General features: G+C 36.8%; 6 protein-coding genes across 15 annotated transcripts; 4 read left to right on the forward strand and 2 right to left on the reverse strand.

Annotated features, from left to right (window-relative positions):
- The first annotated feature begins 15,358 nt into the window (after positions 1–15,358).
- Positions 15,359–25,478, forward strand: LOC106065420 (uncharacterized). Of its 2 annotated transcripts, XM_056036320.1 has the most exons (6): positions 15,359–15,587; positions 15,754–15,924; positions 18,735–18,895; positions 20,555–20,861; positions 21,396–21,606; positions 22,600–25,478. In XM_056036320.1, exons 3-6 carry the CDS (start codon positions 18,809–18,811, stop codon positions 24,611–24,613), a joined length of 2,619 nt encoding a protein of 872 aa, XP_055892295.1. In that variant the 5' UTR covers positions 15,359–15,587; positions 15,754–15,924; positions 18,735–18,808; the 3' UTR covers positions 24,614–25,478. The 2 variants fall into 2 exon arrangements, with proteins under 2 accessions (XP_055892295.1, XP_013079683.2); XM_013224229.2 differs by lacking the exon at positions 15,754–15,924.
- A 1,966-nt stretch (positions 25,479–27,444) lies between these two features.
- On the reverse strand, positions 27,445–63,938 carry LOC106065422 (G1/S-specific cyclin-E-like). 7 transcript variants are annotated; one of them, XM_056035978.1, is made up of 12 exons: positions 63,844–63,938; positions 62,807–62,873; positions 59,637–59,739; positions 57,100–57,162; positions 34,801–34,997; positions 34,518–34,653; positions 33,493–33,639; positions 33,133–33,228; positions 32,733–32,879; positions 32,354–32,465; positions 31,945–32,102; positions 27,445–31,329 (listed from the first exon to the last, which is right to left on the reverse strand). In XM_056035978.1, the coding sequence occupies exons 2-12, from the start codon at positions 62,818–62,820 to the stop codon at positions 31,171–31,173; spliced, it is 1,332 nt and encodes a 443-aa protein (XP_055891953.1). In that variant the 5' UTR covers positions 62,821–62,873; positions 63,844–63,938; the 3' UTR covers positions 27,445–31,170. The 7 variants fall into 7 exon arrangements, with proteins under 7 accessions (XP_055891953.1, XP_055891952.1, XP_055891954.1 ...); XM_056035977.1 differs by lacking the exon at positions 63,844–63,938 and adding an exon at positions 63,236–63,373; XM_056035979.1 differs by lacking the exon at positions 63,844–63,938 and adding an exon at positions 63,060–63,102.
- Positions 63,939–64,004: 66 nt separating this feature from the next.
- On the forward strand, positions 64,005–69,637 carry LOC106066169 (uncharacterized protein F13E9.13, mitochondrial-like). The gene is made up of 5 exons (XM_013225140.2): positions 64,005–64,146; positions 64,811–64,893; positions 65,720–66,057; positions 67,326–67,453; positions 67,616–69,637. Exons 1-5 carry the CDS (start codon positions 64,056–64,058, stop codon positions 67,831–67,833), a joined length of 858 nt encoding a protein of 285 aa, XP_013080594.2. The 5' UTR covers positions 64,005–64,055; the 3' UTR covers positions 67,834–69,637.
- A 659-nt stretch (positions 69,638–70,296) lies between these two features.
- Positions 70,297–72,498, forward strand: LOC129927323 (uncharacterized). The gene has a single exon (XM_056035802.1). The coding sequence runs from the start codon at positions 70,297–70,299 to the stop codon at positions 72,496–72,498; it is 2,202 nt and encodes a 733-aa protein (XP_055891777.1).
- A 2,467-nt stretch (positions 72,499–74,965) lies between these two features.
- On the reverse strand, positions 74,966–95,620 carry LOC106066167 (glycosylphosphatidylinositol anchor attachment 1 protein-like). 2 transcript variants are annotated; one of them, XM_056036276.1, is made up of 14 exons: positions 95,519–95,620; positions 90,746–90,924; positions 90,205–90,292; positions 89,156–89,261; positions 88,218–88,380; positions 87,724–87,825; positions 86,171–86,370; positions 85,180–85,391; positions 83,657–83,810; positions 81,632–81,758; positions 81,087–81,199; positions 79,307–79,506; positions 78,720–78,890; positions 74,966–77,200 (listed from the first exon to the last, which is right to left on the reverse strand). In XM_056036276.1, the coding sequence occupies exons 2-14, from the start codon at positions 90,915–90,917 to the stop codon at positions 76,933–76,935; spliced, it is 2,076 nt and encodes a 691-aa protein (XP_055892251.1). In that variant the 5' UTR covers positions 90,918–90,924; positions 95,519–95,620; the 3' UTR covers positions 74,966–76,932. The 2 variants fall into 2 exon arrangements, with proteins under 2 accessions (XP_055892251.1, XP_055892250.1); XM_056036275.1 differs by having other exon boundaries at positions 95,460–95,612.
- Positions 95,621–95,919: 299 nt separating this feature from the next.
- LOC106066166 (nucleolar protein 9-like) lies at positions 95,920–116,172 on the forward strand. 2 transcript variants are annotated; one of them, XM_056035972.1, is made up of 14 exons: positions 95,920–95,997; positions 99,150–99,396; positions 100,398–100,657; positions 100,765–100,927; positions 101,235–101,342; positions 103,213–103,375; positions 104,306–104,495; positions 105,482–105,610; positions 105,811–105,939; positions 107,091–107,318; positions 112,414–112,524; positions 113,496–113,643; positions 114,051–114,121; positions 115,832–116,172. In XM_056035972.1, the coding sequence occupies exons 2-14, from the start codon at positions 99,183–99,185 to the stop codon at positions 116,156–116,158; spliced, it is 2,241 nt and encodes a 746-aa protein (XP_055891947.1). In that variant the 5' UTR covers positions 95,920–95,997; positions 99,150–99,182; the 3' UTR covers positions 116,159–116,172. The 2 variants fall into 2 exon arrangements, with proteins under 2 accessions (XP_055891947.1, XP_055891950.1); XM_056035975.1 differs by lacking the exon at positions 95,920–95,997 and adding an exon at positions 96,093–96,219.
- The last annotated feature ends 5,724 nt before the right edge of the window (positions 116,173–121,896 follow it).

Raw genomic sequence — 121,896 nt, forward strand, 5'->3', positions numbered from 1 at the left:
CACACTAACCACTGAGCCGTCCAAGTTTTTAAGAAAATAGTAGTTTTTTCAGTTATCTATAATTAGTCTCAAATTTTATGCGACGAACTAATTCTCTACACGATGCTTATCTCCCCTTAGGTAGTACTATATCTATATATTACGATATTGCATTTATTATGAATAATTGATAAAATTATTGATCTAATTTTTTTTCATTGATTCTTGTTTCGTTAGGGGCAATGAATAATAAAGCAGTTTCAACTTGATCCGAGAATGAAAAGTGGGAGAAATAAGGTGTGCGAAGTTTGTACCAGACAGACAGACAGACAGACGGAGTGAGTTTATGTAACCTTTATAATGAATATAGGGTTCGTTTAAAGAATGGGCAGAGTTGGGTACACCTAAGCCTAAATTTAAACAAAATACGAATAATACAATTTAGGAAATGCATAGATATGAAAACGATTTAGTTTTAAAAAATATAATGTTCAAAAGGATCAAACCCTTTGCCAACGCCCTAGGGCACGCTTAGATTGCAAATAACTTTTTTGCATCTCCTTAAAAAGGTGTCCGAAGTATAATTATTTAGCACTGGCATGGTGTTGCCCACTATAATGCTAAGTTTCATAAATATCAGTCAAACGGTACAGATTTCTTATCTCTTCTATAAGGAACACCTTACATTCTACTTTACATAATACATCAGGGGTGGGCAAATTACGGCCCTCGGGCCACATGCGGCCTGCCGAAGTGTTTCATGCGGCCCGCCGACACCTATAGAAATCAGGTGTGCCCATGGTATATACATACAAAAATGCCAATATTAAAAATAATATCTATATAAATTATTGAAACTGTCTCATTATAAAAGTTTTAAGTAAACAAAGATTATGCTAATTGGCTATACATCAATACACTGGATTAAAAACACAATCTCTGAGTAGGCTTGGAACAAGATGGCAAGTGTAACAACTGGTGGAGCTTAATCTTCGACTGAGAAAAAAAAATTGTAAATATTCCAACCATAAACTCTAAACAGGAAAGTTTGAACAAAGCTGCATAAAACTTCATCATTTCTTCGCCAGAATTCCATAATAATCAAACTTATTATAACTAAGGATGTAACCACAGTTAGTGCCGATTTATTAACAAAATAATGCTATGTAACGCTAGCTTAGCATGAGCAAGGCAAATGAAAAAAAAAATCTCAAGGAAGAAATTGTTATATAACTTGAAGGGCATTGACTGCGACTAGATACCAATATTTCTAATGAAGAGTGAAAGACAGATTTCATGTCTTTTATAACTGCTATTGCAATTGGTTGTTTATATATGAAATATTAAAGTATGCTAAATCTTTTCAAACGAGGCTTTCCCATTTCTACAGGCAAGCAAAAAAAAAAAGCTTTTGTCATTTTCCTTTGCTGAAAGGTGAAACTATTTCTAGTGAAATAATTAAAAGTGCCACACTTATTACGACTCCTTAATTGTGCAATTTATAAAAGCAAATTTTAAAACGTCAAGAACCAGTTTTCAATATTATCAGCTCACCATTTATCGCAGAAGCTGATTCAGCTCCAGAGGACATAACTCCAAGAGAAGTTCCAGTCAGTACTACCATGGGAGTCTTATGGGAGCCAAAATCTGTATTTTCAAAATTAAAAAAACTTTTCTGCTGTTCACACTATTTGGGTACACATACATCTGTTCTTCTTCTTCGTTCTCATTTTACATGTTGAAGGGTTCAGATCAGTAACTCTATATCTGAGATGAACCGCGAAGTGGTTTCCAGATAAGGCAGTTCTCCGAATAGTCTTTAGAGAGTCTTGTTCGGGTCTCTTGATTTAGTATGCAACATCGAAGGACATAGTCAGCATTCTCTGGTGATGCTCCATAAGGGCAGGTTTCCCTCGTCCCGACATTTAGCTTCCGGAACAATAATTATTGTCTCATTCAGTGAGCAAACATTTTTTTGTGGAAACTAAAGAAGTATAATCACTGGTCAATGTTGACTGACTAATTTGACAGCAGTCACAGGGGTAAGCTAGTTTCACAGTTCCGGAACATTATGTATGAGTGTAAAAAGTAAAATACTGCACATTAAGTAAAAATGTATATTTGTGGGGATATTGTGATATAAAAAGACAACAGCAATTTTTAAAAATCGTAAAATTGCTTTCAAACATTGCTAACTCTTGTAATTTTTCAACGCGGAGTGTGAAAAAAAGAAAGAAACGTGAATAATACATTGTAAATATGAGTTAAAAGACATTCTACACAGTTGGCAAGCGTATCTTTCTACGATATATACATATATGCGGCCCGCCATTTCCAAACTTTTTTTTTAATGCGGCCCTCGATACAAAAAGGTTGCCCACCCCTGTAATACATTAATGCGATTGGATCAGTTTCCTTATATGTTCAAGAAACAATGCTATCAAAGCTAACCCACTTATGACTAATAGCGTGTATACTCAAATATGATGCTAAAATATCAGATTAGAGCAGATATTGGGTTAAATGTAGTTGCACTCGCCGTAAAGTCAAAAGTACTCGATCACCAATCTTGACCTTTTTGGCAGTACATGACATGGGTTATAATATAGAACTTGGGTATGGTGGGGAGAGAGGGGGGGGGGGCTTAGGTATCGGGGGGTTTTCGAGGCGTTTAAATATATGTATGCTTTTATTTAAAAAGGATGCCGGTATTCATCTTGCAGGGAGTGTGCTAACAATCCTAGCTGTAGATAAAGTTAGTTTTATGGTATTTGTTATCTTTGCCTGTAAAAAAAAAGGATTGTTCCCCTTTCAGACCTATTGATCTATGGGGCAGATGATGTATAGTTCATCTGTTTCTATGGCCAACGGTTGACGAGGCCAGCCCAACGACCAATCGACTTTACTTTTCCCTTACTAATGTCAGCTACCCATTAGAGCTGGGTGGACTCAGGGGTGCCCTAAATATCCCGAAATTATAAATCCCAGGATTCGAACCCGGGATCTACGGTTCGGAAATCAAGCGGTTTACCGCTCAGCCACAGAGTCTCCATCTTTGCCTGCATTAGATCTATATCTGAGATCAGTAATTCTTCAAACAACTGGTTGGTCTAATGTAGGATTTCAGACGTTGTAAGCCTAATTGTTTTAAAACATTTTTTGGCCTCCTTTGTTAGTCTTTAGCCTCCATTTTGCCCTCCTTTTGGGTTAGTCTTTAGCCTCCATTTTGCCCTCCTTTTGGGTTAGTGTTTAGCCTCCATTTTTCCTTCATTTTGGGTTAGTCTTTACTTTAGCCTCCATTTTGCATTCCTTTTGAGTGTGCATGTGTCTGGTAACCTCACAAACCACTTTTCCCCAAGAGCTCTGACTTTTTTTTAACGCTTCTAAATACGATTTTGTTCTTCTTCTTCTTCTACCAGCTTTATTGCTGCTGAGCTGTCAGCTCTTTTGCAGACTGTGCCAAGGAAAAAAGTGTGCTGTTTTCTTCAGTTGTTCAGCACTGCCGTACAGGGTGTTGGTTATGTTGGGCTGTAGTGGAAGTAGGGTCTGCCTAAGGTGGATTAGGAAGGGGCATTCATAGAGGATATGGTTTATGGTTTCATATGGGTGGGCGCAGTGTCTGCAAAGGGGGAGTTGTGTGGAGTTTATTTTGTTCAGATGGTAATTTAATAGAGGTGTGTGTCCTGTTCTTAGTTTTAAAATTGTAGATTGTTCTTTGCGGGGGAGGAAGTTAATACTGTCCAGTTTGTTAGACATAGTCATTTCTTTGTACATGGCTCTGCCTGTGTTTCCTGATGCCCATTGGTCGAGCCACTCCTCTTCGTGATTGTTGACTAACATTGACCTTAGAGTGAGGTAGCTTACTGGTCTGTCTGGTTGTTCCATAGATGAACCTGCCTTTGATAACTTATCTGCCTTTTCATTTCCCATGATGCTAATGTGTCCAGGGATCCACTGTAGTGTGATATTGATATTTAATTTTGATATCATCTGATGGATTATCACAATTAGTGTTGTCAACTCTCTTGGGCTGTTTGAGGTGTTGCTCTTAAGTGCTTGCAGAGTGGATTGGGAGTCTGTAAAGACAACAATATCTGATGGTGGTTGCACTCCTTCATATAATTTGTTTTCCACTGTCTGTAGTGTTATGGTAATTGCCTCAATTTCGGCTTGGAAGTTTGAGCAGTAATCGCCACAGGGTGCACTTATTTCAAAGTGTTTATTTGTATGTGTATGATTTGGTTACATCAGTGCTTTTTTGTAAAAAAAAATAAATAAAAAAAATAGGTGCCGGTACTCAGTGATGGATTGCCTAACTTTTAACTACTAGATCTAATAAATTAATAATAAGCGTTAAAATACAAGAAAAGTAATCATTTTTTTCCCCACTTTCAAAAAAGGTCACAAAAAACGCACTGGGTTACCTGTTTCTATTAACATTATAGTTTTAAGACTTTACTATGAAAGAGAGCTAGATGTGCAGTGGATTAGAAGACATTGTAGTGTCGACACATGTGTGTTGACATTAACCTGTAACTTTAAATCTCTTGGTATAGAGTTATTTTAGGATAGGCGCTGTCGGAATCTGAAAGACCAAGAAAGAAAGAGAGACAGACACACACAGAGACAGACAGACAGAAAGAAAAGAACAGAAAAAAAAAAAACGAGATGCTGAGAGAGAGATAGATTGAGAGAGAAACAGAGAGATATAAAGACGTAGAGAAAGAAAGAGAGGGAGAAACAGAGAGAGAGATATACAAATAGAGAAATATACAAATAGAGAGACATAGAGATAGAGACCAGAAGAGAGAGAGAGAGAGAAACAGACAGAGAGAAACAGAGATTTAATGAGAGAGAGAAAGACTGTGATAGAGAGAGAAATAGAAAGAGGTACAGCGACAGAGAGAGAGAGAGAGAGAGCTAGGGAGAGATGAGAGAAAGACATAAAAACACGAAAAATGAGAACGATGAAGAAGAATAGAAACGAGTTACTGAAAGACAGAGAGAACGAGACATTAAAATGAGGCTTCCTTAAAGGTGACATACATATCCCTTTATTTTACTACTGTATATTCAAATTATTGTTACCAAATATCTTCTTATCTCTGTGTATGTATCAGTGTCTTTTTATTATACATTTATATGGTACAACCACTAACAAATTACTCCAACCAGACTTTTTGTCCGGGAAAAGAATATCTAGACATTTAATAGTTAACATTTTTTTAAAAAGCGAGATAACTTTTGTTACTTTAAAAAGCATATATATGTATTCAGTTGTCGCCCTTTCATTATGTAACAGCCATTGTGTATTTGAGATGAATAATAAATATTTAAGTATATATTTATCGGGACTTAGCGTTCCTTTGGATAGATCATCTGCGTGGAGAGGGTGGAACTGTGTGGGCGACATCGCTTCGACCACAGCTAATGCCCAGGCATTTTTCTCATCTCGCAACTGTTGTAAGCATTCTTTAGTAAATGCCTGGACCTTGTCTGCTTATATATAGGTCGAGGCTAATTTTGAAGAAATATATAACTACTTTGTTAGGAAGCCTCTTGCATCCATGTGCTGTCAGCTAAGGCTAGATGGCGCCTAAGCTTGTCTTTAAAGAATTTTCGGGAGGCAACTTTGTTAGGTCAATCAACTTTCAGCTTGCCAAAAAAAAAGAAAATTTGCATTGGTCGCACGGTCGTCCCCCACTTGGGAAATTTACCCTACCTAGCTTAACTGTCGAACTATACGCATCTTAGTAGGCTACGCCACTGACTTGGAAAGAATACACTTTTGCAGCATTTTTATGGATCAGGAGCGTAGTAAGGAAGGGGCAAGGTGGCACGATGCCCCGGGTGCCACCCTCGGGAGGGGGTGGGGCGTCACACGCAGCCTATATTTTTATGCGATATACATGTATTATTATTAAATTAAATGGAAAATGAGGAGTTGGGCGCCAATAGGGTGCCTTGCCCCGGGGCGCATGTTTTGATCACTAGGCCTCTAATATGGCTGTCTGTATAAGTCTATCTTAAATTGGGTTTAACATAAATGAAGCTAATCGTAGGCAACTCTACATAATTTCTTCTCATATTATACCTAGAGTGTTCGAATGACATATATGGAGGGACATTCCAAGTTCGAATCGCCTTCTAAACTTGTTTACAAGTTTATTCTTATGTAATGTTTCAGTCTTTGTTTAATCATTTGTTAGTCTACGTATGTTGATTGTTAAAACTAGTGATCCTTCTAAAATCTTTTTTTTTTTTTTAGGATGCCTCAGTTTTTTTTCGCTTTGACATTAGTTGTTGAGCTTTTTTAAAACCCAGGAGTCCTTGGGCCTTCTGCCTCTAATTGTGTTCTGCCTCTTTTTTGTTTAAATAACAAATATTGGCTATATTGGAAAACAAGTAACATAAAGGCATTTATCTTGATGTAGACATCGTATTAACTAACATGTGTAAATTATAATGCCATTTTTCCTTGAGCAAATTTTTTTTTTAAAGGAAACCTCAGAATTTGCGCTGTTCAATTTTAGCTTTATCATCATAGGAATCCTTGGGCCTCTTTAATTTGCCTCTTTTGTGGGCTTTTTCTTTTTTTTTTTTTTTAAATAGGTTTTTATTTGTAAGTTATAATAATTTAATTACTATTGGAGTACAAGGTTTCTGCAACTAGAACGTTGAGTTTCTTCAATGTATATAGAAAATATATATGATGTAACATTGGTTTTGAATAGAAATGTACAATGTTTAAAACTTCTTGCGTTTTAAATAGATACATGAAATATAATTTGTTTTGTAGAATTTTTATAATATAGAATCAAAAAATAGTTTTATATATTTTTTTGTCATTTTTTATATTCAATTTAAAAGAAAAAATGTATTAAAAAAATGAAAAATGTTATTAATAAAAAGTAAGTAGAATTCTCTATTTTATTGTATTATGAAAATAATATACAGAAAGGTCATTTGTCAAAGGTGGATAACTGTTTGTAAAAAAAAGTCTATTTTTAATTTACATACGTATTACAAGATTTTTTAATTTTAAATGTCAACCGCATTAAACATTATCTCCTCTCGTACTAGTACTGTTTTATATCGTATTAAATTTTTTAATTCATATAAATTTTAACATTTTGAAGAAATATGCGTTACATAGTGCAAGTAAAAAAAACTAGATTTAGCTATTGAAGAGGAAATTTAATTTAAATTTTGTTTATATAGGCTCGCTTTAATCCACACCTACATCAGCTCCATGGCATTTACATATAATTTATTTATTTATTTTTTTGAAAAATGAAAATCTTTACTACGATAACCAAAATATTATAATTTTATCTGAAAATATATATATATTCTTAGCAGAAAAATGGAGAGATGCTCGATGATCTCACACATTTAGCTCCCTTTGTCGTTTCATTTCATCACGTCTGCATCTTGAATGATCCCGTTGACAGTGAGTCGTGTATGACCAAAGGCTCTTGTTTTTATGTTGTTGTTTTGTTTTTTTACAGTACTGAAGAGTTCCTCCTTTTCGTACCAACAACATGATTCACCACTATCGGTTTAATACATTTTTATAATTAGTTTGTCTTTTCAACTCTCGTGTTATTTTAGCTCCTTGAGCCCGCTTTACGTTGTTTTTTTTTTTTGACAGCCCTAATGTAAATCAAATTAATAATAATATTATTATTATTATTTAATTTATATTCACGGCCGTAGTATTCTAAGAATAATTTCAAGGATTTCTTATCTAAGACTTCAAGATGTTTGTATACTTGGTTACACAAATATGCATTTAAGTAAACTACAAGTCAGTTTCAATAGCGCCTTCATCTTAACTAGAAAGTACAACGGCATTCAGTCGCTAAAGAAACGAAAGCAGTGGCTTGCGCAGTGGCGGCGCAAGATCTAAATTTGGTGAGGGCGAGTGATATTTTGCAAGGCCGTCCTGTAACACAAACAGGTATATATATAAATATATATAAAATAATAAACACTTGCAACTTTCATATTATATTTATAAAAATGCTGTTGACGAGAAACTAAATCAAAAGAATTAAAGAAACCTACATTTTCTGCTTCTAGCCTTCCTGAACTCCAGTAAGAGAGTATCGTAGTTTATCTTCCCAGCTAAGACTATATCTGCTTTTAAGAGATAAAACTGTCAGACCTGATAGTCTTCATGAAGCCGCTATTCCATATCTATAAATTAGAAGTTTTAATTTTGAAAAGCTTCTCTCACTTGATCTGTACCTACATGTATTGTTAACACAATAACGATAATGACGACTCTAAATATTGGAGTAAATTTCTTTGAAGTTATTTTTTTGTTAACATATTGGAAAAGCTGATTAACATCTTTAATGAAATCTGGGTTAATTAGGGACCAAGCTTTGTAATTCCTTACATAATTAATTAGATTAGAGGTCACTGCCCTCACCCACTGTCTAGCCGATCCAGTCCTAAATGGGTCTTTGTATTTCCTGCTCTATTGGTATTTGCTGGGCTGTTTCCCACAGACGAAGTTAGAGGCTTTGTTTAGCGGTACGTGACGTTTTGGCGCCGCCGTTTTGGCGCCACCGTTTTGGCCCCGCCGTTTTGACTACGGGACGTTTTGGCGCGAGCCGTTTTGGCGATCGGACGTTTTGGCGCGAGATATCATTTGACGATAATTTAATAAGCACGTAGCTTTTATAACAATGTTTATTTCACTCTACCATAATATTGTATGTATAGTATGAATTCTAACACCGTCCAGCGAATTGTTTTTTTTTAATTATAAAGGTTTTGCTTATTTCATGAATATAGGCCTATGATAAGTCAGATTCCTGAATGTTAATGACATGCTATATGTGAGTTCTGCTAATCGCACTGGATGACATTTTTGGATTTCTTTCCAAAAGATTTTGTTTTTTATTTGACATTAGTGTAATACACGAACTAGCTAAGTGTCACGCTTTAATATAACAAAAACCATGTTAACATCTAAAGCTCTATTACGCTGAATGACGACAATAACTCCACACATAGTAAAGATCAAGACACGGAATGTGGTCAGTACAAACTCTAACGTGAAAAAATATATTTTGAGAAATTGGGTAGGGGTGATTTGGGGGACACATCTCGCATTGACAAATGAAGACAAGACCAGCACTGAGCACTGGTCGTTGGCGTCATGAGTCTGGCGATCATCTCCTTGGGAATGGTCATTACATGTGACACCTATCCCGCCCCCTCTCTTCTGCTCATATTTCACTCCTTGTATATACTCTTTCCTCCACCACTCCCCTCTCTCACGCGATTTTTGTTTTTAATTTTAAAGTAATTTCGGAAAAAACTTTTTTGAAAATAAAAGTGTGCCTCTTAATAAACACACATACACAAGCCAAAATATTTATTAAAGAAAATGATGTGAAAAACAAACACACATTTACATTTAATACGTGAAAAATATGTGTTAACACAAATACTCATGCAAAACATACATATGAATAATTCTTTAAAAAGAAATAATACAATAAACGTACATAATGTATTTCGCGCCAAAACGTCCCGTCGACAAAACGGCTCGCGCCAAAACGGCGGGGCCAAAACGGCGGGGCCAAAACGGCGGCGCCAAAACGTCCTGCTTCGTTTGTTTAGCCATTTAGCACCCATTATATTGCGTAAGCATTTGTTGGTGAATGCTTGAGACTTGTCTGCATTGGTATTTGAAACTCTCCATGTCTTTGCGCGAGGCCCCTAGGACCGGGTGGCCGAATGCGGTTGCCCACTTTGCCTACGCCTTTCACCACCTCTGGATTTGAAGCTCGGGACATTTAGGACGCCGCTGAGTCTACCAAGCTCTGGGGCAGTAATTCTTTCTCTCCGTAATTATATTCCTCGTTTCGAGAGTATTATTCGTTTTGCTCATTTGTATTTCACTATTCAGTTATGATAAAACTTCAATAACTTTTTTGTTTGTAATCAGAAAATGTTATATTTGGTATCACACTGTAGGAGAAAGCATGCTCTTTTTACACAACACAAATTAAAGTTTTTAAATCCAAAAATCATTTTAGTTTAATGGGGGTCAAATCAATGTTGGCATTTGTCAATTTGGAGTGAAAGAGGTAAAGGCAGTGGCGTAGCAAGGTACCCGTGGACCCGGGTTCAAGAATATGTTGATGGGCCCCTCCCCTCCCCCATTTGACAAAAAAAATGAAGTAGTTTGCATGTTTCGGTACATTTACTAAAAGACATTCAAGTTCATGAACACAGCTGACAGAATCATTTAATACCATGTCTTTAAGTAGGCTACTGTTTAGCAAAGTGAACATAGTGAGCAAGAGGCTGCTTTTGTTGAAACAATGCCCGAAGGCTTTTGTACTGTCCACTCATATCGGAAAACCATCGTAGCCTTGGCATCGTAAGTAATATGGTGATATTTTATTACTTAAGACTAAGACTGCTTTATTGATCCACATGGATCTAGATATTATATGCAACTACTAAGTTTTTCTTGGAGGCCCTAAGATAGAGCTAATGTTGCATAGAGGTGAATCCGGCCCTGGCCCAATGGTTGCTACACCATGGGGTGTGGGCCCCTAAATAGTCGTGGGCCCGGGGTTCATTGAACCCCTTCGCGCCATGGACGCTACGCCACTGGGTAAAGGCGGTTGGTCGTTGTGCCTGTGTTGTCTTAAGGTAGATCCGGCCCTGATAGGCTCAGACGTTCATTGGCGCTAAAGACAATACTGTCTGTCCTGTCTGTCAGTGTGCAAGCCTTGCGATAAAACATAAAGCATGCGTTGAACTCTCAACCAGATTGATAACATTGTTTTCATTGATAACGAAGTGGGTACTGAATGGTACAGAATACTGCCTCAGTCCACGCTCGCTTTACAGGTAAAACTTTGTTACGTTTCTCTTTATCCGAAACAATGTTTTAACCGAACATACATTTTGTGAAAAAGAATCACGCATTTTAACTCTAGGCGGCTCCCTTGGGCCTGGTATGTTTAGTAAACAATCGCATCAAACCCCATGCATGAGGTCATTTAGCAAAAAAAAAAAAAAATGTGCAAGAACTGCATAACTTTGAAAATGCGTTTAAATACAAACTCATTTTTCAAAATGAGGCAGAAATTTAAAAAATATAATATAAAATATTCTCGTGTGGAGTTTTTGATCTCCCATCGAGCGCCTCCCCAGGTGGCGGATAGGGGAATGCCCTCCAGATATGGTGGGTACCGGGGAAATAAAATACCCGGGGTGGACCAAAATCAAACCTGCTGCCTTGCAGGAAGTGGAGGGATCCACAAAGGCTAGGGCACCTTACCCGAAAATAAAGGCAGCTATCCAGAGAGCTGAAAGGGGCAGCCCCCCAGATGGTTATGCACAGGGCTAACAACTCTGTCATATAAAAAATACTGTTACGAAAGCTAATACACACAAGAAAACCCGGACAGATCTCAACGGAAAACGACCTAGGCCTGGAAAAGGACATGATTTTTGTTTTGCGACATGGAACGTGCTAAGCCTTTATAGAGCAGGTGCGCTAGCCCAACTTACTGAAGTGTTAAAGAAATATAGGATACCCCTTGTAGCCCTACAGGAAATCAGGTGGAAAGACTCGGACATTCTCAGAACCAAGGAGTATACTATATTTTATAGTGGTGGAAGCAATAACAATTTAGGTACAGGTTTTGCTGTTAAAAAGGAAATGGTAGGTAATGTCATTGGATTTAAACCTGTAAGTGATAGACTCTGCTCACTACGTTTGAAAGGCAAATTCTTCAACATATCATTTATCAATGTTCATGCCCCTACTGAAGATGCAGATGATAACACAAAAGAAGCCTTCTATGATGGACTGGAAAGAATTTATGATGAAGCGCCAAAGCATGACATCAAAATAGTCCTAGGAGATTTCAATGCAAAAATTGGAAAGGAACCAGCATTCATACCAATAATTGGCAAAGAAAGTTTACATGAAGAGACCAACAATAATGGCATAAGATTAGTGGATTTTGCATCAGGAAAAGGAATGTCTATCAGCAGCACAAAATTCCAACATAAGAATATTCACAAGGTAACCTGGATCTCACCTGATGGCAACACCCAGAATCAAATAGATCATATACTCATAGATAAGAGACATGGATCAGACATACTAGATGTAAGAAGTTTCAGAGGAGCTAATGCTGACTCAGACCACCTACTAGTAAAAGCTAAATTTAGACAAAGAATAAGTACCATACACAATTACCAAGAAAGAGAGCACAGCAATATGATAGTCAAAAACTCACAAAGGATCCACTTGTTGCAGAAACTTATAGAATGGCACTCCAAACACAACTGACAACATTAGAAAAGGACTGCGAAAATAACATAAATGAGCATTGGGAAATAATAAAGCATGCTATCAAAAGAACAGCAGAAGAGGTAGTTGGATTTAAACAAAAGAACGAGAAAATAGGGTGGTATGATGATGAATGCAGACAAACTATAGAAGAGAAGAACAATGCCCGAATGATAATGCTACAGAGAGAAACCAGGAACACTAGACAGCAATACAATGAAGCAAGAAGAAGGGCCACAAAAGTTGTAAGAAAGAAAAAACGGGAATGGGAAAAGTCCAAGATCACTAAAATTGAGGAACTAGCAAAGGAGGGAGATATGAGAGGAATGTATATGAAAATTAAAGATGAAAAGAACGGATTTCAAGCTAGATCACACATGTGTGAGAACAAAGATGGTCAGCTTATTACAGAAAACAGCAGGGTCATTGAGAGATGGGCTGAATACTTTGAGGAGATCCTAAATACCACTGAAGATGGAGACAATGGAGAATATGAACTGCCGCATGGGGGACCAGATCCCTTAGTGAACCCTCCAACACTCATTGTAACATCAGAAATAATTAGGACCATGAAGAATCACAAAGCACCAGGAGAGGACCAAATCACAGCAGAACTAATTAAATATGGAGGGAAAGACTTACATTCCCAAATACACAGACTAATATCAAGAATTTGGGAAGAAGAAGTAATACCAACAGAATGGGAAACGGCTCTTATAACCCCAATACACAAAAAAGGATCCAAGTTAAAGTGCTGTAATTACAGAGGAATCTCTCTACTAAATGTGACTTATAAGATACTGTCTAGGCTTATAACTAAGAGACTTGGAAAATATTCAGAAGAAATCTTAGGTGACTACCAATGTGGTTTCAGACCCAACAAATCCACAACCGACCACATCTTCACACTAAGATGTATACTAGAAAAATGCCATGAATACAACATACCAATCCACCAACTCTTTATAGACTATAAAATGGCTTATGACAGTATCAGAAGGAAATACCTATATGACACACTACAGGATTTTGGAATACCCAATAAGCTGACAAGACTTATACATATGACATTAAACAGCTCAAAAAGCAAAGTCATAATACAAGGAGAACACTCACGGGAATTTAGGATTAAACGAGGATTAAGACAAGGAGACGCACTTTCCTGCATGCTTTTCAATTTAACACTGGAGAGAGTTATAAGAAATATACACATAAACACAAGGGGAACTATTACTAACTACTTCAGGAGAGAAAACATGGGTCCACAACCAACAGGGACGATATACAGCCAACCTCTACAATACCTTGCTTATGCCGATGACACTGCCTTATTGGGTAAAGAAACCTCTGACATCGCTAGAGCCTTCATACAACTAGAAGAAGCATCTCGACCAGCAGGACTTGAGGTCAATGACAGTAAAACCAAGTACATCACAATGACAAGAGACAATCAAACAGAGGGACAAAATATCAAAATCAAAGACCACGAATTTGAAAACGTCCAAACTTTCAAATATCTAGGAAGTACTATTAATTTCAAAAATGACCTACTAACAGAAATAAAAGAAAGAATAGCAGCAGGCAACAGGGCATTTTATAGCACCCACCATCTACTTAAGAGCAAAATGATTTCAAGTAAAACCAAGAAAATAATATACAAAACTATAATAAGACCAGCAGCAATGTATGGAAGTGAGACCTGGACACTGACAAAGACATCTGAAAATTTACTTAACACTTGGGAAAGAAAAATCCTTAGGAAAATCTATGGTGCCATACAGGATGAAACAGGGTGGAGGACACGCACTAACCATGAGTTATATCAATTATATGAAGACCCACCAATAGTGAATGAAATAAAAAAGAACAGACTACGTTGGGCAGGTCACCTTGAAAGAATGTCAGACAACAGAGGGGCGAAAATCGTATACAGGCAAAAACCAAAAGGCAGGCGACCCAAAGGCAGACCCCGAATGCGATGGATAGATGACCTGGAAGCAGATCTGAAGCAGCTTGGGGTTAGGGCGTGGAGACGAAAGGCCCAGGAGAGATCTGAATGGAAGGATGTGTTAAAGCAGGCCAGAGCCCTCCATGGGCTGTAGCGCCACTGGGATGGATGGGATGGAATATAAAATATTGATTTTTTTTTTATATCTATTAGCTCTATTCAAGTCAGAACTACATGGAGAGACCTGGAAACTGGAACCTGGACGCAGATTAAAAAAAAAGCCCAAAGATTTTCCTAGAAATTTAACAGCTGATTATCTCGCTGAGAAAAGAATTATAAGCTCGTTAAACACATGGGGGAAAACTCTAGTTTGAAGAATTTTTCAAATTATAAAAAAAAAAACAATAATAATTAAATTGGGCTGGAGAACTAGGCCTAGATCTAGATCCAGCATGGGTTTTGAAAGGACTATCACGTTCGTGAAAGAATTTTCACACGTAGAGAACTATTGATTGAAGAGTTTAATAAATTTATGTGGTAACAAATTGTGCGCATCGTGTTTTAAGTCTAGTTGTAAAGACCAATCATTGTATATTATGAAGTCTAGTAGATCTATACATTCGCTTAACCAGAATTCTTTTTCGGGAAGGGGGGGGGGGGGGGGTTGGGTACTGGGTAAAAAATATTTAATCTAACATTCATTAGTTATTATGAGAAAAAAAAATCACTCTATAAGTTGTATAAATGAGTTATTGTCTTTTTAAATAAGTATTTTTAATGTTTTTCTCGTTTAAAAAGTTTCCTCCCCTTTATGCCTGTAGATACGTTTTAGTAGCTACAATGCGCTTTATTGAACTGTATATAGCGGGTTTACATATACTAGACAGCAAGTAGTATAAAACTGGGGGATATAATAGTCCTACAAGTTTTAAGATCTCAAAGGTTGAATACTTCTAATTATTCAAATTTTCATCCCGTATATACATAATTGCGATTATCAGAACTTGTCATAAAAAAGTCGTGATGAATCTGCAAAAAAAAAAAGGATGTCTTCATTAGGATGTTGCTAGTATGTCCTAATCGTTTATCAGACAGAGTCTGATAACACCGCCCTCTATGTCAACAAATGTGTTAAAAATATGCTTTGTCTCATACCGCTAGATGGCAGACTTGTCGTTGCTCTATGTGATTCTTTTCAAAGGGATTATTGAAATTATGTCTCTAGAATCAAGAGTTACGGATTTATCTGTTTTTCCAAATGGTCGATAAAGTTTTTGTTGAGTTTTTTTTTAGATTTGATTTCAAACTTTTCGAAATGTAAGTGTTATTGTTCTTTTTATTATTATTATTACTATTTTGAATATATAATTTTAGGTTCGTGTTTACATGCTTAAAGATTTAGATTTAATCAAAACTTTTCTAAAAAATTGTAAATGTAGGTCGTAGGACGTAAGCATCCTTTTTTTTTTTTTCTTTTTTGAAGCAACGTCTGTACTTTATAAGATAAGATACGACACTGGTCATTGCCGAACTGGCGTGTACTGTCACTGGTCACGATTGACCGCTCGTCTAGCGCTGGACTGGGATGATTTGAGTAGGCTAAAAACACACACAGTTACGACCATCTGTGTCACCACCAGGTTTATAACAATAGGTAAAACTTGATTGTCGAGTTGCTGTATGTTTATTGCAATGTCTGTATTTTATAAGATAAGATAAGATAGGTAAAACTTGATTTTCGAGTTGCTGTATGTTTATTGCAATGTCTGTATTTTATAAGATAAGATAAGATAGTTAAAACTTGATTTTCGAGTTGCTTTATGTTTATTGCAATGTCTGTATTTTATAAGATAAGATAAGATAGGTAAAACTTGATTTTCGAGTTGCTTTATGTTTATTGCAATGTCTGTATTTTATAAGATAAGATAAGATAGGTAAAACTTGATTCTCGAGTTGCTTTATGTTTATTGCAATGTCTGTATTTTATAAGATAAGATAAGATAGGTAAAACTTGATTTTCGAGTTGCTGTATGTTTATTGCAATGTCTGTATTTTATAAGATAAGATAAGATAGTTAAAACTTGATTTTCGAGTTGCTTTATGTTTATTGCAATGTCTGTATTTTATAAGATAAGATAAGATAGGTAAAACTTGATTCTCGAGTTGCTTTATGTTTATTGCAACGTCTGTATTTTATAAGATAAGATAAGATAGGTAAAACTTGATTCTCGAGTTGCTTTATGTTTATTGCAACGTCTGTATTTTATAAGATAAGATAAGATAGGTAAAACTTGATTCTCGAGTTGCTTTATGTTTATTGCAACGTCTGTATTTTCATTTAGATCTATAGAGTTTTATAATTAATGTTCTACTTCTTATATATCGAATTAAGTCTAAATGCAGCTAAAAGATAGGCCCTCAGCGGCGTAGTTAGGGATTTGGGGGTGGGGGGGGGGCTTGACCCCTTTAGGCAACCCTGCATTTTGACATTCGATATCATGACATGAGTTAATGGCGTAATATTTAATGTAAAACAAATTTTACCCTCCCCCCCTCAAATTTGAACCCCGCCCTAGTTACGCCACTGTAGGTCCTATATCTTTTAAGTATCGCACTTTAGTGTCATAAACGCAAATGGTTGGCGATATGACGAAGTCCTTAATACTCTGCAAGACCTTCCTGCAGGTGACAATACCAGGGAAAAGAAAGAGAGGCGGACGGAGAAAGCGATAGAATAATATTGAAAGAGTTAAGGTAAAACTGCAGGGGTGGCCTTAGATAACTGGAGACTCTAGGCGAAAGGAATATGGTGGCCCCCAAATGAATTTTGAAAAATAAATAGCGAAATAATAAAATTATGCAATTTATTCAAAACCTAGAATACTTCCACGATTACATTGATGACAAGTTTGTGGGCTATTTTAGCCATGAGACAGTGCTCTCCAACATCTGGTTGGGCATTGTGCAGACCGCTAAATACCCTCGTTAACCATTAGTATAGGACGACGTTAACTTAAAATCATCAGCCATATGTACCACGAATCTGTTCATAGGAATAAAAGTAATATGAGTTCTAGAAAACCATTTAATCAATCAATCTTGTTTTTTTTCTTTCCACTCTATCTTGGTTCAGAATCTTTAATGATTACACACGACAATTCTGAATTGGTTGACAATGTATCGCTTTCTGCAATAAAAATGCTCGGGTCTGGGTTTAACGTCTAGGCTATTACTGGTCTTGCATGTTCCAACAAAAATTAAAATTTGGCCGCGTGGATCGGATTGGTCATGGCCGCATTTTTATATTCTTGCGAGTCTTGGACGCTGACTGCAGAACTAGAGAGGAGGATCCTAGCCATGGAATTGAGATGCTACATAAGGATCCTAGGTCTGTAGGTCACATTTAAAAACCACATCACAGACAAAGAGATTACAGACACAAGATCTTCGGGGCTAGCAATGACCTTCCTTCAGGGAACAGTACCAGGAAAAGGAAGAAGAGGGAGACAGAGAAACGATGGGAAGACAACATAAAAAAATGGACGGGGCTGCTATTGAAAGAGGTTCTATCCATGGCAAAAGACAGAGAGGAAGGGACAAAGACGTTCGACAAATCCTGTGTGGTGCCCTAAAGGTCCAACAGACTAAGGGACAGGTGAAGGATAGGATTGGTGGAGGGCAAGTTTTGAACCCGGGACCATTGAGACATGCCGAAGCGCATACCACACGAGTCTTATCTTATCTTATATAATACAGACGTTACTTCAAAAAAGAAGATGATTACGTCCTACGCGTCATGCATTCAGTCATGCATATTAACCAATGAACTAAATTCTGCCAAGTCTCTGGTTTTCATGGCTAGCTCAGGCAACCCATTCCATGCTCTAATAGCACTAGGGAAGAAGGAGTATTTGTACAAATTTGTCCTAGCATATGGGACGAGAAATATGCCTTTATCTTTGTGTCTTTCAGAGTATTTTATTAGATTTTGTTTTTGTATTTGAAGATTATGGTTCAGTGTTTTATGTATAATAGCTACTTTATTTTTGCGTCTTCTGTCCTGAAGGCTTTCTGAATTTAGTGATTTAACTAAAGGTGTTACTCTATTTTGTGTCTGTTCCAGTTTCTTAATGTTTTCTTGAGTTGAGGGGTCCCAAACGGAGGATGCATATTCTATTATTGGCCTAACCAAGGTTAAATAACATTTTAGTTTTATGTTCTTATTTGATTTATAGAAATTTCTTTTAATTGGCAGCTATCCTGTTGAAGGCCATCTCACACGTTCCCTCTCGTCCTGCCATTTTCTCTCATTCACAAAAGTTGTGTCAATAATTGAAGGGAGTGTTCATTGATACCGCTACGAGCTCGGATATGAAGACAGCACTATATCTTAACAGTGGGTGCTCCCTGCGTGTTCTTAATTTCTATATTGGTCAATACTGATAAAAATATTTTCATTCACAGAGTTGTTGTTCTTCATATTTATAACCTCAAACCATGGCCTGGACACGTGACAGAACTGACTAAGACATCATCACATGAAGATGTTATTTGACTCACCAACTCAAAAATTCGGTTACCTCGACATCAAACAATCATCAAAAGTCAAAGGGAGAAAACTGAAGGTAAATGTATATTTATACAAGAAACCAAGAGTTGATTCCCTTTATTTTATTTAATTTTTTGCTTTAAAGTAATCTGTACCAATGTAGGCGGCAGACCTTCCCACTTATGTCTATATTTTTTTTAAAGAGGACACTCAGTTGCAACATTATAAGTTGCCGTGACAACTATTTCAAAGATAATTAGATTGTATTTGTACTCCCTTGTGGAGGCATTGCTATTTATAACTACCATCAACAAGGGGAGAAAACTTTGTTTATTTATTACTTCTTGGTCCTTATAAACCATTTTCTTACTGAAAATAATGCGCCAAATAAAAATAAAGGTGTGGCCGTTTAAATAAGTAGCTCATTTTTTTCTGACGGCCTAAATTTTCTTAGAAAAGTTAAAATAGAGTTTAATGGTATCTGGTCTAAAGCAGATATTTTAGTGGAGCTAAATCCGGCCAACACGTAATTCTGTACGTTTTATTATAGTCGATAATACATAAAACAAACCAGTGGCGTAGCTAGAATGGGGGGAGGGGTGGGGGAACGGGGGTTCCAAATTAGAAAATCCCCCCGGGCCCCGACTTGAGGGGAGGGGGAACCCCATTGAGCAACCGAAATTTGTTTTTACATTAAATATTATGCCATTATCTCATGTCATGATGTCGAATGTCAAAATGCAGGGGCCCCCTTAAAGAGGTCAAGCCCCGTGGTCCCCCACATCCCTACCTACGCCACTGATACAAACTATAATATTTATCTTTACACACATATGGCTAATCACTTTAATAACTTTAAATAATCTTCAAAAATCTTAACTTAAAAAAAATGTTAGATCTACAATCATAATGGAACAAATAACGAACTTCACAAATTCAAACTCCAACGCGGAGCATTTTTTAACAACAAATCTCACAATGCAATTAAAACTTTTCATACTCCAAATCTCACAATGCAATTAAAACTTTTCATACTCCAAATCTCACAATGCAATTATCATCATCATCATCAAACTCCATTAGAGTGAGGGCTTGAGAGGCTCAAATCCTCTCTTGCAAAAGCCCTGGACAGAAACCCTGCTGTCTTGCGTAGTGCATGAATGTCTGGGGCAGTCAAGCAGAATATGAGGCACGGTTTCCTCTTCTTCCCCGCAGCGAGGGCACCGTGAATCGAAATTTGGCCATAGCCGCGAGAAATATGAGCCAACAGGACAGTGGCCTGTCCTGCACTGTGCTATAATAGCTTGCTCAGGCCTGGACAGCCTCCACCACGGGGAAGTGCGGTCAGGGCGCCTTATGCGCTCCCAGACTCCACGGGCTTTTTGGGACTTGTCCCAGCACTCAAACCACTTTTCCATTTCTGTTTTTTGTATTATAGCCATGGCTTGATGAAAGCTTACAGCCTGATCAGTGGGTGGAATTTGCCCTCCTTGGTGGGCCAAAGAGTCTGCGATTGTGTTGCCAGTCGATGCAATTAAAACTTTTCATACTCCAAATCTCACAATGCAATTAAAACATTGATATTTTCTGGATTGCGAAACTACTATATCAACATTCTATTAATAACGATGTGAGGATTTGATTGTGTACAAAGTTTTTGACTCAATGATTCGAAAATCCAAAACTGTTCCTCAATGTGAACGCAGCTTAACATTGGCCTGGTTCTCTTCTCTAGACATGGCGGAGGCGCTGGTTAGTTCTGACCAAGATGACCAACATGTCCAACGACGAGTTCGTTGCCAAGCTGGACCTGTACACCAGCGAGTCCAGCTGGAAAAGTCTGGACAATGAGAAGACCACCTTCATGCTGGAGAACATCTCCTGCATCCAGTCGGCCAAGTCCAAGACGCACCCCAACGCCTTTGAGATAGTGGAGAAGCAGCCCATCCTCGTGCTGAGCGGCGCCACCGACCTGGAGTCCTACAGTTGGATGCTGACCCTCCAGCAGATGTTAACTCCAGAACAGATAGAGACTAAGAAAGGTAAGACTTTCAAACATAAAAAAAATCGTGTTTAAAATAAAGGAAGAAAAAAAACACAACGATACGAATATAAGTTACATAAAAAAGCGACGAATAAGCCTAAAATACATAATAATATGCTGGTATATGTATTACTAGCGGTCTAGCCCGGCATTGCTTGGGGTTTTAAAAGGATATTAAAAGTCTGAAAATTATTATCTTGTTAAAGAAGTGCTCGTGCCTGAATACCAAATTATGAATGATTAAGGAGTTTAAATTATGATTTCATTTAAACAAACAAGTTATACTGTAACGAAACAAAGAATAAATTATTCCAAGTGCGAATAATAATAATAATAAAAGGAAGTAATATCAATCCTATTTTATGAACAATAAACAATATAATAATTAAGAGCTTCTTGAACTCTGGAATGGTCAGCACTTGATTCTAGTTCGATAATCTAGTTTTACAAACATCAGGGTTATTTATGAAGCCATGCAACCGCCAATACTTATAAAAAATTTAAGTTGATACAATATTCTTATCTCAAACAGATAGCTACATTGTGAAGGTCTTTGACAATGAGTACTCCCAGAAATGGAATCTAAGCGGGCAGATGACAATGAACGTCTCCCCGGCATGCATCAGCCTGGTCGACACTCAGTCTTGCATCATCAGTTGGGCTCTTAGCACTCTGATTCGGTTTAACGTGGAGAAGAATCCAATCACGGGACTTACAGATGTGCTGATGATCGAGTGTGGACCGTGAGTATTCATTTCAGATCAACAGTGGATACTTTGATGGATATAGATTAGAATTGGGAGCAGTGGCGTAGCATTGTACCAGTGGGTGTCATTCGGCCAGCACAACGACCAACCAGCAACCCTTTCGTCATGTACCAATTAAAAACCCCGGTCTACACCAGGATTTGACTTGGAACCCCCGATTCGGAAGCCAAGCGATTTACCACTCAGCCACCGCGCCTCAAGTATTAGTACATTTACACAAATGCATTTAATGTAGGTTCATCGTTTTGTGAAACATAATGTCCTAACGCCATGGGACACCCATTTCAGTTACGACTTCTTACAAGTAATTGTGTCCTGACACCCTGGGAAGGCCAATTCTGTTACGATTTCTTACAAGTAATAGTGTCCTGACACCCTGTGACACCCAATTCTGTTACGACTTCTTACAAGTAATAGTGTCCTGACACCCTGGGACACCCAATTCAGTTACGACTTCTTATAAGTAATAGTGTCCTGACACCATGTGACACCCAATTCTGTTACGACTTCTTACAAGTAATAGTGTCATGACACTCAACTCTTGTACATCTTTTACGGTAATAAACGACTCTCTTTCAATGACCCCTTTCGGTCGCCTAATAGTCATGGGCCCACACGCAATGAACCCCTTCGCGGCATGGTTACTACGCCACTGACTAAGAGAGCGAATGGCGAATAGAATGAGTTCTTGAGAGGACAAAAGGTGTGTGAATAGGACAACAGGCGTGCTAATAGATTTTGTTTTAAGCTGAGTGGATATGGATTCGTGTTTTGAATGAATGACGTGACAAACTTGTATTTTTAACCCTTAAAACGCGTGTGGTAGTTAAGCCTCTAAACATCAGAATTGTAATTCCATTCATTGTAAAACAGCTCAGCACTTTAAGGGTTAAATAAAAGTAGAAAAGAACACGTTAGATGTTGCCTATATGATTCAATTAAATACAAAATCCTTTTATTTTATTCCAGGCACTCGCCCACTGGTCAGAGCTGTTTTAAGTTTTCGAGTGACGAAGCTCAAGAAATCCTTAGCGCCATTCGGCAGTCTATCTGCCTAGCCCTAGCCCAGAAGCAAATAGCCAGAAAGTCCAGCAACACGAGACCAAGGACCGTTTCAGTGACGGTCAGCGAAAAGGGATTCCAGCACCTCCTGGATACCATCCCTGTCGTCATCGACCCGTCACGTGATCGGTCAGAGTCGGACAGCTCCAATTCCCTGACGGGGACGTCTCCAACATTGTCCGTCTCGCCGTCTGCAATCAAACAAGAAATTTACTCATCCAGTATTGGGCGGCAGTCTAGCAGTAGAGTCAACGCGGAGCAAGGGGTTACTGTTGGGAGAACCAGCTCTGAGCTGGAGGCCTTGGTGGAAAGCGATGAGCAGCTGACCACGGATCTGGCAGATCAGCTGGAAGTACACAAAAACGAAGACAACACAGCTGCCTCTCAGACTCCCAGCAAAGACACGGGATACAGTGTCATAAAAGCGGTCCCTTCATTAGCCCAGGTGAACTCCAGCGTCCTGTTCTCAGCCCATTCCGAAAAAAATCTTCAGATCGCATCCAAAAACCTGAACTCTGAAAATTCACATCATTTATCAGAAGACATTAACTTAACCTCGAGGAAATCAGACGAGCAAGCTCATTACGAATCGACAACGTCAGACCTGAAGCTTAACAGCACTGCATCTATCCGGACTATGACACTTCCTTTGATGAAAGACGACAAACGATCCGTCCCTCACTACCAAGAAATCAAAACCAAAGACTCTTCCACGCCAAAAGAAGACACCCCCAAGAAAAGATCCAGCAGCACCGGTGATCTTCAGGTGAACCTGAAACACTCCGAGTCGGACTTTGAGAACGATTACGAGGAACTGGACGAGCTCCGGGCTTCAGTCCAAAGGCTTAAACTCAGCAAGCAAAGCGACTCTCCTCCAGCATTGCCTGCTAGGCCAAGCGCCAAGAACTTTGTGCACAACAAACTTAACAGCTCTGCCAGAATGAACACGAAAAAGAAGCGTCCGTTTTTTAAACGCTCGGAAAAGTCCGTTCGGCATTCCGACGAAGACGTTTCTCAGAAGTCGGATATAAAAATGTGCATGTGCAGTGACATTGGGGCCGAGAGACTTCCCTTTGTATCTGACAGTGGGTTTTGCGTTGTTTGCCAAGGCATCGTGGAGTTCCAGAAGCCGAAAAAACGTGTCCCCAGCAAGGAGAACGTTCTAGGCAGCACTCACTCCAGCTTGAACGACTTGTACAGTAGCATTCCGGAAGTGAGCACCAATCTGACCAAAAGGCGGAGATCTTCAGACATAACACCAGTGTCCTCTTCTTTTTATGCCGCTTGCGATATTTCGCTGACGGACATTAAAAAACAAACGTCGCAAAACTGTTCGGCTACAGCCGTGACGGATTCTGGTAGCCAAGATGACGATGGCGCATGTGCGTCAAAAATTGTACCCAAACCTCTTCAGTACAACGCTTCCGATCCTTTGATCAGTTTTTTTGTAGACGATGAAAACTTCCTGTCTCACCCGATGGTTTCTGGGATTAAGGAATCACCACCCACACCTCCAACTACGCCCACACTGTCTCCGAACTTTGACCTTACTTTCCAGCAGATGTTGCTTGACTCACCAACGTCACATTTGCCAAGTTTACCATTTATCCATGGGAGAGAATCCATGCCACCAAGCAGCAGTTCTTTCCCAATCGCCTCCCCACAAACGCAGTTCCCGTTCGTATTTTTGCCTTTTCCTTTTAGTCCACTGTCACCTACACCCGGAATGTTGCCAGACGCCATGTTATGGAATCAAAGCACGTTCGGCTCTCGGAGTCCTGAGTATACTCCTGAAGACACAAGCTACATCAGTATGGAGGGCAGAAACTTCCAGAATCTGGAGGAGAAAGGACTTCGAAATGAAGATACCAGTGGGGTGTATGTTGGTCCCTCCCACAGATCTAGCGGTGACATTTTTTAAATGTTTTTTTGGCGGGTGGGGGGGGGGAGTAGGTGTGTGACAGCAGGCCACTCGCAGAACTGAAGAAAAAGGTTAACCGTGCATCTGTATTATAGGCTTATCAATGCCTAGATAATGACTTTTTAAATGTGTGTATGCAAGGATAGAAGACTGAAAGTTATAAGTATATATATAGGTATTGTAAAAGAGTTATTTAAACATTTCACACACGTAAATCTAGATATATCTGTGTTAAACATTGTCATCTAGTTTATGTTTTTTTTTGGTCTATCCGGTTACCCATGTCATGTTCGTAATCTTCTGAATCCTGAATGATTGTTTGCTGATGTTTTCTTGTGGCTTCAATATAAAAATCGAAATTAAATTTGTGTTTGATGCTGGCTGGCCAGTCTCAGTCCCATTTCAATTTTCTTGTTGATCATATGCAGACATATTCTTCATTGAGGTGCAGCGGTTCTCAGACTGTGGGGTTTAGTGCTCTGGACGACAGAAAAAGGAATTTCTGAAGCTCGGAATGTACACAAAAAAAAACCGCTTGACCTCATTCCGTCTTAAGGGCATCTTGCAAAGTTTTCCCAGACCCCTTATAATTGTCGATGGAGTGGTTCTTAAGTTTGTTGGGGGGTTTTTTGTCTAGGGGAGAGCGTCACATGAAAAGGTTTGAGAAACACTGGGGTAGTTTTATTAAACCGTTAATTATAGAAGATAATTATGTTGGTAATTCAACTGTTTTACAATGCAGACATTTTGTAAGCTTTATAAATATTTGAAAAGCATACTCATTTTTTTAATTCACTAGTATTAAAGTTATATAGGCCAGAATAATTGATGCATTATATAACTGCTATAAAAAAAAATTTATTCTACAAACCTATGGTTAATTTGTGTTTTCTTGTTTATTTTCTGGCCTGGATCTAGGTTTTATAGATCTAATGGACCTCATTCACCAATCGTAAACAAACAAAATTTAGCCACGTGATTCTCTATCTCTTCTATACAAATTACGATATAATTTTAATCAAAAATGGTTATCACATGACAGTTTTTTCCCCGTTGTTTTATCAATATTATCATGTGACTGTTCTTATTTGGTGAATGAGGTCCATTAAATTAGAGGGATCAGCTGTTACTATACTAATAAATATTACCTTCATTATCATGAATGACACTATATCTAGTGCATTACAGTTTGGACAATATATATAACATGATTAATGAATATGCTCGAAGAACTAAACTACTTTTCAACTGAAACAATAGATCCTAGATCTTAAATTGTAATACATCATAACTAGATCTACAAAACTAGTTCTAGATCTATAATCTAGCTATATATATATATATAATAATTATTATTATTATATGTCTCCTTCTGTCTCGAAAGGCAATGGATGCGCCCAAATGAGTCACTGGTTTTGGCTTAATCTTGAGACGGGGCAGAATCTGGTGTGGCTAATCAAGCCAATTCTAGAACGGCAGACTTTGCCACAATTCGTACATGTGTATGCCTCTGATTTAGGGCTAGCAGACAGGGCAGCTTTCTTTTTATCCCTCTTGATTAAAGCCGCTTCAATTCTTTTGTTCTCAGCAAGGGTTGTCCCAGCACGCACAGTCTGTCTCCGGTCTTTGGCTATGTTTTCCCACATACTTTCGCTGATGCCTGAGGCTCTCATGTCTCGCTTGCAGACATCTCTATATGTTAGTCTTGGGCGGCCCTTGGGTCTGACTCCTTCCACAAGCTCAGCATATAAGATATCTTTCGGGATTCTACCATCTGGCATGCGGGTGACATGTCCGAGCCAGCGTAATCTTCTTTGTGTCAGGAGAGCATACATGCTGTTCATATTGGCCAATCTTAAAACTTCCTGATTGGAGACATGGCCCCTCCAAGAGATGTCCATTATGCGTCTCAGGCAGCGCAAGTGGAAACTATTCAATCTGTGCTCTTGGTACATGTATGTTGACCAGCTTTCACTGCCATAAAGGAGAGTGCTCACAACACAGGCGTTGTAGACTAGGATTTTGGTCGCTGTGGTCAATTTACCATTTTCCCAGACGCGCTTGGAGAGTTTTGCCAATGCTGTGGTAGCTTTTCCTATCCTTTTTGTCAGCTCGATGTCTAAGTCTAGGTTACTGACAATTGTTGAACCCAAGTAGGTAAATTCCTGCACCACTGAAAGGGTGTGGTTCCCAATTTGTATTATAGGTATTTCTGCGACGTCTTGTGCCAGGATTTCGGTCTTGGAGAGACTTATAGTAAGGCTAAACTCTTGACAAGCAGCTGCTAAGGCGTTCACTAGCTTCTGTAGACCTCCTTGTGAGTGAGATACGAGTGCCGCGTCATCGGCAAACAGCAGCTCCCTTATCAAGATACGACGCCTTTTCGTTTAGGCTTCAAGACGTGCCAGGTTAAAAAGCCTTCCATCGGATCTGCTATGGATGTATATTCCGTCTTCCAGGGATTTAAAAGCACTGTCTCAAGATTAAGCCAAAACCAGTGACTCATTTGGGCGCATCCATTGCCTTTCGAGACAAAAGGAGCCATATATAATATAATATATATATATAATTAAATTAAATTACTGTTGGCCAGAAAGCAGGGAGATCAATTTAAATCAAATGTTAATAATTCAGGGTATTGGTGAGTTTTAAGTGCAGCCTGTAAATTTATTCAATAGATTCAAAACCCTGTCTAATACATAGATCATCTCAATTTAAGTGTTCACATCTAGTGCTTATATAAAATGGATAGCAAAAGAAGACAATAATTAGGCAGGCAGCACAAATAGCTCTTCTTTAAAAAGAAAAATATAAAAAAGCATGAACATAAATTGTGGAAATAAATAAACTTTTTATTTCTGCTTCATACATATTGCAATGGAATGAAGACAACATACAGAGCCGAGGAGGAACTCTTCAACTGAAGGAAACATCTTTGATTTCTGAATGAAAAACAACACTACAACATTTCTGCTGACAATATTAAACATTTTTTTTAAGTAACCATGACAACGAATAGGCTAAGTGGCATCATGGACACACACACAAAAAATTCAAATTTTATTTACTAGCTATGACAAGATAAAACATTATGGAAGAAATGTATACAAAATATTTATTTCAAAAAGTGATGTGGAAAAAGAAATTACAAAACAAAAAATAATTTCATTTCTAATTTATTTATTTTTATTTTTTCATATACAACAAATGTAATTACACTAGGACATGAATGTACATCGTAGTCTTACCACCAGGATTGTTTGCGTTGCAAAAAAAATGTATTATTAAATGAACTTGGTTTCACCAAAACGAAAAGCGGCAATTACAAAAAAAATATATTAAAAAACTGAGATTTAAGTGGCCTACAATCTGGTCAAATCTGAACACAAATATCTGACTCACAATATGGTGGCATACAATAATTGCAATAGTTGCTGCTGAATACAGATCTTGTTATAAAATCTACATGCCAGTTAACAAACAAAAAAAGTATATATAGTCTAGTTATTATGAGAATGTATGTATAAAATGCCTCTAAAAGGATTAATCCTGTAACAAAATTATGATGCTTATCTAACAGTTTTTATTTGCCTATTCAGCATCAATGCAAAAAAAATCTCCCCGTTTACAAATTATCCGGGGTATTTTTTTTTTTTTTGATGCCGTAATATCAAGACTATCAATGTTGATTGCACATCCCGCTTCACCTGTCACACAAGCACATGATCCCCACGTCAGGCAGGCTAGAGGTTGGCGAGGGAGGGTCCCATATTTCTCAACTCAATAAATAATTCACATGCACACTCTTATACATTAAGTCTTCGTGTGATTCTTCAACATCAATGACAATATTTCATTTCATGATTATGACCATGGATACGTAAAATATTTCAATGCTGCAAAAAAAAAAGGGCATGGAAGTCGGCAATAAATTAAATGACAATGTTAAGCACTCGCAACTTATCAGGCATAAGCATATATATATATATAGAATTAGACAATTCTCTGATCTCAAGTTCACCATTTAAAAAAGGAAAGCTCTTACATTTAAAAAAAAAGTAGCCGAAATTCTAAAAGCGAATAAATATTTCATTCAAGAAAATACATAATATGCATTGTACAAGTTGACAAACAAGTGATAAATATCTATATATACTATCTAGGTCAGAAAACAATTCATTCCAGAATTATATTATCAGCAGCAAAGGTTCATCATACAATGAATACAGACACATATTTCTTATAAACATAATGACGCATACAAGCTAAAATTTTTTTTTCTGTTTAAATTTTTTTATTTATTCAGAATACCTGAAACATTCAGACATACATTTTAACATTTTTAAGCCACTGCCACACAACTTGAGTTCCTATACAGCCTTAATAACATAGAATCTATAGTTCAAGAGTAGCCATTCATCAAAATGCTGTTTAAATGCCTAGAAATGCCATTACAATACAAGATAAGATGATTTTACAATGCCCTTGGAGGTAAGGATCAACCCACAAAGCATTTACAAATCACAATACATTGACAACAATGTTCTAATTAGCAACAGAAGAATCTAACATTTTTTTTTGAAGATAAATTTTAACCTTTAGTAACTTTTACAAACTTCAACAATTAGTTTTAACAAATATTTTCATACTTAAAAAAAGTAATTCAAAGTTTTAAGCAAATACATCTGAAATTAAAAAAAAAAAATTCCATTAGAGGAGTTACATAGTGGTCTGAGAGCTTTATGTGTAATGCCCATACTAGTATGAAATATGAAGTCAACAGAACTAAAAATTTGGATGCAGATAATGAACTCTTGGTAAGAATGAGGTATAAAGAATGAACATTTTGAACCATCTTAAATAAGTCATGTGCCAGATCTGGGTTTGAAAATGGTAACCTGTGCTTTACCCCCTGAAAAACCAGAAACTGTGGTACAGAAAAAAAAAAAAGACTTGACATAAAGATCACTAAAATTTGTTTGAAATCACACAATATGATGAAATGAGCTTTACAAAACACCCGATTGCAACAATGTATTTATAAAAGCTGTTTGAAAATGACATTCAGTGATAAAAAAAAATAACTCAGCATTTAAATTTAAAAATATTTCGCAGCAATTAAAAAAAAAATAGTTGCAATGTTTGTTTTAATTTTAATTCACTGCTGGGTTTGGAAGTAATACTGTTCGGAAAACAGTTAATCCACTATTGAAATAGTTATCTTTACAAACTCTTTCAGACATCACATTACAGAAATAAAAAAAAACTTATAACTATATCAAGAACGAAGCATGGTGTGAGAAAATAAGGCAGCAATTAAATAAAATTGTAAACTTCATGTCACTAATAAGGCACATGGGTAGAAAATAAAAAAATTTCTCATACAGCACATCATGATATCCCTATAATTTTTAAAAAAATTGTGAACACCAAGTCAGCCGAGGCCATTACTATTAAAGAAAGCCAATAAAGCACCATGCAGAGAGGAGCTAGGCTTAATACAAATTTTTTTTTTAATTTCAACAGCTGAGCAGAGTCCAGCAACCAAAAAAAAATTATCACTATGCAAATGTTCACATTTGAGTTACGACAGTCAGATCACTTGGGGGAGGGGGGGAAAAGTGGTACTCTTACATAAATTTCTCAGAATTTCATTGAAAATAAATTTGTATGTACACTATGTACTGGTGTAGTGTCAGTACCAACTCCATGGTATAAACTCAGATAGTAAAGCACATTGTTAACTGCACTGACACATATTCCTGCATTACATTAAAACACAATCATATTTTAATAAAACAACCATAAAAATGCATTTAATCTTATACATTCATTAAATTTTTTCAAACCAATGTCCAAATTTATTTTGTTTTCCAATTTCATTATAACCTTCTGAAATTCTAATAACCTTTTAAAAGTGATTTTAGGTGGAAATCACTTTTTCAAAAATGGATACTTGAGCACTAAAATTATGTAAAAGCAGATGGAAAAAAAACAACAACACTTGTCTAACTAATAAAATGAAACAATTTTACACTGATTTAAACTGTGAATTAATCTTTTGAATATGTAGCATCAAGGGCTGATGCAAGAAGTGACTAATTATTATGGTCAGTGACTTAAACCCAAGTTACAAAAAAAAAAAAAGAGGATGAGCATTATATTCTAAGTACATACACAAATTAGCTAGCCTCAATAATTGGTCCCTCGACTTAGCCCATAGAATACATTTCATTTCAAACACATCAACAAAACACAAAGACATGGCAATGTTAGTCAGCTAGTACTAATTCATTAACAAATTATAATACATCATCTTGGAACATTTATTATCTTGTTTTATTTCTAACAAACATTGGTCCCAAATCATTTCAGTCACAAAATTTATGTAGAAAAAAAAAAGGTCAGTAAAGTCATAATTACATACCCACACATATAATCCAAAGTCAGAATATACACACATATCCATACATCCCACATTGTTCAAAAGAGAATTTCTTTGTTGATTCAGTCCATGTCAGAAAGACTTTTAAATTGGTGATCAGTTTAAAGCAGTGTTAACTGCTTACAGGTTCCTCGTCTGTGAATTCTTCTGTTGGCCTGGTTTTGTTGGCTGGCGGTGTTAGGAGGCCAACCAGCTGAGCAGAGAGATCAAGAGAAGTTGGCGATTCTTTTTCTTTCTCTTTATAAGCTGCTTGGTGAACAGCAGCACGATCCTAGAAGATGACATTGAAGACTTAATTATGTTCAAATAAACATTTATCTGCTTGGTTTGAACTTAACGACAGAGCAATATTTTTTTTTTTTAAATCCTATTTGTTAAATAAATTATGATTACTATGTTTTGTTAAATTCTCAGAATGAGGAAATAAAACACTCTGTTGACATTGCAGCAATTTAGTTTTGACAACTAAGCTAGATTTTTTAAAGTAGAGCTAATAAATAAAATTTAAAAATAGGTATTGTAACAAATGGGTTAGTTTTGTCACAGAATTTGACAGTTAAATGACTCACAAATCATTCACAGCACAAATAACTCACTGGTGAGTCACAAGACTGTATAAATTCAAGACCTCAATGGTCAATAAAATATGAGACACTGTCCTGCTGGCTCATACTTTTCACGGCTATGGACAAATTTTGATTCACCCCCCCCCCAACCCGCTGCTGGGAACCGTGTCTCATATTCTTTTCGACTGCACCAGACAGCAGGGTTTCTGTACAGGACTTTTGCAAGACAGGATTTGAGCCCCTCAAGCCCTCATTCAAATGGAGTTTGATGATGATGAATGGTCAATAAAAATGTCCAATAAAAAAAAAAAACAACTTACCACCAGCGCCATGTCAACGTTGTGTGTCTGTATATTGTGGCAATCCTCTGCGTTGATATTCTGGAAAAACTTGATGGGAGACTGTCCAACGTCTAGTATTGCTCTAGCAAAAGGAGCCATCCACTTAATACAAGGATACAGATCTGCCCAGTTGTAGCCTAAGAAAAAAAAAAGAATTGCAACAATGAAATTTAAGAGATTAAAATCCTTTAACTGGTACAATTGTATTAAAACATCACTGGAAATACTTTTATGCTTCATATACTCAGTGTTTGATAGAACCAAGTAGAAGTCTCACTCTTGATCATTTGGATCAATAGAGATTTAAAAAAAAAAAAAAAAAAAATAGACCTTAACATGATGGCAATTTAATTTATTTTGACACCTATAGGCAATGACAGAAGTTTACCTGTAACTTCCATGACCAGTTCTTCATTTGTGTGGTGATAGAGAGCTGAGGCTGCGATGACGCTGTAGCGAAAGTTTAATGATCCGACATCCATCAGACTGAGATCACAGAGCTGTAAAAAAAAAATAATTTTTTTTTAAACGAGAATTAAAATTGGTATCTTTAGAAACTGCTTAACTGCATTTAATAGCTAATGAATATTACATAAGGTAGCCAGAAACAAGATAACAGACTAGTCACTTGGTGACGATTCAATCTGAGTCTTTGATAAAATAAATCTTAAAAATTTCTTCTTAACATGAATGTTAGAGACTCCAAACCCCCACTTTTTTTTTTATATACAGAAAATTTCAGGAGACAGCCGATGGGTTGGACTTACTCTAGATATCTGTATGAAAGCATGTGTAGAATACTGAGGAAACACAAAGCCTAACTCCTGGTCTTGGATGTGATCTATGTTGGCAACCTGGAGGTAGACGCCCAGCCAGGCATTTGCAGTCATGGGGGAAAGATTCCATTTCAAAGCCTGGTGTGAAATAAAAACAAACATCAAAATTATTGTCAGCATTCCACTATCATGTCACTTGCTGAAAAACATTGTACCGTTATTCTGTAACTATTTACAAATATTCTAGTGGTGGATTCCAAGTTATGCTCAGGACCTTTTACTTTTGCTAATGAGTTCTAACATACATGACACATCCTGCAATCTTAACGACAAACTGGTTTATTCTGATGAAATCATGCATTTGTTGCATGCATATTTAAACAAGTCTCACCTTAACTAGAATCATCTCTTGTCTGATAATTTCTGATTCAGAGCAAGCTGAGTCTGTGACATAAGCAAACTCCGTAAGCTTTGGGGGATAGATTTCCTACAGAAAAAAAAAAGGTTTTAACAACATAGTAAAAAAACAAAATTCAAGGAGTATCAGAAGAGATTGGTTGACCAGAAGAAAAAACTTGTTTTAAAAAAGCTCAGTAAAGCTATAAAATGTACTGAGGTTACATAAAACAATCAACAAGAATGTACATCTTCTCTAGAATTCGACAAAAGTAACTTAATATATAACAGGAAGATATTAACAAGATCTCGGCTAAACATTCTAAACTAAGTCACAACAACAATGAGTGCATACCTCCAGTTTAGCAGCCACAAAAAGTGCAGAAATGCCAATCAACTGAAGCTGTGTCTTAGGAATGTTTTTGGTAACACTCAGGTAACGATCAATAAAGTCTATAGCCAGGGCAAAGGTCTCTTTGTGTAACCTGTATACCTCACATACCTATACAGAAAAAAAAAACAATGTTCGGCACCTAAAAGATGAGTCGTTAGTTTAAAAAACCTGACTAAAGTGCATAGAGATTGTTAGTTATCAAATTAAAAGTGTAGCAAGAAAGACTTTCATTGAAACTGTTTCTACCAAAGGCAAAAGACAAGAGAGGAATGGAGAAAGATGGTCAACAGATCTTGTGTATGGCCCCCAATGGTCCAACAGACTAAGGGATAGGTGAAGGTGAAGAAAGGACTTGCTTGACAATTCACTAATTGATGACAATTCTATTTCTCTTAACACCCATGAGACAATTTTAAAAGCCTCCGATATTTGTACTGAAAAAAAAAACACTCTGGTTTACTCCCTCCCACGGTCTAAGCATTTGTCTATATCGCTTTTGTGTAACACATCTTTCTTGCTGTAACATAGCTAAGTGCACCATGGTCCAAGCTTGTTTGTGATCATGGGGGAGGGGGGGGATGTAGTGCCAATAGTTTGTAGTTTGTACTTTCTTGGATAGGAAATGCTTTTTGCAACTTTTCTGAATGCTTGCCCATTTAGACCTTGGAGGATAATCATGAAAAAAAAAAAAAGGTTATCAGGATAATACTGCTTAGGCGGAGATGTGCACACCTCTTAAAAAGAACATTAAAATGCATGGTTTTCAGAATTGTTAACACTGACACATCAAGTCTTTGCAGAGGGTGAAGGACAAAATACAAGAAGAATGATGAGCATTGAACGACCTGAGCAGCCAGGCGGCGGTGGGGAAACTTGATTTAGACCATTTGTAGTAGTACTCCCCATCCCCTGCTACAGACTTATGCTTAAATTTAGTTGCTGCTAGTGTCAAGTTGTGTAAACAAACTATAAAAACACAGGCATACCTCTGATAACCAGTCAAGCAGTATAGACCTCATACGTGGCTGTAATTCTGGATGATTTTCAAACAGGCCACAGTCTTTCTGAAACGTCAGTTCTTTCTTTAACATATTTGTCCACACCTCATTGGAGTCTGCCCAACTGTCAAGCAAAAGATTATGCAAGCATGAAAACTAACAATAAATATTTATACACTGTATTAAAATAGCAGCACATTATGTTGGTAAATAAAACTTATGACAAAAATTGTAATTTAAAAAAAAAAGAATGATTTAAATAAAAGCTTACTTGAAGCAGGGTAATGGACATCTTAAAGCATTGGGAGCTGTTGTGAATAGGTTGCGAAACCGCACCTGAAACTTCAGGGAGCGGAACTCTTCGAAACTGCTGTTTGTTCCTTGGCTTGGGTTTTCTATGTAGCCGTCAACTTCATCTTCTGTAGAGGAAGAGCCTGATGGTGGCTCTAGTCCAGGCGATACCCAATTCTGGAAGGAAATAAATAAATAAATAAATACAATGTAAGGCCTTGTCTTTTGTTCAAAGAGCTTGAAAGGGATGTAGCAAAAAAAAAACAAAAAACAAACTTATGTTAATGTCAAAATGTATAAACCATAAATAGATTTAAAACAATTTAAAACAATCGGGTTTTCTGAAAGAACAGTAAATCTAATGGATACATGTCATGCATTGGGGAAGTAAAGGTGCTGGTCACATGACATCTTTGTTAACAGCAGCCACAGAAGCTGTTTTACATATCTCGTCCCATAGATCACAAAGTCGTAAAAGGGTACTTTTATTTTTCTTCTTACTTTACTTACTATATTTTACAATCAAATTGAAAAGTAAAAGGTTTGCTATTCAATCAAAGTTATTTACTCCAAAACATGTTAAATTATTTCTTAACAAGAAAAACAGTAAAAAAAAAAAAACACAACAAAGCTTATACAAAGTGTAATTTTACCAATTAGTTTGGATCAGCCATGTTAATTAAATTTGTAATAGATCTAGACCAACAATAAATCTGTGCGATTAGAAATATTTTTTCTCGATTGATTTTGTTTAGTGCTATTTCATGCTTTTAACTTTCTCAATACGCTGTCATCCTAGCACTTGTCTGAACCATAGGGAACATGGGGATGGGGGCAAGGAAAAAGGTAGGGATATATGGGTGGATTTTACCATTATTATAAAAGCATTTTAAAAAAATAACGAGTTTAATTTGAACTCGTGGCTCACGCCTCCTTGGGCTGACATGCTAGCCACTCTGCACTTAAGACTAGAGAAGATTGTATGGTTATATATTGTTTGTTTCAATTTAGAGAAGCTTACTATAAAGGGGACTAATTCAGCCTAGACTTCCACTTCAGTCAAGTACAATTTCTTTCCTTGTTCAAGATACCAAACAAAATAATTATCAATAGTTAATTAACTAATAGATTAATTTTGTTTCATTGATTCCTATGTTGTCAGGTATAAAATAATTGTGCAAAATTTCAGCTTGATCTTGATTAAGTGTCAGAGAAATAATATGTACAAACTTTTTACTAGACAGAGTGAGTTGATATATTTGATCTATAACTATAAGCTTTGTTTAAATTTAGATCATTATTACAAGATAATGGATTAACTAAATATAAACTATCACTTAAATCACTATCAACACACAGTTATGAGATTATTATTGATTATATATAAATCATTAAATGGGAATGACTTCTAGATCTAGATCACATCTGGTCCAAGAACGATTTATTTTAATAGACCATGCCTCAAACAAATGCTTCTCTTTGTTTTCACAATGACCTATCTGGCAATATCGGCAACAATAGTCTTGGCTTTCAGTTGGGCTAGAGTCTGGACTGGATATCAACAACATTGTCACCCCTCTGTTTAGTGTGTCGGCCATTATTGTCAGGAGCAGATAATTTAGGCCCTTTTCCCCTCAACTTCTACTTAACCTTGTTTAGCAAGTTGCGTAAGAGATTATTAAGCATTAAGCCATTAAAGGGAAGCAGGCGACAATCTTCATTCAAGGCTTCCAATCAAAATATTGCGTCATTTACTTGAAATAGATATACTATCATATTCCTATCTGTCCACTTTATCAACACCGATGGTGAGTTGATTCCATGATCGACATTGAAGTATAGATCTAAATACTGATACCATTAAAATAAAGTAAACAATGGTCTTGTGAGGGTGTATTCTATAAAGCAGCACACTTGACACGTAGTTTTGAAATAACTAATAACACAAAAAAAAATAGTGAAGCTCTATATCTAGGACCTCTCACATGACATGGCATTGTGATAACGATGTCCGTAGCGATATTTATTGACATTTCGGTTTCTAGACACTTCACTGAAACTTTATAAAACACTTAGATTCTAGATCTATATCCTTACTTCCATATGAAGAGACTCCAGAGACGAACAGAAGGAGTTCATCCCAAAACAGTCAGGTTATGGTCATTAATCATTAAATCGCAATACTATTGCTTAACACAAGGCCAAGGAGGTATCTTGCTTGTTTGTTTTTTTTATAAGTTAACTTTTCACGAAAAAAAAGGTCGAATAATTCGCTGAACTGAAACACTCGTATCGAAGAAAAAGCGAGATTTAAATAAATGAATCAGTTCAACCAGGCAGTCCTCCATCGTCTGCTGAATAAATTAGGCTACGTGCGAATACTACTCTACAGGTGGTCATCGTCGACACCCCCCCCCCTCCTTCAACATGGCACGTCAGCTCACAATAAGGAGGGGTGTGGGGTGGCAGAGAGCTGCCATAAAAGTTACGTGGATTTTGCTAAATGTTTTACGACATAGCCCGAAGCACTTCCGACATTTCGGACACTGCAATGATTACACGTGATCGAGCGATGCTAAATTTAAACGCTGTAAAAGTCACCAAACTTCGATTGCGTCATCGCACAATATACTTTAGGCCAATCAAAGAGAAGACAGGAAATGAGCGAAATAAAAAAAAAAAAGCTTAAAGATAAAAGGAAAAATTTTCTCAAGAATACAAACTAAATTAATAAATAAGTTATATAAACGCAAATTTAATCATCACTTAGCAGAAGACGAAGACTTGGGCTGATGTCTTTCAAAAATTAGTATAGGCCTATTAAAGCTAGGGGGGGGGGGGTAATAAAACATCCTTAATAGATAAAACGCACAATCCGCCATTAGTGAAAAATTGTTCTGGAGAGTAACCTCAAAAACTCACCGTGGCATCCTGATCATCCATCAGCTGAGTCTCAACCTCCACAAAGGAAGCGACCTCTGGCGTTAAGAAATCCTCACTGCAAGTAACAGTTTGCTCGTGCTGCAGATGTTCTACAACATAGTCACCATCCAAGTACATGTCGCACTCGGGGTACTCCATTTGAAAGTCCTTCTATCCGAACACTACGGCACCCACTCGATATCCACTTGGCATAGACTTCTACTATCCCAACACCACGGCACCTACTCGATATCCACGATGTTGCTACACACACAGTTCGACAATGAAATGACAAGACACGGCTGGATCTATCCAAACTTACTTGCAGAGCAAAAAATAAAAAATGCGCGCGGACATCTACCTGGCGTAATCCTTGCAATTGTAAATATAAAAACACTTTAAACAAAACGCAAGGGTCAGGGCGAGTGTCCGGTCGCCAGAGGAGAGAAAGGGTGGGGTACAATGATGACCGCACAACATGGGAATACCATATGGAAGAGCTAAGAATGTACTGCACCCCCCCCCCCCCCACCGTAAGGGCAGCGTAGGGAATATAGATAGATCCTATGACGCGTTGAATAAGCAACCAAGGAGCGTCCTATTTAGAGAGGTCCAGAAGTCAGTGTGTTTCGCCAATGTGATGAACTAGAAAGACAACTTAAATGGTGCGAAACATACTAGGGGATCAGGGGAGACAATTCATCCGAATCGAAGCGAATACTTATTTTCTTTAATAAATGGCGTAAAAAGGATTAGAGAATGTATCTATGTATCTGGATCTATCTTCTTACAAGGCTATGCGCTTTCCCCCGCCTACAAGTATAATAGGAACATAATATAATGAAATGGGAAAGCTAATGACATCAGGGGGATCCTTTTGGCCTCATTTTGCATCTCTATAATATAAAGACTAAAAGTAACTAAATTTAAAAACCTTTCCGGTAGAAAAAGTCCCAACACAAAATGAAACCAATAATATTCAATCAAACCCAAAGCTCATTTTGGCATTTAATGATTATAGTCTAGGTCCCATTGGTCTTGAATGTTTTATATACAATTGTATGAGATTAAAAATATACTATTTACGTATCTATCCTCTCTCTCTTTCAACATAAGCATTACGGCATGACATTAATTCCCTTAATAGTATGTCATGCCATATAGCATTCAACATGTGAACTTTTTTTTTGGGGGGGGGGGCGGGGAGTCATGGTGAAGATATGGTCACGAGGAGATGCCTCAAAGCCAGAGCAAACACAAGTAGGCTACAACATCTATATGATCTACATGTACCTCTGATTCCATTGCCGCTAGCCAAGATGTGACGCGTGAGTGGGCCTCAGACCTCCTTTTCATCATTGGACTTCACAGATACTCCACACTGACCACACACGCACGCTAGTATAGTAATCCGAGTGTTATTTCGTTCACATTATAGATCTATCATTCACAGAAAAAAATAAAAGATGCTACTGCCCAAGGTGCGGATGGGTAACTTGTGGAATTTATGCGGAATTTCTTACACCATAATTCAATACGTAATTAATCCTGATAACAAACGATTGACGATTGTTTGTTTTGTGGAATGCAATGAGGGTGTGTAAAGCAAGTGGCCGGACAGAGGCTCTGACAAAATCGTATAACACACTGGGATGGACGACCGAGCACGGCTGACCAACATACCACCACATCCATACACACTCCAACAATCACTCCATCCGGTCAGCTTATGACCGAGGTGGGGGGGGGAGAGGAAAGGGGGGCATGAGAGTGGGGGATGAATAAACAAGTCCAGACTCGTGCGTAATAAGGTCAGAAACTTAATGATTAACACCCTCCGACTGGGGGTGGGTGGGCTGGGAAGAAGAACGAAAAGAGTATGGCAGGAAGAGAAGGGTGGGGTCTCCAGCCTCCACGCTGCAATCAAGCGTTGGTCAACTGTGGCCAAAGCTCACCCCCCTCAGGGTTACCGGCCCAGCGTTTCCCGCCAAAAAAAATCATTTAACTTGGGTCTGGGTGCAGACAGCGTGACTGCCGTGGGCGATGGAGCGGCCAAGCTGCGTGCAAAACAATAGCTCTAAATGGATACGCCTTTGGATGACTGGACCGATAGCTCTTTGGAGATAATTGATAGGAAATGTTGGTCAAGGTTGATTTATGGGTGGAAATGTCAAAAGGTGGTGGGGGGGGGGGAAGGGGATTGACGGAATTAGACCGAAAAAGCTTGATGGTTGACAGACAGAGGGACATGGGGACAGACAGAGGGACTAGGGAAAACTTTTTTAATCCAACGGGTGATTAACGATTATTAATCTTAATGTGAGCAACTAGGGAAGGTGTTCTCTTGCCATATTTGCGTTTGTACAATGTTAGGGCCTTTTTTGTTGTTGTTTTTTTTCAAATTGAAAACAGGAACATTGGAGAACGAAGAAGCGGCTAGATTCATGAATAGGAGGTGGGAAGGGAGGGGGGGAGGGTCAAACAGAAGACTGATAGCCCACAGGGTAAAAAAAAGATGGACTACACATTTTGTGGTGGAATTTTGTATTTGTCAACACCCCTTTGGTCAGTCAGCGCTAGTCAACACACTGTGTAACCATACAATCAAGATACGTAAGACAAACACACACACACCATCGGGACAGTTTATCATTACACACACACTCAGCACCATCGGGACAAATTTCCATACTATATATATTTTTATTTTAATTTCACTGGCCTCGGAGCGTTCATTTTATATCGGAAATGGTGAAATCGCGGGATTGTGGGAAACAAAATTAAACGTTACATTGCAATGTTTTTGCATGCCATATTACCATTTATGCGTTTGTAAGGCCTTGTTTGTTGTTTTTTTCATATTGAAAGCAGGAACTATGGGGAACTAAACAATTTTTAAACTATTAATTGATTAATCTGGCAACAGACAGTATTATTGCATAGTAAAACAACGGTCTACAATTGTATGTTTTAAAACAGGTCTTAACTTATAAATTACAGAGGCTCTTCTCAAAAAGAAAAGAATTACAGACATCGCGCATCCATATGTTTATCTAGTTGTGTATGTTAATTAGATTTAAACTCGAGTTCCCTTGTAGATTCCAGTTGATCCATGAATCCATGCTCTAAAGGTAACTAGGGAAGAAAGTGCACTTTGAAGAATTCGTCCTAGCATAAAGATTAAGAAATGTTAATTTGTATATTACTTGTAGAGCTTATTGATTTTTTTTTGAACATAGGCGCCTCCTAATTTATTTTTTTAGAGCCTTACATCATCATTCAAATGGGGAATATTTGGACAGGAACAACCTTGATTTAAAAAAAGAAATAGGTCAGATCTTAAGATATTTGTGTTGGATGGAGTCAAGGGCAGAAAAAGTCTGGAGGGGTGCTGGTGGGGTTGGGTGGGAGAGCTGAAAGAAGCGTTTCATGTCTGGTCACGGTGGCTGACCAGTCTCAAGGAAGTACTCTCAGCCATGTAATCAAATTGGCCGTAGCCCTCTAGGTGGTCCCCGGAGAGGAGAGGGCGGGAGACAGTAGGAGCCAAGAGAGGCGATGCTGAGTGAGAGATGTAGAGAGTCACAGATGGTAAGAAGAAACAAGACATAAAAACAAGTGTGTGAGAGAGAGGGGGGGGGATTAAGGCAAAGAGAGTAAAAACAGATTAAATGGAGAAAAAAAAAAGGGGGGGGGGGTAGTGCGAGGAAATCCCAGCAGTTGATAATTAAAAAAAGAAAACGCTAAAACCATGGACCATGGAATGTCTTAACATCCTACGCACATGCCAAGCAATAGGGAAAGGATGGACTTGAGCCGTTCCATTTAAATCCAACATGTGGACACTTGTTGGTCATCTGACGGTTTAAAAAATATAGAGTGGCGCCAACGTCTTGGTCCAAATTTGACTGTAGGTCGCGTCGATCAACGTAGTGTGTAGTTTGTCCTAACTGGCATGATAATCAAACTGCATATAGTTAAAAACTAAATGTAATCTCTCCTTTAAGGCTTTTTAACATTTGAATTCCAAGTTTAGGGACTGAAGTTAGCCTGCAAGTTTAGGGACTGAAGTTAGCCTGCAAGTTTAGGGACTGAAGTTAGCCTGCAAGTTTAGGAACTGGAGTTAGACTGAAAGTTTAGGGACTGAAGTTAGCCTGCAAGTTTAGGGACTGGAGTTAGACTGAAAGTTTAGGGACTGAAGTTAGCATGCAAGTTTAGGAACTGGAGTTAGACTGAAAGTTTAGGAACTGGAGTTAGACTGAAAGTTTAGGGACTGAAGTTAGCATGCAAGTTTAGGGACTGAAGTTAGCATGCAAGTTTAGGGACTGAAGTTAGCATGCAAGTTTAGGGACTGAAGTTAGCCTGAAAGTTTAGGAACTGGAGTTAGACTGAAAGTTTAGGAACTGGAGTTAGACTGCAAGTTTAGGGACTGAAGTTAGCCTGCAAGTTTAGGGACTGAAGTTAGCCTGCAAGTTTAGGAACTGGAGTTAGACTGAAAGTTTAGGGACTGAAGTTAGCCTGCAAGTTTAGGGACTGGAGTTAGACTGAAAGTTTAGGGACTGAAGTTAGCATGCAAGTTTAGGAACTGGAGTTAGACTGAAAGTTTAGGAACTGGAGTTAGACTGAAAGTTTAGGGACTGAAGTTAGCATGCAAGTTTAGGGACTGAAGTTAGCATGCAAGTTTAGGGACTGAAGTTAGCATGCAAGTTTAGGGACTGAAGTTAGCCTGAAAGTTTAGGAACTGGAGTTAGACTGAAAGTTTAGGAACTGGAGTTAGACTGCAAGTTTAGGGACTGAAGTTAGCCTGCAAGTTTAGGGACTGAAGTTAGACTGCAAGTTTAGGGACTGAAGTTAGCCTGCAAGTTTAGGGGCTGGTCGTCTGCTAAAAGTGTCAGGGTGTGGTGAAAGTTGGTATGTAAAGTAATAGCACTGCCACGAGCAGCTAGAACTGCCAAGATTGTTTGGCTTCTGTTGCTAACATTTGAACCTAATCGACTTTGTTGTTTGTAATTAATCTGATTTGTCAGTGTGATTATGTTGCTCTAATTGGAAATTTCAGAATTAACGCCAAGGACACTATACAAAACTTAGGTACAGCCAACTAAATTTTAAAAAAAGAGCTACAAAAAAAAACAACATCAGAAGTGCTTAGACAATTTGACTGCTAAAAAGAAAAAAAAAAATCAACGCTTTCTTTATAAGCACACCGGATACGCCAAAAATGTAGATATCCGGTATTGTAAGTTTTTTTTTTCCCACCACAATGAAAATCTAATAGCAAGGCAACATTCTATATGGTATCTGGAAATTTAGGCACCGGATAATTAGGCACCGGATATTTAGGCACCGGATATTTAGGCACCCGGAAATTTAGGCACCCGGATATTTAGGCACCCGGAAATTTAGGCACCCGGATAATTAGGCACCCGGAAATTTAGGCACCGGATAATTAGGCACTTTTTGACAAGGCGGAAAATTAGGCACCGGATAATTAGGCACTCTTTAATTAGCGACCTTAATTTTGAAAGTAGTTTTAAAATGTTAACGTATATGTTATCCTTAGGCTATGGGCTATTGGTGACGTTATCAAAAAAATAGCATTTATAACGATTCTAACTGAATTTTCATGATATAAAAGAAAAACTGACAAAACGAGGAAAAAAATGACAATCGTGAGAATGTGTGGAAAAAATGACTCCGGATTAATAGTCATTATAAAATATAGACCTCACAGTATTCAGGGAAGGGGAGGTAGAGTTGATTCTCTTCTCATTGCTTCCTGACCTTAGCCCTTCCACCTTTACGCACTCCCACTAAAGGAGAGGATTTGTGGCGGGTAGAAATTACGATAAAATATAATGTTTTGAAAATTTAAAAAAAGTTTATGGAAAAGACAGATGAGTTAAAAATTTAAATATAATTTTTTTTTGGAATATTGGTCTCTTATTAATACTTATTCTGCTTATAGAAGATTGTTGATGTTCCAATTTAACCCCACCTTCTCTATCATAAACCAAATATATTTACTACAATTGTCGAGAAGGTATGATTCCTCCATTCCTTTTGTGTTCACTAGGCCTACCTTATACAATAATTTTTTTCTGCAGAATGAAAAAAAAAAAAAAAACAACGACAAAAAAGGTTTCATACACTCATTATTAAACACACACACACACACATATTTAAAAAAAACAAAAAAAAACAACACTCGTTTCCCTAACTTTCAAAACTGCCAATGAAATTTTACTATCTTCATTTCCCTTATATATATTATTATTTTTATTACTGTTCTTATTATTATGATGGTTTTAACAGAAATGTGTCTACCAAAGTTTTTGGAAGGCCTCTAAAATATAATCCCCAGACTTCCATTTGAACACCTTTGTGTTTCCATACCCTTTAGTCCAGTGTGTAGCCTTCAGATTCACTACGTAACTTTTACGACTAAGTTTACATCTACCTGCGAGAAATCCACTCATTTAAGTGAGAGTGTGTGCCCCCCCCCCTCGCCCCGCCCATCCCATTTTAAGAGTACGACCCCTCCCTTTTCCACAAGCAGAGGGCGATTGCGATTATATTTATCACCAACACTCCCCGACATAATAACAATATTTTATAATACTTTTTAATCCTAAGTATTTACATTAGTAACTAAATATTTACACAATTTGCATAATCATCAATTTAAAAAGACTCACCAGTCAACCTTAGTGGTTGGTGATGGACGGAAGCAATGAGCGGAGTATCATCTCTACCAACCCTCCCCTGAATCCTGTGATGTCTATATTATATACTCAGGAGTCTTTTGTTTCCACACATTCTCATGATTGTCATTTTTTCCCATTTTGTTTCAACTTTTCTTTAGCTAGAATCGTTATAGTTGCTATTTTTTTTATAACGTCACCGATAGCCCATAAACTAAGGATAACATATACGTTAACATTTTAAAACTACTTTCAAAATTAAGGTCGCTAATTAAAGAGTGCCTAATTATCCGGTGCCTAATTTTCCGCCTTGTCAAAAAGTGCCTAATTATCCGGTGCCTAAATTTCCGGGTGCCTAATTATCCGGGTGCCTAAATTTCCGGGTGCCTAAATATCCGGGTGCCTAAATTTCCGGGTGCCTAAATATCCGGTGCCTAAATATCCGTAAATACGCGGTGCCTAAATATCCGGTGCCTAAATTTCCTAAATTCATTCTATATACATGTACTGAGATATGGCTTTGCCATTCAATGCTAGATAATTAGGCTTTCAAAGATGGTAGTCAAACTCTGGCTCACAGCAACGCTGGAGGGGGGGGGGGTTGAGAGGCCCTACGATAAGTGTGGCCCACTGAACTCTTTCGAACAATGGCCACGCAACTGACTAAACAGTGCCCCCAACGTGGCCAGCGCCCTCCCACTGACAACGCTAAGGAAACACAGTATGCACACACATTTGATTCATTACACACACGTGTTCTATCCAACACACATACACCCTTAACTCGCTAATCAGTGATGTGTGAAATCAAAAGGGGAGATAATTAACCAGACGTTTATCATCACGTATCAATATAAACAACAGATTACTTTCCCCCCTAGTCTGGATAAGACAATGTAAACAAAGTCTCCGAGTCGCAGCTTTCAACAACAAACACATTCCCTCATTAGAGTCCCCTATTTGTACTAAACGAAAAAAAAAAAAAAAAAGATTCGAAACTTCGCAAGCTTGGACACCGTCTCACTGACGCGTTGGTTGTCATGACTACAAGTAAGTTTATGCTTCTTTACTTGAAACCAAGATGGTAAACCTGTAAGGTCTTTAGGGTGTTGCATTTTATTAATCATACGTCAGTGAAATATGCCCATGTGGAGTGTCACCAGAGAATGCTGACCACGTCTTTCAAAACTGCATTCTTTACCAATAGGCCCGTACAAGACACTGGCCCCAAAACACCCCAATAGAAAGAAAACTATATGCAGAGCTCCCTGATTTGGAAACCACTCATGTATTGGTCTAGTCATCTGAACACTCCAACCTAACAATGAGAACGAAGAAGAGTCATATGCAAGGAGCATAAGATTGATTTGGGTTATTCTTAATGTTTGGACTGGGTGGCTTCCTGGTCGTGTGGTATGCACTTCGGACTCGTCACATGGGTCCTGAGTTAGAACCCTCGCGTCCACTCTCTGACGTCCTGAAGGACGTTAAGGACAAGGACGTAATCAACTTTATTTCTGAAGGAGCGTCCGAAGCGTCTAAAACAAAACAAGTGGATACACTTGCCAACGTCCGCAATAGACAATATGGCTAATCACTAAGCAGATTTGGCTAAAACTTCATAATTGGGAATAAAATCTAGATCGAAATAAAAAAAAGAACGAAACAAAATGGCCACAATAAGCCCTGTGATTTATTTTAATTTGAAACCATTTTGTTTTACGTCCGCCAAACTTCGGCGAAATCTAGAGAATACAGAATATGGAAAACTCCATTCAGGAAGGTCAAGGTTCTTTTTGCACAGACGAGAAGAATACTTGAAAACCGCACCGCACGGTGGGACTAAGGGAAATAACCCATTATTTAGCATTTATGTCCTTCACAATGATTCTTATCTCCCTTGAACATCTGAGGTTTTTTTTTTTTTTTGGGGGGGGGGGAGGGTTTACATTGCAATTTGATGACTATTAACTTCAGTATTTTTACTATTCACTCTACACTCTCTGTCCCAAACCAATTTTAATGACCGTTTTGGTAGGATAATGCCCAATACATCTACTTCGTAAGGTCTAAACACAACTAACATAGCAAATGGTTGAACTTTTAGTCACTGTAAGTAATATAGAGCCACATGACCGATCTGACGTAGATTTGGAAGCGAATTCTTCAAATGTTAAAAAGAAAAAAAAAAAAGACAAGACATTGAAACAGGATCAACTCGACACCCTTTGGCCAGTTGACCACTTGCTTGGTGCAAAAATGCAGGGAGATTCACGATGGCCAATTCACACACGTTCCGCGGCAAGCCTTTTCACGAATCTAGCTTGTAAGATACGTGAAAAGGGGAAAAAAGGGGGGAGGAGAGTCACGTTTTTATTTTACACCTGTAACTTTTTTTTTTTTTAAATTACAACTAAAAGAAAATATCTAATATATAAATTGAAAGTAAGTTGTGCGTATGTATATGTGTTTAGCATAAGTTTTAGCCAAAACTCCTTAGCGAGTAGCCATATCGTCTATTGTGGACGTTGGCAAGTGTATTAGATGCATGACGCGTAGGACGTGATCATCTTTTTTTTTTTTTTTTTAAAGTAACGTCTGTATTTTATAAGATTGAAATTAAACCGTTGGACCAATCTAAATAAAACTTGGTATAAATGTGTCTCATATCATGTCGGAGCTTCATTTCCGCCCCACAGCCAGAGAACCCTAAAATAAATTTAAAAAAATAATAATAAATTCATCTTTATTACAGTAATAAAATTTGTAACAAATCGGGTAATCCTATCCGGGTCATATCCGGCTAGTATATTGATAAAACTGATAATTATTGCTAAAAGTAAAGAACTGGAGCTTAACAGCGAACATGGACGCCCTCTTCCGATTACAGTATTTTCAAAAAATACACGTTACAAAACCATTTTTGCCATAACACACTTGTGTAAGTAGAATTAGACCACCTTTTCAATGACGCAATTGTAAACTTCAATGGCGAGCCGCCGCACTTAGCAGTTCGTACTGAATTCACTCTCTAGCCCTACACTTTTCAAAGACAATCTTCGCGCCTTCTGCCTAGTATTGTGGCACTTCGTTTTAAGCTCAACTCCTACCACCCGGGCTCTAAGGACAAACGTAATTGGTGACAAACTACTAGATCTACTAAAGCAGTGGTGCTCAAACCATTTCGGAAAGTGGGGCATTAACATTTCGGACAATTTTGTCGCGGGCCGCATTATTGCGAAAAAAAATCGTCAAGCGAAAAGTAGAACCGAACCTCAGCGGCTTCATCATGCACTGTCGGCTGAAGCTTCGAGGAGCTGAATTGAATACATCACGGGCCGGATGTGACCCACGGGCCGTAGTCTGTGCATCCCTGTACTGAGTATCAAATAATTCGTGTCCGTTTGGCTGGAAAGTTTTATTACACAGTGGATAAGAATCGCTGACTTACGGCTTCCTGCTTTATGTATTCGAGTTAGCTTTGACGGGACGCGGGCTCAGCGGGAATCTCATCGTCTGCAACCTACATTTGAGCACGCTGTGGCCATTTTTTTGTGACTTCTTGTTTCCTTATTAACAAAGTCATCGACCAGATGTTACCTAGCATCCTCATAAATTATTATCTTCACTGGTGCGTATGTCGGATTGATGCTATAGATTTTCTACTGGGTTCGGCAGCTTAAGGAAGAATGTGGAGATTGTAGTATACAATCGTGCCTTACACAAGAAGCATACTTTGAAGGCGTTGGAAAATAGTTCAGATGAATAAGAAATAATTTGTAAATAATCATAAAATTAAGAATGGAAAGAGAGTATTTTTGTTTTGTGTTTGAATTGACTAAATGGAAAGAGAGTATTTTTGTTTTGTTTTTGAATTGACTAAATGGAAAGAGAGTATTTTTGTTTTGTGTTTGAATTGATGTTTTGTGTTTGAATTGACTAAATGGAAAGAGAGTATTTTTGTTTTGTTTTTGAATTGACTAAATGGAAAGAGAGTATTTTTGTTTTGTTTTTGAATTGACTAAATGGAAAGAGAGTATTTTTGTTTTGTTTTTGAATTGACTAAATGGAAAGAGAGTATTTTTATTTTGTTTTTGAATTGATATTAGTCATACACATAATATTATTTCGTGCTTATTTAATATGATTTTTTGTTGTTATAACAGACTAGTATGTTTCTGATAAGCCTCCGCTTATTATGATATTTATTTTGGAAATTCTATAAATAAAAAGTGTTTCTATAATTTCGCGAGTTTTAACAAAATAAAATCAAGGAATTTAAATTATTATTTATATTTAAAAAAAAAAAGGGGGGGGGGGTGAAGGGAATTTTTTCCCCCTTTTACAACACAATTGGAACCCCACAAATGCCAGTCACAATGGATGACGTCACATTACCGATGTCACAGCAACAACCTACTTAATTGCCCCTCCAGACATACACGTGTGTCCCTGGCCGGGGGGGGGGGAGATGGTGTTGGGTGGGTCTGTTGTTCAGCAGGTGATGGCGACACACAAAATGTGGGCGTTGACATCCGTAATCTACAAACAAGTCCAGGGCGTGATGGTGGGTCGTGTTGTTGACCCAGCAATCAATAGGCTCTAGTCGCAGGCCTACATGGGAGACAAAACAAACAAACAAAGAGAGGCCAACTCTTACGCTCTTTGCAAAAAAAAAAAATCAGCCTTTGAACCAACGCTCTAACCGACAACTTTGAAGATTTTCACTTTCGGACCACTTGAATGCAAAATATAGTTCACTGCACTCAGATCTAAAGAAAAACGTGAAACCATAAAACATGGCGCGAAAATCTAAAGCTACAAACAGTAGAATGGCGTTAACACGGAGAGCGCAAGTTCCAATGACGCAATATCTTGAAGAAATGTAAAAAAAAAAAAAAAAAGCCTCGACACCATTTCCACTTAGGCGAACTCTCCGCTCGAGGACCTGTTTGATGGGGGGCAAGCCGTTGTCACCAAAACTTTTACGTAAACATAATTAAGCCATTGCCATGAGTTACCATTGTTCGCCGATGCCCGGGCTCTTTGGCCGCAGACGGATGACCAACAATGGCCAAGGTGAAGGCTAAATCCTTGAAGAATACAACAAGTGTCATCCTGGAGGAGGGAAAAGAGACTGTAGGCTGTTTTCTAAAGAGTAAAAAGCGGATGCACTTGCCAGAAAGGGAAATTAAAGAATCAATTGAGCTACCCCCAAGCCAAGCACCAAACCCTCCCCTCAAACTCTATCTAATCACCTGAGAAATCTAGCCGTGTAAAATTTAACTTAACACAGTGTATAGGACTCTGTGTGTGTGTGTATTCAAATGAAATGGGTCAGCTTGGTTTACTGGGTACATTCCAGGGTTTGTAACATCGAATAGTTAAGGCGCGTTCAAACTAAGGTGACATTTATAGGCGGCAGCCACACACACACACAAGTTTGCAAGATAAAACCATCACCTTAAATAACAAACGTACAAAATACAATCTGGCAATGTGTATAAGATGAACACGTCTGCACAATGAACTAGTTTAAAGGATTTACTCACTATACGAACGACAAGGATAAGCGAGAGGAAACAAGCCTCTTTCTGAATGATGGCGAGGCAAGATGTACGTTGTGGTCAAAATTTTATTCAAATTGGAAACATCAGGAAACAAAATTATCAATGGACCTCATTCACCAATCGTAAACCAACAATAATTAGCCACGTGATTCTCTATCTCTTCTATACAAATTACGATCTAATTTTAATAAACAGTGGCTATCACATGACAGCTTTTTTTTTTCTCCTTGTTTTATCAATATTATCACGTGACTAAATGTTGTTTGTTTACGATTGGTGAATGAGGTCCGTTTCAAATTGAGATTATGAGACGAAGTTTGAAGTCGTAGCGTGGCCATGACATTGGAGCACTTGTTCAGTGTGTCACGTGAGAGAGAGAGGGGATCTGTCCTGGCTTCTCTTTCATCTATGTTTTATATTTTATCTCAAGTACCCTCCCCTTTTCTTTAGCTTCGTATTTGCTTTCGTAAAAAAATAATACCCCCCCCCCCTTTTTTATAACTTGATGCCATTGTATCTGCCTGGACATGTAGCACGCGCTACGGGCTGTCGTCTCTACGGTGACGGGATCGAATCCTGCCCTCCGAAGTATGGATGTGATAAGATTTCATTTTGAAAGAACCTCCTAAACGTGTAAAATATTAATAATACGAGAAGCTAAGCTTAGGGATTAAGCGACTATAGATGTTATCAAAAAATAACAATATATCCTGAGTTATTATTATTATTATTATTATTATTATAGATTTTATATAGCCCTACTTTCATGCTTATAGCATGCTCAGAGCGCTTTGGTCCAATCTCATTTGTGGACCAGTGGGGGGAGGGAGTTGGTTTTCCGTGCTGCCTTTAGTCGCTCAGTAAACGCAACTCTAGGTAGCCAAGACAAGTCAAGTTCAAGCTCACTTAGCCTCTCGACCACGCTTCCCATATAGACAGAGGAGATAATAACCGACCTCACAGATACCTTCAAGGCCTTGAACATCCCAGAAGAAGGTTCTCGTTGCCTCTCGGACCAGAAGATTCACCAATATTAAAGGGAGTACAAATAATTGTGTTTCCCCTTTAATGAAGCTCGACCCTGGCAGCGCCAGAGAATGAGTATTTGTTTATTTCTAACATAAATAAGGTGAGTTTGTGTTGTTACAATACACTCGAAAGCGGTTTACGGGGTTCGACGGAACCCATTCAATGACGTAAGTCTTTTAATTTAAAAAGAAATGTTCATACTTACGTTCAACGAAAAAAAAAAAAACGGTTTCTCCATGCGTGGGCCATTTAAAAAAAGCAAACCCTATTCACAACCATTACACCGGGGAGGGGGGAGGATGCTAATTTTTTTTTAAGCCAAAGTTCTTGTTTTACACGTTGAAAGTTATTTACACAAATATAAATATTAGATGATTGATGTGGCGTCCAAAATGTTGAGATAAAGATGACACCGCTCTTTTAAGATAAAAGTATAAATTGTTTGGTGTGTGAAGACTTCTTTTTTTTTTTTCATTTGGCGGGAAAGCATGTTGTTTGCGTGAACGCGTAGGTTATGACTAGTCTTTTTTTTTTTTAACTTATGGTGAGACGGGTGTGTACATGTTAAAAACAAGCAAAATATAAAGCTTAACTAAAAGGAGAAACTCCACATTTAGAACCACGGCTCTCGATACTGTTTGACTTATTTCCCTTTTCGATGTAAATTAAAATAATTAATGACAAGTAATCTATTGAGAAATTGATTTTTTAAATAGTTTCTCGTTGTTGTTGTTTTGTGTTAATATAAACTTTGTTAACAAAACGTAAGCCCTTAAGTCAGCTTCTGAATTTCGTTCGAAATGGGGTCTGAGTTTGAGTTTTTGGCACATCGGCACAGAGACGTCCCCCGGACACGCTCTGGCGAACACACTATCCCGCATCCACACACTTGTGCTTCAACAAACATCATTTATCCACATTTCAATGAATGCACTTAAATTTACTCTTTTAAAAAAAACACTGGAGATTATCATTCATGGACGCTAACTTGCAAACCTTTGGATGTATGGTACTGTATAAGAATTAGCAAATATTGATACGCGAAGCATAGCAATAAACCTTATAATAATGTTTGGTCTACTTGTTCAGTAGAGCACACTCTAATTTCCAACCACTCTCGCTTGTAAGTATGTATATATTTAAGATAAGATCATCTTTGATGGTCCAAACAAATGGAAATTCAATTTCACTACAATTGCTGACATCAGAGATCGTTCAATGCGGCGACGTCGTATTTTTTAAAGTCTGATTTAAAAATCTTTTTTTTTTTCATTACATTTTCTTAAGTTGTTCGTATATTGTTCCTACTGTTCTATTTCATTGATTGCTTAAATACCGCTAGCCAGAGTGATTACAAATTGAAGTGTATTTCTAATTCTAATTATACAACTACAATTTAATGGGAGACAAGCAGACATCGAAAATCAGCTTCTCCAGATCATGGTCTACCATACGACTGACCATGGATACAAAAAAAAAATAAAGTATGCAGGCCTAAGTGTACACTTCCCGAGACAAGAACGCACCCTTAACGCTGGTGCGGTTAAAAACTGGTTTCACGTCGCAACATCACTCCCCATGAGACAACGACAGAAGAAACGCGAGGCTGCAGTTTGCGTGTTACGTACGGGGAATTCCCAATCACGCGTCATGATTCGTCGCCAGATATGTGAGTAGTGAGGGGACGGTGGAGTGGTCTCAGACAATATGGTCAAAACTTTAAATTAATGAGCGATGATGGTCACTCCGGGGACCGCCATACGTCACGACACGTCAGATTCGTAACACGCAGGACCTACAATGGAAAGGGGAAGCTACTCTAGAAATAGTGCCACTAGATAATTACTTGTAATTAAACTACGAGTGTGTCTGTCAACTTCAATAATTGAAAAAACGCAATAATTCAACGGCATGTTTGGACAGGCAAGGCCGACATTCACATCTTTAAATTAGGAAGTGTATCGATGTCTGCTGTATAATTAAGGTGAATTAGAATGTCGGTATTCTTAGGGTCTTCTGCATATTCTTTCCTTGTTTAGCCATTTAGGGCGATTTAGAATGCTAGGCGTTGTGATAAAAATAAACACAAGGGGGAATTAACCCTAGTGAAATAAAATTCTAACCAAGCTAATTACGAAACGTAAATCCTAAATCCTCTTTTTTGAAGTAACGCCTTTATAAGACAATAATAAGATAAGATATCTAGATTAGATTCTATATTTATAGACCAAACTTTTTTTTTTATCTGATTCGTGGCAGCGGTAACAAATGATAATGATCTGACAATTCAAGCGATGAAGCATATATGTTAGAAACTCTAACCAAATACAAAACAATTTTAAAAACTACAAATAAGGTATCTTTCGTTCCCCTCCCCCCTCACAGTATGCAAATACAAGCTTCTTTTTTTTTTCAGAAACATAAAAGGCATTCCACCCTCGGACGCACAAAGAGGCAGCTAACTGGAGCAGACGTGGAAGAGGAGGGGTAACGGGAAAGGTGTCTTACCAAACAGCTGCCTACGGTAACTTAAAAAAAAAATATATATATATATATATAACTTGGGTAGGGTGACTGGCGGAGAATCTCAACGTGAGCGGCCCCCGATACTCCCAGTGACACCAAGCGATGCGCGTTCGTTGATTCTTTTGGCGGGAGACCTTAGCAACAAAATTGACAATATTGAAGGGAGGGAGTAAAGGTGGGTAGAAATAAAAGAAAAGGGGGAAGGGGGGTTCCACGGTGGAAAAAAACAACATGAATGAAAACCGCGGCACAAGTCGGGAAATTTAAGAGGAGGGTAGGGGGGAGAAGAAGGCGGAGACAATCAGAGTGAAGGCACGCGCTGGAGATCAAAAAGTCGGAACATGGAAATTTCAACCACCAAGTAAACAAAGCGCCTAGTGGTGATTAAAAGTGATGGGTCTCACAAAATAAAAAAAATAAAGGAGGGAGGATGTGGAATACTAAAAGTTTTATTATAAAAAAAGGCTACGGTTTTGTTTTAAACTTGGGTTGGGGGAGGGGTCAACGTTGTGTGTGTGTGTGTGTGGTATAAAATAGCGCGCGCAAGGCATTTTGCCGCGAAAGTAGGTCACAAGAATTCCCTCCGCCTGCAAACAACGGAATGACGAAAGGTGCACAGAAAAAAAAATCTGCTGAGGTAAAAAGAAATTATAAATTCACGTCAAATTCTTTGAGGTGAAACACTCAAACGTAGAACGAGATTAAGCTCCCTCAACGTAGATCTAATAATGTGTATGAGTTGGCCTAAGTCTAGACGAATCTGTTGAAGCCATAAAGTTATAGTTGTATGGTCGTCTGATACATTCTCGAGTTGTTCTGGGTTTTTAAGTCCTATAGAATATTGGCGAATATTGGGTTAGATCATGGCTTTTCTTGCAGTATAATTTCTTGTGATGTACGTAGTAAGAGAGGGTGATTTACGTAAAAGAGGACAATGCAAAAAGAACTGACAATATTTGGACAGAAAATTCTTCCCAAGACAAATCTTCTAGACTATTACATCAATAATTGGTGGAACTTTCCAGTTTCCATTTATGCAGACTTAATGCTGGATATTAAACTTCCTTCACATAGTTTACCAAAACTACTAAGTCATCCACTTACCCATAGCCACCATGTCATTCATTTACCATAGCCCCAAGTCATTCATTTACCATAGCCATCAAGTCATTCATTTACCATAACCATCAAGTCATTCATTTACCATAACCATCAAGAATTCAAGTCATTCATTTACCATAGCTACCAAATCATTTGTTTACAATAGCTACCAAGTCATTTGTTTACAATAGCTACCAAGTCATGAGTTTATTATTGAATGCTTTAAACTGTGTCAACCAAATTTCTCTGAAAAGATGTGAAAGGTACATTAAATTACCACTTAATTTGCTCTACTAAACCTTAAATACATTTTTTTCAGAGTTCACTCTAAAATGTTGTAAAGTTCGCACAGTGGCTTGCTTCCCCCAAGGTTATGTGATTGTGCACACCAGACTACATCCAGCAAGGTTACAAAATAATAACTAAAGATTTGTCAACTCCAATTTAAAAAAAAACATAAGTTTAAAATCATCGCAAAAATAGGTTGCCAAGACTAACTACAGTATGCTAAATTTTGTTACACAACCAGCTAAAACTAGATCAAGTACATTTGCAAATAAAGAATGTTGGTTTAAAAAAAACAACAACATTTCCCCCTAAAAATGAAGTGTATTTGTAAAACTAATTCTCTAGAGTTGAAGGTAGTGTTGAGAGGAATGTATATTTTCTGTATCAGTATAGACAATAACATTCTTTATACAAGATTAAGGATTCTGACTGTATAGATCCCCATGTCTTTCACGAAATTCTTTGATATTAAAGTTTTAATGTCTTTAGCAGTGTTTCCCAAACTTTCTCCTTCACAGAACACTTCGCACATTCTGAGTATTTAGCGGAACACTTTATTTGTTTTTTAGAGAGGTTATTTCACATGGTGGACTACTAGTTAATTATTCCAGTAATTCGTGGAACACCTATTCAGGCTTAGTGTTCAGCCGAACACAGTTTGGGAAACACCTGTCTATAGGATGAGTTTCAGTGACAAGAATCAAGTACACACCAAAAGGATTTATCAACTTGTTACTGTATCACACAGAAACATTAAGTACTTTCTTGCATTTCGCTAGAAGACACAAGTATGTTAGTAATTTTTTAAAAATTTTAATGATCTAGTTTTATTCAGAGTGACAACGTTTTGGTCTTAGACATTGATGACTAGAATATGTTATGAAAAGATAATTGATAATTGATTAAACCATTAGCATTTCTGTTCATACTAAATTTTTTTTTATAGGAACATTTCCATGGAAGTGTGTTAAACATAGATAATGTTGTGGTGGCAGCGCTGACATTCTAAGCTTGGTACCACAAGTGTTACTCTGAGAAATTTTTGTTTTATTTGCTAACCGCTTCAAAAGATGTAAACTCAAACTCTATGGCCACACCACAAGGTCCTCGGGGCTCACAAAGACCTTCATTCAGGGAACAGTACCAGGAAGAAGAAAAAGAGAGGACGAATGGACAGGCCTGTCAGTGAATGAAATTCTATCCGAGGCTAAGGACAGAGAGGAATGGAGAAAGATGGTTGACAGATCTTGTGTGGTGCCCCAACAGTAAAACAGACTAAGGGAGGAGTATATATGCCTGACATTTTCTTTTCAGTGACATGATAAAGTATTTCTCCAAATCTTTTTATACTGAGAAAAAGACTCAATGAACAATTTTTTCGGAATGAGGTCTCATGTGTATCTTTAAACCTTGAGACAGAAATGTATTTTACATCTTCTTACTGCCTTTACTTCAGGAATAAAATATCCTGTTAGAGGCGCTGTGGCTGAGCGATAAAGCGCTTAGCTTTTGAACTGGGAGCTGCCGGGTTCGACTCCTGGTGAAGACTGGAATTTTTAATTTGGGACCTTTGGGCGCCTCTGAGTCCACCCAGCTCTAATGGGTACCTGACATTTGTTGGGGAAAAGTAAAGGCGGTTGGTCATTGTGCTGGCCACATGACACCCTCGTTAACCGTAGGCCAAAGAAACAGATGATCTGCCCTATAGACCACAAGGTATGAAAGGAGAGCTTAAAGTTTTTTTTACCAATCCTGTTGCAAGATCTATTAGGGAATGCAACTGTCTAGTTACTTAAACTGCAGAGGATCTATGGGGCATTATTCAACACTGTTAAGTTTCTTGCTAGGGCATTCAGTATGAAGTAGTCCTTTCCTATCATGACTCTTCATTAAACAAAAACAAAAAAAAATTACAATTGTGGCAGGCTGATTTCCAATCGCTTATTATTATACTGTGGCTCTTTTTTTTTTTATTGCAGAGTCAGGCAAATAAATCTAATCTTGTCTTATGAGAGTTTTACTTCCTTCTAGTAAAGTTCAGAGGCAACAACTCTTGAAGGTGTATGAAAGATGAAAGGTAATTCATCTATTGAGTCAAGCCTGAGGAATGAAAAAGCTAAACACCAATCTGAATAGACTTACCCTAAATCTGTAATGTCTGCTTGTTGTCTGGGATGTGTGACTTAAATGGACTTGAGTTTCATGCTAAACAACATGAAAGAAAACATTATGAATTAAAAAAAAAAAAAAAAAACTACACCGATGACAAAATATGTAATATACTGATATTTTAGATACAGATAACACAGGAGACGAGCTCTTAAGTGTATGGGGAGAGGGGGGGGGGGGGGGGGAGACTAGAACAGGTCTGATCTAGTACCAAACAAAAACAAAGTGACACTAACTGTGCCAGCTCTAAATATAGTAACAGATAACAAGATGATAATCACAGACACCCAAGGAAAAAAATGTGTCTTCTGTTGGATGGTAATAGAGAAGAGAAAGGGGGGGGGGGGCCCTTGAGATTATGGGGAGGGTGGGAGGCACATCAATTTATAAGGGACTGTACCGATTTAAAAAAAAAAAAAGTATCTTTGCCAAAACATGAAACTGATGAGCCGGTGACCCTCCCCTGACGATGGTAAGACAACTGTGTGCAAACATGTTCTGACCACCAGGCACTGGGGATTATCTTAACACCCTTATCTGAATTATGTCAACAGAGACTGGACAGGTACAGGCATAGCTTCAACAGAGAGGCCACTCTGATGTTACAGTACACTCCTTGACATGTCACACATTACAATGTGGATGTCCTCCCAAACATATTCAGACAAAAAATAAATAAATACAAATGAATCAGTTCAAACCCATTCTTACTAACGAGTTACAACTTTTTATCATCTTGTGTTTATTTTAAATATTATTACTAGCTATGGAGAAGCATTTAAGATAAATTGAATATATATATTGAAATGCAAGTGACTCTCAGGGCAATTATTTAAGACAGGAAAGAACAAAATTGAAATGAGTTACTGGTGAGGGGCTAAATAGTAATACAGGTATATAATATAATAGCCTGTATTTCCAAAACCAAGTCTGCAGTTTTTTACCATGTCCATGTCAGAGATAGCAGGAAAACAAAACTTAAATTAGATTAAATATCAAATACATACTGGGAATAAATTTAGCATGGCTCAAAAATAAATGAACATTCGAAGAAAAATAAAACATTAACGTTTGCCGTTTCAGAAATAATAATTTACACAAAAAAAAATCACAACTTATCCTCGTGGTATCAGACCACAATTAAGTGACATACACCTTTTGGTGAGATCTGAAATCCTATAATTTCTGTTCAATCACAAAGTGACAAAAGAAGTGCCCAATACTTGAGTGAAAGACAAATTGTTTAAGGTTGTTCATTTCTTGACTCACTGGAACATGTGAGTCTTTGGGATGCATCAGCTATCTGAATTACAGCATCTTGGTATTTAAGCCTTCTTACAGCAAAACAAGATGTCTGCCTTCTTACAGCAAAATAGAATGTCTGATCAGTTAACTGGGTGTCCTCTGGTAACTGGAATAAGATCACCCTCTTAGGGTCTTCTGACAGTGTTAATGTTGCAGGAGCACCAGACTCTCCTGGCCTGCCTCTGCACACTTGACTGGGCACAGAGTTCTGCTGGGGGTTGTTTGGGGAAGCACTGAGCTCTGGCTGAGACGCTTGTCTGGTGAGGAACTGTGTCCATCTGATGTAGAGCTATTGCTGAAACTATCAGCTGCCACCCTTAAGACTTGGTATTTAAGCCTTCTTATAGCAAAATAGATGTCTGATCAGTTAACTGGGTGTCCTCTGGTAACTGGAATAAGATCACCCTCTTAGGGTCTTCTGACAGTGTTAATGTTGCAGGAGCATCAGACTCTCCTGGCCTGCCTCTGCACACTTGACTGGGCACAGAGTTCTGCTGGGGGTTGTTTGGGGAAGCACTGAGCTCTGGCTGAGACGCTTGTCTGGTGAGGAACTGTGTCCATCTGATGTAGAGCTATTGCTGAAACTATCAGCTGCCACCATTAAGACTAGTGAAGGGTCGAGCCTTTCTCAAACCTGAAGGCTGTTGGTATTAATACCAACACTCTATATAGCGGTGCAGAATAGCTGAAAATAACATCATGCTACTTTTCCATCACACATACTGCAAAAGAGCTCAGTTAAGCAGCAATCTGACTAGAAAAGGAAGAATACTTGTGTTACAAAGAGAGAATCAAAGAGCAGACGGCTGCTTTATTTACTCCTCACTATCTCATTGTTAATCAACATCCTCATTGCTTGAATTCCTTTCATTGAGTTTGTATTTTTTGACAGTGGTCAGCAACAGCCATTTTGATCCTGTTCCAAACCTTCTGATTTGTAGGTGATACCAAAGATCCTTCTATAGCATCTCACTTCCATCACTAGGATCCTCTTCCCTATGTCTGCAGTTAGCGCCCAAGATTTGCAAGAGTACAAGAATGTGACCCATGACCAAGGAGTACACCAGTCTGATTTTAGCGTCAAGGCCTTGTGGCCAACATAATTAGAAGTAAAGTTAACAGCGTCCAGATATAGCCGCTACTTTTGAAACATGATAAATATTATTACACGAGTATACAATTATTAATAAATGAACTATACTCACATTTACTTCTACTTCTACTGTGTCTAAAGTTCTTCTACGCTTTGAAGATGATGCTTGAACAGTTTCATTCTCAGTGGTTCTGGACCTGAGAGCATGCCTAGGTCTGAAAAGTTTGAAACCGACAGTTATTAAACTATAGAATCTTATTGAACAATCGCAACTATTGTTTACATTCTACATTCATTTATGTATGAAAGTTTGTCAAGGAAGTACAATTTTGTTGAAATTGTCTTATAATTCATCTAAACAGTTTTGTGTTTACAATAAACTTAATTTGCCAACCAGTACTGAAAAAAATACATAAAACCACCTGTAAAATGAAAGATAGCTTATTTCATAAACCTAATGTGTGAAATTAAACTATTTATAGAGACCAATAAAAACAGATTACTGGCACATGGGAAGCGTGGTCGAGAGGCTAAGTACGCTTTAAGCACAGAAAACTTCCCAGATACCCCTTACCCATCACAGGTCCACAAATGAAATTGGACCATAGGGCTCTGAGCATGCTGTATGCATGAAAGTAGCACTATATAAAAATCTATTATTTATTATATTTAATAAAGCATGATTATATCTAAGCTTCAATTATTTTCTGTAACTTGTATAAAGTTCCACTTTCAGACCTGGCGATCTATAGGGCATCTGTTTCTGTGGCAAACAGTTAACGAGGGTGTCATGTGGCCAGCACAATGATCAACCGCCTTTACTTTTCCCCAACTATTGTTAGGTACCCATTAGAGCTGGGTGAACTCAGAGATACCCAAAGATCCCAAAATTTAAAATCCCAGTCTTCAATAGGATTCGAACCAGGGACCCACGGTTCGGAAGCCAAGCGCTTTACCACTCAGCAACCGGGTTTAATTCACAAAATAGGAAAAATGGTTTGTGTGCTGGGACAAGTCCCAAAAAGTATGCAGTCTGAAAGCACTAGACACCCTGTGGTGTAGGTTACCCAGGCTTGATCAAACTATTATAGCACATTGCAGGTTAATAGTTTACAAGGTTAATTCCAAGCACAACCTCACTAAACTCCAACTCAAAAAGGAATGTGTCATTTTTTTTTTGGACTATCCCAGGCTTGCTGAATTCCACCTCAACATAATTATGTGTGCCTTGCGCACAACAGCTGGGTTTTTGTTTGAGAGGATATGACCCACGCAAGCCCATTTCTCTGTAGAATTGAAGCAAAATGGGCTGGATTGTGCACAACAGCTGGGTTTTTGTTTGAGAGGATATGACCCACTCAAGCCCATTTCTCTGTAGAATTGATGCAAAATGGGCTGGATTGTGCACACAATGCTGGCTAAGAGCAGCAGGTAACATTGCAATACAGGCTCTAGACAGGAACCCACAGAAGAAGAGAAAGAAAGCAATACTAGCAAACATGGAGGAGGTCGGTTTACCAAGAAACAAAGATGGCAGAATGGACTTAAACTCAATTGAACGGAATTGCCCAAAAACAGAGTCTGATGACAAAGTACTGTTGCAGCCATATGCTTCAGTGGGAGCCAAAAGGAATAAACCAAGTTAAGTTTCCAACAACAGACTTGTTGATATGGTAATGGATTGGCCTTTTTTTCTTCCTGTAGATTACTTCCAAAATGAAGATCATGTTATAATATTAACTATTTCAAACTAAATGAGACAGTCCAGTAAAGTACTTTTCCCCAACTAATGTTAGGTACCCATTACAGCTGGGTGGACTCAGGCAGTTGATCGTTGTGCTAGCCACATGACACCCTCATTTACTGTAGGCCACAGAAACAGATGACCTTTACATCATCTACCCTGAAAGGGGAGCTTTAACTTTACCAGTAAACTACAAAACAGATTTCATTGCTTTAAATACATCCAATAAAAATCATTCCTCAATGCAAAAAGAAAAGTGGCACAAACAATGATGAGAAAGAATTTCTCTTAACAAATCTCTACCAAAGAGACTACATGGATCAAATCTATGGAAAATGAAATAAAGGTAAAACAAAGAGCCTTGAAAGAAATAGGACTTATAGGAACAACTAATGTGAGAATAGCCATTGACAATCAAAATTAACTTGCTAAAAGATAATGCACAAGTCTCGTGTAGTGTAGATCTGCTAATATTAGTGTGTGATAACTCAGAAAACTAACAAGAAAGTAATATGCGACAATTGTAATTGTTATTTGTTATTTATTACGCTGTTTTACTTTTTTCATTTGATTTCTATGCTATTTAGCCTCTATAACTGTTGGTGCAAAAGTAAACGGACTAAGATTAAACCTATTCTTAGCTTGGATCTTTCTAAACACTCTACGATAATCATCTATAATAATTATATATAAGGATTAATCTAATCCAGAAATAGATTATAAATATAAATTATTTCAACCACGCCAACTTCATCATTTTTAAATCAAGCTATAGAGATCTAGTAGCCTAAACAAACTAGATCTATTTTTCTATTCTATCAGTATCAACAATTTAGTCTAAAATCTAGACATATATTATAGATCTATATAAGTATTATATTATAATATATATATATATATTAATATTAGATTATTAGATTTATAAAGAGTCTAGATCTATATTATCTTTACATAGATCTAGACAAAAGAATTAAGATTTATAATTTTAGTTTCTCATAGATCTATCAATAATCAATTGTCAATTTGATCAAATTACTTGACAAGCATTTACCTCTACTATAGTACTATACTATAGTATGACTATAATGTCACTATACTATACTTACTAGATTATAATATATAATATAGATCTAGATCTATTATTACATCTATGACTCGATATGGTTCTATTATAATCAATAGTGTTGTAATGTATAGAGTTAATAGAGATTTAAGTTTTAACTCTGGATCTGGTTACTAGATCTAGACCTGGTCCCAAGTTTTTTAAACTAAAGATTATCCATGGCAAAAATAAAATTAACAAAACGCGATTAATAATAGAGCCTAGGGCCTAGGCCCTAGAGTCTAGAGGAGAGCAAAATCTCCAATATGTCACTCTCAAAACCATGCATGCAGTGGTCGAGTGGATGCAGACAGATGTCCTCAATAAATTCTTTTACAATGATGATGAAACAAATTTTATAAAGACTAAATGTAAATATTAGCTTACAAACCATCTAACAGGCTATGATTAACATAAATTGAATTAAAATACATACCCTTTCTTTGACATTTTTTCCCGGGAAAATTCTGTCGGGCCCCTCTATTCTCTATCAATAGTCCAGACTGAAATGAAAAAAACAGCTGAGTAGCTGATAATAGGTCATTCATTCGGATTGATCTACTAACAAGGCGAAAATTTACCGGTTTCAAAGACACAACGCTAAAATGATTAACGACTATAGGTTAAAATAATTCCTAAAAGAATTCAGTTTCTAAAAAAAGAATCGTCCAGACGTCCAATATTATTACATCTATGATCTAGCTAGACCAGCGACGAATTCTTTGCAAACCTACTGACTACACCTGCTGACTGGCTGCTGAGAGCTAGACTAGACAGTCTGCATCGAGCTCAATCCTATACGTCACCACCCTCATTTTTTACTTTATTTTTTTGTAATCTCATTAAGCAGACCAAATAGACGTACCAATAAAAGAACAAAAATTTAATCCAAAAGTGATTTTGGAACCATATTGCACAACCCGACAAGATATCTCTTTCTATGCCTTGTCAAGCATTAGGCTCAGAGTTCCCCGCCGAATGATCACAAAGCTTTCATCCCGCCAAAAAATAGGTCACTGGGGAAAGTAACGTTTTTTTTTCTAAAATGTCATTTTTTAATGTTAATTATTAAGTTCAAAATAAATGAGTTTAATCATTCGAATAAAAAATCAAATCATACAAATATCTATAATTTGATATTTCCAATTCCATCTGGATGCTTTCAATATGCCAACTCACTTTGCTTTATCAGCAGATTTGATAATCGGGGGGAAAAAGGTTAAATTTCCGAGGTTAACCGAAATACTTTTACTAAAAGCGTTAAAAAACGTAATTAGATATCAACCAAATATTAATCAGCATCCATATTAGGTGAAAATATAATCGCCACAATATTTTTAATGTGTTACTTCTTTGTTTTCATTGATAATAGGTCACACGTGGAATGAACAAAATTGTAAACAAACCGATCTACTGTTTTCTAGTGACACAACAACTTACATATTCCACAACAAATACATAAGTATAGCATACCATTCGATCGCTTTTTAATTGAAATTTCATATTTTAGCTTAAATTCTGTTAAGCGGTATAATGTTGTAAAAATAATGGGTAAAAATACAAAGGAACTATAGACACGAAGAATAACTGAGCTGGTTTTTTTTTTAACTACATCACTGCGCATGTCAGTGTACGAACAGTTTCATTGGCTGTAATAGACACACCTCCTGTTTATATCAACAAAAATGGCGGCGTCCATATTAGACAAGTTTTGGAAAGTATTTAAGCATCAAACGGGCAATATCATTGGTATGATTCATATTCAGGCACTACCTGGTAAGTTAAGAAACTTTGAAGTTGACAAAGGTTATCAATTAGTTGAATACATTGCTATATCTACATATTTTCTTTAGATTGAACGATTAATTGCTGCTATTCTGTGGCATTTTAAATGTTTTTTTATACGTCTCGAGGACGAGAGACGATCTATCATCTTATTATTAAATCTTTTTTCCCTTTGCTTTGCATTTGCAACTTCTTGTGTGACCAAAGAGGCCATCCTTAATGCACAGCTGCTATAAGTATAACAAAATATGAACATCAGAAAATGAATCGAATAAATTTAATAAATATCATGTAGATCTAGATCTATTTAGATTTTAAATGTAAAGTAGGTATTAAAAACTATTAATAGTATTATTTATTATTGTCTAAAGTTGAAAAAGTATTGTTACCATTCATTAGTGAGTAGATAGGCCTAATAGAATTCATGATCATGATGATGATGATTAGATCTACTCTAGATCTATATCTAACTTCTAAGTCTGTCTAAGTAAGCCTAAATAACATGCACTACTAGATATTTATATGCTTAGTAAAGTTTACTTGTTACTCTTGTATATCTATAACTATAGTATATTATAATAATAACTATTAATAGCTAAATCTATATGTATAGATTGACTGTGATTTGTCTCATGACTCATGTATATATTTATAGGTACCCCATGCAACAGTCATTCCGTTCAAGAAATAGTGGACTTAGCCTGCAAGGAAGCCTCTCTATACAAAAATGCTGGGGTGGTAAGTTATAGGCCTATGCTCTTTTCTATTTTGTCTAGACTAGATACTAGATATAGGTTAGTGTTTCCCCAAGCATTTTCTCTAACAGAACACTTTGCATACTCTGAGTATTTAGTGGAACACTTTGTTTATTCTTTAGAGAGATTAATTTACGTGATGACCTTGTAGTTAATTATCCCAGTAGCTTGTGGAACACCTATCCAGGCCTCATGGAACACAGTTTGGGAATTACTGGTCTATAGTATAGTCATCAATCTTTTTAAATGGGATGATACCAATTACTCTTGGGTTGGTAAACTACCTACACTTCTATGCCCTATCTGTTCAGGTTGTGAGTTGCACATCTAATTAATTGTAAGACGTCATTTTCTTGAACACTTTTTTTTTCTTACCTCTTGTGGTGATAAGTTTTGTTCCATTCTTTGTTCTTTCATTCCTAGATGTTGAGTTAGTAAGTTATTCACATGGCATATTTACATGAACTCTTTATATGTCGAGGCTTGATTTACAGTTAATATTTTCCCCTTCAATTCACCCTAATCTTAAAGGCCTCATTCTCCTTGCTTAGACTATCTAAATGCCCTACTTAGAAGAATTATGCCTTTTGTTAACCATATTTCACTTGCACATAAAGAAGGATTGGGTTAGCTAAGGATTATAGCCCTCTGTTATAAAATGAACTAAGTATTGAAATATTAAAATCAGCTTATAGTATCAGCATTTACACCCCTCACAGTGGAAACTTTTAGAAGTGAGAAAAAAACTTAATAGCTGCATGAAAGTAGGCCTTTACTACTTTTAATGCTCTGCTTATTTATTTTCCAAGGATGGTATTATGCTAGAGAATATGCATGACATCCCCTATGTTCAAAGCTCCAAACTTGGTCCGGAAGTGACATCTGTCATGTCTGTAGTTTGCCATGAGGTCAAGCGTATGTTCCCTCACTGCCCAGTGGGTGTTCAGGTCCTGGCTGGGGCCAACAAAGAGGCTCTTGCAGTGGCCAAAGCTGCAGGCCTACAGTTCATCAGGGCCGAGGGATTTGTTTTTGCCCATGTAGCAGACGAAGGGATAACAAATGCATGTGCTGGCGAGCTTCTGCGCTACCGAAGAGAAATTGGTGCAGAGGACGTCATGATTTTTACAGATATAAAAAAGAAACACAGGTGATTAATTCCAATTTTTTTGTACTTCATAATAATGAGGAACAGCAGGATGCACAATAATTAAGTGTTGGGGCCATGTTACCCCATAACCAATATTTAAAAGGCTATAACTTTCTTAACTTGACCAGAAATGAAGAGTATTTTGGGGTGATAAGGACATCATCATATTGACATAAGTACATACAACACAGCTAGGTAGCTGTTAACTATTCTTAATGAAACAAATAATTTAATTTATTGAACCAAAAAATGTCTAGGGACTAGAAATTTCACAGAATTAGCTGAAATTCAGAAATTGAAATAATACCTTGTGACATAAACACAATTACAATTAGCCATTATATGTTTATAAAGTATTGAAAATTGTTCACAAGTTTTATTATTTTTTAATATTATAAATAAAAATGTTTGAACTCCAGTGTATCTTAACCTTCATTCAAAAATAAAAGTGAGGTTATTTTATGCCGAGTTTTAGATACTGTTTACCTTTTTTTTTAAAAACATTTTAAAGTTGTTCCCCTTTCAGACCTTGTAGTCTATAGGGCAGATGATGTAAAGGTCATCAGTTTCTGTGGCCCATGGTTAACGAGGGTGTCATGTGGCCAGCACAATGACCAACCGCTTTTGCATTTCCCCAACTAATGTCAGGTACCCACTAGAGTTGGTTCGACTAAGAGGCGCCCAAAGATCCAGAAATTAAAAATCCCAGTCTTCACCAGGATTCAAACCTGGGACCCCCAGTTCAGAAGCCAAGTGCTTTACTGCTTAGCCACAGCGAGGCATATAAACTACCTTGCCAATACTTTTGTCACAGAGTGTAACTGTGCACAGCCTTCTACCTTTCAGAAAAGAGATTAAAGTAAAGTTCACCATTCAGATCTTGCGATCTATGGGGCAGAGGATGTAAAGGTTATCTGTTTCTATGTTCCATGGTTAAGGAGAATGTCATGTGGCCAGCACAATGACCAACAGATTTTACTTTTTCCCTACTATTGAAAAGAATATAGATCTTCCTATTTTTTAATAAACACAAAAATGTTTGTTCAACCATGCTTGTGCTATTCATAAGGTTCATAATTGTTAGAAAGATATAATATTTTCTGAATTCTTAAAAATTCATTGTCTTATTCAACTCTTGGTGTCCTGGATAAGACTTTTTTATGTTGGATTATATTTAAGGTCGCAATGGAAGCTTTTCTGACGTAAAGCTGTCATTGGGCTTTTCCATTCCAAAGTCTCTGTTGTAATGACAATTGTTTGTTTCTCAGTGCACATGCTATCACTAGTGACGTTGATGTTGTCAACACTGCACAAGCTGCAGAGTTTTTCATGAGTGATGGTGTGATAATTACAGGAGATGCCACAGGCAAACCAGCTAGCAGCAAGGAAGTCAAGGGTAATCTGCTACTATGATTTGTAAAAAAAAATTTTAGTTTAAACTTTCATGTCAGTGAAAATAGAGTTTTGTTGAGTTATTAAAACATTTATTGTGAAAATAATTTTCAGATATTTTTCTTTTAAATAGCACCAATTTGTTATTCTAATCTATACATTCCAGCTGTTTTAGGTGGCGTTACTATTCCAGTCTTGGTTGGTTCTGGTGTTACTCAGGACAACTATCACCTGTACAAACAGGCGCATGCTCTGATTGTGGGCTCACACTTTAAACACTCTGGCCACTGGCATGAGAACCTGGACCTGAAGAGGATAGAGAGCTTCATGGAGACAGTCAGGCAAGTCAGACATGTTCCGGTTGAGTCGACAATGATCATGTAAAACAGACGTGCCCCTGTTAAGTCTACAATCATTGTGACACTGTCTAGCAGAATCTATCATATCAAGTGATGCCAGGAAGATATACATCACCTTTAAAGTTTTGATTCATTTACATTACAGTGTTGATGCATGTGTGCCATATAGATTGCCGAATATTTGTTTCACTTTTTGAAGTCCAAATTTTAATTGCATTTAAAAGTGTGTTCACATCATCTTTAATCAAAACATATTGCGCACAATCTTTTGATTAGTACTTATCATTTGTTTGTGAGAATGACAACCCAGTTTTAAATATTCATTGTTTTATCACAGAAAAGAGTTTATGTTAATAGTTAATAAGTTTATGTATATCACTGATTTACAGTATTTGTGTTCACTGTACATTATTTGTAATTATTATTATTATTGCTATTGTATAATGCATACTTGTATGCTGTAGCATGCTCAGTGCACTCTGGTTCTAGCTTTTTTTTCGAACATGTCTGTGGAGGGGCTATTATGGAGAATGTTTCCATTCTGCATTTTGGCAGTCAGCAAACACAACACAACACAACTCAGCTCAAGTCTAAACTCAATATGAAATTCCTGGTCTACATCAGGATTTGAACTCAAGCCCTCTTGTTTGGTTGCCAGGCAGTTTACGCCAGTGAGCCTTACATTCCACATTGTAAACGCTATTAAAACAGCTAATTTCTTTGTTAATTTATTGTTATATTTTGTTAAACAAATTGATGACTCAGTCAATGTAATAATAGTTTAACATTTTGAAATGATATTGGCCATGCTGCTGCAAAAGAAGTTAAAACCAGATATGTATTTATATCAGTTGACTTTAACATTTTGATAGTCTAAGACAACTTACACTACTTGTTCACAATGTTGCTCTGTAGCCAGCATCATTATCAAAAGCCCTGACATTTTCTCAAATAATGTCAATTTTTCATTAGAGCTGGGTAGACTTGTATGCTTCCTAAAAATCCTAAAATTCAAAAATTCAAAATTCCTATCTTCACAAAGATTCAAAGTCGAGACCCCCTCGGTTTGTAAGCTAATACTACCTGATAATTGTGCCTGCGATACACTGATTATAAAACATGAGGTTCTATCTTGCAGACTAGCATAATATAGTTCTGCTATGTGGACTTAATAAATGTTTGTTAGACAAAGAGTTGTGTAGTGTTGCAAATTGTTTCATTGCCTTAGAAGAACTTTTGCATCTAATTTCACTATGACCAGAAACCTTTTAATAGTTTATTCTGGTTTAGTTTCTCTATTCCCATGTATCTTTGATTGTAGAATTCAAATTGAAGCTTACCTCAGGCATTTAATAGGAGATTGTACAGAAAGATTTTTTTTTAGACATTTAAAATGTGTATGATCAAGACTATTTAAATAGATCCTCACCATAATGCAATCATGAATTTGAAATATATATATTTTTTTGGGCATCAGTTTTCTTTTGGAAATATGTAAATGTTTCATCAGATATGATGACTAATCACATCCTGGTCAAAACATCTGAAAGAATGCAAGGGATGGAAATGGACATGGTATGAATTTGTCATAATTGTGGTGACAGTCTGACTTCATTCCAAACAACAAGGCAGCCATTTATTGAAAAGTTGTACCTTTTTTTTTTATTCACATAAAAATTCAGGATGAGCATTATTCTATGTTGTTTATTATGTTATTATACACATTGTTGCTATACAAAATGCTGATGTTACTGACTGCTGTGCTATTGTTGTTCACCGACTGTACATTTCAGAGTATTTAAGTCACATTAAAAATGATGATCGTGTAACTGTCTTTGCATCTTTATACATTCGATTGATAAAAAAGGTTTATTTGTTAATTAAATGACTTTACAGTGAGGAAAATGATTACGAAGTAAAGATATATATTTTGAGATTTTGGATTTTTCGACACATTCAGGCCATGTTGGACCCACGGAGTAAAGAAAATAATTTTGAATAATTTACTAAAAATGAGGTAGAATTTTGATGAGTAAGTTCCCCTTTTCAGACCTTGGGATCTATAGAGCAGATGAAGTAAACCTGGTGACTTGGAGGTGCCCTAAAGATCCCAAAATTAAAAATCTCTCTGTCTTCACCAGGATTTGAACCCCGGACCCACTGTTTACCACTCAGCCTCCCTGCCTTTGATTAGCAGCTTGATATTTAAATCTTTTCCTAACCAGATCAATACATCCTTCTGGCTAACTAGTCTTAGATCAGCATCCATCCATACCAGTGACACTTCATCCTATGGAGGACTCTGGCCTGTCTCAGCACACTTCTCCATTCAAACTTCAGACCTCTCCTGAGCCTTTCATCCACAGTGTTAGATCAGCATCCATCCATCCCAGTGGTGCTACAGCCTATAGGGGGCTCTAGCCTGCCTCCATTCAGACCTCTCCTGAGCCTTTCATCCACAGTGTTAGATCAGCATCCGTCCATCCCAATGGTGCTACAGCCTATAAGGGGCCCTAGCCTGCCTCCATTCAGACCTCTCCTGAGCCTTTCATCCACAGTGTTAGATCAGCATCTGTCCATCCCAGTGGTGCTACAGCCTATAGGGGGCTCTAGCCTGCCTCCATTCAGACCTCTCCTGAGCCTTTCATCCACAGTGTTAGATCAGCATCCATCCATCCCAGTGGTGCTACAGCCTATAGGGGGCTCTAGCCTGCCTCCATTCAGACCTCTCCTAAGCCTTTCATCTACAGTGTTAGATCAGCATCCATCCATCCCAGTGGTGCTACAGCCTATAGGGGGCTCTAGCCTGCCTCCATTCAGACCTCTCCTGAGCCTTTCATCCACAGTGTTAGATCAGCATCCATCCATCCCAGTGGTGCTACAGCCTATAGGGGGCTCTAGCCTGCCTCCATTCAGACCTCTCCTGAGCCTTTCATCCACAGTGTTAGATCAGCATCCATCCATCCCAGTGGTGCTACAGCCTATAGGGGGCTCTAGCCTGCCTCCATTCAGACCTCTCCTGAGCCTTTCATCCACAGTGTTAGATCAGCATCCATCCATCCCAGTGGTGCTACAGCCTATAGGGGGCTCTAGCCTGCCTCCATTCAGACCTCTCCTGAGCCTTTCATCCACAGTGTTAGATCAGCATCCGTCCATCCCAGGGGTGCTACAGCCTATAGGGGGCTCTAGTCTGCCTCCATTCAGACCTCTCCTGAGCCTTTCATCCACAGTGTTAGATCAGCATCTGTCCATCCCAGTGGTGCTACAGCCTATAGGGGGCTCTAGCCTGCCTCCATTCAGACCTCTCCTGAGCCTTTCATCCACAGTGTTAGATCAGCATCCGTCCATCCCAGTGGTGCTACAGCCTATAGGGGGCTCTAGCCTGCCTCCATTCAGACCTCTCCTGAGCCTTTCATCCACAGTGTTAGATCAGCATCTGTCCATCCCAGTGGTGCTACAGCCTATAGGGGGCTCTAGCCTGCCTCCATTCAGACCTCTCATGAGCCTTTCATCCACATTGTTAGATCAGCATCCGTCCATCCCAGTGGTGCTACAGCCTATAGGGGGCTCTAGCCTGCCTCCATTCAGACCTCTCCTGAGCCTTTCATCCACATTGTTAGATCAGCATCCATCCATCCCAGTGGTGCAACAGCCTATAGGGGGCTCTAGCCTGCCTCCATTCAGACCTCTCCTGAGCCTTTCATCCACAGTGTTAGATCAGCATCCATCCATCCCAGTGGTGCAACAGCCTATAGGGGGCTCTAGCCTGCCTCCATTCAGACCTCTCCTGAGCCTTTCATCCACAGTGTTAGATCAGCATCCATCCATCCCAGTGGTGCTACAGCCTATAGGGGGCTCTAGCCTGCCTCCATTCAGACCTCTCCTGAGCCTTTCATCCACAGTGTTAGATCAGCATCCATCCATCCCAGTGGTGCTACAGCCTATAGGGGGCTCTAGCCTGCCTCCATTCAGACCTCTCCTGAGCCTTTCATCCACAGTGTTAGATCAGCATCCGTCCATCCCAGGGGTGCTACAGCCTATAGGGGGCTCTAGCCTGCCTCCATTCAGACCTCTCCTGAGCCTTTCATCCACAGTGTTAGATCAGCATCTGTCCATCCCAGTGGTGCTACAGCCTATAGGGGGCTCTAGCCTGCCTCCATTCAGACCTCTCCTGAGCCTTTCATCCACAGTGTTAGATCAGCATCCGTCCATCCCAGTGGTGCTACAGCCTATAGGGGGCTCTAGCCTGCCTCCATTCAGACCTCTCCTGAGCCTTTCATCCACAGTGTTAGATCAGCATCCGTCCATCCCAGTGGTGCTACAGCCTATAGGGGGCTCTAGCCTGCCTCCATTCAGACCTCTCCTGAGCCTTTCATCCACAGTGTTAGATCAGCATCTGTCCATCCCAGTGGTGCTACAGCCTATAGGGGGCTCTAGCCTGCCTCCATTCAGACCTCTCCTGAGCCTTTCATCCACAGTGTTAGATCAGCATCCATCCATCCCAGTGGTGCTACAGCCTATAGGGGGCTCTAGCCTGCCTCCATTCAGACCTCTCCTGAGCCTTTCATCCACAGTGTTAGATCAGCATCCATCCATCCCAGTGGTGCTACAGCCTATAGGGGGCTCTAGCCTGCCTCCATTCAGACCTCTCCTGAGCCTTTCACCTCCAGTCTCATTCTTTTTATATTAATATAGAGACTGCTGATCTAAGACTATATTAATATAAAAAGAATATGTATGTCAAGATTGTATATATCATTTCAGGGGAAAACATAGTCATCACACTGTCATGTTCCTTTTTTTGTTAACAGATTTTAAAAGGAAATATACATACATCACTAGGAGAAAACAAAAAATGGGCTAAAGGATTACAGCTTCAGATATACTGATTACAATTAAGTAGAACTAAATGATGTACAAAAACTGTTTTGAGAATAATCCATAATTCTTAAATATTGAAAATCACATAAAGTAAGAGGCAGCATTTTCAGAACTCAGAACTTACTAAATTTAATGGGCAAGTAAGTAATTAATTTGAATATCAATTACTTTAATAGTTAAAACCTTTTAAAATATGTCATTCAATTTAAATTTTGTTATCAGTAGTTTAGTTTGATTAAATTAAGTTACAAACGTGTGTCACCCCTTCAATTTGCAAGTGGTATTTGGAATATTGCAAGACTATAAGAGAGATCAGTTCACAGGAGAGTTTTTTTGGCCAAGACAAGAAATTCTTAGAATAACAGTGGTCAAGAAAACATATAGTGGAGAAGTCAGTACAAGAGTGTATTTGATGAAGGAGTAGAGAGTCATGTGGGTTCTAAAGTCAATTATTAATAAGTAAACACCCATGACTTGTGTGTAGTTGTGACCCTTAAGGTGTGTGGTAGAAACTGCACCCAGGACCTTGTGTAGCAAAGGCAGCAAACAGGACCTGTGTGGCAGAGATTTGTTTAGCAGAGGTGGCTCTCAGAATGAGCAGCACTTGTGCAACAAAAGTAGCACTCAGGAGCTGTATGGAACAGAGACTTGTGCAACAGAAGTAGCACTCAGGAGCTGTATGGAACAGAGACTTGTGCAACAAAAGTAGCACTCAGGAGCTGTATGGAACAGAGACTTGTGCAACAGAAGTAGCACTCAGGAGCTGTATGGAACAGAGACTTGTGCAACAAAAGTAGCACTCAGGAGCTGTATGGAACAGAGACTTGTGCAACAGAAGTAGCACTCAGGAGCTGTATGGAACAGAGACTTGTGCAACAGAAGTAGCACTCAGGAGCTGTATGGAACAGAGACTTGTGCAACAGAAGGAGCACCCAGGAGCTGTATGGAACAGAGACTTGTGCAACAGAAGTAGTACTCAGGAACTGTATGGAACAGAGACTTGTGCAACAGAAGTAGCACTCAGGAACTGTATGGAACAGAGACTTGTGCAACAGAAGTAGCACTCAGGAGCTGTATGGAACAGAGACTTGTGCAACAGAAGTAGCACTCAGGAGCTGTATGGAACAGAGACTTGTGCAACAGAAGTAGCACTCAGGAACTGTATGGAACAGAGACTTGTGCAACAGAAGGAGCACCCAGGAGCTGTATGGAACAGAGACTTTATGGAACAGAAAATTGTGCAGCAGAGGTCGCACCCAATGTAGAATAGTGAATTAGTCTGTTGAATCATTGGGCACCACACATGATCCGTCTTTTGCCTTGACTAGAGTTGAATTTGGCATTATTGGGCACCACACATGATCCATCTTTTGCCTTGACTAGAGTTGACTTGCATTATTGGGCACCACACATGATCCATCTTTTGCCTTGACTAGAGTTGACTTGCATTATTGGGCACCACACATGATCCATCTTTTGCTTTGACTAGAGTTGAATTTTGCATTATTGGGCACCACACATGATCCGTCTTTTGCCTTGACTAGAGTTCCTTTCACTTACATGACTGTCCACTCTTTGAAGTGTCTTCCTCCTCGTCTCTTTCCTTCTACTTTTCACTGCGAGATTTTTTTTTTTTTTTGACAGCAGGACCTTCTGGGTCCTAATTGCAATGTGATCCAGTTTTGCATTTCCTCTTTGTAGGTGATACCTAGGAACCTTTTGTAGCATCTCGATTCCATGGCTAGGACCCTCCTAATTCTGCAATTAGTGTCTGAGAATCAGCCTTAGAACCCCTTTACATAGAGCCATTTTAACAAGTTTGGAACAATATATAATTATTCAACACATTATCATTTTTACATTGAACCTTTGACGCTACTATTTTTTCAGCTCACATAACTTTTTTTTTTTTACTTTATGATACTATTCAATTATAATAATAATAAGGCCTGTCTTAGAGACTGAATCAGAAAATTAATGAGGAATGCGGTATTTCCAGTGGTTACACAGCCCAAGCTGCGACCTACATATTTTGCCACACCCTACTTAGGCAAAATCTTTGTCTGCTGGTGGTCAATTTAGATTTTCTTTCCGCCGTCTATGTCCTCTGCATTGGACTTTCTTTTAGTCTCAACTGTGTATCCCCTTGCCTATGTAAATGACCTCCAGCTGCCTCGTTCTAAAGCTGCCTGCTACCAGGTGCTCTCTTCTATGCTTGCACCTAAGCTGGTCTTTAAATAATAATAAATAATGAACACAGTTGAAGTTTAATAAAAATTGAAAACTCTAATTTATTTAACATTCAAAACATGTTTTTTGTACACAAAATAAAAGCAAAGATAAAATATGCTATGAGATAAATCAGTTCACATCATGAGCAGATTCAACAACATACATTGCAAGTTAAATACATAGCTAAACTTATTTTTAGCTACCGTTATTTTAAAAATAAATTACATTATATAAGTTGAATTGAAATATGTGACAAATTTGATAAAGTAATATTAACAGTAGGAATGGCAGAATATGTTAAGCTGCATCAGGAAATGAGTCCATGCTCCAATTGTTAACCTTGTTTGTAAGGACTGTTTTAGAATTTAATTTCAAAGTTCTGACAGAGCAAGTCACAAACATTAATTAAGTTTTTTTTTTAGAAATATCACTAGAAAATGTATGGAATTCATTTTAGAATTCTTAAGATTTTTTTTTTTGTAAGTAAAATCTGAGACACTTGGACCTTTTGTTTGAAAAATAAATACATACAATTCACACACACAATAGTCTTGAAATTTGCGTCTGCTAAAACAAAAAAATACAGGCATAAAAATGACTAAGTGAGGAGAATAATTGGCCATTAACTGGCGGATGTTTTGATTGGTTACATATGTATCATTTAAAACAAAATGCATGTACACTCAACAGTTATTCAGACTGTTGTAAAATGTTTACAATATAAGAGCCACTCGTTTCAAGTGCTCAATTTTTAAAAAGACCAGTTCACAAAAAAAATATAGCTGTTTGACTGTAAGGTACATTTTTCAGACCATCTTCATGGTGTGTCTATTTTAAATCAAGCCCGCCAACATTCCCCACTACCCAGCAAGAAATTTGGTGAGGATGTAATCATTTTGGAAGGAATGTCTAGACTTATGAAACACAGAATGAACTCTTTTCTATGAGCACTTGGCTGTCAAGTTCTTTCATTTCTTCACAAGTAAGAACTAATCATTAAACATTACAATCATCAATGTAATATTTCAAAGATACTCTTTCAAACATTTCACAGATACTCTTTTAAACAATTAAACATTACAATCATCAATGTAATATTTCAAAGATACTCTTTCAAACATTTCACAGATACTCTTTTAAACATTTCACATTCAAACATTTCACAGATACTCGTATCCTTAGAATGTAAATGAATACAATGTGGACAGTAATCTGAGCCAACAAAAAAATTGATGACAGCACAAAGAAATCTCATAAAACTGATGACAATGACTGTTTCTATCTTAGACTTTTGATCAGACTAGAATGATACTAAAAAAGTTTCCTTTCACAGGCTATAAATAATAAATTTCAGAAGCTCTTCTCTGCGAAGAGGTAAATTTGTTCAACATTTTTTTTTGGTCAAATATACTGTAAGTAAATGCTAACAATTACAGTCTATAAACAAACCTAGCCAATCTTTAATCTGTCAAACTTGTTTTCATATTTACAAAAGTTGAAAGTAAAGTTTCATTCAGATAATTAGAAGTGAATTAAATTCAATTTTTTTTTTTCACAATGGTTTACGAAGGTTGACAAGTGGCCAGTTCAACTACTATATACTTTTACTGTTAACAATAGTTAAATATTCATAAGTCGGCATAAGGGCTGAGTGGTAAGGGGCTTGGCTTCCAAACTGGAGAGTTTGAATCCTGGTGAAGACTGGGATTTTTAATTTTGGGATCTTAAGGGCAGAGTCCACCCAGCTCTAATGGTTACCTGACATTAGTTGATGAAAAGTAAATGTGGTTGGTCATGTGCTAGTCACATGACACCTTCATAAGCCATAGGCCACAGAAACAGATCTTACTCAAGGTCTGAAAGGGGAACTTTTTTATATATATAGCTAAGAATGGTCTTAATAATTTGTCCATAAATTGTTACCAATATAAAATACTAATGGTATAGATTTGACGTGTGGCATTCAATAACAGAATATAATAGATCAATATATGTTTCTAGCAAGGATAATTTATGGACTAGGCACATCTATCCAGGGTAATGCCCAGAACAGAAGCCAGACTGGGAATATGCAGGCAGTCATCACAGTCTCAGTCCACGCATTGAACAGGTGAGTGTCTGTCACCCCCAGGTAGATCAGCAGCTTGCAGCTGTCGTAGGCTGATAAGAAAAGTTCAAGAGCAGACGACTTTGGCCAGGATGAGATGAGACCAACGATGTACATCAAAGAAAGAGGGGAGATCAGCAGAAGAGCAAACATTTGAAGCCATCTGAAACATCTGATGGAAAAAAAACAACAAAAAAAATGTATACAGTGTAGATTAACTGGATCTATAGTGAATTGAATGAAATAAGCAAGACACAGGACTATCATTCAGGCTTGTCGATGGTCCCGGGTTCATACCCTACCCACTGCCATCCCTATCGTCCTGAGGGAGGTTTGGACTAGGAAGTAAATTATCTTAAACTCTGAGGGAACATCCAAAACATGTTACAAACATTTTACAAGACTCAAAAAAACAAAGATTTACTGCTGCAGGGGTAAACGACTGTATAGAAAATACGAAAAACATGCATATATGTAACCCTGCCGGACCAAGTTAAACAAACGCCCAAACGTCCTTTGTTTTACTTGGTCCGGCAGGGTTACATATATGCATGTTTTTCGTATTTTCTAAACATTTTACAAACAAACAATTTATATAGACATGCTAGACACACTGCAACCAGCCTTATGAAACCATAAACCATATCCTTTTTAAATGCCCCAAAACATGTTAAAAACATTTTACAAACAAACAAACAAATAATTTATATAGTATGCTTGACACACTGCAACCAGCCTTATGAAACCACAAACCATATCCTTTTTGAATGCCCCAAAACATGTTACAAACATTTTACAAACAAACAATTTATATAGTATGCTAGACACACTGCAACCAGCCTTATGAAACCATAAACCATATCCTTTTTGAATGCCCCCTTTCTAATCCACCTTAGGCAGACCCTACTGCCACTACAGCCCTACATAACCAACATGGCAGTGCTGAACAACTGAAGAGAACAGCACACTATTTTTCCTTGGCAAAGTCTGCAAAAAAACTTACAGCTCAGCAGCAAAAAGCTGGCTAGAAGAAGAAGAAAAAGAAGAATATAGTATACCATTAGTATCGGAGGCACAGTGGCTGAACGGTAAATTACTTGGATTCTGAAATGGGGTCCTAGGTTCAAATCCTGGAGAAGACTGGGATTTTTTATTTTGGGATCTTTAGGGCACCTCTGAGTCCACCCAGCTCTAATGGGAACCTGACATTTGTTGGAAAAAGTAAGGGCAATTGGTCAATGTTATAGCCACATAAAACAGATGACCTTTACAACATCTGCCCAATAGATCGCAAGGTCTAAAAGGGGAACTTTACCATTAGTATTGAAGGGGATCTAATACTGTCAAGTATTAACTTATTAAAGACAGCAAACTTTCAAGCCACTAGTATGGAAGATATCACAAATCAACCCTCAAACCCTTAGAAACTCCTAGCCTTGTGGAGACGCTGAAACACTGCAACAAAACTAAACAATGTTAAACACTGCTATTCAACTAGAAGGAAAAGCTTATAACAGCATGTAGCAATTCCAAGTTGTGACTGGGCTAGATATAAACCTAGACAAAACAATGAAATAGATATAAACCTAGACAAAACAATGGGCTAGGAGAATAAACCTAGATGAAACTATAGGCTAGATATAAATCTTGACAAAACAACAAGCTTAATGAAAAAAAAACAAATTACTCACTTATTTGCTGAAGGTCTCACCACCACTGTCACAGGCACCATCACAGCCGTCAGGAAGAATGACAGTGAGATGTTAAACAATGCAAGGCTTGCAAAGGTCAAGGTCTGAAGGATCAGTGCTACAGACTTCAGCAGCTGCCAGTCTAGACTCAAGATGTTTGAGGAACCTTTACTGTGGTCAGATAGAAATGTAAAACTTTGTCATGAATACCAAAAGTGTTTCTTTATCAACTAAGTGATGTTAAATGATGTCCTTGATTGAGTAGTTAAGTGCTACTCAACATGACCTAGTTAAAATTCTAATTCAGATTTGAGTTCAACATGTCACTGTGCGCTACTCCCATTTCTAATAAGCCCGCCCCCATAATGCTTCAGCACCAAGATGAACTCCAATGTTTATGGTTGCATCGAAATAAGTTTATTAAACAAACAAAAAAATGTGTACACAATGAAGAAAGCCGCTACACTTAATGAGTCAAATGAATCATCACAATGATAAGGGTGGGTGTGTGACAATGAGAAAATGGTGAGGGAGGGTGAGTCAGAGAGTGAGCGACATCCCTGATCATTTCATTCCAACCTACTTACTTTTTCATCAGCTTAGGGTAGGCCAGGGCAGACATAAATATGGCCAGCAAACTGAACAGCAGCATGTCTTCTGTTTGTATGCGAAAGTTAGGCATGATGTGCGTCAGGAGTTCAGGGCCTTGACTGGCCATCCACCCCAACATTATGGCAACCAGCATTACTGGAACAATGCTGATCAAACCTTTGCCAGCAAGTGATTCCTGAACATGAGATGTAAAGAAAACATTTTTATAAAATACTTTTTTTAATAAACAAAGCTTATATTAAGTGTAACTGTATCAATTAATTTCAATCAGTTATGTATTAAAATGTATTACTAACCTAGAGTTCATAAATCTGTGTGATAGAAATATTTTTACCAATTGTTTTTGTTTAGCTTTTAATCATTAGCTTCTTTTTTTTTATCTGGACTATGCAGCAAAGTTTTAAATGTTAAGAGGCAGTCAATGGGAAGACAACATCATTGAAAGAGATTCTAGTCAAGGTGAAAGACAGGAACGGAGAAAGATGATGGATGGATTATGTGTCTTGCATTGACAGTCCAAAGACTAAGGGATAAGTGAAGTCAATCTACAGAACAGAAAATGTTCACTGCCATCTTAACTATAGATTGTAGTACATAAACTCATAGGGAAAGAATTGAGGAATAACTTATGACTCATTCCACTTGTCTCAGTTCTCTGCTATTCTACAAATGTCTTCAAAGAGCAAATGGTCCAGTCCCTGATGTCACCCTAACATCCATTCTTCTGTCTTCCTTCTATTTTTGACACTATATAAGCTTTTGGGCTTCAGCAATGCTGAAGAAATTCACCAAAGTGTTCATATAACTGGCAGATGTCTTCTTTGTTATGTAGTACACGACAAGAAAGGGGCATGGGTGGCTGAGTGGTTAAGCACTTTGCTTCTGAACCGAGGGATCTCAAGGTTTGATTCTTGGTAAAGAATGGGATTTTGAATATCAGGATTTATAGGATGCCAATGAGTCCACCCAACTCTAATGGATACCTGACATTAGAAGGGGAGAGTAAAGGCAATTTCCTGGCCACATGACAACCTTGTTAATCACTGGACATAGAAACAGATTACCTTTACATCATCTGCCCAACAGACCACAATGACTGAAAGGAGCACTTGACTTTTTTTTTTTTTTACAACCCTCAGAGGGGCAGTTACATTTATGAAAATTAACAAATTAACTCTCTCTCTCTCCGTAATTATTTCCATGATCCGATGGAATTATTCCTTTTGTTCATTTGTAGTTCACTTCTCTGTTATGATTAAACTTCTAGAGCTTTGTTATCAGAAAATATTTTATTTGGTATAGAATGAAATAGGAATGTGTTCTCTTTTTAAATAACAGAAATTAATGTTTAAAAAAAAATAATAATTTAATGTGCTCAAATTAACAATGGCATCCTTAATTAGGAGAGAAAGAGTTAATATCAGTATCTCAATTGTAAGTTTTGAAGCATACCTGAAGATCACTGGTAATTTATCAGTATTCAAACTTCATATCCATACAAGAAAACTGACACAGTCAATGCTTATATTTTTGTTGTGCCATGCATTCTTTAACTGCTCTTGCTTACCGAATGTTATCTAGCCTTTCTTGTTAAATACCAGCCTCTGACTACAGCTAATACAAGCTCTACAATACTTTTATAACTAGAAATATTTTCAAAACAAAGACACACTACTGTCTACGCCCTTTGCAACAACAAATTTAGAATAAATTGAAAATATTTAGAAAATCTACCACGTTTCAAGAAATGTTTACCTCTACAACATCCTCAGTAACATTTTCCTTCTTGGTCACATTGACATCTTTACTGACTTCTGGGATACATTCAGCTGTTTCTTTGTTCTCCTCTTCTTTCTTTTCTTTTGTTTCTGGAAAAAAATCAAGGCCATGTTTTTATTTAGCTAATAAAAGCCGAAAAAAAGAAACACCTACTAGAATCAAGTTGACAATCTACAGCTTGACCCTTGACCTGCGTGACCTGGTTCACTTTCAATTCTTACTTAGATGTTGTTGTTTTTTATTAACTTAAATTTTTTTTTTTCTCACAGCGGAAAACATAGTTCAACAAGGCTGCAATGTAGTTTCAGTTCAATCCAGGCCCGAGAAGTGGGATGATAAGGAGTGTGTATCATTTTGCTTTTTTAAACAAATCGGATATTTTAATTTTAAGTCTGCGAGGGTTAAAAAATTGTTCAAACTTTTAGTGCTGACACCAATATATGAAATGTACATAAAAACAAAACTTATAGTTTTTTTATAACCATAAAAATGAACATTTTACAATTGGTTGACCAACTCACTCTCTTCAGTTGAGCTTTGCTCATCACCTTGACCTTCAGCGCTGGCAACCTTTTCACTCTTCTCTTCGTTACTCTCACTCTTGACCTCCTTACTGCTTTCATTTGCACTGACCCACAGAGTGATACCGTACCAAGTTAAAGAATATTTCTAGAATATTCTAAGATTCAATATACATAAAATTTTAAAATTGATAGTCATTTTAAAACATACTGAGCGGATCGCAGTTCACTTATATTTTACAATATGTCTAAATATTATTTATGCGTATGTAAGTTCAACATCAGACCTTAATATCAATGAAGCAGATGATGTAAAGGTCATCTGTCTCTATGACCAATGGGCTACAAGAGTGTCATGCTTTCAGCACACTGACCAACCGCCTTTACATTCCTCAACTGATATCAGTTACTCATTAGCAATGTGTGGATACAGGAGCATCCGAAACAGTTTAAAACCCTAGTTTTTGTTTGGAACTGAACTTAAAACCCCTTAGTTAAAAAGAAAAGAGCTGCACTGCTCAACCAGTTAGCCCAACAATATACATGGAGACCACTGTTTACAAAAAAATTTGGGAAAAAAAAAAGAATAGATGGGCAGAGGGAGCAATAAACTGAACAGGGCGGTTCAAACTTTACAAAAATTAATTGAATTTCTAGATAAATAGTTCTAGTTTTTTTTTTAATGATCTGAGTTTATGAGTGTGTTAAAGTGACTTGCATAATTAGTAAACATCCTATCCAGTTCACCTTAGTCTATAAATGTTCAATTGAGACTAGACTACAATGTTCCCATGACTTTCACAGGGGGAGGGGGGGGGGGGGCGATATGTTCCAAGACAGCCAGTGAAAGTCAAATTTCCGTGAAGTGGAGATGCTGTATTTTATTTTCATATATGTACACACCATTTTTTGCGGATGAACAATGTTCCAACACAGCCAGTAAAAGTCAAATTTTCGTGAAGTGGAGATGCTGTATTTTATTTTATATATGTACACACCATTTTTTTGCAGATGAACAATGTTCCAAGACAGCCAGTGAAAGTCAAATTTCCGTGAAGTGGAGATGCTGTATTTTATTTCATATATGTACACACCATTTTTTGCAGATGAACAATTTCAAAGGACGATTCCTGAACACTTTTAACACTTAAATAACAATGTCATGTTTCCTTTATAACCTTTACATGCTGTTTCTTTTAAAACACTCATTCAAAGTTCATATGGTAGTGTAATGTATGTCCCATTACAGTTTACATAGAATTTTTACATACAGTAAGTACATTTTTAATAGGTTCAAGTAAAATTATTCACAAATTGCACAAACAAATAACGAGATAAAAGACATACTTGTGGGACAAAGGCTGGTGGGTATGTGAGAAGAATTCCTTGTCTGGTAATGTGGCCTAGCCTGTATTCAAACAGTTGATAGACTAAACGGCTATTTCTGCTTATTAGCAACTGGAAAGTTTGGCAATATTCCCCAAGGCTGTACATATACAATGGGCAGCCGCGGGAAAACAAACGCTGAGTATTTTTCCATATTTTCTTTAAACCTGCGGTACAGCCCTTCTGGGGGGTGCGGTGTCTGAGTGGTTAAGTGCTTGGCTTCCGAACCTGGGGTACTGGGTTCAAATCTCAGTTAAGACTGAGATTTTGAATTTCAGGATTTTTAGTGCGCCCCTGAGTCCTCCAACTCTAATGGGTACCTGACATTACTTGGGGAAAATTAAAGACGGTTGGTCATTGTGCTGGCCACATGACACCCTGCTCGTTAACCGTTGGCCAAAGAAACAGATTACCATAACATCATCTGCCCTAAAGATCGCAAGGTCTGAAAAGGGAACTTTTTTTTTATAGCCCTTCTGCGAAGGTGACTCCCGTGAAACTCAAAGGAACACTGTAATATGATATACAATGATAAAGAAAATTAATCCAATTGAAATTGACAAGTTAGCACAAGAGGTAGAAGAATACTTAGCTAACACCAGCGCTATAAAAATACTTAGATTAGACTCAAAAGGATATTTTCAGCAGTCCACATAAAGCCATCAGCCCAAAAAAGGGCATGTACATGCCAATGGAAACATAACGACTGGTTGATGGTAGCAAATAGAAGAAGAACGATTGGTGAAACCTCTCTAGCAGATTGTTCAGACTTCTGAACACACCTTCAATGATTCTACAAAAAACAACAGTTAGAAAAGAGGAAATATCATATCTAATGGATACTGTGAAAATACACATTAATATGCAATTTTTTTTTTTACAGTTACTTTGCAATTATTTAATGTACCAATATAAATATATTGGGAAAAAAAAAGGAAAGATGGGCAGAGGGAGCAATAAACTGAACAGGGCGGTTCAAACTTTACACAAATTAATTGAATTTCTAGATAAATAGTTCTATTTTTTTGTTAATGAGACTTGCACAATTAGTAAACATCCTATCCAGTTCACCTTCTAATTCTACTATAAAGTATAAAGTAAGGCTTATGTATGTATGTATGTATGGGTGTATGTTCCGCATAGAAATCAAAACCGTTTGACCGATCTTGATAAAACTTGGCATAAATGTTCCTTGGGTACTAACTGGAACCGTGACATATGTATAGTAGCCATAAAACAAACTAAAGACCATCAAAAACAAAAAAAGTTGCACAACTCTATGAAAGTATTAGTATTTCATTGATCTAGGCCATGTTTAACATGCTTAGATCGAAAGGATCTACATCTAATTTTTAAAACTACACTTTGCACAGATAGTTTTTTTACTTTAACACATGAAAATACAAAATATAGTCCATTGATTTCATTATTTAATAAAATTAACCTTCAAATTTGTGTTTCAAAAGCATTTTTTACATAAATTCATTCCTTATGTATGTGAATGTAGAATTCCTGATTAGGATTCTTACATCTTTCTATTCCTAGGTCTATAACTCTAATTCAACTCTTTAAGATGTTATAACTTCTCTTCGCAAAGATAGTTTTATACTTTAACACATAAACATACTAATTATAGTCCATTCATTTCATATTTTAATCAAATTAACATTCAAATTTGTTTTTTCTAAAGCATTTTTTTATGCATTTGTTCGCCCTAAAGCTGCGAAGCTGTGTTAAGATATATTCTAATAGTTTCACTCATTCGCGTACATCTAATTAAAAAGGTCATGCATGCGCCCATGCAAAATGAACTCTATCAAAGCCAAGTATATATATATATAAGACTTAAGACTAGCAAGATAATGAGAGAGGTCATGCAATAAGACAGACAAAAAAAATCTGTGTAGAATATTTTCTTGAAGAGATAATTTATTAAATCGAATGCAATAACCTTCTATAGAAATACCTTACCTTTAAGATTTAAATATAATTAAAAAATTGGTAATATTGAAAAAATATTACAAAACTTAGTATCACTTTTCTTTAAAGCATTTTGACAAAGATTTTGTTTAAATGACTAAAGGAATAAAAAACAATCTCTAAATACTCATGCTTTTTTAACTATTCAAGTCAGTTAGCACAAAGCACTACTAAATACTTACCTAGCTGTAGTGTTAATGTCTATTGTATAAGAACGTTTCTTGACCACACCCTCCAAGGTTACAGACTCAATATGGAATTTCTGAAACCAGCCGTGATTACCAGTTGGGGTGCCACTGGCCTGGTGCCACATCATCTTCAACATAGTAGTCAGGGCCTTCTTGTAATCATCAAAAGAATCGCCATTCTCGCTGTATATATAGCTTTTGTCTTCCTGAAGTTTTTACATTAAATGTTACAGAAAAACAAAATGTATATTTCAAAAACCTAAACAATGATGATTGGTTATAAACATAAAAGTGAAAAACTAATAGTTATTGGGTTCAGTCCTAGATGTACAATCTCAAATCTAGATAGCTAAGCAAAAAAAAAAAAAAGATAAATTGATCTTAATTTTTTCCCAAACAACAATAAAATAATTTAAAAAAAAAATTAAAGCCTAACTTGAATCCCTGAGGTAAACTTAAGGAAAAAAAACAGAATTATATTAACATCAGACAAAAAGGATTTAAAAAGCATGTTAACAAAACTAAATGTGGAGAATAAACGCTCATTTGATTGCCTATGTGATTTCATGTTTTTTTTCTAATGCACCATTTTTTAAAAAAAACTTCATTGAACTTAGGTTCAAATACTTTCTGGAAAAAGAAACGCACCCCCCCCCCCCATGCCCACCTACACCCCAGAAACTTTAAAATATCTGCTGTAATAAAACAAAGTAGAAAACAAGTGTTTGAGAACAGAATAGGTACTGGATATTCTTAGTTAATTATTCAGAAAAAAAAAAAGGTTTTTAATGGTCAGTATAGGACTGACTTCTTGTATGTAAATAAAAATACAGTATTGAGAATCTAGTTTGTTTTGTTTTTTTGTGCCCTCAATGACGCACAACATTAAAAATGTTAACGGATTTTTCACAGTTCTAGTTCGAATCACTCTAAAAAACACCCAAATAAACCTGATACTATGACACCATAAAGAAAACTGTCTCACCAAACAGTTGTGGAGCCTCACTTGGGCTCGCTCTCGCCTACAAAGTCTGACCACTAAATTGACAAGGTCAAGGTTAGGTAGCTGCCCATTGAGCCCTTCCACTTTCACGTTGAAGTACTTGACATTGTTCAGTGGCAGCTCTAGATTCAGAGCAGCTATGATTGGACCACTTCTTGCTTCAAGATCATTGCCTACAATAACTGCCAATGCAAAAAAAACAAAAACATTATTATTAATATTATAGCTTTTATATAGTGCTACTTTCATGCTTATAACATGCTCAGAGAGCTATGATCCTATCTCATTTCTGGATCAGTGGGGGGAGGGGTATCTGGGAGAAGGTTTTCCGTGCTGCCTTTAGGCGCTCAGTAAACACAACTCTGCTAGAGTCGGGTGTTGAACCTCGAGCCCACTTCATAGTTAGCCAAGCCAAGCCAAGTTCAAGCGTACTTGGCCTATCGACCATGCTTCCACTATGCAACATGCATTTTTTTACTATCACAGAGAAATTAACATGGCTTTTCTCAATTCCTGCTATTCCTGTCAATGGTGGTCAAAAGTCACAAGTCAAATCACAATCTTTTATTTCAAGCTAAAATTTGGCACACAGTAGTAGGGCTAGTTAGCTAAGTTGATTGAGCAGTGTGTTCATAATGGCATTTTTTTTTAACCCTTTATTTTTCAATGACAAATAAAATGAGTGTTAACTTAGCTGTATTATTTAAACATAATAAGGAATTGATTTTTAAAATGGCTGTTGTTTCATTTCACATCGACATGTAATATTTTATGTCAGTGCTATTCTCACATCAAAAAATAAAAATCAGATGATTAAAAGTAAAGTGCCCCTTTCGGACATTGGGATCTATAGGGCAGATGTTAAGGTCATCTGTTTCTTGGGCCAAAGGTTAACGAGCAGGGTGTCATGTAACCAGCACAATGGCCAACCGTCTTTACTTTCCCCAACTAAGTCAGGTGCCCATTAGAGTTGGGAGGTCTTAGGGGTGCCTTAAAACATCCCAAAATTTCACAGAGATTTGAACCCAGAACACCAGGTTTGGAAGCCAATCGCTAAACCACTCAGCCAATGTGCCCCCAAAATCAGATGATTGGATATTTATAAATGTTTGCAGACATCAACCCAACACCTGGGTATTTTACAAATAATTTTCTGTGTGTAGCCCAACAAGTTCAGATATTTGGAAATGTCTCTTTCATGTAACTGTAACTACCTTTTTAAATCACTCAAGTTATCTCCAAGACCTTAAATAAATAGATTAGAATATCCTTTGTTTCAAGAGATCAATGTTTATCAGGGTGTTGTTAGACCAGCACAATGATCAAACACCTTCTTTTTTTACCCTCAGATGTCAGGGTCCATATGAAATGAAAATCTCATCTCTACCTTCTCAAGAATCCCTAACTAATATATGTCTTAATAAGGATTAAAACTTAAAACCATCCACTGAAAAATTCAGTGCTGCATCATTTGATCAGTTAGTGAACAAGATGAGAAAAAAAAATTGTAAAAATAAAACATCCCAAGTTCTCACATTTAGATTCTGTTTGGTGATAACTATCCAGCCAGGCCATAGCTCCGAGATGATCAAATTCAGTAAACAGGAAGATGATATCCTTGCTCCAATATGGTTTCCCTAGGAAGTCATGAAATATGTACAGTAATGAATTAGCAGATTTTACATTGAAAATTAAATGTATTTTACCTTTTTTTAATTAAAAATAAATAATGCTTAAAAAATTATATTTTATATTAAGTAATTCCGTAAATTATTTGTTTAAGCTGAGACATCTGACAAAACCCAAAGCTTTGTGAAGAGTGTCAAAGTTAAGATTTTGACTTATATAGTTTAGTGATTTCTTGACAAGCAATGACCTATTTAGGGGTCCAAATTATTCATGAAAATAATTTAACTCAGTTCTATTTTATAATCATTTCAAAATTGAGCTTTCCACTAAAAGACTGGTTTTGTTAGCCTCACTCTGGAGATTTGTAAAATTTGATTCTAAAGTATAATAAAATGCTTACGTTTGAATTCCTGTGCCAAGCCCAATGCCAAGGCAATGCCACCACCTGTCCCAGTATTGTCTTTGTCGTTTAAAGGCCTCAATGGCACAGACAAAACTAGAGCCTCAGTGCTAGCCGCTCTACGAGCACGCAAAATAGCGTAGACATTTTCGCCACTTACCACCTGAAAACATTGGTGTTTATTTATATTTATTGGCTGTCATGAATCAGTAACAGCAGATTATCACATAAATTATATTACTTTAAATTACAAATTCAAACTAGGCTTTAAACATCTGAAAAGATGTTTATAGAATCGTTATAAAAATTATCTCAAGGAACTCCTTAAAGGAATCTGGTATATGACAAAAAAATTAAAAAAAAAAACCCAGAGAATTATTAAAGAATCAATATATGGTTGCTTCTGTCTCGGAAGACAATGGATGCACCCAGAAGAGTCACTGGTTTTGGTTTTGTCTTGAGACGGGGCAGAATATGGTTTGGCTAATCAAGGCAATTCTGGAGCGGCATGTGTATGCATCTGTTTTAGGGCCAGCTGATAGGGCAGCTTTCATTTTCTTTCACTAAGGCCGCTTAATTTCTTTTGCTTTCAGCTACGATAATAACAGCATGCACAGTCTGTCTCCATGCACTCCGGTCTTGGGCTATTTCCTCCCACATGATTAATAGCTTCTTGATAAATAATAAAGAGAAATTCATGGATTCAAGTCTTATGCCGGATCAAGAACCACCTTTATTTTCTCTGCATTATTTTAAATGCTAGTTTTTATACTTTGCCAACCACATAGGTCATTCTACAAACCTATGTATAGCTTTTGGTAAGAGAAATCTGATTGCTCTATTTCTTCTCTTCCTTGCCAGTACATTTTTGGGATGGTTACACACATTTTCTGTCATTAAATACAAAACTGAACTGAACTATCTAAGACATTTCTTACCTTTTTGTTAAAAGATCTAAAAGGGTAAATGACAGAAAAGTTTTGAGCGTAGGTCTCCAGGCCAATATTCTTAAACTTTTCATAAACCCATTTGTTAGGAGATGACCTGAAGCAGCAAAAAAAAAAAAAACATCTAAAAACTAATGCTTACAGAATGGAAGAAAGTTAGCAGCTATTCACACAAAAAAAAATGGGGGGGGGGGTGCAGTGGCTGAGTGGTAAAACCCTTGGCTTCTGAACAGAGGAGTCTTGAGTTCAAATACTGGTGATGACTGGGGTTTTGAATTTTGGGATTTTTGGGGTGCCCCTCAGTTCACCATGGGTACCTGACATTAATTGGGGAAAAGTAAAGGCGGTTGGTCATTGTGGTGGCCTCATGACACCCTTGGTAACCATTGGGCCACAGAAACAGATAATTTCTACATCATCTGCCCATGGATCACAAGGTCTGAAATGGGTACTTTACTTTACTTTATTTTTTAAAATGTTACTTTTTTTTTTTTTTTTATTTATCCTTAAAATGGAATACAAAATACCTTTACTTAGGTGAAATGTCTTGCTGAAATGAATAGTCTTCTATATCTTATAAATGTAGACCCCACTTTAGCTTCTTAAGCACAAAATATTTCTCTACATCTCTTCAGTAAAATAAAATGACTGCAAAATTCATAAAATTAAAAAAAAAAAAGTGTTCTAATACATAATAACATAAATATTTTTTTTAAAATATGGTATTGCGAGGAGGCTCAGTGGCTGAGTGGTAAAGCGCTTGGCTTCTGGTTTGAATCCTGGTAAAGACTAGGATTTTGAATCTCAGGATTTTAGGGCACCTCTGAATCCACCCAGCTAAATGGGCACCAGACAAAGGTTTACGGTCGTGGTGCTGGCCATCAACACCTTCGTTAACTGTGGGCCACAGAAACAGATTACCTTTACATCATCACCCCAAAGATTGCAAGGTCTGAAAGGGGTACTTTTCCCTTTTATTTATGGTATTGCGCAATTTTTTAAAACAAAAGAACATGGAAGAAAAAGTAAAAACAATTTACGAGGGTTCTTTCTTCATAACTTCCTCAAGCTCACTTCTGTAGGTCAGGGCAGACAGGAGCGTATTTGGTAACTCTGTTTCCACAAGACCTACAAAAGAAAAAAAATGATCAATATTACATGAATTCAAGAGCTAAAAAATATTAAAAAAAAGAATTCAAACACAAATGTATGTATTTATTACATTAATTTATTTTGACTGGGCTCAACGTTGATAAAAAATTTAGTTATAGAAAGATTACATAGCAATGAACATAGTCATTAAATTCTTTTAGTGCTGCGTTGCTCTCAGGGAGCAGCTTCGCTAGCATGGGCCAGTGCAACATTACTCTTAGTAAGTAGTTTGGTGCATAATATTTGTTTCACTATCTTAATAATGTTAAACTTTTTATTTCTTTTTTTTTTTATTTTCTGGATGTGAGAATGCTTGTTCTTTGCTTTGGTATAAAATTGGATGCTAGACATACACTTTCTTTAGAAAGGAAGCAACTCCCACTGGTATTCAGGAATTTTGAATCAATATTAAAATTACTATCTACTTACCTGGGAGTAGTGCATTCTCTGAGAAGTATGTACCAGCATTTAGTGGCTGGTAGGCTTGAGCCAAGAAGCCAATGAGTCCAACGACATACAGCAATGCACACAGCTTGTTGCAGTACTTCACCAACAATGATATTAAACGATTTCTCTGTGTTTCGTCAGTTAGAATACCCATTGTTTAGCTGTATGATATAGAAATATTCAGTTATTGGCAAATGAATGTTTTAGTATATTCTACTATGTAAATAGCTTAGAAGTTGACTTTATCATTTTTATTATTATCAAAAATTGTATCACAAGCTAATGTTTTTTTGTGGGTTTTTTTAATGTCAAATCATTAATAATAAATATAAATTGTTGCATAGTTCTTATCACATATAAATCTATGTGTAAGTCCTACTAGGTAACTACTTTAACTAGATCTAGAAGTAGTAGAAGTCTAGTCTATTATAATTATGATTATCTATAATATATTAATATATACTAGATCTATAAAGTAGTGGGTAGTAGATCTAGAGTAACTTACATCTATTGAACACCTTCATTTTAAGGTACTTATCGAACACCCCATTGTATTTTTTAAAATTCTCCTTTATTTCGATGATTATGACGAAACTAGTTCATTCCTATTGTGCATCGTCCATTTCTTTATAGTTAAATTATATTTAGTTTCATTTTCACCCGAGGATAATTTTTTTACTTGTATTCAAAGTGCATTGGTAATATTGGTATAAAAATTTCACTTTTTTTGACCTCTTGGGAAGAGTGAAGTGAGTCTCGGGTTAAGGGTATTTTTTAATGCCAATGATGCTTCAGCTCAACAAAACCTATATAATACGCTTCTAATTAGGCTGAAAAATATTTGCAACTATTTTTTATAAAGTGTCCTTTGCTACCTAAACATGAAAATTGAGGTTTAAAAAGGGGGTGTTCGATAATAGCTGTTTTTATATAAGCAATCTCAGCTTCGTAAGATATCGAACACCATTTTAATGTTAAAAATAAACATCAAAGGGATAGTACCCAAAGAAGACAAAATATTTAAATTATATATTTTTTAATTGTTATTTTTTAAAATAATATAATGCAAAGTACATATATAAATTACCCATGTGTTACAATTTGTATCAGCTACTTGTGGTTTACCGTAAATGTGCTATATTTTTCTAAGTAAATAGATTTACATCGATATGCACTAATTGTACCCATTTTAAAAGCTTGATTTTATGACACATATAGTTTGATGTTATTATCATCGTTGTGATACCACAGCAACAATAAATGTAGAATATAACACAGGAACAATGAACTTAGAATATATCCAGTTATGTTTTTTTTTCCGATGCCCCATTCTATTAACTTCTGAATTATGTGTTATAAACCAATACCTAGCGCATGTGCTTGATGTGAAGAGATATTAATAAAACGAAAGGGCTAAGGGGGAGGTATAGAATGTAGATATGGTATTTTGAAATAAAAATGTCTTTGGTAGGTAAAAAAAAAAGGTGGGGGGGAGAGAAACAGTCAAGACACTGTATCCAGAGATCATCAATAATTGATTGACCATTAAAATGTGACGTCAGCCTTAAATACATAGTCAGTTGTGCTTCTCGATCTAGACGTGTGGCGCAGGGTCTATAAAATTATAGGCCTACATTTATATATAGATATATACATATATCTTACCATAAAGTATGATAAAGCTCATAATGCGCTACAAAGACACTCCTTTGAAACATCACAAATACTCAAAATAATAACAATAACACATTTAACCACTCTCTTATTCTGCCTACACCCCCTTACCCGCGCTTCCACTGTTCAACATTCACACTTTTTCAGAGAAAAGTAACATCGTAAATTTCAAGACTCAATCCAAACGCAGCCACCAGACTAACACACAACAAAAAAAAATGGTCAGTGATAGAGTAACACACAGGTGTAAACCAGGCCACCAACAAAGCCCCAAAACATTGTTCAAGCTGTAGTAAGAACAATGTTGAGGGGAAAGGGGGAGGAGCCATCATTCGAGTACCTACGGTCAAGCTGCTAATTAGGTCACAAACACTAGGCGTGATAGATATATAGATATGTTGTTTGTGTTAGTTGACAAATACTAAGCGTGCTCTAAAATACTGTGTTTTTTTTTGGTCAACCAGGTGGTTTAGGGAGGGCAAATCTATCTACATCTATAGGTAACACAGCTCGCAAGCTACCATAGCTTTTCAGCACCCCCCCCCCCTTTCCCCGCCCAGATCGAAAAATATCTAGCACTGACTTTTGGGCTGTTACATACACTGAGCGTGCTAGATCGGCGGCTAGTTACGTAGGGCCGTGTACCGTATGTTTTGTTTTTAAGTCAACCAAGTAAACTGTTGTGTCCTGCAATGACTTGGGGAGGGCGGGATTATCTATTGGCTACCAAAGCTTATTAGGCTCTCCCTCAAATAAATAATATCTGGATTTATTAATGGCCTTATGTCTCAAAATAGCTTAGACCTAAATAAGTACTACGGCCACGGAAATGCGTTACTGGGCTCAGCACCGTCAGTTTCTAAGCAGATCTGATCAGTGATAGATTCCTTCGATGTGGACCATGTGAAAATGACTAAAATCTGTCTGTCTTGACATGGCGTAAAAAGAAAATGATGTAAATTTTAAAAAATATAGATTATAACGCTTTTAAAACACCATACTTTTCACAAAATTTTAAGATTATAACACTTTTAAAACACCATACTTCTTGTGTGTTCGATAAGCTCTTAATATGTTCGATAAGATAAGATAAAAGTAAAACAGTGTTCGATAATTTAAGCTTTTGAAATCATCGACCTGACCCACTTTAACATCAAATATATTATATAAGTTTAACTTTGAGTAGTAATATCTTATCTTCTTATCTTATATAATACAGAAAATACTTCAAAAAAGAAGATGATTACGTCCTACGCGTCATGCATTTAGTCATGCATATTAACCAATGACTTAAATTCTGCCAAGTCACTGGTTTTCCTGGCTAGCTCAGGCAACCCATTCCATGCTCTAATAGCACTAGGGAAGAAGGAGTATTTGTACAAATTTGTCCTAGCATATGGGACGAGGAATGTGCCTTTATCTTTGTGTCTTTCAGAGTATTTTATTAAATTTTGTTTTTGTATTTGAAGATTATGGTTCAGTGTTTTATGTATTATTGCTACTTTACTTTTGAGCCTTCTGTCCTGAAGGCTTTCTAAATTTAGTGATTTTACTAAAGGTGTTACTCTAGTCAAATGTGAATATTCGTTTGTTATGAATCGCACTGCTCTATTTTGTGTCTGTTCTAGTTTCTTAATGTTTTCTTGAGTTGAGGGGTCCCAAACAGAGGATGCATATTCTATTATTGGCCTAACCAAGGTTAAATAACATTTTAGTTTTATGTTCTTATTTGATTTATAGAAATTTCTTTTAATAAATCCTAATGCTTTGTTTGATTTTTTTGTAGTTTCATCAATATGTGGATTCCATGACAGTTTTTCATTTATTATAACACCTAGGTATTTTGCGTTTTTAGTCTGTGTTACTGGTTTGCCATGAATAAGATTTTATAAGTGGAATTAATTTGTTTTAGTTTTTTTGTTACTCTTAACAACTGACATTTTTCTGGGTGGAAAGACATGCTCCAATTTGATTCCCATTTCTGTAATTCATCTAATTCTCTTTGTAAAATATCTGTGTCTTGTGTTGTTTTTATTGTTCTATATATTATGCAATCGTCTGCAAATAATCTGACTTTTGTTCCTGAAGTAATGCAATTTGGTAAATCATTTATGTAAATTAAAAATAGTAGTGGACCCAAGACTGTTCCTTGAGGTACACCTGAGTTTACTGTTATCGGTGTTGATTTAGAGCCATTTATTATTACAGTTTGTTCTCTCCCTATCAGAAAGTCTTTAATCCACTGATGCAGTGGACCATTAATGCCGAAATATTTTAATTTTTTAAGCAAACTATGGTGGTGAACTTTGTCAAAAGCCTTAGAAAAATCTAGTAAGATAGCATCTATTTGTTCACTATTATCTAAACCTTTTGAAAAATCATCAATTAGTCCTATTAGTTGTGTTTCACATGATCTATATTTCCTAAAGCCATGATGGTATGGTGTGAGAACATTATGTTTGTCTAAGTGGTTTATGATGTTGCTACATATTATGTGTTCTAGGATTTTACATGTGATGCTGGTAAGTGATACTGGTCTGTAGTTTCCTGGGTCAGATTTTTCTCCTTTTTTAAATAGTAATAGGGGGGTGACATTAGCTTCTTTCCAGTCCTTTGGTACTCTGCCCTGGTTAAGTGAAGCCTGAAAGAGTATTTTGAACACTGGGGCTAGTTCATTACTTAGTTCTTTGAGTAATCTAGCTGGAATACCATCAGGTCCAGAAGCTAATAGAATAAAACATGTCTATTTTTTAAGAAAAATGGATGAGGAGTTCATAGATACAATCAGTTTTTTTCTAGGTCTAATTTTTACGGAGATACACAAATTCAAACATAAAAAATGTCGGCGACTGAGCTTAACTTGTTCGATAAACGTAAGTTACTCTATATACTATTATTATTATATTACTTAGACTTAGACTTTAGACGTCTTAGACACTTTAGACTTCAGTCTTCAGAGAGATTTACTAATTTAGGCCTACTACTACTAGCCATGCAGAAATGGTGCATGCAGGATTTTTACCCCAAAAAATATTCAATGATGTCTTTGTTGGTTTTCAGCCTGAACTCTATATTACTAACCATTAATTACAATAATATTAATAGATCTAGAATTCTAGATTCTAAGTCTGAGAGTAGTAACAAGTCGGCTTTTTTTTCCCCCTCTCCAGTCTCCAGAAACTGAGAAAGTATGAAAATACACTGTCACTGTGTTGACAACACAGAAGTTTGGGTTCGTACAAAACAATCTAGGTCTATATTATAATAATTATATTGTTCTACATCTAATATATTAGACACTCTATAAAATTAAAATTGACCTGCTTAAATTAATAAATCAAGTAATTATGGTCGAATTTTAAGTAACACTAGCTGAAAATTTTCGATAGAATAAAAAGAAACTATATTTTATAGGCTTCTGATTTAAATGCGAAATGGTTTTCTTGTTTATTTTTTTAACTGTGTCGACTGCTTTCTGCTCAATAACTTAACCCTTCAGTATCAGAAAAGCATGAGCAATGATTATTGATATCATTTAGACATCTATGATCTAGATCTATGTAATGTTTTTGTTAATAAATAATCTAAGATATAGATCTAGATATGAAGTATGAATTCAATCAATGCTAGACTATTATTATAGTAATTATATATTAGTCATAGATCGAACACCTTCAAGTTACTTATCATTATCAAACACCTTACACCTCCATAATCTGAGTCCATAGAGTCGAGGCTCCATCAGACTCCATCTCCAAACTGAAACTCAGTAACTTTGAGTGGTATTGTATAATAAATAAAAGCCACAGTATAATGTATATTTTCATTATTTTGTAAAATTGAAATTCTCTTTTAATAGTTTAATGATAATGCTTTATTTTGATGATTATTACGAAACTAGTCCATTCCTATTGTGCATGATCCATTTCCTTATATATAGTAGCTTCTTATATTTTGGACACCCCATCAAATTCTCCTTCAATGAACGGGTCGCTTTTTTTGTTTGTAATTCATTTGTTTTTATGTTTGGAGCAAAAATCAACGTTTCGGGACTGCGCATGTCCAATTTTAGATAAGTTCCGGTAATTTTGTTCCGTTTTTCCAAAGCAGATGGCAGTTTTTTAGATTCTCGGTAACCATGTATGTAAAGCTGTTGTTTTAACCTCCCCCGGCAATTCATACCCATATAAGGGATGAAGGCTATATTATGAGCCTGTTTGATTGTAGGCTGATGGGCATATCAAAATAAGCTTCCAAACATCTTTAGAAAGACATTCCAATCACATTTATACCGTTAGCTGCTAAATAAAATTTAATAAGGGGGTGTACAACGAATAATAATGAATTCAGCTCATTCTCCTTCATTGGACACAGCAAAATCGTAATAAGAAATATTATTGGGATTAATAAATCTATGATTTTTTCAATGAATAAGCTTGACCTAGATCGAGATGTCTATAATATATAATTTATGAATGAAAGAAAAAGTGCGGGCTGCTAATTTGAAGCCAGAGACCATGCCCACTGCAGGTGATCACTCCAGATGAGCTGGCAGTGAGGAGAAGTATACACTCAGCTTGTAGTGTCACAAACTATCCAACATGCAGTGGAGGGAAGGGGGAGAGAGTCATGAAAAGAATTATAAGCATCTATGGGAGGGAGGGGGGTGTTAATGTGTCACAAAACAAACATCCAACTTATGAAAACAAGAAGAGGGTCCTTGGATGGCAATTAAAAAAAAGACAGAGGAAATACATGTAGCCAATGTAGCCTAGTTGAAAATATCATGTTTATTAAATTATAATAATTAATTTATAGATATATAATCTATATAGATTTATTTCTGTCTGTTTCTACACATTGATTACATAGGTATATAAATAATAAACTATAAATGATATATATATATATATTCTTTATATATTCTATATATAGAGTACTAGAGAGAGAGAGAGAGAGAGACAGAGAGAGAGTATATGAGGAAATAAATACATATATTGCAATAGTGAATCTACTTCTTTTAATGCAATCTAAAAAAAATTTAAGTAGCACAGATATAATTTATTAGCAATTACATAGTGGTGTACAATGACGGTGCTCACTGTCCAATTGAGGAGAAAGCCCAAAAACTGCGTTCAATATAGGAGCATGAAGTGACCCACTTTATTTTAAAATAAAATCTTGACTATGAGTGGTAATACAAAGGAATACAGCTATTTTTATAGTCCTTTAGTTGCAGAATAAGAATCTGCTTTCAGTTTTTTTGTAAGTTAAACCTTCACCAAATAAAAAAATAAAATAAAAATTTGACCTAGTTCCCGTAAGTCGGTGTTCAGGTATAAGAATCTACTATAGTAGATCTATATAGTATAATATAGTTTAGACATTTAGTTTCATTTGACTCATAAAATTAAAAATATGATAAAAGATCTTAATGATCCTTCTCACCTGTTGAATGTTGCTATTTTTCATGGAAGAAGGTTACTTCTGCATGCATCACTTCACATTCACCTAATCTATCCCTTATTAGTTTGTTCAGCTGTAGGGGCACCAAGCAAGATTGTACGACTGTCTTTCTCCATTCCTGTTTCTTGCCTTGGATAGAACCTCTTTCAATTTCCATTCTTTTATGTTGTATTCCCATGCTTTATCTGCCTGCCTGTTCTTCTTTTTCCTGGTACTGTTCCCTGCATACATATACTATGCAAAATAAGCTTGTCTTTTCCTTGTAATTTGGTGCTGTCAAGTTGTCAGCTTCAACTGCATTTGTCCTATGGCCCATTTCTTCCACCATGTTTAGTAAGCTGTCTATTGTATATGTTTAGCATCTTAGTAACTTGCCATTCCTGCCACCACATTTTTTTCTTTTTATCTCTTCTTATTGGTCACTTTCATCACGCCTACAATGTCTTGAAGTATGGGTTTCAGTCGTACTTGTGATTGTGCATTGTTTCCTAATACTGTTAATTGTTATGTTCCTTAAGAATAGCCATACTTTCTTTGCTGCTCAAACACTTGTTATGATGTTGGACTAAAACTTAAACATATGTTCACTCTTCTTAAAATCATAACACTCGTCAACACTCGGATCCAACTTTTACTTTGTTCAGTTTACCCATTTCATCAACACACTAACATTGAGTGTCATCACAACTCTTGGTATATGCGTAGTATATTTTGTCATAGAACATGTCCCACAAATCTCATGTGACTCTCTGTCACAACTTCACTAAGTGTTTGACTCCCAGTTCGGCATAGGATCACTAGATCTAGTGATTCTAGTCAAGAGTAGTCAGTAGAGTGTACGAGATGAGCTGCTCAGGGGGTTCCAAATCAGGCAGCAGTATATTGGTCTAGCCATCTGAGCTAACAATAACAATAAGTAGATTAGAATTGAGTAGAGATAGATCTATATTTATTAAACTTCAGATGAATTGTATGAATAGATAATGCATATATATATATATAGATATAAATTCAATATCATTCTAAGACATGTTTATGTCCAGTCTATGCCTCTGCACTCTAGTCTTTTAGTCTATTTCTGTCTAATTATGTAATCTATTGATCTAGCTAAGGCTATTTCTAACCGTAAATTTGTTTTGTAGAATTTAGACCTGTAATGTTTGACTTATCTAGATCTAGAGTTAGGTCTAGATTAAATCATCAACTCCATATCTAAATCCAGATTTTCTTTTCATTGCTTTTTCAGATCTAGTTTACAATAAAATCTTATTCACAAAAGATGCCTAAACCTTTCCATGCATTTAAAAGCAAGAAACATTTTAACTCAAAGCATTCTCGTTCGCACAATCATGATGCCAACGAATCATTGAATGATGAAAGTTTTGGGAGTGAAGCAAAGGTTAAACTTGGCGTTATCTCGGAAGAGCTTTTATCATATTATCGCAATGTATCACAATCTTTAAATAATGATTTTGAAGACTCTGATTCAAAAGGTTTGTAAACTATATTAACATCAATTTAATTTTAGTTATAGTATAGGTTTAGCTGGGCTCTGGGCTAGGGGCTACTGTAGTACACATTTACAGTTTTTAATTTTTAAACATAAAAGTAAAGTACCTCTTTCAGACCTTGTGATTTGTAAGGCAGATGATATAAAGGTCATTTGTTGTTGTTTTTTTTTGCTGATGGTTAACGGGCTGTCCACTAGTGCATAATAGAGAATGCTAAGAAATTTATATAATAGAATATAAAACATTTTATATAAATTCTGGTTAACATGTTAACGTAATTGTCTACGTTATTATTTTCCACGTTCTGACAGTTGTTCATTTCTCACATTTGCACATTCTACCCTGTTATCATTAAACTTCAATAAAATTTTGTTTGTAATCAGAAAACATTACTTTTGGTATAGAATTATAGGAGAATGCATGCTCTTTTTATATAACACAAATGCAAGTTTAGAAAAAACAAAAAAAAAAAATTTAATTTAATGGGGTCAAATCAACTATAGTATAGTTAATTAGGAGAGAAAGAGTTAAATCACCAGTAGTTGGGTGGTATACTTTACTGTAGTTTAATTAAGTAGCCTAATTGAACTACAATTGATAGCCTCAAGGAGTAATTACCAGTAACTGGGTAGCCTCAAGGAGTAATCACCAGTAACTGGGTAGTCTTAAGGAGTAATAATTGTAGGCTGGACTATTTTATCATCTTTGCTGATGACTTCTTGCTAACATGTACAACATGTGACATGGTCATATAAAATCCCACTAATCATATTTTCCAAAATTATAGTGATTACTAAAACCAAATTAACATAGATATAATAGTGTTTATTATTAGAATAATTTGCGATTTCTAATAAAAAACTATGACATTGTTACAACTAATTTTTGCTTCGCTTGAAAATAACAAGTACAAGTCAACATACCTTTGAATAAAAAATGTCCCTTAGGACTATGAAAATGCTTTTATTTTGATCTCCTTTTAGATCAGTTTCTTAACAATGTCTACGCATCCTTAAAAGAGGATGGCATACAAGTGTCTCAGAATCAGACAGTCAGCAGAATCTTGGAGGTGCTATTTGCTCACAGTCAACCTTATCACATGACAGAACTCTTCAAGAGCTTATCACGGGAACTCAACATCGTCACTTTTGACCGTTTTGCTAGTCATGTGTTCCAGGCTTTAATCAAATACTTGCCTGCCATGTATGAAGTAAATGATGGTTCAACAACATCGCCTTTGAAGGTACGCAAGTTATCAATATATTTATTCAGTGATCTGATTGTTTACATTAGTATTATTCTGATATTAAGCGCTTTTTTATTCTTTTTTTTTTTTTTTTGTCAAACTAGAAATCTGTTGAACAGATCTGCACATATATGGAATCACATATGATTGACATAATGACACACACTTATGGGAGCCATGTTCTTCGAGCATTTTTACAAGCAGTAGGAGGTGTGGAGGTACAGGAAGAAGTTTTAAGAAGCAGAATGTCTCGCACCCAGAAGAAAGGTACAGAAAAGTTTTGCTAGTTTTTTCTGTGTTTTTTTTTTTATTTCTTTTCATTCCTTCATTAAACTCAGCAAGATAGATTTATTGAATTTGTTGGTGTTTTTTTTCTTTTCATTCCTTCATTAAACTCAGCAAGATAGATTTATTGAATTTGTTGGGTTTTTTTTTTTTCTTTTCATTCCTTCATTAAACTCAGCAAGATAGATTTATTGAATTTGTTCGTTTTTTTTTTCTTTTCATTCCTTCATTAAACTCAGCAAGATAGATTTATTGAATTTGTTGGGGTTTTTTTCCTTTTCATGAACAGATGATATAGTGTCACAAGTCAGTTGTTCTGGAAAGGCGCTATCTGAAGATTTCAGGTCATCCTTTGTGAAACTTAAAGATAAAGTTATAAAGCTCTGTAATTTTGAAGGTAAATTGTCAAATTGTTGCTATCCATCATTCAAGTTTATATTCCTTCATTTCACTGAAACTGTCAGAGAAAGTAGCAAGCCGAACCCCAAAAGATGGATAAACCAATGAGGCGGAATTGTGGTTTTTATATTTGTTGAGATATGTGTTAGTATCAAAAGTATCATGTTACTGATAAGCCTACACTTCTGAATTTTCTGCAACTTTCATACAAATTTGGTTCAGGCATCGGTTTTAGTGCTATTAGTTGTTTGTTTTTTTTAAAAATCAGAATTTAAAAAAAATGCTTTTTTTTTTCTAATGAAATTTTTACATGTAAAATTCATTAAATAAACATTTTTATTAAATGTTTGAAAGAATTGACATCCATTGCTTCACTAAACATGTAGTTTCCTGTTTAAAAATGTACTGTGGTAAAAAAAAAAAAAGGCATTTAATAAATCTTATCTGCTGCTAAGTCAAATATTAGTATGAAATATTAATAGAAATTGAGTAAACTATATATATATTGTATAGTAAAAGTAGAACTCTTAGTAACTTTGTTAATAAATCTACCTTAGACTTAAACAAATTTAGTATTTCTAGAATGTTAAGTGCCGTGCCATAACTTTGCAATGGTAGAAAATTACTGATCTGAAATCTACTTGCATGTTTGTTCATTTTTTAGTATTATTTGAGTGTGTGTGTGTTTCAAATGACTAATTGGGGAGAGGAGGGGTCGTGTATGACATTGTTACTGATTGGGGCCATAATTTCTTGATTTTTTAAATGAGTATCTCTCATTGTAAGCCTTTGAGCTAGGATAACTGACCATAATAGATAAATGACCATAAAATATATCTTATTTAATTTACTTAATAGTTATTTTCCAATAACTAACATATCAGCAATACTGTTTGGTGGGTGGTTCATTTTTATTAGTTACTCTCTGTACCTTTTTTTTTATTAACACAAATGTCAAAAGGTCGTTATATTTTTATGTGTTTAATCTCATGGTTCAAGTACTTGTCATAAGTTAAAGAAACAAACAATTGGGACGAGTAGGCTTGACTAGATATGACTTTGCAAGTCTGTAACCTAAATAATCACAAAATAATCATTCAATAGACATACAAATTTAAATTGTCAATAGAAATACATATTTATAAGTGTCAATAGAAATATATATTAAAAAGCTACAGAGTTTGCAAGAGATATTTTTGTTTGTGAAGGTGTGATTTGCTTTTTCTTACATTGAATCTTAAAATGAACTCAGATTACTGGTACCTTACAACTGATCTTCCTGTGCATTAGTGTTTAACTTCAGCCTTCTCACTTTGGTTCTACATATTCATTTATACCCTGTCATTTTACTCTATCTCTCCATAATTATTTTCCGCGTTCAGAAGGAATTATTCATTTTTCCCATGTGTATTTCACTGGCTTGTTAGGGTTAAACATCAACAATGCTTTTCTTTAATCAGAAAATGTTATAATAATATAGATGCATGCCCTTTTAATGTAACACCAATTAAAGTTTATAAACCCAAAAATTAAGTTAATTTAATGAGGTCAAATCAACTATGGTTTCATCAGTCAAAAATTAAAAATAGGAATTCTTTGTGCCTGTTTATTGAACCTACAATTCTACAATTCATTTGTTTAATAGTCTACATTGTTACCAGTTTCTTTGATCTAATCAAATAATGGATCTGCGCCACGCTAGAGTATTATCGTCACTAGTTTCAGATCAGAACCACCATGCAGTGAGTGAAAGTCTTAGAGCCCTAGTTTAACATAATGATGTGTGTGGCCTCTAGAAAAGGAGAGTGTTTTTTGTTCTCGTGGGTGGTCATAGCAATGACCTCTCTTTTTTTTTTTTTTTTTCTCAGATCATTTAAAAGACGTCAACTACTGCCCAGTACTGCAGACTGTCTTATTGATCCTACACAAAACATCTCCCAGTGAATACTACCAGCTGTCAAAGAGTATCATTGAGAAGACTTGCATCATGCCAGACAGTGAGGATGTGAATGCTAATGATGTCAGTAAGAAGTAAGTAGTGGATTTTTTGTTTTTGTTGTTATAAAGTTTCTTGGGGGGGCTGGTCTACCAGTTTTAAAGGATAAAAAGTTGGGGAGAAATTCTATTTTTAAATATATTTTTTTACACTTTTAAAAACTTGAATATTTTTTCACAAAATGTAAAAGTAAAGTTCCCCTTTCAGATCTTAGGGCAATGATGAAAAGATCATCTGTTTCTATGGCCTACGGCTAATGAGGGTGTCATCTGGCCAGCACAATGACCAAACGACTTTACTTTCCCCCCAACTAATGTCAGGTACCCATTAGAGCTGGGTGGACTCAGAAACGCCCTCACAAAATATTCCCTTAAGTAACAAACAAATGAAGGCGTGGTGGTTGAGTGGTGAAGGGTTTGGCTCTTGAACTGGGGTCCCAAGTTGGAATCCTGGGGAAGATTGGGAGTTCAATTTCAGGACCTTTGGGTGCCTCTGAGTTCACCCATCTCTAATGGGTACCTGAAATTAGTTGGGTAAAAGTAAAGGCGGTTGGTCATTGTGCTGGCCACATGACTGCGGGAGGTTTGGACTAGGAAGTAATTATCTTCAACTCTGAAGGAACATCCGAAACATGTAAAACATTTTCCAAACATTTTTTTTCCCTGATAACCGTGGGCAATAGAAACAGATGACCTTTATATCATCTGCCCTATAGATTGCAAGGTCTGAAAGGGGAACTTTTTACTTTAATAAACAAATAAATGTACCTATATCCAATTTTTAAAAAAGAAGATTATGTATCTTTTTATTAGATTTGTATAGCAATTCATTACTGATGCCAACTCAGAGTAAGGAGATGCCCCCAGCTCTGATTATCTTATCAAGTTTTTTTAATTAAATAAATATATTACTGTGTGGGCTTTGTTATTTTCATACTTGATTGTTACTGAACTCTTCTTCCACAGACTTCCACACATTGTCCAGAATGAAATAGGATCTTTCTTGATTGAGTTGTTGATATCCCTGGCCAGTGAGACGCAGTTCAAGGAGATTTACAATCTCGTTTTTAAAGACAAACTCATCTACTTCGCAGTTCATCCAGTGGCTGGCTTTGTCCTGAGGACTTTATTGTCGTCTGTGTCTGACAAATCATTGGTAACTAGAACTGATTTACTTCATCACTTATCTGGTGGACTGCTTCCACATATGTGGATCATTGATATATGGTTGCTAGGGTTATCTTCCTTAACTCTTTCTCCATAATTATTTTCCACAGTTAAATGGATTTCTTCATTTTGCGCAGTAGTATTTCACTACCCATTTTTGATTAAGCTTCAATAATGTTTTTGTTTGTTATCAAAAAATGTTTTATTTGGTATCGAATTAAAGGGTAATGCATTCTCTTTATATAAGATAAAGTAAAGTTTATGAAATCAAACATTAATTTAATTTAATGAGTTTAAATCAATGATGCTATCGTCAATTAGAAGGGAAACAGTTAAAAGAAATGGTACCCCTTTTTAGACCTTGAGATCTATGACTGCAGATGACGTAAAGCTCATCTGTTTCTGTGGCTGATGGTTAACAAAGGTGTCGTGTGACCAGTACAACCACCACCAGCTGCCTTTACTTCTCTAAGTATGTCAGGTACCCTTTAGATTTGGGTAGACCCAGGAGCTATCTAAATATCCCTAAATTCAAAACTGCCAGTCTTGAGTATTGGTTCTATTTTCATTGTAGATTTGTGCCTGTTTTGTCCATAGGACTTAACTTTACCAAATGCTAATAATCCATTACAGTTTCTTTCTTTACTAGACTTATTGTAAAGACCAACTTTACCAAATGATAATAATCAATTACAGTTTCTTTCTTTACTAGACTTATTGTAAAGACTTGCTCACTTATCAAATACAAATGTTAAGTCTCAATCAGAACTCAGAATCTGAATATTTGACACATCTTATATTTGTGAGAGTGATGCATAGCTGAGTTTTAGATCTAGATCTCTTGAAACTACTTAAATGATCCTACTTTTCATTTTGTGTGCATTAAGACCATTAGATTTTTCTCTAAAAAAAAAATTAACTTCCTTGTTTTTAGTGTTTAAAATTAATTTTTTAAATTAATTTTTTTTTTTCAAGATGGAAGAAATAATGAGGACTCTACTTCAGTACACAGAAGACATCCTAGCTGTCAATCACATGGGTATAATAATAAAAATGGCTGAATGTTGTTGCCGAACAGGACATCTACAGAATGAGTTTTTAAAGGTATTTTTCTGGATTGCAGTTTAATGCAATACAATTTTTTTTTTTCAATAAATTTTATCAAAGCAAAGTAACCAGTAAACAAAATATTTCATTAATGCAAAAAATTAGTTTGATGCCATAAAAATAATTTTTGTTTTTAATCTATATTTTTAAACTTTTTTTTTTTTTTATTTAATCCTATGATTTTGCTCATTATGCAGGCCTTGATGATGGCTTTCCATTGTTATGAGCCTGAGTTGAGGCAGATCAAAATTGTTCCACTGCTAGCATCCCTCCAGACTTACGACATATTTTTTAGCAGTGATTCGGGCAACACAGGATCTAGTGAGGTAGACCTAATTACTTTATATAATTAAGTCATCTTTCTTTGAAATTCTATTTTCTTCAATGATTGTATTTATACACACTTTCAAAGAAGACTTATGCAGACATAGGTTCGTTTGTTTTTTATTTTGATAAATCATGTTAATAGACTCAAATCTTAAAGTATCAAAAACCATCTTGTAACACTGGGCATGTTTAAGTAATCACGTCAACTGGCTATTAGAATCAAAATTTAGTGTCTCAAGTAAGAATTAGTTGTATTGTAAAAAAAAATACAAAAACAAAATCTAATAAAATACTCAGACACAAAGATAAAGGCACATCTCTTATTCCGTATACTAGGACACACTGACCGGAATATTGGGTCACTTTGTGTATGTAAAGACAAACAAATTGATAATGTCATGCCAGATTTTTTTCAAAGACCTTGAAACACGCGTAATTTACAATTACTTTGAGAGAAAAATGGAAGGTTTAAAAGCTTGAAGAAAATGCCAATAAGGATGATAATAATCCAGAAATGTTTTTGTGCGGTGCTATAGTAGGGCGGCAAAACTGACTATCCAGGTCATTGTTCATTATTCTGTGATAGATGGTTATTGATCATTTATTCAACAATAATATTGTAAGTCAGTCAAGGTTTTCTATTAGTACAAGTGATTTATGTGAATCTGACCATCGAGGGAATACTTGTTTCATTGATTTGAGTTGGAAGGCATTGTACTCCAGCAAAATATATTCTACGCTCTGTTTCTTCCTTGTTTTTAAATAGAACTTGCAAGTCACATAAATTTGGTGGCAGCACTGCTTTCCAAAAGTAGAATCTTGACAAAATAATATGAAAGTTTAACAGGTTTTAGTTTACTTCAGTCTGACAATATAAGTTGATTTCTGAGCAGTTAAAAATGGTTAAGGGTTAAATACCTACAAACTCCCCCCTCCCCCCTTCCCATACTACATCCCACCTAAAAGGTTTGACTAAGGTTTTAAAAAAAAAATATTTTCAATGTACATCTTAGGCATTATTTCTTGAGATACAAATTTAGCCTTTTTGTTACATATATATTGTTATATATGAATGACATACTGCATTTTCTTTTTGTTTTTATTTATTAATGTTTACATTTAGAGATCTTTGTTTGGTTTTTCTTTCAAGCCATCAGGCCACTTGTTGAAAAGTGTCAATATCCATGGGTCTCTGTTCCTTCAACAACTGCTCCAGTTCAAGAACACCAAGCTGGTGGTCTCGAGTCTAATGGGCCTGTCACCTGCTGAGGTGGCTGCCCTCTGCGCTGACAAATATGGCAGCCACCTCATTGACACGTTTTTTCAAAGCAAAGCTGTACCCGATAAACAAAAGAATGCTTTTATCAAGTATTTACAGGTAAGTGATTTTAAGCTGTTTCTCTCTGTAAACTAGTTTTGGTTTTGTTTGAGCAGACTAAATAAGAGAGTTCTACCTTCAAATAAACCAGCGAGAGACTAAATAAGAGAGTTCTACCTTCAAATAAACCAGCGAGAGACGTGCAAGGTTTTTTAAAAAAAAATCACTGCCTTAAAATTGACTGCTTTGGAAAGTGTTTGGTTGTGACTTTGAATGGCTGGCTATTCTTTCTTTTTTTTTCTGCAACTCTGCATTTCATCTCTATTCCCTGACTGCCTAATATACAATAAATTTCAACTATTAATCTTGCACTATATGGCTACTTTGGTGTCAATATGGAGACAAATACCATCTATGATAACTGAATGATGTCTACTGTTTTGTCGATTTATTAAATTATTATTATTATTATAGCTTTTATATAACGCTACTTTCATGCTTACAGCATGCTCAGAGCGCTTTAGTTCCAATCTCATTTGTGGACCAGTAAGGGGGGGGGGTGGATGGGGTATCTAGGAGTTGGTTTTCCGTGCTGCCTTAAGGGGCTCAGTAAACACAACTCTGCCCGAGTCGGGTGTTGAACCTCGAGCCCCCTTCTAGGTAGCTGGAGTGATCGTTAAATGAACTTGTGTGTTACCCGTGCTTGTAATCGTGCTAGTATTTGTAATCGTGTTCGCATTATCGTAGTCTGTGAATCGTGACCAGTCTGTACTGTGTTATTGTGTGTATCAGTCGTGTTTTATTGAAATAAAGCCTTGTTTCTAAGGTTATGAATTGACTTAGTATATTACAATTTATTTCAATATTACCATTCTTAAATGGACAAGTTTTTGCGTCCCAATAGACTGGATGCTGATCCTAGTTCAACTAATGCTTCAGTTACATGGAAACATTGGATTTCTTGTTTTGACAGATTCGCAATGAAGGTAGGGGCTAGTGAAAGCGAACAGTTTGACCTGCTATGCAACTTTGTGTCTCCATCCTTATATCAGTATATTTCTACCTGTTCTAAATACTCAGAAGCAAAATCTATTCTTGAGAATTTATTTGTGAAGGCCCCTAATGAAACATTGGCCAGACATTTGCTTGCAACTTGCAAACAAGAAGTCGATCAAAGTCTTGATCAATTTGTACACAAGCTGAGAGTGATGGCCAGAGATTGTCAATTCCGAGCTGTCAGTGCTGACAAAAATGAAGAGGACGCCATTCGTGATGCCTTTGTTAGCGGCATGCGTTCGAGTGTAATTAGACAGAGGCTACTTGAGAAAAGATCCCTTGACTTGAAAATGGCTTTAGATATTGCCAAGACACTCGACATGGCCCAAAAAGAATCCAGTTCGTTTAGTATTCCTTCTCAATTGGTAGAGTCATCTCTTTCGTCATCGGCAATCTCAACCGAAGAAATGGTGGACTCAGAAACAATCGCAACAGTGAATACTAAATGTTTCTTTTGCGGAGGTAGTCGGCATCTCAGAGCGAAATGCCCTGCCAAAGACTGCATGTGTCATTCGTGCGGGAAAAATGGACATTTTTCGAAGGTTTGCAGGTCTCGCAACACTCCTATAACCAAAACAAAAGTCAAGACATCTAGCCACGAGATTAAAAGACAATCTTGTAAAGATTGTAGCTGCATTAAGGACTCTACACATCTAACATCACTAATTGCTACTTCGTCGGTACCTGGTTTAACTAAATCAACAGTACACATCTCTGTAAATGGCGTGAACCTAAAAGCCCTAATTGATACAGGTAGCGGGGAAAGCTACATTTCTTCAAACATACCAAGAGAGTACGATTGGTCAGTGACACGTTCAAAGCACAAAATTTCTATGGCGTCATCTCAACTGTCAAGCGTCACAAGAGGCCACATGCTTGCATCGCTAAAATACAAAGGGGAAGTTTACAATCAATTCAAACTTTCGTTACTAGATGAACTTTGCACTGATGTAGTGCTTGGGTTAGATTTCCTCGCATTACACAAAGAACTGATAATTCCATTCAACGGTGGTCGACCTGCATTTCATGTTTGCTCGCTCAATGCTGTGAAGGTAGAGGCACCACAATTGTTTGCAAATTTATCCCCTGATTGCAGACCTATTGCTACTAAATCTCGTCGTTACTCCTTCCAAGACACACAATTTATTAAAGCTGAAGTTGAAAAATTGATACGAAACGGTATCATTGAACCTTCCAAATCACCTTGGAGAGCTCAAGTCCTTGTCACGACCAATGAGAGGCACAAAAAGCGAATGGTCGTTGATTATAGCCAAACTATAAATAGATTTACTTACCTGGACGCTTACCCCATGCCTAGAGTGGATGAAATGGTGGAGAAAATTTCCAGGTATGAAATCTTTAGCACATTGGATCTGGAGAGTGCTTATCACCAAATACCTATCCAACAGAGCGAAAAGAAATACACAGCCTTCGAAGCTTGTGGTAAACTCTACCAGTTTTGCAGAATACCCTTTGGGGTCACTAACGGTGTAGCTTGCTTCCAGAAAACCATAGACACTATTATAGAAAAAGAAAAGTTGTCTGACACGTTTGCCTATGTCGACAATGTAACAATATGTGGTACAGATGTAGACTCCCATAACAAAAATCTGTTGCATTTTCAGAAGGTAGCTCTGGAATACGGAATAACTTTCAACGAAAGTAAAAGTGTATTTGCTACTAAGAAGGTAAAGCTGCTTGGATATGAAATATCCAAAGGGCATTTGAAGCCGGACCCTGATAGATTTCAAGCTCTGCGAGATTTGCCACCTCCAAAAGATCTGAAGTCTCAGAAAAGGATTGTAGGACTTTTGGCATATTATGCTCACTGGATACCGATTTGGAAATCGTATATGGGCGTACTGTGGGTTGCAGCTAATAAGTTCAACCTCCAAAGGGCATTTGAAGCCGGACCCTGATAGATTTCAAGCTCTGCGAGATTTGCCACCTCCAAAAGATCTGAAGTCTCAGAAAAGGATTGTAGGACTTTTGGCATATTATGCTCACTGGATACCAAATTTCTCCGACAAAATGTATCCTATAATGAAAAATCTAATTTTTCCTGTACCTACAGAAGTAAAAACAGCGTTGGAAGACTTGAAAGAAGAATTGCAGAAAGCAGCAATTTTCACCATAAAGTATGACCATCCTCTAATTGTGGAAACTGACGCTTCTGACATCGCAGTAGCTGCCACTTTAAATCAGGATGGAAGACCTATTGCATTCTTCTCTAGAACTCTTTCACCTAGTGAAAGGCATCAATCTGCCATAGAGAAAGAAGCAACTGCAATAATTGAAGCTATACGCAAATGGAAGCATTATTTGTGTGGCAATTATTTTACCCTTATTACGGACCAGCGGTCTATTTCATACATATTTAAAGACACTCATGACAAGAAAATTAAAAACGATAAGATACAAAGGTGGAAATTGGAACTGGCAAGCTTCAAGTTTGATATACAGTATAGACCTGGGAACGCCAACACAGCAGCAGACACCTTGTCTAGAGGGCACTGTGCAACCATGACGAAACAAAGTAGCCTGAAGACGTACCATGACTACCTGTGTCATCCAGGTGTCACTAGACTTCTACATTATGTCAGGTCAAAGAACTTACCCTTCTCGGTTGAAGAGGTCAGGCAGACCATTCAACAATGCAGAACCTGCAATAGAATTAAACCGCAATTCTATAAGGAATTTGCAGGTACGCTCATCAAGGCCACACAGCCGTTTGAAAGAATAAGTGTTGACTTTAAAGGTCCTTTGCCATCGGCTACTCGCAACAAGTACTTGTTAACAATGATTGACGAATATTCGCGGTTTCCATTCGCTTTTCCCTGTCCTGATATGACATCTAAGACAGTAATAAAGTGCTTCGACCAGTTATTTTTCCTATTTGGAACACCCAGTTACATCCACTCTGATCGTGGCTCATCATTTATGTCCACAGAAACTACAGAATATCTACATTCTAAGGGCATAGCCACTAGCAGGACAACGCCCTATAACGCAAAAGGAAATGGTCAAATAGAAAAGCTGAATAAAACATTGTGGGAGGCTATTTTATTAGCATTGGACTCAGGGAAGTTGGAACTATCACAGTGGGAATCTGTGTTGCCCCAGGCACTTCACTCCATTCGATCATTACTGTGTACTTCTACTAATGAAACTCCACACGAACGGATCTTCAAATTCAACAGAAGATCGCCAACGGGAACATCCTTGCCTACTTGGCTACAGAACCCAGGCAAAGTATTACTAAAATCACCTGTAAGATCTTCAAAATTTGACCCATTGGTACAAGAGGTTGAACTTATTAGCTGCAACCCACAGTACGCCCATATACGATTTCCAAATGGCCGGGAGGAGACAGTGTCGCTTAGGCAGCTGGCGCCGAAGGAAAGTTCCACGAACGACTATTTCGAACCAGAGAACGGTATTCTGCCTCAAGAGGTCGGTGACTCTTTGGATCTCTCACCAGGGAGTCGCTACGTGCCTGAAACTATCAGTAATTCACAGAGTCCCACCCCAATGATGTACAACCAGCCAGAAGTCATCAGTGACTCACAGGGGAGCCACCCAATGCCAGAGGCCAATATTGACTCGAGTCCCGTACAGGACAGTTACGACTTGCAAGGAGAAAAGTCTACGCCAGAGATACCTCCGGATCCTTCCCTTCATACGCATGGCTATAACCTAAGACCCAGAAAGAAATGAAGGAGGGGTGAATGGAGTGATCGTTAAATGAACTTGTGTGTTACCCGTGCTTGTAATCGTGCTAGTATTTGTAATCGTGTTCGCATTATCGTAGTCTGTGAATCGTGACCAGTCTGTACTGTGTTATTGTGTGTATCAGTCGTGTTTTATTGAAATAAAGCCTTGTTTCTAAGGTTATGAATTGACTTAGTATATTACAGTAGCCAAGCCAAGTTCAAGTGCACTTGGCCTCTCGACCACGCTTCCATGTTTGTTTGTTTTTTATTTGCAGAGATGAAGATTTAAGTAAGAGTAAAAGTATATTTCTAAGTAAGTTTAAGATTCAACATCAGGTGTCTCATAACATTATGCTAATAGTGTTCTCACTTAACTTGATCTGTAGGGTAACTATGTCAATATAGCTTGCAACAGAAATGGCTCAAGGTGTTTAGAAAACATTTGGAAAAGTTGTTCCTTGAAACAGAGAGAAACAATAGCAGATGAACTGTGTCAGGTAGGGCAAATATGTGTTGTTAAAATGTTGTTGGGTTTTTTATTTAAATGCCCTAAGTTTATACCTAGGAGACCCGGTGGGTGGCTGAGCGGTAAAGTGCTTGGCATTAATCTCTTTTGTGGACCAGTGGGGGGGGGGGAGGGTATCTAGGAGTTTGGTTTTCCGTGCTGCCTTTAGGCACTCAGTAAACACAACTCTGCCCGAGTCGGGTATCGAACCTCGAGCCCCCTTCTAGGTAGCCAAGCCAAGTTCAAGCGCACTTGGCCTCTCGACCACGCACAAATCCTGGTGGACAGGGATCTTTAATTTTGGGATTTTTGGGCTCCTCTGAGTTCAATCAACTCTAATGGATACCTCACACTAGTTGAGGAAAAGTAACGGCAGTTGTTTGTTGTGCTGGCCTCATGACACACTCATTAACCATGGGCCACAGAAACAGATGATCTTAGATCATTGTAGATGGCAAGGTCTGAAAGGGGAACTTTACTTTGTTTAAGTTTATACCTAGTCATACACTCATTTTGGTTGTGGTCTTAACCAATTCCAAGATTACTTTGATCTTAAACTTTCCATAGAGAACTGACTCTGTATCAAGTGCAAAACCTGGCAAGAGTTTGATCTTTTGACCCTTGTTGTAGCAACAAAAACTTTTTTTTGTAAAATCCACATCGCCAAGAGTCCTGGCTGTAACTGTAATGTCACTTGTGAAAGCTGTTTAAAATCTAGTTTAGTGCAATATGCAAGAAATTCCAGTTTTTTGGCCTCGTGGTAAACTTTTTAAAATACTCACTTTCTCCATCTTTTTTTTACCATCCAAAATGAAATCTTCTAACTAGAAGGTACTGGTAGGTAACAAAAAAATACATGTTATTGAAGATCAAAGGAAAAAAAAAGGGTTCCTAAACAAAAGTACATTTGAAATGCACATTGAAGTTGCAAATATTCTTGACTTTTTATATTTTTCTCTCCAGAAACAAGAGAGGGTTGAGAGTGACAATTTTGGTCGTTTTCTGTACAGGAATTTCGCTCTGTTCAAATTTTCTCACCGCAAACAGGAGTGGTTAGAAATTCAAGGGGCCAGCTTGAAGAAGCAAAGACTTCTTGATGAAGTTTTGAAAGGTAAAAAACTAGAAATGGGATAAATAATTGTCTTAGTTCTGTTTCATCTTTTGTCCTGGAGCTGTTGAACAGAGCTAGAAATCTTGTGAGGCCTTAGGAATAATTGAGAGAGAGAGCTAAGGGATCTTGTTTTGAAGCTTCTAATCACAGATTTTATATTTTGCTATTAAGTAAAGATAGATCTTTCATAGTTTTGTTCTAAGGCTCACACAGACTCACCCAGCATAGTTTTGTTCTAAGGCTCACACAGACTCACCCACTATCTCCAAACAGATGCACCCAGATGAATTATTGGTAGTGGTTGCTATAATTATTAAATAAAATCATCGCACTGCTTAGTACTATTTTGTTTTTAAACGTTTTAGAATATATCAAACACGAAATTTTCATGTTCATTCCTTTTACAGGCACAGACACAAAACCTGCACTTAAAGATGAAGGAAAGCAACCTAAAAAGAAACATAAAACTCATCAAATTGTAAGTTGGTAAAACCAGTTGTAAACAATCTCCCTCTCCCCTTTTTTTTTTTTTTTTTTTAAATTTTAATGTTGTCAATTTCTTCACTAAAAAATAACAGTAAATGTTTTGTTTGTTAAATGTGTAATAATATATATATTTATTCAAATAAATGTTGAGTTTGTAAATAATTATTGGGGGGGGGGGTTGTTTTTTTATAAGGTACCGGTAATATAAAATTGTGGAGCATGGTGGTGAAAGTCTAGGTCTAGATTGCTTAAGATTATTTTTAATATAGCATACAGTTTGTGGCATGCTATGTAAAAAAAAATAAAAGTAAAGTTTCCCTTTCAGACATTTTGGTCTACAGGGCAGATGATGTAAAGGTCATCTGTTTCTGTGGCCTACGGTTGGTTAATGAGAGTGCCATGTGGCCTGCACAACAACCAACCGCCTTTACTTTTCCCCAACTAATGTAGGTACCCATAAGAGCTGGGTGGACTCAGAGGCACCCAGAGATCCTAAAACTAAAAATTTCAGTCTTCACCAGGATTCGAACCCGGGACCCCCGATTCAGAAGTCAAGCGCGTCCTCATGCTATGTAAGCTGGACTTAAAAAAATAAGTCAGTTAAAAAAACAGGGGTGGAGGTGGGTCCTAAAAAGAAGAATGGTATTTGGCTTTTTGTTTTATGTGATTTAGAATACACAAGTACAGAAAAAGTGATTTATTAATAATTAATTATATCTGTTGTAGGCAATAATAGTTTTATTCTTGATGACTTAATTTAAAGTAGTATTACTGGCAGAATTAATTACCAATCTAAACCATAGTCATCAGTTTAATTTCAATTAGTAATGCTATCAGAATAATTGACAATCTAGACCATAGTCACTAGAATTAAAAAAATTTGTCAAGGCACTATGACCTAACATAGTACCCAATAACGAGGTAGAAATCTTGCAGCTTTTTGCACAGAAAAGTTAAATTAGGAAAACAAAAATATGATGTAACTAAGTTTTCATTTTGAATTTCAAAACAAAACATTTACATAAAATACCAAATTCTTCAAAAAGTATTCTAACAAGGAAATTTCCTTTAAAAAAAAATTCCTGCTTAATTGATTTTTTTTTCTCATGTTTAAGTTCAGAAAATAAATTTCCATTATCTTAAATTAACTTTTTTTTTTTTAAATAATTAGTCATCATCATTGAACCCCCTAGTCACAGCCCTGGTGGGGGCTTGGGAGACCTAAATCCCTCCTTTATAGGCCCTGAATTAATGCCCTGCTATTGCATGTCATGCATAATTAATAATGATAATTATAGCTTTTATATAGTGCTACTTTCATGCTTATAGCATGCTCAGAGCATTATGATACAATCTCATTTGTTGACCACTGGGGGGAGGCGGTATCTGGGAGGTTTTCCATGCTGCCTTTAGGCGCTCAGTAAACACAACTCTGCTCGACTCGGGTGTCGAACCTCAAGCCCCCTTCATAGGTAGCCAAGCCAAGTTCAAGCGTACTTAGCCTCTCGACCACGCTTCCCACATTTGTTTATAAATTATTATACATTTGTTTCAATTCATTGAAAAAAATTGTGTTGCTAAATAAAGTAAATTAATTATCATATTATTTGTAAATCTTAACACACACAGAATTAGTTTATTTCAGCCATCTTTTTTTCTTTACAATCAGCTTTAAATGTTTGTTTTTTTCTTTTCCGAACAGGCTAATGAAAGTGTGACAGAACCTGCCAGTAAAGAACAATTTTCTCCTGTAACACTTTGTACAACAGCTGAGGAAGACACGCAACCAACAGTTGCTTCAGATTCTTCGCAACATAACAAACGGAAACGGAAACATGAGAAGAAAAGAGTGATTCGCAAACCTGAGTTAGACGAGTCTATTCCCCTGCAAGAGAAAGTTAAGGAAGAAAAAAAAAAGAAAAAGAAAAAAAGAAAAACAGATGTGGACAATGAAACTGAGGCTATCCCAGACACCCCAGACACAGAAAAATCAGAACACCTGAAAAAGAAAAAACACAAAAAGAAATAAATTCACTTTGATAAGCACAGGCTTCATTCTTCTGTGATTTCTTATAAAATACGTTTTTTGTCTTTTAAGATAAAAGATCTAAAATTGACTAACTGACAGTAATACTAAAAATTAAATATGTCATGCGCATTTGCATAATTATGCTTCGCCAATAGCTTTCTCATTGTTATGCTTTGCAGGATAAAAAATGTTTGTTTTTAAAATGTTTTACATGTTTCGGATGTTCCTTCACATTTGAAGATAATTTACTTCCTAGTCCAAACCTCCCCCAGGACGATGAGGGATGGGAGCGGGCAGGGTTTGAACCCGGGACCAACGATAAGTCAGAACAACATTCCAGCGCGCAAACCGCACCGCAAAACGACCAGGCAGCCATCCTCCCTTGTGTTCCTTGTAACTGGAAGTTTTTGGTGCTTTTGGGGGTCTTTTTGGGGTGATAATGTTTTGTTCCCCTTTAGTGGGGTTCCTGGCTTGGGACTGCGCATTAGAGTCAAGCTTGATCTGGGTGTAGACTGTAAAAGCATGTGTAGATTTGTTCTGAGGGCTCTGTCTGGGCCATACTTGGTCAGTGGCATTGTGGGCCTTGTATTGTATCTCTGATGAAGGTGTGCTTTTATGACATGCTAGCACTTTTATCAAAGTACATTCATCTGAAAGCATAATCAAGTAATTATATTGATTATTTGCTTTCCTTGATTATTATTATGAACAGGAGCTCAAGTCATCTTATTAAACATTTGTTAATCAATGCATATACTGTGATGTTAGTACATTTGGATTACTTGTTTTGGCTTAATTAACATATTTGATGACTCAACTGTCAGGGGTGCCCAGGCAGAGGAGCCAAGGCAAAAATACAACCCAGACACATGTTCCTATTACTTTTTAGGCAGTCACTAAGAAACGGTTTTGATTGATTTACAATCTAAGTTGCAGAAATTCAAGAAAACTCAAAAGCTTTCTATCAAACCGTTGTATTAGTTTTCTTTATTTTCCCCAATATATATATATATACAAGTCTTCAGTATCATAGTACAAAATAAACTTTATTCCGTTCTTCCTGTTTTTCCATTGTAAACACTCGATAAGAACAATATATTTTCTTTCTTTTTATTCCTAAAATTGGAAATAGCAGCGTACATGTGTCATGTACAAAGTTATACAAAATTGAAAAGTATGTAGGCCTGTTTTTTTGCTGATGCTGATGGAGGTATAACAGAATTCACTGGTCAAAATTTTATGTTGGAGAGCATTACAAAGCTCAGTGTGCAAACACTTTTCATCATTTACAAAAAAGTGTTGTTTTTTTAAGGTTTGTGGTTTCTCTTATGATACTTCATCTTTATTATTATTTATTATAATAGTGTTTCTAGCTCAGAACTACTCAGCGTATATAGGTTATAGGCCTTCGCATACATCTTCTGATAATTCAAGATACTAAACAGTAGCAGGACATATAAGAAATAACAATGAACTAACTATACGGGGGGAAACAATTGCTAAGTAACTTTTTTTGTTATCGGTTAAAAAGTCCAACCTACAAGATTACAAAAGAGAGTTAGTGTTTTCTGTCAAGAACTTGATACCAGCTCTTGATAGCTAGAGTGGTTCTCACTACTTCGACTAATACTAATGTATAACACTAAAATCAGAGAGGACGATAAAGTGGAGAACACAATAGTCAATAAGTATATCAATTCTTAATATTCGTACTATAAAGTAGAGCTGACAAGATAGTGGGGGTGCGAGACAGGGAGTAGATTGGTCATGAGGCCATATGGTGAAAATCTCCAAAAGCACTTCCGGTACCTCAGATTTGACAATATCTGTTTAAGAAATAGAAATAAAATAGATTCTAGAACCAACATTTTAGACACATGCAGATCTATGTATTGTAAAGACTGAATCATTTATTTCAAAATAAAATTCTGCACCTATTAGAAGGTTTAGTTGTTGAGCGTCTCGCTAATGACACACAAGTCCTGGTTTGATACCCATTCTAAACAATTTTTGTCAAGGAGAAATGAAATAGAGCCTAGATGTTAAATGTTTTCTTGGAGGTTCAGCGAGTGTCGATTTAAATTATTCCAACAGCGGGTTCCATCGGTGGTTGATTTTGAAACCAATACAATGCAATGACCAGGCATTCACATCGCATGACCTCAAAACCTGCCATTCTATGTTTTGTGTGTGTTTTGCTTTTTTCTTTTTTTTTCCTGGCGGTGGTTGATTTTGAAACCAATACGATGCAATGACCAGGCATTCACATCGTATGACCTCAAAACCATCCATTCAAAGTTTTTTTTGGGTGTTTTTTTTTTTTTTTTTTCTGGCGGTGGTTGATTTTGAAACCAATACGATGGAATGATCAGGCATTCACATCGTATGACCTCAAAACCTTCCATTCGATGTTTTGTGTGTGTGTTTTGCTTTTTTTTTTTTTCTGGCGGTGGTTGATTTTGAAACCAATACGATGCAATGACCACGCATTCACATCCTAAGACCTCAAAACCATCCATTCGAAGTTTTTTTTTTACGCCGTTTGTCTATGTATAATTCATTTTCTTATTTTTGTACTATCACCCAGACTGCTATCACATTTTCCCCTAGATAAATTGTTATGCTCCAATCAAGACTTAGCCTATAACACACATGCAAGTCCGCACAGCTGCTAGGCTTTTCAGACGCTCTTAAAAGAACCGCACAATGCTTTAGTACACCTTTAAAACGTTTATTAACAGGGGAAATGGTCGATGAGTCTTCTACTCTAAGCGTGTCTATTCTGCCCTCTATTAAAATCCGGCCCTTCTGCTATCGCTTACAATCAAAGCAAAAGATCCTTCCTGCTAAACCTTGTCTGAATAGATCCTCGTGAAAATCTTTAATAGCATGAAATCAGATTCCACAATTTTTTTTTCAGAAAAGAAAAAAAAAAGATTCTAGAACCAACATTTTAGACACATGAAGATCTATGTATTGTAAAAGATTGAATCATTTATTTTAAAATAAAATGCTGCACCTATTAAAATGCCTGGGTGTTGAGCGTCTCGCTAATGACACACAAGTCATGGTTTGATACCCATTCTTAACAATTTTTGTCAAGGAGAAATGAAATACAGCCTGATGTTAAATGTTTTCTTGGAGGTTCAGCGAGTGTCGATTTAAATTATTTTAACAGCGGGTTCCAGCGGTGGTTGATTTTGAAACCAATACGATGCAATGACCAGGCATTCACATCGCATGACCTCAAAACCTTCCATTCGATGTTTTTTGTGTGTGTTTTTCCTTTTTTTTCTGGCGGTGGTTGATTTTGAAACCAATACGATGCAATGACCAGGCATTCACATCGTATGACCTCAAAACCTTCCATTCGATGTTTTGTGTGTGTGTTTTTCTTTTTTTTTCTTTTTTTTACTGGCGGTGGTTGATTTTGAAACTAATACGATGCAATGTCCACTCATTCACATCGTAAGACCTCAAAAACATACATTCGAAGTTTTTTTTTTCCCGCCGAACTTCAATGTATAATTCATTTTCTTATTTTTGTGCTATCACCCAGACTGCTATCACATTTTCCCCTAGATAAATTGTTATGCTCCAATCAAGACTTATAACACAGCTGCTCGGCTTTTCAGACGCTCTTAAAAGAACTGCATAATGCTTCAGTACACCTTTAAAACGTTTATTTACAGGGGAAATGGTCGATGAGTCTTCTACTCTAAGCGTGTCCATTCTGCCCTCCCTTAAAATCCGGCCCTGCTGCTATCGCTTACAATCAAAGCAAAAGATCCTTCCTGCTAACCCTTGTCTGCATAGATCCGTCGTGAACATGACCTATATGATTTTATTGTCTAAGACTTTAAACAAAGAGACAGCAGCATTGCGTGTTCTTTACACTCTCATACCGAGGATGGACGAACAAAGATAAGATACTTTTTATTGATCCAATCAAATGGAAATTCAGTTTGACTACAATTGACAACCTCAGTCTAACTACTGTACAAAAACAATAAAGATGCAAATACGAACAACATTCACACACGAAACACATACACACTCACAACCAGCGCTTTATAAATTAGACTCCTATGTCTTGTATAATAAATAGAACTGCCTAGAATTAATCTTGTTTTAAGAAGCACACATAACTGAAGTTGGCTTATTCGCCAAAATTTCCTACGACAAAGTAGCACTGACAAAATAGAGTCTTCGATAAAGCGCCGACAAAAAAAAAAAAAGCGCAAACTGTATTATAATGTTATCACTCTGCCATGCGCACCGCCGCCGTTCAAGATAGTGCAGAAGGTGCGCACTTCTAGAAACCAGACTAGGAAGGATGTTTACATTAGGAAGAAGAACGAGTTCCGCCCAAGTCTAGAGCCGAGATGAAGATGCTGTACTCATGTCCTTTGTGTTTGCCATGTCTCCGTATCAGTAAACGTCTATGTCTCTTTGAATTGCCTCACTTAACTGTACATCATCAGTTTAAACTATATCTCAAATATGCCTAGATCTAAAAATCATATTTATCTTAAATTTAACTGAAATTTGGTTACTCGCCAAAATTTCGTACGACAAAGTAGCACTGACAAAATGGTATCTTTAACATAGCGCCGACAAAAAAAAAGGCGTACTGTATCTCACATCAAATATGCCTTTATCTAAATATCATATTTATCTGGATGCAGCAGAGATTTGAATTCTGAGTTTTCTTTCTCCCTCGGGCTGAAGGAACTCGTTAGATTTAGGTGGAAACTCCCCTTTTGTCCTACGCATTAAGCTCTTATACGTTCTCACCTACAGAACCTCAGTGGTGGGGAGCTGGGGGCGCGAGACAACGGGTAGATTGGTCATGAGGCCATAAAATCAAAATCTCTAATAGCATGAAATAGGATTCGACAATATTTGTTACAGAAAAGAAAAAAAAATAGATTCTAGAACCAACATTTTAGACACATGAAGATCTAGGTGTTGCAAAAGATTGAATCATTTATTTTAAATAAAATGCTGCACTTATTAAAATGTCTGGTTGTTGAGCGTCTTGCTAATGACACACAAGTCCTGGTTTGATACCCATTCTTAACAATTTTTGTCAAGGAGAAATGAAATAGAGCCTAGATGTTAAATGTTTTCTTGGAGGTTCAGCGAGTGTCGATTTAAATTATTCCAACAGCGGGTTCCAGGGGTGGATGATTTTGAAACCAATACGATGCAATGATCAGGCATTCACATCGTATGACCTCAAAACCTTCCATTCGATGTTTTGTGTGTGTTTTTCTTTTTTTTCTGGCGGTGGATGATTTTGAAACTAATACGATGCAATGTCCACTTATTCACATCGTAAGACCTCAAAACCATACATTCGAAGTTTATTTTTTTTCCCGCCGAACTTCAATGTATAATTCATTTTCTTATTTTTGTGTTATCACCCAGACTGCTATCACATTTTCCCCTAGATAAATTGTTATGCTCCAATCAAGACTTATAACACAGCTGCTCGGCTTTTCAGACGCTCTTAAAAGAACTGCAAAATGCTTCAGTACACCTTTAAAACGTTTATTTACAGGGGAAATGGTCGATGAGTCTTCAACTCTAAGCGTGTCCATTCTGCCCTCCCTTAAAATCCGGCCCTGCTGCTATCGCTTACAATCAAAGCAAAAGATCCTGCCTGCTAACCCTTGTCTGCATAGATCCGTCGTGAACATTACCTATATGATTTTATAGTCTAAAACTTTAAA

Source organism: Biomphalaria glabrata, chromosome 7, assembly GCF_947242115.1.
Source record: "Biomphalaria glabrata chromosome 7, xgBioGlab47.1, whole genome shotgun sequence".
NCBI classification, from domain to species: Eukaryota; Metazoa; Mollusca; class Gastropoda; family Planorbidae; genus Biomphalaria; species Biomphalaria glabrata.

Bases quoted from the DNA above. Each gene is read 5' to 3' on its own strand.
- LOC106065420 (XM_056036320.1), top strand. From the start codon at position 18,809: ATGAAGATGTTATTTGACTCACCAACTCAAAAATTCGGTTACCTCGAC. The intron at 20,862-21,395 runs GTAAGACTTTCA...TATCTCAAACAG, and splicing joins ACAGATAGAGACTAAGAAAG to ATAGCTACATTGTGAAGGTC. The intron at 21,607-22,599 runs GTGAGTATTCAT...ATTTTATTCCAG, and splicing joins CTGATGATCGAGTGTGGACC to GCACTCGCCCACTGGTCAGA.
- LOC106066166 (XM_056035972.1), top strand. From the start codon at position 99,183: ATGCCTAAACCTTTCCATGCATTTAAAAGCAAGAAACATTTTAACTCA. The intron at 113,644-114,050 runs GTAAAAAACTAG...TTCCTTTTACAG, and splicing joins TCTTGATGAAGTTTTGAAAG to GCACAGACACAAAACCTGCA. The intron at 114,122-115,831 runs GTAAGTTGGTAA...TTTTCCGAACAG, and splicing joins AACATAAAACTCATCAAATT to GCTAATGAAAGTGTGACAGA.
- LOC106066169 (XM_013225140.2), top strand. From the start codon at position 64,056: ATGGCGGCGTCCATATTAGACAAGTTTTGGAAAGTATTTAAGCATCAA. The intron at 64,147-64,810 runs GTAAGTTAAGAA...ATATATTTATAG, and splicing joins TCATATTCAGGCACTACCTG to GTACCCCATGCAACAGTCAT. The intron at 67,454-67,615 runs GTAATCTGCTAC...TATACATTCCAG, and splicing joins TAGCAGCAAGGAAGTCAAGG to CTGTTTTAGGTGGCGTTACT.
- LOC106065422 (XM_056035978.1), bottom strand. The intron at 32,880-33,132 runs GTGAGACTTGTT...ATTTCACACCAG, and splicing joins AAGAGATGATTCTAGTTAAG to GCTTTGAAATGGAATCTTTC. The intron at 32,466-32,732 runs GTAAGTCCAACC...TTTTTTTTACAG, and splicing joins CTTTCATACAGATATCTAGA to CTCTGTGATCTCAGTCTGAT.
- LOC106066167 (XM_056036276.1), bottom strand. From the start codon at position 90,917: ATGGGTATTCTAACTGACGAAACACAGAGAAATCGTTTAATATCATTG. The intron at 90,293-90,745 runs GTAAGTAGATAG...TTTCTTTTGTAG, and splicing joins AGAGAATGCACTACTCCCAG to GTCTTGTGGAAACAGAGTTA. The intron at 81,759-83,656 runs ATATCCTTTTGA...TTAACTTGGTAC, and splicing joins CTTTATGTGGACTGCTGAAA to GGTATCACTCTGTGGGTCAG.
- LOC129927323 (XM_056035802.1), top strand. From the start codon at position 70,297: ATGGTGCTACAGCCTATAAGGGGCCCTAGCCTGCCTCCATTCAGACCT.